The 144,179-nt window shown below is 44.1% G+C and overlaps 1 protein-coding gene across 1 annotated transcript; it reads right to left on the minus strand.

Annotated features, from left to right (window-relative positions):
• Positions 1-3,936: 3,936 nt before the first annotated feature.
• LOC126252444 (serine/threonine-protein phosphatase 6 regulatory ankyrin repeat subunit B-like) lies at positions 3,937-99,694 on the minus strand. Its single transcript, XM_049953337.1, has 3 exons — positions 99,636-99,694; positions 54,755-55,965; positions 3,937-4,112 (listed from the first exon to the last, which is right to left on the minus strand). The coding sequence occupies exons 1-3, from the start codon at positions 99,692-99,694 to the stop codon at positions 3,937-3,939; spliced, it is 1,446 nt and encodes a 481-aa protein (XP_049809294.1).
• Positions 99,695-144,179: the final 44,485 nt, after the last annotated feature.

The raw sequence follows: 144,179 nt of genomic DNA on the forward strand, positions 1-144,179 counted from the left end.
AGGTGGCACTAACCATACTTCAAAAATGGCTCTGAGCACTATGGGACTCAACATCTTAGGTCATAAGTCCCCTAGAACTTAGAACTACTTAAACCTAACTAACCTAAGGACATCACACACACCCATGCCCGAGGCAGGATTCGAACCTGCGACCGTAGCAGTCCCGCGGTTCCGGACTGCAGCGCCAGAACCGCTAGACCACCGCGGCCGGCTAACCATACTTCATTATTGTTGTTTCCCAAAAATATTTCTGCCGTCTTACGTACGTAAAGTAGCCAAATTTTTAACGAATTTTAAAACGACTGGTTATTTATGTGTAATGCCTTATCTTAAAGGAAAGATTCCAAAACTAGGTCTTACATTTTGCCAGTCTGTAACATTATACTGAGAGGTTAATATGATTTATATTTTAGTTTGTAATACTAATGGTGCAGATGCGTTTGGATGACAGTTATATACGTCAAACTTGATCTTTTGTCGTCCTGCATCTAGCGAACAAATGTTACATTTGAAAACAGTCAACTGCATTTCTATATCACGCAATAGGTTCCATATTTCATATATGACACAATTATGGAGTTAATCAAGTGAGTTGATTTCTCATGAAACCTATATTCTAATTATGGCCTTTAGTTGCTACAAACATCCTCATTTGGGGCGGCAAAACGTGGGTAATTGATTTCAAAATCCGAAATATCGATATCGTACAGGAATACTAAAATACAATTTCTGAAATATTTCATGATATCAACCGAATTACAAGCAATAAACGTTTTGCTGTTATCAAATATGTGTCTTATGCATAGGAAAAAATTTAAATTCACTTAATAGAAATTTTGGTTATGGTCAGGTGAAGGAATCGACTTCGGTTCGATAACAGATTACGAAATTACATCACGTCTTTCTATTACACTCAGCTGCTTATCTCGTAGTTATTGGCTTTCTTTATGATCTACCACAATTGCGCACAGTTACTCGGGTTGATTATTATCAGATATCTCCGTATGTCCATCTTTTTAGAGATGGTTGCAGGACTCGGCTGTTTTATAGACCATGTCAAATTAAACATGTTTCAGCTGTCTAGTTTCCAACCATATTTTATTTGGCATCCAGTTTCAGCGTTTCATCACGCCACATTCAGGCTCCTGGCCAACGTGTAGGAAGAATGTACCTCGTTTGTGAGTCGGCAGGTGATGACTGAAGTCATCAATATAGCAAAAATCTACTAATATCAGTATTGCTCACCCCTGTTTTGATCACAACCGAGGTTGATTCTTCCTACATGTCGGTCAGGAGCCTGAAGATGGCGTAGTAAAACGCTGAAACCGGATGCAAATAAAATGAGGTAGAAAACTAGATGGCTGGCATGTACTGTTATAATAGCAAATAGTGAATCAGAGGTCTGGCTTTCAAACGACATTTTTATTAGTCTTTCTCGCAGACCAATGAACTTTCGCATCAGTGTACTCACCTACAGGTCGTTCCTGTTGCCACTATTACTCCTTGCTCCCAATTGTAACTGTTGTGACTTAGCAAAACAGCCAACTCACAACGAGAGGAAGCCGAAAGGCACGCGTTAAGCTCATGCAGATTGGCGTGAGGTCTGGAACAGTTAAAAGGAAATGAGAACTTAGAAAATGGACGCAGTTGCTGTAATACTTAACTTTAATCCACATTTGTAGAACATCGCTCTTGATGATACATGCTTCAAAATATTAATTATCAAAGCTATGGCGCCTTGCTAGGTCGTAGCCAATGACTTAGCTGAAGGCTATGCTAACTATCGTCTCGGCAAATGAGAGCGTATTTGTCAGTGTGGCTTCGCTAGCAAAGTCTGCTGTACAACTGGGGCGAGTGCCAGGACGTCTCTCTAGACCTGCCGTGTGGTGGCGCTCGGTCTGCAATTACTGACAGTGGCGACACGCGGGTCCGACGTATACTAATGGACCGCGGCCGATTTAAAAGGCTACCACCTAGCAAGTGTGGTGTCTGGCGGTGACACCACAGTAACATAGATATTTATACCCATTCTGGAGCAAGAGCTTTTAAGCTACGTAGCTGGACGTTATCTCAGCTTAGTCCAGCGGTCCGCCAGTTACTTCAGAAGAAGGCGCAAGTCTACTCCGCGACTGCACTGGCAGAAAACCACTCCACTACGCTGTATTTGGTGTCACATCACCACCTTAAATCTGCTTTGTTGTCCTGCGCTGGAGCTGACATGGATGACTGTGACAATAAGAAGTACACGGCACTGTTTGGGGCAATTAAGGGTCAACATTCTTTACAGACGAATGGAAAAACTAGTAGAAGCCAACCTTGGGGAAGATCAGTTTGGATTCCGTAGAAATATTGGAACACGTGAGGCAATACTGACCCTACGACTTATCTTAGAAGCTAGATTAAGGAAAGGCAAACCTACGTTTCTAGCATTTGTAGACATAGAGGAAGCTTTCGACAATGTTGACTGGAATACTCTCTTTCAAATTCTGAAGGTGGCAGGGGTAAAATATAGGGAGCTAGAGGCTATTTACGATTTGTATAGAAACCAAATGGCAGTTATAAGAGTCGAGGGGCATAAAAGGGAAGCAGTGGTTGGGAAGGGAGTGAGACAGGGTTGTAGCCTCTCCCCGATGTTATTCAATCTGTATATTGAGCAAGCAGCGAAGGAAACAAAAGAAAAATTCGGAGTAGGTATTAAAATCCATGGAGAAGAAATAAAAACTTTGAGGTTCGCCGATGACAATGTAATTCTGTCAGAGACAGCAAAGGACTTGGAAGACCAGTTGAACGGAATGGATAGTGTCTTGAAGGGAGGATATAAGATGAACATCAACAAAAGCAAAACGAGTATAATGGAATGTAGTCGAATTAAGTTGGGTGATGCTGAGGGAATTAGATTAGGAAATGAGACACTTAAAGTAGTAAAGGAGTTTTGCTATTTGAGGAGCAAAATAACTGATGGTGGTCGAAGTAGAGAGGATATAAAATGGAGACTGTCAATGGGAAGGAAAGTGTTTGTTAACATCGAGTATAGATTTAAGTGTCAGGAAGTCGTTTCTGAAAGTGTTTGTATGGAGTGTAGCCATATATGGAAACGAAACCTGGACGATAAATAGTTTGGACAAGAAGAGAATAGAAGCTTTCGAAATGTGGTGCTACAGAAGAATGCTGAAGATTAGATGGGTAGATCACATAACTAATGAGGAGGTGTTGAATTGGACTGAGGAGAAGTTTGTGGCACAACTTGACTAGAACGGATCGGTTGGTAGGACATATTCTGAGGCATCAAGGGATCACCAATTTAGTATTGGAGGGCAGCGTGGAGGGTAAAAATCGCAGAGGGAGACCAAGAGATGAATACACCAAGCACATTCAGAAGGATGTAGGCTGCAGTAGGTACTGGGAGATGAAGAAGCTTGCGCAGGATAGAGCAGCATGGAGAGCTGCATCAAACCAGTCTCATGACTGAAGACCACAACAACAACAAGGGTCAACAGTTGAAAGTTGTAGAATACTTGCTACAGAGGGAAACCAATCACGCTGCTGAATACGTAAACACAGCGCTACATGTCCGCAGCTCGTAGTCTAGGACCTAGTGTGCTGCCTCTGGATGACAGGCTCCCGGGTTCGACTCCCGGCCGAGTTGGGGATTTTCTCTGCCCGGGAACTGGGTGTTTGTGTTGTCCTCATCATTTCATCATCATCATCATGATTTGTGAGAGTGACTTGATGGGATTGCGAAAAGAAAGTGGACTGTGTAAAAATTGGGACCTTGTACGGGCGCTGACGACCACGCAGTTTTGCGCCCCAAAAACCAATCATCATCATAGTCATCATCATCAACAACAGCACAATACGGGGAAGGTGAAATAATCCACAACCTCATAAACTGTGGGGGCAGAAGTTAACGGCGAGGACGCACGGAAAGGCACGCCCTTACTCCTGGCGGAACGAAGCGGCTACGGCGACGCCGTCAGCCGCGTCAGTGCGGCGCCCGGGGCGCACGTGGACGCCGCGGTCGAGGGGGGCGAGGCGCGCCTGCACCTGGCCGTCCCCCAGCGGCGACGCCGCCTTCGTGGCCTGGCCGCCCTGGCCTCTCCTCGGCGGGCGCGCTGCTCACGGCTAACTAAAGCGGCCTCACGCCGGTGGACTTGGCCGAGGAACTCGGGCGTTTGGGAATCGTGGAACTACTCGTGGCTTAGCGCGGCCTGGCACATAAGAGGCGTAAACAGAGCTATCTACGGTCCATTCACTGACTTCACACTCGTCATTTTTTTCTGTTTTCCGTCTTTCCTTTAGTTGGCTGGCTCTGAGCACTGTGAGACTTAACTTCTGAGGTCATCCGTCTCCTAGAACTTAGAACTACTTAAACCTAACCAACCTAAGGACATCACACACATCCATGCCCGAGGCAGTCGTGCGGTTCCAGACTGTAGCGCCTAGAACCGCTCGGCTACTCCGGCCGGCCTTTCTTTAGTTGCATTAAATTCTTGGAGGTATGTAGGTCTATGCAACGAATTGAAGGCAGTTTGTACCCATACGCGTTCCACCCCATTTATTTGGGTAGCATCATCAGTGGTCTGTAAAATTTGTTTCCTTTTTTTTTTTTGCACGTGCAAGTGATATGTGCCATGTGACAAGTTTGAGTGAAAGAGCGCCAGAAATCGGCCGGATGGAATATGGAAACTAAGGAATACATCTCCAGGACCACACATATGACTTAATGAGTTAACAGCGGTGGAAATTTTAACACCGAACGATAACTTCACATTACCAACTTTGTGCTATGAAAGTTGATTTTAATCTAAAAAACAAAAGAAAGACACGACAGAATGTAATATAGCAGCATATTATACCTACCACATAATGCGTTTATTGTATGTAAAAAAAGGAAACAAGTTTTACAGGCCACTGGTTATGCTTTCCAAATAAATCAAGCGAAACGTGTGTGGCAACAAACAAACTGCCTTCAATTAGTTGCATAGATGGTACATACTTTTAGGAGTCATTTGCACTCGAGCACAGACGATATTTAATTTTCTGAACTTAGATTATATGTATCGATTTTTTAAGACAAGAGAATGCAAAACAAAGGAATTAACACCGCCCTCTTGTCGCAGCCAGTAGGCATCAGCACACTCTTACGTCATTCGTTGTCCTAGAAGGTTGTAATATTGTGTGTCGCTCCAAGTTAGCCATATTGATACTTCTTGGCAGAAAAGAGGCGCAGAATAAATAAGTCGCTCTCATTTGTGAATTATCTGCAACTATTTACCTAGAATTTTACCTAAGTGTCATTCATATCGTATATGTCGAAATGAATACATGTTTTATTTAATCGTATGCTTTTCTCTGTTATAGTAGTTTTAGTCACCCCATTGTCATGATTGAAGCTGAGGTCAGATATCAGACTTTATCTACAAAAAATATATAATGAGCCCTGTCTACGTTCCGTACATCTTCGGACGTGCGAAGCTCCATATTTTCTTGGCGTGAATTGCATTTACTTCATTGTGTGACCCCAATGAAGAATGCTACGTAAGATTTTATGAAACATTAAGAAATTCAATTCCAATCTTAAAGGCGAAACAAAATTTGATCTCTCAATCACTTATCCAAATAACAACAATAATAATAATTATTATTATTATATTATTATTTCATTTTATTTTATTTTTATTTGCTAAAATACCTCCAAGAAGGACTTTACACTGTTTAATCTAGATCACCTGTGAACAACCTTGTAATGTCACAAAGTATTCTCTACAATAATTACTGTGCATATGCCGTAATTTTTAAGTGCATTAGTCTAAAAGACAAAAGTTTTTCACTTATGGTTCGAGAAAGCTAACATATTATGTAGTAAACTGTCAAATGTACCTAACTGAAAAATAATTCGTTTTAATTTTACCCTTCATTGCGTGATTTTCGATAATTATTTTTGGTGGCAATAAAATTACATTTCCACAAATTCTCCGTTGTTAAAAATAACTTACCCTTTCCACTTTCTCTCCCATTTTACTCAGATAGTATAATAATTATTTTTCTTTCCCATTTATTGACGTTCAGTAGTTTGAAATGGAATATGGTTATTAATATCATTTCGAGACGTGGAAAGACATTTAGTAAAGAGTTTGTGCTTCTGCTCTTAAGGTATTGTTTTATTACGTCTCGAGCTGCTTAGGAAAGCAGCGACCTCACGGAATACTGGATCTTGGAACCACCCTTCTAACAGTAGTTACGCTCTGTACTATACTGTCGCAGTTCTTGGTAAGTATGGTCGAAGTTTCTTCGCGCTATGTCACAAGCCACCGACACATCATGATTAGGTTACTTTCATCCTTAAGTTTTTCACTACTGTGTATATTCTTGTTTATTTCTATACTTCTTGCTAAGAATTTAGCAATCTTGTAGGGTGGTATGGAGTCATTATAATCTTATCCGCGACAGACGCCGTGTTGATTTCAGTTTTTTTTTTTTTCACACTCAGTAAGTGTGCCCTAAATTTCTCCGATGTGGGGTATGTATTTCTCTACCAAATGGTTCAAATGGCTCTGAGCACTATGGGACGTAACATCGGAGGTCATCAGTCCCTAGAATTTACAACTACTCAAACCTAGCTAACCTAAGGACATCACACACATCCATGCCCGAGGCTGGATTCGAACCTGCGACCGTAGCGGTCGCGCGGTTCCAGACTGAAGCGCCTAGAACCTCTCGGCACATCGGACGGCAATTCTCTATCAAGCAGCGAATATACACGCTATCAATTACTTCCATTAGAATTTAATTCCAGGCTTAACGCAAACTGTTTACTCATGCTAATTGGAATGTAGAAAAACACTTTGTTCCAGCTGAATCAGGATCGGCGTATAGCAAATTTGGTGACAGGTTTATGAACTGTCCACTCCACTTACTTACTTTAGATATCAAAATTATGCACTAACAACTGCTCCACCGAATAATATTTTGAGGTAAGTTTGCCTCTGAGTAACATTATTGATGCCACTTCAATAGCCATAATTGCCTCTGCGAAACTGAAATTCAAACTGTCGTTACTGCGTGTCAAAATAAAAGCTTGTAGCCGCAACTGCAAAGCAAAGATAACTTCTTAGGTTACTCTCCCCGTATCTGTCTACAGAAGAGAGGCGGCAGGGAGAGTATATTTATAACCGGATGGAAATTGCCTTTTGATCAAAACTGAGTAACACACATACTACCGTTACAAAATTTCTGACATTCATACAGCAATGAAATGCAGTGTTCTTGGATATGTGATGGAGGTTTGACAACGGTATCCGCTGGGTATCCATTGTTCACATCGAAACAACAGTCAAAGAGAAAACTGTCATTTGACACCGTCAGGCATGCCTAACAGAAAGATTTGATCACTGGTTTTTGTGGAACTAAATTGCTAGTACTCTGTGTACAGTTTTGGTTTATTCTCGATAGCACAATGTTTCTACTGCATTTAAAGTTATTGCTCTGCATCAGAATAGAGTTACTACTTAAAATTAAGGAGACTGAGTTGTTGACTATACCTTTGTGGACTTCATTTTGACAATTTTTGTAGCCATCATATTTATTTATGACTTTCCCATTCATTCTTACAACTTGTTTACAGCTACCTAAAACCTAACATGAAAGAGTCACTAATCAGGACACACTTACATCATTCACAGAAGCTTCGACACATGATTAAATCGGTACTACAGGGCTATTCAAAAAGAACACGTTTTAAACATTTATTGCTTTTAAACTACAAAATATAGGAACACAATGGCCGGCCGGGGTGGCCGAGCGGTTCTAGGCGCAACAGTCTGAAACCACGCGACCGCTACGGTGGCAGGTTCGAATCCTGCCTCGGGCATGGGTTTGTGTGATGTCCTTAGGTTAGTTAGGTTTAAGTAGTTCTAAGTTCTAGGGGCTGATGACTCAGAAATTGTCCCATAGTGCTCAGAGCCATTTGAACCATTTTTTTAGAAACACAATGCCAACGCTCCTCGAAAGAGAAGAGTAAAAAATTTTAGTGCATTCCTTGTGAGCACCATGTGTTACAAGACAGATCTCAAAACGGTGGTTCATTTCATGCCACACTTGAAACATTTGGTCTCCCGTTACCAAATTCACAGCTTCAGCAATGTGATATCGCAGACTTTCAAGAGTGTTTAGCGTAGGGCGGATAAAATCGCGGTCTTTTACGAAACAACACAGATAAGTCACAACTTGTGAGGTCTGGAGACCTGGGTGGCCACCCACGACGAAGTTCATTTTCTGCTCCTCCTCTTCCAGTCAAACATCCTGGAATTGCGTCATTCATGTAGGTCGGACGCTGAAGCCGTGAATTCGGTAACAAGAGACCAGCTGCTTCGTGCGTGGTAGGAAATGAGCGACCATTTTTATATCTGTCGTGTAACACATGGTGCTCACATTGTATGCATAAAAGATTGAACTTTTCTCTTTCGAGAAACGTTGAAATTTTATTTCTGTATTCTGTAGTTTGGAAGCAATAAATGTTTGGAAACTATTACTTCTTTTTAAGTAGCTTTGTATTACAGAACACAACGTACTTTACGAGGTTTTACACAATGTCATTAATATGATTACAAGAAGAACGGACCGCAACAGTTTATTGAAATATAGCCTAGACCACACAAACTAGTCTCCTACGATTAGCCACATGATATTGCATGTAAATTTCAATCTCACGCGTAAATACGATGTTTACCAGCTTTTGCATACGTATTTGTATCATCCGCTACATTCCACAATCGCTACTAGCTGCCCTTTGTGCAGTGATAAAAATAACATTAGCACTAAAGTTCAAATCAGTTCTCAAAAATACATTAAATATTAAACTCTCTAGAACGTGGAATTGCTGTTACATTTTAAACGTGTGTAGTATCATCAGTCTCGAAAATAATAATTTCATCTCAACTGAGTTGGAATTAAAATGTCTGATATACGATGAGGCATTGAGTAAGCTGAAAGTTACAAAGATCAATGAATATTAATTCTTCTTTAGGGACTCAATAAAATGTACTCCGTTTGCTTTTGGATCTTTCACGAAGTAACACCTACTGATCTTTGTCGACAGATATAGTACAAAAGCCTGCGATATACGAAATGTGGCTTTCAGTCTAAGAAAGACGAATCTCTTATGTTCAAGCGATATTCTTATAAGCGATACTCTCCAAAATGAGATAGAAATGGCTGATTAATGGAAGTGATGGCAGAGTCTTAATCTCATCCAAAAATTCTGTATCCTTAATTTTACATCTGGTCTTATTAAAAATTATTGGGGATGTTCTGAATGATTTTCGGAGCTTGTAGACTGTTTCGCATAGTTTGGCTGACTTCAACATATGTTCAATTAGGAAAGTATTCTGTATCATGACAAAAATCAGTCGTTCGGGAAACCGTCTTGTATAATAGAACCTAGTGCTGTCCATATAAATTTTGTCACAACTATGTAGGTTAAGTGGAAGTAGAGCTAAAAATTAAACCAACATGCCAGAAATTTCTAATGGAAAGTAATAGTAGTGCTGTTTCGTGATGAGATTAAATATGGTAAACAGTGATACAGATCGGATTGCACGTGCTGCTAATTTCTCATTAATAAGGCCTACGGTTTATACATGGAACTGAAATTGACACCTAGGTAAAGATCATAGTAGTGTTTTGTAATGTCAGTACCGCGTGGCGAAAAGCTATTTAATCCGATGCTTATTGCTACCTGACTAATGTTCAAATCACTTGTAATGGACCTGTTCGTTCTGAAAGTATGACGAGTGATTGATTTAGTCTACATTAAGCGATATCTATCAGGTTTGTGAAACATGGTAGGGAATTACATTGCAGTTAACTAACTGTAGCTCTAAATTATGTTACACTTAGGCAACGGAGGTAATTTAGTGCAACTACAATAAGACACCTTTAACCACCATTGACAAAATGAGATTTACATCTGCGCAGCGCCCTTTATGTATCTACGCGTTCTTCTTCGTTTCACTCAGCATATTCGATCGTATTGTTCTCATTGTTTTCTGTAAACTCCAGTCTTTTCTTTAGAATTACCCTTTCTTCAGAGTTGAAATACTGTTGGAAGTCGGCTAATTGCCGTTGTTAGGCTAATTTCTCCTTTTGTTAATGTCTGTATAACCTTCATTTCCTGTTAAATTTATTTAGGTTTATCCCCTGGAACCTGAAATTATGGCTAAAGGGATATAAGGCGAAAGGTTAGGGCCCCGTGTCATTTTGTGTTACTACCTTATTGACATAAATACCTTCGAAATAAATAAGCCTTTGGTAGCTATAATTTCAGTTAATTACAACAACAAGTAGGCATTGATTAATAAGAATTTCAGCTAGCAAAAATTGTGAAACAGCTCTTAATTTAATTAAAAAGGGACAGGCAGGCCTTCAATTATAGCAGCTTCAGTTAAATGAAATGACCAATTATAAAACAGGCAGGTCTTCTTTAATAACAGCTACCGGCCGCGGTCGCGGAGCGGCTCTAGGCGTTGCAGTCCGGAACCGCGCGACTGCTACGGTCGTAGGATCGAATCCTGCCTCGGGCATGGATGTGTGTGATGTCCTTCGGCTAGTTAGGTTTAAGTTGTTGTAAGTTCTACGGGACTGATGACCTCAGATGTTACGTCCCATAGTGCTCAGAGCCATTTGAACCATTTAATAACGGCATCAGTAAAGTAGGACTTCAAGTAGGAAAAAGGTAGGCCTTCATGAATAGCTGCTTCGGTTAAGTAACGAAAAATTTGAATTTCCTCCTCGCAAGGGGTGCACCAGAAAGCATATACTCAAGGAGCACAAGACTACATCAAATACTGAGCCCAAGAAAGGTTACCTTAAGAGGACCGTCCTTCCAAGGCACTTTTCGTTGTGTGCAGATGTACATAAGAAATATTAACACAGCAAGGGTAATTACGAGAAAGCAGCAATAACCTAGCCAAACGGTATACCCGCGTCACTGCAAGATAACGCCTCTACAATGACGGCGAAAAGCCCGAAAGACAAGTAGGCTGCGAAACTCAATTACATAGCCTCAGCAATCGCAAATTTTGAGACGTGAGAACCTCCGAAGCCAATACAGCTAACAGAGCGATGACATCTGCAATGGTCGAATGTATCTCGAAACGGGCACCCGTCCGTTTCACAAGACTAATGTGCTTATCTGGTGTTCGAAGACGTTTGGCAGGGAAGTCGGCTATAACCCAACCATCTAGGTACTACGTCACAACTGAGAGGTCCGGCCACGGTATAGAAGAAACACGTTATCGCTCCGGATCATGAAACACCGTCGTTAACAAAGAACGAAAGCCAGTATCGACTCAGAAAAAGCAAACAGCAGCCACAATTCAAGGAACCAAGTCATGGTAAAATATATCACCTAAGAAATCACAATGACCGCAACAAGCCTAAAGGAATCAATACGAAAATAACATTAAGGAACTAAAACTCCTAAACTTAACTGAAGTTCGCGAATCGAAACTTAAACTTGCCGGTTCCAAAGGGGATCCAAAATTCAACACAGCGAAACTTGCTCCAACTTTCTCACCGATGTGCTACGTCCCAGAAATGGCTGACCAGGCTACGCACGAAGAAGGCACTCGAAGTCAGCCACGGATTCAAATCGGCCCACAAATATGCCCAGCAAGCATTCGCCGGATTCCGCGCCCAAGACGCTTGCGTAAGTGCTCGCCTTAGACGCCGGGCGGATCTCTCTCACTGTCGTCCTCACTCCGTTGCCCCTCCCCAACTCGTCACGCTACAGTCCGCTCCTTCTCCCATCAACCACCTCAAGCAAAAATCTTGGTGACTCCAAACCAGAGGGAAATCGCACGACACATCGAGCTAGTGGCGCCATGAATTTTAAAAGTGACAGCAGCGAACCCGCCACGACTCATATCCCTTCACTCTAAACTACGTATTCTCAGAGTCTACTATAGAGTTCCTGCACAATGAGTTTGTCTCAAGCCTCGTACCGAATTTTACTATTTTTCTGCAGACGTTCGTAGACGTCAGAATATCCATGTCTACCACACTTAATTCCTAAGGAGAGAAAAAGAAAAGATGGTATCTTAACAATCACGATTTGTCGACATACACAAACATAACTCACGTCTTGCGAATAAATTGGTTCTGCTAAATAATGACTGAAAGGTAGCTGGAGCGGGAAGGATTATCTATATTTTCCCCAAAGTTCGTGGTGAACAATTTTAAGTCAAAGTTCCGTAAAACTATTACTTTATTACATTTCAACCTGATAACCAATGGGTATTAAGAGCGTTGTTCCACCTAGATGAGTATTGAATATTACAGACCTAAATTTGGATTTTGTTCTCCACATAGTACAGTTGCACAACCTATAAAATGTACGAGGGCGTGCTGGAAAGTAAAAGTCCTAAAGCCTTCTAAGAAAAACAAAGGTAACTGACATTCTACATCTTCATTCTTCATGTCTACACATCTTCAGCACTTTGTCGATTGCGCTATGACTTGTACGAGTATGTGTAACATGGCGGTGTGTTACGTAACTATGTCGGTGAGTGAGAGGCAGCGTACTATAATCTAGTTTAGAATTCCAACAATTTACACAGATGGAGCACTTTCTCCTTCCGCGTGACAATACCAGACTACACACCAGGGCTGCGGCAGCTGCAACGATCCGTGACCTTGGGTTCACTGTCACCGACCATTCCACATACATTCCCGACTTGGCCCCATCCGATTTTCATCTGCTTCCAAATTTTGAAGAGCACCTTCGAAGACTTAATTTTGACAGTGGTAAAGCAGTTGCAAGCAGAGGTGGGGTTTTGGCTTCGTCATCGAAGTAAAACATTTTACAGCGACGGTATTAACAAACTGGTCTCCCATTCAGAAAAATGTGTTCACCACCAGGGTGACTATGTCTGAAGATAAATATGCAGACAAGAAAGATAGAGATTGTGACTGTTAATAACGTTTATTTTATTTAAAAAGCTTCTAGGGTATTTACATAAAATTTTCCGAGGCACTGCTTTTCAGTACGCCCTTGTATTAATTGCTGGCTATTTTTTAAAGTCTCAGTATAGACTGAAACATCTCCCTAAAGTTGTGCGCAATAGAACTGTCTTTCTTAAAAAACATAATTTTCATGTGGGTGTACACAAAAGGTTTTGGTTGTCATTTTTAGACACGTACTACACTTAGCTACCGCAGTACAAGTACGCTGGCCGGCCGGAGTGGCCAAGCGGTTATAGGCGCAACAGTCTGGAACCGCGTGACCGCTACGGTCGCAGGTTCGAATCCTGCCTCGGGCATGGATGTGTGTGATGTCCTTAGGTTAGTTAGGTTTAAGTAGTTCTAAGTTCTAGGGGACTGATGACCTCAGCAGTTAAGTCCCATAGTGCTCAGAGCCATTTGAACAAGTACGCTTCTATAAATTTACGAACTGCACTGATGAGGCGAACACTATGACAATCAGTTTCACAGCGTGCACCTCCACCTATGGCACGCAATAAAGCAGCCATTCCGCTAGTCATGGATTCGACAAGTCGTTGAGAGTTTTCTACGAAGCCATATGGCCGTACAGAGTTCAGTCGATTACTTGGAGGTGGTTCGCGAGCGCAGAACTGGTACCCGATAGCGCCCAAGATGTGTTCAGTCGACTTCAAATGAAGCGAATGTCATGTCGAAGACATCAACGTGAGTTCAGTATTACGCTCCTCAAACCATCATAGCACGATTGTGGTCGTGTTACACTAATTTATCTGAACAAGAAGGTGCCTTCAAGAATGAATGGATGCAGGAGATAAACAGCACTGTTCACGTAGTCATGGAGCTTCCGACAATTACCAGGAACCCCATGAAAGCGCAGGTGAATCACCCCCACTGCACAATACTGCTCTTCATCCATGACACGGTTCATGTTGCAAGCAGCCGTTCGTGTGGAGGAGAACTATGCGAACACTATCGTCCGATCAGGCGATACGTTTGCATGGATCCAAAGTGTAATCTCGATGGTAGCGTCCCGACTTCTATCACAATATACGATGTCGTTGAGTCAATACAGAGCACGAACAGGGGTCGTCGGTTAACTGAGCTCCATGTTCAGAAAACTGCGTTGAGTGGTGCGGCCGTAACCAGCATTGTACACTGTCGACGGATGTACCACAGATCGCCGCCGATCGATCATTCCTCCAACATCTGCATTCTGTGAGGAGGCGTGGAAGGTCGTCTTCTAGTCACCTACTCGAGGTTCAATCTATAGAGGCTAACGACAGCACATTAACAAGTGATCAGCGTCGACATATCCGAGATGATCGATCCAAGGAGCTGTGCTATAACAATCGGCCCTCTCACAAAGTCGGTCACGTTAGTGGACTGCCTGATTGGCATCCCTTATCGTCGCTGTAATGATCCCCCATGACCTCCGCTCCGCTTATATTCTTTCCTTACATCATCACGTGCCCTGGACGCCAACAGGCGGCATTCAGTCTCGAGGTGTGGAGTGGTCATAATCTGGGCTCATCAGTGGATCTGAGTGAACACTGGAAAAGAAATGTTCGTTTTTAATTAACAAAGACTATAGTGATTGAATTATCTTCCACACAGCGGTCTCAGATTGCTGTCGGTGAGTCGTAGACAGCGCAAAAACATAGCACTTGCCGAGGAGTTTCATATACCTCCAGACAAAATGTGAGTGTACGGAAACGAGGCTAGCTTTTTGATTGTACTGAAGAGTTCATAGGAAATACAACATTGTAGCCGCGCGGAGTTGCCACGCAGTTTGAGACCCCATGCACGGATTGCGCGGCCCCTCCCGCCACAGGTTCGAATCCTCGGGGGTGTGTGTGTGTGTGTGTGTGTGTGTGTGTGTGTGTGTGTGTGTGTGTGTGTGTGTGGTGTTCTTCCGTCAGTCAGTTTTAAGTAGTCTTTAAGTCTACGGACCGATGCCCTCAGCAGTTTGGTCCCTTAGTATTTCACGCCGGCCGGAGTGGCCGAGAGACTCTAGGCGCCACAGTCTGGAACCGCGCGACTGCTACGGTCGCAGGTTAGAATCCTGCCTCGGGCATGGATGTGTGTGATGTCCTTAGCTTAGTTAGGTTTAAGCAGTTCTAAGTTCTAGGGGACTGATGACCTCAGAAGTCCCATAGTGCTCAGAGCCATTTTGAATCTTAGTATTTCACACACATAGTACATCATTTTTAAAGGAGACAAATACTCGATCATAAAAGCAGCTTCCGACCTATCCCTACGCAGTATTACATACTATTCACAGTATATACAAGGCATTTTTTTCCACCGTGTACAAACTATAGGGATTCGTCGATGAGGGGATACAGAACCAAAAACTTCTAATGAACTTACGTCCAGAAATGCATGGTTTCCATGCCAGACACCATTTATTCAGTCATACTGAATTACAGAGACTTCAGTCTAATACGCTCTGTATCAAGTAGCCACAGTTACATTACGCATGGTTTCCTCCTAGAGGGTCGTGCTGTTCCTCACACGTCATGCCCTAGCGTCCTCTTCTGCCATAGTAATTGGTAATTTTGTGTCTGGTTCACTTCTCTTGCTGGCTCACATTGTAGTGGATGTGATACAGCGTTGTACACAATGGTTCCGTATTCGAACATGTTGTTCACTTAGGAAAACACAAATGGCAACGGTCTGCGGCAGCAAGGTTATATCAGGAGATCTCTCTCCGCCAACAAAAATCATAGCATTCAATGTTTGCAACATTGTTTCGCCATTTGCCTGAGACAGGGTCGTCTCTAGGAAGCAGGAAATCTTGAAGGACGTACCCGAAATGCTTAGACACCGGACTGGGAGGAAAATGTGATTAACACTGTGGAAGGTGACCGCCGTGTCAGTACCAGGCAGTTGGCCCGCCAGTGCAGAGTAAGCTAGACGAACCTGTGGGACATTCTCCATGACAACTGATACTACCCTTGTCACTTATAGCGTGTCCTTCAAGTAACCGATTTGTAACAGTATGTTGTGTCACTGTGGTGCTAATAGCTGCTGAAATTGCTGCTACAGATACAGTACGATGCACCAGAGCCATGCACCGAACAAGATGGTCTTCCTAATCGGTAATGCCACATCGCCATCCGGAGCCTGATCTTCTTGTGATAGTACATTCTCGTGACCATGGCTGCCGGAAACAATGTACACGGGCTACATTCCTGTCAGTTCTTCACGCAGTATCGGAAAAGGAGCGTCCACCTTCTCATAGCCGTGTTACACAACCTCGTTTAAACTCAGTGAGGTGTAGATAATGGAGACTTTGTCGTCTTTAAACCATTCTTGACTAACATAAACACCACATCCAACCTCAAAGTTACAGACGTTCTATATCTGGAGCAGTTTTGTAACTAGATTCTTTACCGACCAATCAAGATTCGGGGATTCGTGTCATCCGTCCTATTCACAGATGTGGCCACCTTTATGCGGAGCTGTATCTTCAACTTTCATAACGGTTATCTGTGGAATAGTATGCGACCCGCCAGGATAGCTGAGAGAGCTAATGCGCTGCTTCCTGGACTCTGGTAGGCGCGCCGGCCCCGGATCGAATCCGCCCGGCGGATTAACGACAACGGCTGGTGTGCGGGCCAGCCTGGATTGGTTTTTCGGCGGTTTCCCACATCCTCCTATTTCACGATTTACACTACAGGCAAACAGCTGGGGTGCACAAATTCCGTCCAAGGTGGTATGGGGTGCCGGCAGGAAGAGCATCCGGCCACCCCTTAAACTTAATCGTGCCAACCCTGGCGACCCTGCACACAATGCGGGATACAGGCAGTAGCAAAAGAAAGAATCTGTGGGATAGTATGCATAACCTCATGGTATGCTAAAAGCGAAACATCAGCATAGGTGCAGCTGGTATGTGTGGGCCGAGATAATTGGCAACTATATTTTGGCCAATCCTGCTTCCACATCGCCTAACAGGCCGGAACTATCAGCATTTGTTGTGGATGACTTTGCCTCCCCTGTTGGAAGAAGTGCCATAGATGATTCGAAAGGTTATGTGGCTGCTACATGATGATGGGCAGCAGCCCACTTTGGCGTTAATGTCTGGACGCATCTCAATTGTGCCTCCCACAGTCGATGGATCGGATGAGGGGGCTCAGCTGCATAGCCTTCTCGTTCACCGGAGCTCATCCTGTGCGATTTCTGGTCATGAGGCCATCTCAAAAGTATCGTCTATGCATACCCCATTCCAGATGTGGAGACACAGGAGCATTGTATTCATGCTGCTTTTGACACTGTTCGGGTGCAACCTGGCCGCCAATATGAACTTGTCAGACAAAACATGCTATGGAGCATACATGCATGTGTTGAGGCTTTTAGAAACCATTTTCAACTCATACTGTAACCGTGTCAGCATGGTACAGCGGGTGTTAGCAGCCTCCGTAACAATGTTTAAGTGAGTAAATGGTCTCTAGTATGGAAACCATGCATTTCTGGACACAAGTTCATTAGATCATATTTCTTCCATATCCCCTTCTCGATTAGTTCTGAAAATTTGTATACAGCAAGAAAAATCACCCTGTATAAACGAACTAGTGGGTGATTTCAGAAGCTCCGTAAAGCTGCTCATGGATAATGATAGCGTAACACAGAAATTGAAGAACCTCGTCGCCAATGACTTTCCCTTGTTTAAGATAAAAAGAGACTGTAACTAAGAGCAACTGTTGCCACTGATCGTTTGAGAGCAACACCCGTACATGTAGTAAAATTACAGTAAACTCATTAATAGAAGCACTTTCAATGTCAGTCGAGCCTGGTGATCTAGTGGTAGAGCGAAAGGCTGGAAATCAAAAGACCATGGGACCAGACTACGTTTTAAGAACAAAATTTTTTACCCTTCCTTCATGCTAGCTTTCACATAAAAAAGTGAAGAATGGATAGTAATCAAACTTTCGGATTCCACTCTAACCTGTACTTCCCCATTCTCCAGTAGGATTACTGGATTAGCTTAGAGGCGGACATGCAAGGCTCCAATTGAAAGATTGGTACCAGGCCATTGTACCGTACGAAATTATTTAAGTTGCGACATAAAGTCGTGCAGGAAGCCTTCGTTACCATTTTTTTGCTGTTCATAACAGCCTTGCTGCTAGCACTTTACCTTTTTCTGCCATTGTCCATCACACTGTCTATCAAAAACATTACTAGGAGTACAACATATTAAGAGTAAATATTCTTAAATATACCAGAAGAGGCAATATGGCTATACCGGTGTAATAACAGTGTCGTCGGACAGTTACTACCAACACTAGCTTCAGAAATAAGTTTAAAAATATATAACAGCAGTAAACTCATTTAAGGAAAGTTAAAGTGTGCAAAGAAAAGCAAATCATTAAAACTGATATTAGTTAGGGATGAAGGAAAGAGGGATTGGGAGACATATGGGACATACAGGGATAGACGCAATCGAATCCTACCTCGTGCAAATAAGAGCGAGCATTATACCTTCGAACACAAATGAGCGACGGACGACAAAGGAGTTATATGATTGGGGGCGGGAATCGATAGGTGTGATGCACATGTACAAAGAGCCCATAATTTCGGAAAAACTGTAGTATTTATTCTTGAGAAAGGGCTTCACCAACTTAGCAACTCAATGACGTATTGGTTCACTTCTGGCCGTTAAGCAAAAGGTTATTCGGCGCGTCTTCTGATGGGAATCTCAGTCGAAGTAAAACTGTTTCTATCGATGATTCCGCTTCAAACTGAGCCCCGATGGCCTGTAAAGACGTGTCCAGAGACTCCCAAGAGAGCGAGGGGATAGCAATCTGACTGTCGACCGCCATATGGCCAAACAGCCAGTAGTTATGGTATGGGATGAGATTTCACTCAATAGCAGGACCCATTTGATTGTCATCTTTGGCAACTTTATAGCACAGCAGTAAGTCGACTATATCCTGCGGTCAGTCTTTTGCCCTTCATGGAAAGCCATCCCGGGCTTATATTTCAACAAAATAATGCACTCCCCCCCCCTCCCACCACCACCTACACACATAATATACATACATACATACATACATACATAGTGTTTCACCTTCGTGTTTGGCCAAGCCCTAACGTGGCCAGTAAAGCCACCGGATCTCTCCCCAGTTGAGAATGTATGGAGAATTAAGGACAGGGCCCTCCAACCAGCTCAGAATGTTTAAGATCCAACATGCCAGAAGGATGGAATCTGGCACGATAACCCTCAGGAGGACATTTAACAACTCTATCAACCAATGCTAAGCCAAATAACTGCTTGCATATTGGCCAGAGCTGGACCAATACATTATTGACCTGTTCAGTTTGTAGTGGCACCTCCGTTTAGGTTAGGGAAAGTTAGTTTTGTGCAATATTGTGAGCACAAGTTACAGCCAGGTGCGGGTCAGATTGCAGCGAGTTACGCACACCTACAGTTGCGAAGTAGAATAAAGGCCACAGGGCTGTCAAATTGCTGAAAGAGTATATATAGTGGTTTTGCATGTCCCAAATCACAGGCAAAAGGGGCTCACTGGCCACCTATGTGTGCTATGAGTACGTGACGTGAAGTGGCGCTTATGACAAAACAGAGGCACACAGTCACGTATAAATAGGTGTGTGTTTCTAACGCCTGGATGGCGGGGCGTGTCACACCACCAGCTACATGCAGCAGCAAATGGGGCGCCAGCGTTCCAGTCTACGGCGGGTCACTGGTTCGACCCTCTGAGGCTGATGCAGGGTCCGTAGCGAGCCAGCGGCGGGCCACTCCACGGCGCGCTACTGCGGGCAGTCGTCCTGGCTTCCAACACACGCCGGAGGCATCCCAAGGTGAGGGCCGCAAATTCGGACTCCAGATCGTGGGCGCTTTTTTTCGCCGCAATCTCAGCCATGCCCGTGAGAAGCATTCAGCTGGTTGCCTGCGGCTCACACCGAGTGGCACTGAGTTGGCAGAGATGCAGACCGCAGATTCGACTGCCGGCATGCTGATGATGACGAAACTCCTCTGGCGTACAAGGCCGACACACATTGTGTGCACGGGTCGCTGAGGCAGCCATACCGCGCCAAGCCTTTTTGCAGATAGCGAAGTAGTGTCCTGAGCATCGCGGGACCCAGTGATGCATATCGAGAGGAACGGGGGCAATGTAGTTGGAAACAATAAATCACTAGGAAAACTTAGACGAGTCTTAATATGATCTACCTCTTCCCACTACAAGTTGATGCAACTCTTTCTCTTCGATAAATCACTTATTTTGTTCAAATTGTAATCATTTCTCTTTCTCTACATGCACATCTCATCTACCGATTTCCGTCCCATTCAGATTATACCTCAGAGTGTATAACACTGAGCAACCTGTAACCAAACTGCACAGCAAAAAACCTACGTTAAGTCCATTAGGTATTTGACATGTACCAAAATGGGTAGGTGAAAGGGAGTCTATAGGGAGAAATAACTTTTAGTGTTAGTGGAACAGTAACAAAAGCACAATAAAATAAATTACCTTGAGAATTTTTTAAAATCTCTGTACATTATAAAAATACATTATAAAAATACATTATAAAAATACTGGCTCGATTTCAACCAAACTTGGCACACATACGACTTGCTGTTTGGAAAGAAGAACTGTGGAGACAAGAACCACCTACATTTCAAAGGTATGGTGGTGGTGGTGGTGAAATGGAAGCGTCACACAGTGCAGGCAAATTCCCAGCACGTCGAACGAAAAGACGAAAGGAAAAGGGTCTACCGTTTATTACACTTTATTATCAATGCAGCAAAGCAGCCATATCAGATATGACGAGTTAATTTATAACTTCTTTACTTCTACCTTTATACGCAACACATTTTGCAGGCATTATCCAACTTAAAACACTAAGTTGATAAAACACCTCTGTATTTTATACCCCGTCATAAACCATAAAACCCGTGATCTAGGGGTAGCGTCTTCGAATAGTAATCAAATGTCGTCGGTTCCAGGTTCTACCTCATCACTGCTTAAATTCTGAATACAATTCATCATCGAAGGTGGGTCTACGACTTCCGGCGTAAGAAGTCACCTTTAGTCTGCCAATGGCCTTCTCAGAGAGGGCAGAGGGGCGGAGAGAGGTTCAGGTTACTCTCCTGTCATTCAGGCGGGAAACTGCCCCTAAAAGTTAAAATAATCAGCAATGATCAACCTAATGAGGATTCAGAAGGCTATGGAATCCACTGAATTGAAGACACAACATATTTCAGCAGGACATGTGGCTTTAATTGAAGAAGTATGTGATGATTTCTGCAATGGCAAAAGATTCTGGTCTAGTCTTCCATACGGATCTCCGGGAGGCGACTGTAAATGGGAAGGAGACAACGAGAAAAAGACTGAATAACCAACGAAAGAATGACGCTCTAGTAGTCGGGGCGTGGAATGTAAAGAACTTCGAACGTGGTAGGGGAGCTAGAAAATCTGAAAAGGAAAATGCTAAGGTTCAATCTAGATACAGAGTCAGTGAAGAACGAAAGGATATCTGGTCACACAAGTACAGCATAATTTCGGTAGCATCATAATAATGTATAACTGGAGAGAGATTCGTTACGATTAGAAACATAGGAAGGAGAGTGAGTTAATGTGAACAGTTCAGTGATAGAGTAGTTCTCCTCAGAATCGACAGGTACCTAATATCGACAACAGTACTTTAAGTATAAATGCCGATGTGGCGTGGTGAATAGTGAGGAGAGAGAGAACGTAAATGAGGATATTGAGCGGGTAGTTCAATACATTAAGAGAGATGAAAACCCAATACTCATGGGTAACTGAAATGCGGTTGTAGGGGAAAGACTAGGAGAAAGGGTTACGTGAGAATATGGTGATCTTTGTAGTAGGAATGAGAGACGAGTGAACTGCAGAAAATTTCAGATGGCAATAGCGAATACTCTGTTCAAGAATCACAAGAGGGGGAGCTATACTTGAGAAACGCCGTGACACACAGCAATATTTCTGTTAGATTACATTACGGTCAGGCAGAGATTCCGAAATCAGATATTGGATTGTAAGACTACCTCGAAGCAGACATTGACTCATATCACAGTTTAGTAATCATGAAGAGTAGACTGAAGTTCAACAGACCAGTCTGGAACAATCAGTGAGGAATGAATAGATTCACTTTGAATTCTCTGATGCTATAGTTATTGCAATAATTATTAGCTCAGTAAGTAGTTCATTAGAAGAGAAATGGATATCGCTAAAAAGGGATATCATAGAAGTTGTAGAGGAAAAAGTATGTGCAAGGAAGGTAACTGTGAAGAAATCATGGACGATGGAAGAAATATCTTAGCTGATCAATGAAAGAAGGATATACAAAAGTGTTAATGGAAATTCAGGAGTACGAAACACAAGTAAATTAGGAATGAGGTAAATAGGAAGTGCAGGAACCTAAGGCGAAATGGTTACACAAAAAATATGAAGGAAAAGGAATCAATGTCGGAAGGACTGACCCAGCATGTGGAAAAGTCGAAACAACCTTAGGTGAAATTAAAAGCAAGGCGGTAACATCAAGAGTACAATGGGGATTCTACTATTAAATGCAGAGGCGAGGGCGGAAATATTACTTGACGGCTTTTATGAGGGGGAAGACTTTTCTGATAACGTGATAAAGAAGGAACAGGAGCCGATAGGTAAGAGATAGGTGGTTGAGTATTAGAATTTAGAAGAGCTCTGGAAGACTGAAGGGATAGATGACATTCCATCGGAAACCCTAAAATCGTCGTGGAAAGTGGTTCAAATGGCTCTGAGCACTATGCGACTTAACTTCTGAGGTCATCAGTCGCCTAGAACTTAGAACTAATTAAACCCAACTAACCTAAGGACATCACACACATCCATGCCCGAGGCAGGATTCTAACCTGCGACCGTAGCGGTCGCTCGGCTCCAGACTGTAGTGCCTAGAACCGCACGGCCACTCCGGCCGGCGTGGAAAGTGGCTATGAACGATTATTAACGTTGGTGTGCAAAATGTATGAAACGCGATGTACCACCAGACTCTCGCAAAAACGTGACCCGCATAATTTCCAAGATTACAAGAGCTGGTAAGTGCGAGAATTAGCGCACAGCCAACTTAGCACACAAGTTACTAACAAGAATGGCACACTTAAGGAAGAAAAAGAAAATTGAAGATGATCAGTTCGGGTTTAGGAAAGATAAAGGCACCTGAGAGGCAGTTCTTACACTGTGCCTGACAATGGAAGCAAGACTGAAGAAAAATCGAGACACCTTAATAGGATTTGTCGATCTGGAAGAAGCGCTCGGTAATGTCAAGTGGTACAAATTGTTCGAAATCACTGGAAATAGGTGTAAGCTGTAGGGTATGACGGGTAACATACAAGATGTACAGGAACAGAAAGGGAATAACATGATTCGAAGGCGGAGAATAAAGTGCACGGATTAAAAAGAGTGAGAGACAGGGATGTAGAAATTCTTCCTTAATAACTACGAAGAAGCAATGACGGAAATAAAAGAGAAATTCAAGAGTATAGTAAAAATTTTAAGTGAAAGGGCGTCGATTTTAAGATTCGCTGATGACATTGCTATCCTTAGTGAGTGTGCAGAAGAATGACGGGATCTGTTGACTGGAATGAGCAGTCCAATAAGTACAGAATATGGATTGAGAATAAATCGAAGAAAGGGGGAAATAATAGGAAGCAGCTGAAATGAGAACAGTGCGAAACTTAACATCAGAATTTGTGATCATAAAGTAGATGAAATTAACGAATTCTTCTACCTAGGCAACAAAATAACCAATGACAGACGGAACAAAGACGACATTGAAAACAAACTAGCGCTGGCAAAAAGGTCATTCCTGGCCAAGACAAGTTGACTAGTATCAATCATATGCTTTAATTTGAGGAAGAAATTTCTGAAAATGTGCGTTTGGAGCATAGCATTGAATGGTACTGAAACAGGAACTTTGGGAACACCATAACAGAAGAAAATAGAACAGAGTAGCAGCATTTGAATTATGGTGCTACAGAAAACTATTTAAAATGAGATGGACTGATAATGTAAGTAGTGAATACGTTTTCCGCAGAACCGACGAGGAAAGGAATACATGGAAAACACTGACAAGAAGAAGGGACAAGATGGTAACATCAAAGAATAACTTCCGTAGTAGAGAGAACTGCGGAGGGTAAAAACTACAGAGGAAGACAGAACTAGGGACACTTGCAGAAAATATTTGAGGACAAAAGTTGCAAGTGCTACTCTGAGACGAAATGGTTGACACAGGAGATGAATTGGTGGCGGTCTGCTTTAATACTGTGAGAAAGCTAATGAATTTAAAAAAGAAAAAGAAAAAAATCGGCTGCAGTACTATGGCTTTTCTCTGACGCATGACGTCATAAACACTGAGGTGTAATGAAAAATTATGTTTTCTTAAAATGGTGTTTAAATTACAAAGACTATACTAATTCATTGTTGAGTACTACTCTAGTATTTGGGATATTCACCAGGAGGGATTAGAGAGAGGCATGGAGGCCATTCAGATTTGCTGCTCTGTAGATTCGATCAACTTAAGAGTACTATGGAGAAGCTTTGTCAACTCAAATTTTTACCCCTTGAGCGAAGACGACGTTGTTTTCGCGGAAAACAAGTGATAAAATTTATAATACTTAATAATACTATAATAATTTGAAGGTGACTGCAGGACGATTCTGCTGCCGCCAACGTATATTTCACATAAGGATCACGAAGATAAGAGTTAAAATGATTAGTACGGAGGCTCTATTTGTTACTGTAGGAGGAAAAGGAAGTGACTAGTAGTGGCACAAGCTACCCTCCGCCATGAACCATACTGTGGGTTATGGAATGTGAACGTAGATGTAGATGAGGCGAGCACTGAGATACTTCCGATAAATTAAACATGATTTCAAACCTTTTCTAAAGTTTTTCTAGCTAACAGTTTAACGGCAAGTATTTTACACAGTACCTCATTTATTTAGTTCCGGTGCTCTGAATGGGATTTTTACATTCGTCTGCTGACGTAGCTCATGTGTGGCAGTACAAGATGCCAGCAGAGACGCCAGCGGTATTCCTACTGTAAGCACTCAGTAGAAGAGCTTCGAAATAAAAACAGACAGCAGAAAAATGTTTTGGGAGGATCCCTTCGTTGTAGATCGAGATATAAACGGGTTATTTCATGCACTTTACAATGATCTAAGTAATCACAGTATCACATATTTAGTTTCACGTCAATGTCAGTACATTCACCTCTTGAGTCAGTGGACATCTCCTGAGATAAACTGAGGAGAAACAACATTATTTACAGGAAAGTAATCTCGTCACAAAAAGAGAGTTCTGTGACTTGTCTAATCAGTAGCTAATTAATTGTTGTCTGACTGATATTTAAAGTTTTTGTTGTAAGTAATGTAGACGTACAAAAATTTTTTCATTTTTATTTGGAAAGAATGTTACTATAAACTCGAACTCTATTTATAAATATTTGAGGTCAAAAGAACGAAACCGGCTTCATTTCCTTACATTTCATATTTCTTAAAATAACGTAAGATCTGTTTAATCAGCCACAACCTAGCAACCGAAACGAACACTTCGATATTTGTAACGGAGATAAACTTTCGGTCAGGTGGGAATAAAATTTAGTGATTTTAGTTCTGGTTAGTTATTAGCACCCTAAATTCACTTCTCGCCCACTCACATTCGAATTTGTTGTTAAAGCATTGTCCACTATATGACCTAATATGAGGTTTAAACTTAGCATATCTAGATTTCACTTCATATATAACATACAAGATTTATTTATCTCATATACTACCAAGCTTCTCACAATTGGAGTGAGTTGTGGTAAAGTCGCGGGAGGCCTGCAACATACTTAATTATTGAAAGTCTTTTTTCCACGTTTTGGCTGCTAATAACAGTCCTGTACAATAAATTAATATAGAGGGCCTGTACATGTGATATGAACTTAAAGGGGATATTATAGTAGGGCAAGAGGACTAAGATCAACATGAGATGGGACATATATTTCTAGAACAATTTGACAGATCACTGAGACTTGTAAGTCGAAGCAAGGCCCCTGGGTTAGACTACATTCCGTCAGAACTACTGATAAACTTGGGAGATCCAGCCGTGACAAAACTCTTCAAAGTGGTGTGGAAGATGTATGATACAAACGAAATACCCTCACAGTTCAAGAGGAATGTAATAACTCCAATGCCATAGAAAGCAGGTGCTTACAGCTGTGAATATTACCGAGCTTTCGGTTTAACAAGATGAGGTCGCAAAATACTAACACGAATTCTCTACAGAAGAATGGAAAAAGTAGCAGAAGCGGGATTCGGAGATCAGTTTGGACTTCATAGTAATTTAGGAAGACGCGAGGCAGTACTGACTCTACAACTAATATTAGAACTACGTTTGTAGATTTGAAGAAATACAGTATCAGAAATTCTGAAAGTAACAGGGGGTAAATACTGGGAGCGGAAGACTACTTAAAACTGGTTTAGAAACGAGACGGCAGTATAAGACATGAAGGGCGTGAAAGCGAAGCAGTAGTTGAGAAGGGACTGGCTGTCGTCGCTTGTCGCGACTGAGGCAGCAATAACGAAAATCGAAAAAAAAAATGGAATACGAGTTAAAGGTTAGGCAAAAGAAATAAAATCTTAGAGTTTTGCCAGTGACATTGTAATTCTGTCAGAGACAGCAAATATCCTGGAAGAGAAGTTGCATGGAATGGATAGTGTCTTTAAAGGAAGATGTGAGAGGAACATCAACAAAAGCAAAACAAGTATAATGGAATATTGTCGAATTATATCAGGCAATACTGAGGGAATTAAATTAGGAAACGAGATACTGAAAGTAGTAGGTGAGCTCTGCTATTTAGGAAGCAAAGTAACTAATGATGGCCCAGGTACGGAGAGAATAAAACGTACACTGCTAATAGCGAGAACAGCGTTTATGAAGTTGAGAAGTTTGTTAACATCTAATACAGGTTTAAGTGTTCTGACGTTTTTCAGGAGGTGCTTGTCTTGAATGAATCCAAATATAAAACTGAGAGTTGGATGACAAGTAGTTTAGAGAAAAGAAGATTGTTGTGTTGTTGTAGTCTTCAGTCCTGAGACTGGTTTGATGCAGCTCTCCATGCTACTCTATCCTGTGCAAGCTCCTTCATCTCCCAGTACCTACTGCAACCTACATCCTTCTGAATCTGCTTAGTGTATTCGTCTCTTGGTCTCCCCCTACGATTTTTACCCTCCACGCTGCCCTCCAATTCTAAATTTGTGATCCCTTGATGCCTCAGAACATGTCCTACCAACCGATCCCTTCTTCTGGTCAAGTTGTGAAACAAACTCCTTTTCTCCCCAATACTATTCAGTACCTCCTCATTAGTTATGTGATCTACCCATCTAATCTTCAGCATTCTTCTGTAGCACCACATTTCGAAAGCTTCTATTCTCTTCTTGTCCAAACTATTTACCGTCCATGTTTCACTTCCGTACATGGCTACACTCCATACAAATACTTTCAGAAATGACTTCCTGACACTTAAATCTATACTCGATGTTAACAAATTTCTCTTCTTCAGAAACGCTTTCCTTGCCATTACCATATCCTCTCTACTTCGACCATCATCAGTTATTTTGCTCCCCAAATAGCATAACTCCTTTACTACTTTAAGTGTCTCATTTCCTAATCTAATACCCTCAACATCACCCGACTTAATTCGACTACATTCCATTATCCTAGTTTTGCTTTTGTTGATGTTCATCTTATATCCTCCCTTCAAGACACCATCCATTCCGTTCAACTACTCTTCCAAGTCCTTTGCTGTCTCTGACAGAATTACAATGTCATCGGCGAACCTCAAAGTTTTTATTTCTTCTCCATGGATTTTAATACCTACTCCGAATTTTTCTTTTGTTTCCTTCGCTGCTTGCTCAATATACAGATTGAATAACATCGGGAAGAGGTTACAATCCTGTCTTACAGCCTTCCCAACCACTGCTTCCCTTTCATGTCCCTCGACTCTTATAACTGCTACCTGGTTTCTGTACAAATTGTAAATATCATTTCGCTCCCTGTATTTTACCCCTGCCACCTTCAGAATTTGAAAGAGAGTATTCCAGTCAACATTGTAAAAAGCTTTCTCTAAGAAACGTAGGTTTGCCTTTCCTTAATCTTTCTTCCAAGATAAGTCGTAAGGTCAGTATTGCCTCCCGTGTTCCAGTATTGCTACGGAATCCAAATTGATCTTCCCCGAGGTCGGCTTCTCCAAGTTTTTCCATTCGTCTGTAAAGAATTCGTGTTAGTATTTTGCAGCTGTGGCTTATTAAACTGATTGTTCGGTAATTCTCACATCTGTCAACACCTGCTTTCTTTGGGATTGGAATTATTATATTCTTCTTGAAGTCTGAGGGTATTTCGCCTGTTTCTTACATCTTGCTCACCAGATGCTAGAGTTTTGTCAGCACTGGCTCTCCCGCGGCCGTCAGTAGTTCCAATGGAATGTTGTCTACTCCGGGGGCCTTGTTTCGACTCAGGTCTTTCAGTGCTCTGTCAAACTCTTCACGCAGTATCGTATCTCCCATTTCATCTTCATCTACATCCTCTTCCATTTCCATAATATTGTCCTCAAGTACATCGCCCTTGTATAGACCCTCTATATACTCCTTCCACCTTTCTGCTTTCCCTTCTTTGCGTAGAACTGGGTTTCCATCTGAGCTCTTGATGTTCATGCAAGTGGTTGTCTCATCTCCAAAGGTCTCTTTAATTTTCCTGTAGGCAGTATCTATCTTACCCCTAGTGAGATAAGCTTCTACATCCTTACATTTGTCCTCTAGCCATCCCTGCTTAGCCATTTTGCACTTCCTGTCGATCTCATTTTTGAGACGTTTGTATTCCTTTCTGCCTGCTTCATTTACTGCATTTTTATATTTTCTCCTTTCATCAATTAAATTCAATATTTCTTCTGTTACCCAAGGATTACTACTAGCCCTCGTCTTTTTACCTACTTGCTCCTCTGCTGCCTTCACTACTTCATCCCTCAAAGCTACCCATTCTTCTTCTACTGTATTTCTTTCCCCCATTCCTGTCAATTATTCCCTTATGCTCCCCTGAAACTTTGTACAACCTCTGGTTCTTTGAGTTTATCCAGGTCCCATCTACTTAAATTCCCACCTTTTTGGAGTTTCTTCAGTTTTAATCTACAGGTCATAGCCAATAGATTGTGGTCAGAGTCCACATCTGCCCCTGGAAATGTCTTACAATTTAAAACCTGGTTCCTAAATCTCTGTCTTACCATTATATAATCTATCTGATACCTTTTAGTATCTCCAGGGTTCTTCCATGTATACAACCTTCTATCATGATTCTTAAACCCAGCGTTAGCTATGTTTAACTTGTGCTCTGTGCAAAATTCTACCAGGCGGCTTCCTCTTTCATTTCTTAGCCCCAATCCATATTCACCTACTACGTTTCCTTCTCTCCCTTTTCCTGCACTCGAATTCCAGTCACCCATGACTATTAAATTTTCGTCTCCCTTCGCTATCTGAATAATTTCTTTTATTTCATCGTACATTTCTTCAATTTCTTCGTCATCTGCAGAGCTAGTTGGCATATAAACTTGTACTACTGTAGTAGGTGTGGGCTTCATATCTATATTGGCCACAATAATGCGTTCACTAAGCTGTTTGTAGTAGCTTACCCACGTTCCTATTTTCCTATTCATTATTAAACCTACTCCTGCATTACCCCTATTTGACTTTGTGTTTATAACCCTGTAGTCAGCTGACCAGAAGTCTTGTTCCTCCTGCCACCTAACTTCACTAATTCCCACTATATCTAACTTTAACCTATCCATTTCCCTTTTCAAATTTTCTAACCTACCTGCCCGATTAAGGGACCTGACATTCCACGCTCCGATCCGTAGAACGCGTTTTCTTTCTCCTGATAACGACATCCTCTTGAGTAGTCCCCGCCCGGAGATCCGAATGGGGGACTATTTTACCTCCGGAATATTTTACCCAAGAGGACGCCATCATCATTTAATCATACAGTAAAGCTGCATGCCCTCGGGAAAAATTACGGCCGTAGTTTGCCCTTGCTTTCAGCCGTTCGCAGTACCAGCACAGCAAGGCCGTTTTGGTTATTGTTACAAGGCCAGATCAGTCAATCATCCAGACTGTTGCCCTTGCAACTACTGAAAAGGCTGCTGCCCCTCTTCAGGAACCACACATTTGTCTGGCCTCTCAACAGATACCCCTCCGTTGTGGTTGTACCTACGGTACGGCTATCTGTATTGCTGAGGCACACAAGCCTCCCCACCAACGGCAAGGTCCATGGTTCATGCGGGGGCAAAAGAAGATTATAGGCTTTTAAAAACGTCCTGCCATAGATGAAGACTGGTTGGGTAGATGGCGTAACTAAAGAGGAGTTTCTGGACAGAATTAGAAAGACAAATTTTGTGGTACGACTTCATTAAAAGGAAAGATCAGTTGATATGAACCATTCTGAGACATCCAGAGTTTACCAATTAAGTACCAGAGGGAAGATAGTGTGAGTTTGTTTGTGTGTGTGTGTGTGGGGGGGGGGGGGGAATTGTAAAGGGGGAGGAAGAGATGAATACAGTAAGCGGATTCAGGAGGATGTAGGTTGCAGTTGTTATTCGGAAATTAATAGATCTGCACCGGATAGACTAGCAAAGCATAAAGAGCTGCATCGAATCTATCTTCGGACTAAAGACCACAACCACCACAACAACAATATCAGTCCTTTTTTCAATCAATATTCACACGTTTCTCGCACATTGTATCAGAATACTTGCGAAAACATCACAAGTGTCACACAAGCACTATCTCTAGATCCCATTAAGGCGGGTCCACACTGAGCGCGCCGCGCCGTGCTGTGCTGTGCTGTGCCGCGCTGCTGCAGCCCGCGCACAGCTGTAGCAGAGAGCAGACAGGAGAGCGCGGTCCGCGCCCCGCCGCGCCGCTCCGAGGCGCGCACTGTGTTCCAGTTGGATCGCGCGCACGGTCTGAAGATGGAGCGATCGAAGCGCCGTCTAAACTGACCGCGCGCAAACGCGGCACTTCCTTTGATGTACCGACAACAGCCGGAACACTGCGCGGCGCGGCACGACGCGGCGCAGCGCGGTTCGCCGTCCACACTGAGCGCGCAGAGCCGCGCAAGGCCGTTTTGCGCAGCGCGGCGCGCTCAGTGTGGACCAGCCTTTAAGAGTAAACCTATGTAAAATTATTGGCATATAAATTTACATGCCAGATGAAACAAATACAGTGTATCTTGTCACGTAATTTCAATGCTATCCTTGATGCTCAACTGACGACTTACTGCCGTTAAAAATACTACTTACTATCACATGCCATCAGTGTGTACGGTTATGGTGTCGTCGTGATTTTGTAGTAAAATTGACGGACAATTATTGACAGAAACAGTATCAGTAACAAGAGTAAAAACATAAAACAACCGTTGTAAGGTTTCTACATTATTTATGGTATTCAACAAAAGCGGTGTGAGCTCTATTTGCATTCGATGTGATGTGTTTCATATTTGTATACTGTATATTTTTCAAACAGAAATCTTCAGTAGTCGATAAATTACGCCACAAGGATTCTGGGTGCAAAACAATGTGATCGTCGGTTGTCAGTAGTAGTATCCGTTGCCAGTATCATTATGAGAAAAGTAAGTGAGTGAATCGGATGGGCATCGTGCTATTAAACAGTCTAGAAATACGTTGCAGAGCCCACAGATAAAGATACAAAGGTTGTTGAGGTTTTGCAATATGACTTGATAAAGAATAATTTGATATGCGTGAAGGCATTCAGGTAATGTCATTGTACTGTCATTATCAGGTGTTTTTGGAGGTATGTCTCTTTATTGATATCGCTTTGTTAGTTCGGTTTTGAGATTTTATTAACAAAGTTAAATATTCACATGGCGTGCACTTAGAAGTTTTAGATCTACCACTCCCTTACCATTCTATTAGCTCATTTCTTGGCAGAAACATATTTTATTATAAAGTGATTTTTGTAAAGATGATTTCACTTGTTAAAGAATCAGGGTTTGAATATAGTTTTTGAGTGTTCTCTTGTACATTATTCAGTAAATACATTTAGCGGAACACAGCAGCACAAAAATAAAACTAAAGCTTAATATACTTAGAGTAATTGTATTTTCTTGCACTGCACTGTGCAAGTCGCCTATCCTTTAGCTGGTCTGTTGCTGGGCTCTAGTTGTATTTTCATCACTTTCGAATACTACCGAGTTTCCGTTGCAGCAGGTAAACGATGAAAATTGTTTGGGCCAAGTTTACATCACAGTCATCACAATAAAATCATTTAAAGTAGAGCTTTTCATTTCAAAATTAAGATCACTTCAGATTAGGTGAACATTAGTTCAGACTTTAGAATTTATTCCAATCCATATGTGGCTTACAGCAAACCAGTGCTTAACAGTACAGGTTAAACACAGTCTTGGTTGCAATTTAGATTTTTATTTTTCAACGACACGTTCCACCTATTTAGGCATCTTCAAGTTATCTTTTCTAGATGGACGCGAGAGACACCAAGATCTGCATAACACGTTCCCGTTCACAGGAGCGAGTAACAGACTATGATCTTATTCTGTTACTTGCTCCTGTGAACTGGAACGCGTTATGCATATCTTTGGACAGTTATACTTTCAAAATTCATATTGTAAATTTACACAGAATGTATTTCGTTAACCTTTTACGTTGGAATTGCAAGTTGCACTGTCACGTCACGCATCGTAGGGATGTTCACTTGCACTGCTCAATACAGATTTCACAGGATGGTTTCTTTGGTTTACAGTTTTATGTTTTCAAGTTATTTTGGTAAGGCTTCATTAAAACACAGTTACACGAGATTCACATATATCTGGCAACTTATGAGACAGTGTTTCCATAATTTTACCATTTCAGAACGTTTTAATGATTTTTCTAGTCTGATGAATGTCTGCCTCTACAGTGTCGTTACAAGAAACACTTTATAAAACAACCTGTCCTTTTGTTACTAACACTAGTGTAAGAATTCTTTGCATATTCTCTATCTATTATGATATGTATTTTTATTATTTTTGCAGCTTTGGAGTATTTTTGGGTTATTTGCGTGACATTTCGTGAAAAGTAGTTGTGCAGCCGAAGACTTGTATGTTGTTGCAGTGCAGATTCTACCTGTTACTATTTAACATATTAATGATTTCAATGTCTAATTATCTGGGACAAGTTCTCTTTTGTAGATGGTTTGAACTTGAAAGTTACTTTTGTGGACATACAAATCTGTGTGTTACACTTCATTTTGGTCATGAGTGAGCACTATATCTAGCAGCAGTAGAGGCAGATGTCTTGTGAGAGAAATAAGCGAATTTCAGAACGATGAGTATTCCACAGTTGGAGAAACTAATTTTGTTACACATTTATCACAAATTCATAAGGTGATGAAAATTCGGAAAACATCAGATACGCATGTGCAAATTACTCCACTGTTGAATCAAAGTACAAGACAGGACATCGGTAGAGAAATTTTAGGCTCTGAGGAAGAATTTGTGGGAAATTAAGCAACAAACTCTTAGCAACAGTAGATTTTGTTTCACGTCAACTTCTTATGTGCAGACTGTACCCGCATTGCCTTCTATTGGCTTTAGTGTCGACCTCGTAACGTAAGTATTATAGAATTGTGTCACAGGAAGAAAATAGAAGTCATAGGAGGAACTGAACAGATTACAAGACAAGATAAAGAAACTGGAAGAAAATACTAAGGAACTGGAAAGGAGACTGGGAAAGTGGCAGGAAGAGAATAATAGGTCACAGAAAGAGATGAGAAGGAAACTGGAGAAAAATGACAGAAAAATAGAAGAATGTAGTAGGTCACTGCAAGGGATGACATCACAGATGCAGAATTTGTCAGTTAAAAAAAAATGGCTCTGAGCACTATGCGACTTAACTTCTGAGGTCATCAGTCGCCTAGAACTTAGAACTAATTAAACCTAACTAACCTAAGGACATCACACACATCCATGCCCGAAGCAGGATTCGAACCTGCGACCGTAGCGGTCGCTCGGTTCCAGACTGTAGCGCCTAGAACCGCACGGCCACTCCGGCCGGCTTTGTCAGTTCAGATTGAGCAAGAAATAAGCGATGACGTCCAGCCGATAACAAATAATTTGGAGACTAGGATCTGTGATGGTGAGAAAGAACAGTGCCGAAAGAACGAAATAAGACTAGGAAAAAATTATAAGTTAGATGAGAGGATTGCAAATATCGAAACGTATCATGTTGACAATAAAGATAAATAGCTAAAATAATGAGTGTGGCACTCTGCGTAACACTGCTGTAGTCACTCAAGTAAAACAGAATGAGCAAGTACATGCTGTTATTCGTGAAACAGGTGAACAAAGTGGATCATCGAAATTACAATCAGAAACACAGAAAGAATAACTAGATGCTATTTCTGAAAAGTCGAACTTTCTGTAAAAGTGATGAATTTGTCAAGTATCACACGTAACGATTATGACAATTTCCCCGTTCATTTTTTTAGAAACTGGAGAATACAAAGCTTTGAAATGATCTACAGACGGTCAAAGATAAATCTACCAACAACGGAAACAGGAAGTATATGCCAATGGGTCATCATCTCACACATGTTGAAAGAAAATTTACTTGAGGTCAAGATGTTAGCAAATTTGGTCATTCTCATTCAGATAATTTAAATGAAAATAGAAGTGTGTGGCCTTTATGTGATCATCCTACTCTACAACTTTCCTTTCGAGGACAAGGTATTGGGCTGCCAATGTGTTGCAACAAACAAAGTTCGAGAACACTGAAAAATTAGAACATCGATAATAAGTATTTCTTGACAGAAAATTCAGTGTCGCGAAACTTTGGTACGAAATTCAACCTCAAACTTGGCTGGGCCGATTTCAGTTCTCATTACCACCCAATGGCCACTTGCTCACCAACCAGAAGTCATGTGCGGATACCTAGTGAGCGTATCAGTTACAACGATGCTATCTAGAGCGAGAGAATATCGAAGTCAAGGAGAATTTTATTATGCATGATTGCCCACATGCTGGTAGCAGACTGCAGAAGACTGACAAACACGGAATTTTTATGCTTAAAAGCTTTGATCAGTTAGAATATTCAAGCCACACGCGTTATTCTGAAGACATAGTGCGGAAGAACTAATATTTGTCAAACCCCTATAGTCTATTTGAGCTCTTACATACGTGTTTGGCAAAACTGACAACTCATTTATGACACCTTACGCAGGCAGAAACATGCTAAGATGATTTACTGCAGGAACTGGAGATAGATAATGACAGCCTAAGAGGAGATAGTTACAATAGTTACAAATAAAGTTACAATAATAAGTAATTTTGACAACTGGGATGATTTTAAAGATCAAAATAGACATCAATCACAAAACACACTCGATTGGTTATCAAGAAACAGTTTTCTTAACAGAGTCAGCTTCCACAACAATGATACAGGACATAACTCGTGGCACAACAGGAACCATGGTAATGAAAATCATTTCGATCAAAACAACCAAGATAGAAAGAGATGAGGTTGGCTTTATAATGGTAGAGGGCCGAAAGAACGAAACAGACAAGTTGAAGTGACTTATGTTCAGTCGCTTAGCCCACGCGATAATGCATATCACGAACGTCCAACGGAACAATGACTTGCTGTACCTACATATAACAATATACTCTGTCAGACAGAAAATACCGCTGCCAGAGCACATTTAAAAACATTGCATCTTTTCCGACTTCACAAAGATTACATCACAAGGAAGAAGTTGACCTGGTATTGAGTAATACAAGGGAAGATGCTGCTAGACAAAAGAAAATAAAAACCACAAGATTTAATTTAAGCAATTTGTACGTTAGATAAGTTACTGAAATCTCATCACTTATCACATAAATGTAAAAATCTGAGCGATAACTTTTTCCTGTTTATAACAGACCTTACCACACAGACATACAATGTTCCACGACATTGCTGTGGAGGATGAAACTTTGTGCGTGTACAAGAGTAGAAGGCTTCACCATGTCACTCACGGGAAGCCATTTATTGTTTACAACTTAACTAGGTCTACTGTGAGTAGTTATAAATTTTTCATATTTTGTATTTGCACTTCACCACATTCATGCATCCATCCTACTGTCTGTTTTTTATTGTGGAAGGTGAATTACTGAATGTAATTTTGCTGTTTTATCTCCAGTCACATGTATTGTAGTAAAGACATGTGATATTCCATAGACAGTAATTGGCTCTATGTTGTCTTCTCGTATGGTAAGGGATTTGAAAATGCTATTAAAGTTAAAGATATATTTTAAATTGTGTTTCAAAGAAGAAGTTATTGTTGTTGGCCTAATGTAAACCGATTAAAAATTTTTAAACATACATGAAGAGTAAAACGGAAAAGAGAAATGTACACAAGTCCCTAACACATTTTTCTAGTAATATGAGCATTACATCAGATTTTTCACATTCACATTTGATTTTTTTCTGTTGTGATATAGTTTAACGTTTAATCTTATAAGGTAACCTAATGCCGATAAAATTGCTTGTAATAACATTGTTTTCAGGTTATGAAATTTTTCCTCTTAGCACCAACAATATTTAATGACAAAGAAGTTTAGGGACATAATGGTTTTAGGTAAGTTATATCATATGGCAAGAGGGAGCTCTAATTCTGGAGAAAAGACAGGTGTGGGTAAGTTTAACTTACATTCTATTTAGTAAGCATGAGGAATTTAATATTTCATGTGATGGTATGTACTTGGGTTTGCTAATTGTTTGTGATGTTGTTGGCTTTGGAAGCACCAAGACAAATAGTATAGAGGTTAATGAATAAAGTTTGGTACTGTGGAATATTAAGTCAATGAGTATGCTAATGAAGTAAAGGTACATCATTTTTAAACAATGAGATGAAAAATACGGATAATAATTAACAATGTGTGATACTATGTAATGTTGACAGTTGAAACTTGGGAATGAAGTGTAGATGTTCGTTTGTAGTGGTCAAATGTGTATGAAACCGAAGGTTTATGAAGCTATGGCAGTAACAGAAATTGGGAGAAAGGTTACAAAGATTAGAAAAAGAAGCCAGCATTGATGAATTGTCAATGTGCTGAAGGGAGGTGTTGGTAACTTCACACATGTCTTTATTACTGCTAACTTTATGTAAAAGCCTCTTTCGTTTGTATTCTGATTTTATTTAAACAACAACGATGAAGGTGAGGCACAAAAACAGGTCATTTGGAACATTATTTGAATGGTAAGGTAAGTTTACTTTGGAGAACCACATTTGTAGTCTTATTTTTCTTTGTTACCGTAAGATAATATTTTTAGGCCTTTCTTGTGACTGATTGGTGACTAATGAGAGAATTTATCTTTCATAAAATTCTCTGAGAGCAGTTAATAACCTTTTCTCTAGATAGCCCAACCATGGTTGTTCCCTTTCTTCATATGTTTGTAGTTTATTTGTTTCTTGTCCTCACATGTGTTTATAGTTGATTTCTTCCCTTTCCTTATATATGTTTGTAGTGGTGTAGTAATGGTCTACATTCTTTGTATAGTGAGGTAAAATGTGAAATGTCTTATAAATGTGCTCACAAATAAAACTACATTGTTTCTTGCCATTAACCATTAACACAGTTCACTGAAAATAAATCTGCTTGCTAATTGCCAACACGACAACTGACAACTGAAAAACCCGAGTACACGCTGTTTGCACAAGGATGCAAATTGACATCTGCCTTGATATAAAAGTGTTTTACCTCTTCCTCAGCATACTACTTTTGTGTCTGGAATACTGACGTTCTCTAAAACAGATGCAAATCAGCAGAGGCAGCAGCTAAAGGAAAATAAACTACTCACTACTAATTTCTTTCATTTTGCTTGTCAGAAACAATCTATAACTTCGTGTGGCGTAAAATGCAAAGTACACACCATAAAGTATTCAAAACTTTACTGTAAATTACGAAGGTGGATGGTACCTTAAAGAAAATGATTCTTGAGAAATCAGCCTGATTATTCGCAAAAACACTGCCCAACATAAGAAGACGAACAACTACAAAACGCTCCCATTTAAAATAAACTACGAACATTTCAATCGATTGAGTTATTTGTGACATAATGAAAAACAAAGGTCAAATTAACACTAGCCATGAAAGCGATTGGTTACCTGAGGGACAAAGATCAGTTAACACTTGTGACAAACAAAAATTAGTTCTTGCGCAAGCCTTCGTTATCTTTAAAATTCTTTCAAATCTTTTCCATCAATACAAAGAATGAGAAAGTATTATAAATTAGTTTTCGTCTCCATAGTAAAGTATTCCAGATAGCTTCTCCCAGAGTGCCAAAGAAACATCTTCTCTGAAAAACTCAAATGCTCATAACAATTACTCAAATGTTCCCACGCTGCACAACAGACTGACTAGCAAGTCAACCACAAATAAAACTAAGCACAGAGTCAAGGACGTTATTACCACTCATGCAGTGACCTGAATCTTATTTGTCCCAGTAGTGTAAAGGTGAATAATTTACAGTAGCAGAAAACATATGGTGTAACTAAACAGATGTAAAACACGGCAGCTTTTACATTATATTTGACATACAACTGGACACCTTATAAACTTAATTAAGTAGGGCTTAAACAATACATTTCGAATTCCGTTGTATACGATATGGAGTTATAAAATGTTCGATGGTTCAGTAATAAGTAACATTTTCTTCCCTTTATTTTTCTATGGTTAAGGATAGTTAAAAGTACAGTTAAAAGTGCACAAACCGAAGTTTCGGTAAATTATTGAAGCTATGTGAGCTAATGATGACGGGAAGAAGACAAAGGGAAGACAGAGGGGACAAGTCTTCATAAGAACGAGACCCAGTAAGGAACACTACTGACAAATATGAAGTACGTAGACAAGACCCTCTGTACATCTATTACTTATTATTGAAAATATACCAGAGAGGGGATAGGAAACGGCGCTTAGGCTTTGGGGAGAAATATCTTCATTCACCACGTTTTTAAAATTTTCCTCCCGAATCGGTGTCAGACTTCTGTATCCAGGCTTGGCGATGTTGACCTCTATCCTAGTCTCCCACTGATAATGCGTAGAGATTCTCGTCAGTTGAATGGTCTGTGTAAATGAAATGTCGGAACAGTTCTTCGCGAATTATTTGTCGTTGCAATTCATTGGAATAAAATGACAAACCTCTCTTCAGAACAGTGTCAGTCCATTCAAAATTTCAGAGCAAATACTCGTTCCCACTTGTGCAGTGCGAAGACCATGGTTATCTTATCCCCATTGGCGCGGAGGATACAAACGATTTATTTGAAGTGTGTAAGAGGTCCGAGCAGATGTAATTTCGATGTATTGCTCATGCGCTGCCTGCAATAGGCAAGGTATAAGAGAATCTCTGACCAGAGAGCAGTGTTGACTGCAGTAGGAACTGTGTAGCTGCAGCAGTAAGTTGTTGCTAGTCTGGAGTCTGCTCTGGTCTGGTATGGTGTATCGTGTTGGCTGGCCCGGTCGCGGTGCAGCGATGTCTGAGCCTGAGTATTAATGTATAAGGTGAAAAGCAGCCTCGCCCATATGTAGTAATGTTATCTCAAGTCCCGCGTAAATGTTATCTCAAGTCCCACGTAAATGTTTTAAAACTCTCGTAATAATAATCTTCCTCATAAAAAGTAACTTTTAGCAACCATTCATTTCAATTTAAAGAATTTACTAATTTCTCCCATTCATGATCATCCCGATTACTGCAATAGAAAAATCAGTTGCTTCCTTTCATAAATGAGAGGTAGGTCGGCCAGCATTGCACAGAGCTGTGCCGGAAAAATTTATTGTAAGAGCAGATATATCCGGTGACTTCATTGAGGTAAGAATTTTTCCTTTTTTTATTCAGAATGATCTTTAAGGGCCATGACGCAGCACTGCTGTCGTCCAAAATTTACCAGGTTAAATTCACAGTGAATTATTGAAAAGTCATAAGTGAGCGACAATTTACTTGAGAGGTTCGTTACGTTGTTATATTACCAGGTTACTGAATTTATTTTTTATTGGGATGTTATACTGAATGTGAACGACATAATTATAATTTTTACTGTTGAGAGGTTTAGGAATTTTTCTGTTTTGAGGTTACGCTAAATGTGAATGAATTTTGAGCTTAGGTTAATGAGAAAAGAATTTTGTAGGGAGGTTACAAATGAGAAAGAATTTTGTGGGGAGGTTACACTAAATTAGAATCATATTCATATTATTTATTATAGTTTCTGGGGATGTTACACTTGGCGACAACCGGCCAGGATCGTATTTTCTTTGTGGATTTCTGAGAAGTAGTCATATATCTGCTCTTATTTACTTAAATGTAGTTTGCATCTGGCGCAACGCATTTACTAATTTGTTACCTTTTTTCACAGATCATCGGCAATTTATTGCTCTTTGTTGTAATTGTGTTTGTTCCATTTTTACTTCGTCTTTGTTTCATTTTTGTGCTTAATTTTGATTCGTGAAAAATGCCGCGAAAAACCGTTAACAGTACATCGCGATGTGCAATGAGTGAAATAGCCGACTCGAGTACTTTGACAGATAATACTAGCGACACTCAGTGTAATAGTGATAATCCCCTAATTACAGATAATCAGTGCCTGCCGATCACTAGTATTGAGTTAAATCCTAATGATGGGCAAACAAATTCAATTATGTCCACAGTAAATTTAACAAATGATGACGCGACACGCTCCGATACAATGAACGCTGCCCAGTTTGACACACCCCGTTTGCAAAATTTGCATAGTGAACAGATAAATATTTCTCACGAAGATGAACAATGTAGTCAAAATACGTCAGATTTATCTGAATCCGAGGTAGTGACCAACAGTGCACATCCAATTGGCGAACCTTTTCAAGAATCAGAAAATGACCAAATGGTTACACAAAACGTGACAATTGCAGGTACGCCATTGAACAGCACAGAGAATAGAGTAGGTAATATTGGCATGGATCAAGTTATGGCATAATTGCTACAACTTCATGAATCAAACAAACAACTTAGTGAAAATCTCAAACAACAACTTAATGAAAATAATGAAAATCTTAAACAACAACTTAATGAAAAACTAGATAATTCCAAACAGCTTAGTGAACAGATTACAGCCGTTGCCGTGCAATTTTTTTTTTTTTTTTTTTTTTTTTTTGTTTTAGGGCGCACAACTTCAATGGTCATTAGCGCCCAGACTACGTTAAGAATGCACCGCGAGGTACAAGTTTAAAACAACAACGAAAAGGAAAAACACGATAAAAGACAGACTGACAGGCATAGGTTTAAAAAAAAAAAAACAGCATAATCAAATGTCCTTAGAGAGGTGTGTCAAGGTGATAAAACGAAGAACGCGAGCAGCTGCTCGTGGGTCATCCGCTAAAATGGCATCTAGAGTACATGGCAGGCCAATATCAAGACGCAGTGTGTTAAAATCCGGACAGGACGTTAAAATGTGGTGGACCGTCAGCAATTGCCCACATGGGCAGAACGGCGCCGGCGCAGCCGTCAGCAGATGGCGATGGCTGAACCGGCAGTGTCCAATACGCAACCGTGCCAAAAAGACCTCCTCCCGCCGAGAAGGGCGGGAGGAGGACGTCCAAGCCGCGGGAAGAGGTTTCAAGGCCCGAAGCTTGTTGTCCGTAAGTGCGGCCCAATCGGCATGCCACAGCGATAAAATGCGCCGACAAATTACCCTGCTACAATCCGACGAAGGGACACAACAAGAAGCTGTCCGAGGCTGGAGGACCACAACCTTGGCCGCGGATTCTGCAGCTTCGTTCCCAGGGATACTGACATGGCCAGGAACCCACATAAAGCTAACCGGAGAACCGACGTCCACCAGCTGCTGAAGAGAGCGTTGGATCCGGTGCACGAAAGGGTGAACCGGATACGGATCACTGAGGCTCTGGATGGCGCTCAGGGAATCGGAGCAGGTGACATAAGCAGAATGTCGGTGGCGGCAGATGTAAAGAACAGCCTGGTAGAGGGCAAAGAGCTCAGCTGTGAAGACCGAATAATGGCCATGGAGCCGGTATTTGAAACTTTGTGCCCCGACAATAAAGGAACACCCGACCCCGTCATTGGTCTTTGAGCCGTCTGTATAAATGAAGGTCATATTAATGAACTTCGAACGAAGTTCGACAAAACGGGAGTGGTAGACTGAACCGGGGGTAACCTCCTTCGGGAGCGAGCAGAGGTCAAGGTGGACGCGAACCTGAGCCTGGAGCCAAGGTGGCGTGTGGCTCTCGCCCACTCGAAAGGTTGCAGGGAGTGAAAAATTAAGGTGTTGAAGGAGGCGACGAAAGCGAACTCCTGGGGCTAGCAGGGCAGAGACATACAACCCGTATTGACTGTCGAGAGAGTCATCAAAAAAGGAACGATAAGACGGGTGGTCGGGCATTGACAGTAGCCGACAGGCATACCGACAAAGCAGTATATCGCGCCGGTAGGTGAGTGGCAACTCACCAGCGTCAGCATGAAGACTCTCGACGGGACTAGTATAAAACGCTCCGATCGCAAGTCGTAAACCCCGATGTTGTATGGAGTTGAGGCGGCGTAAGATGGATGGCCGTGCAGAGGAGTATGCGAAGCTCCCATAGTCCAGCTTGGAGCGGACGATCGACCGATATAGACGAAGTAGGACGGTTCGATCGGCTCCCCACGACATACCACTGAGAACACGGAGGACATTTAAAGAACGGGTACAACGGGCAGCCAAATATGACACATGTGGAGACCAGCTAAGTTTCCTGTCAAATGTAAGACCTAAATATTTTGATGTCTCCACGAATGGGAGAGCAACGGGACCGAGTCATAAGGACGGTGGGAGAATTTGTAGCGCCAGAAGTTAATACAGACCGTCTTCTCGGCAGAAAAACGGAAGCCATTGGCGACACTCCAGGAATAAAGATGGTCAAGAGAACGCTGAAGACAGCGCTCCAGGACACGTGTACGCTGCGCGCTGCAATAGATGGTAAAATCGTCCACGAAAAGGGAGCCTGATACATCAGCTGGGAGGCAATCCATTATTGGATTGATCGCTATGGCGAAGAGAGCGACGCTCAAAACTGAGCCCTGTGGCACCTCATTCTCCTGGCGAAAGGTGTCTGACAGGACAGAACCCACACGTACCATGAACTGTCGATCCATTAAAAAGGAACGAAGAAAGAGAGGGAGGCGACCGCGAAGGCCCCATGTATGCATGGTGCGGAGAATGCCCGCCCTCCAACAGGTGTCGTAAGCCTTCTCCAAATCAAAGAACACAGCCGCGGTCGGGCGCTTCCGCAAGAAGTTATTCATAATGAAGGTCGACAAGGTAACCAGATGGTCAACAGCAGAGCGGCGCCTACGAAATCCACATTGTACATTGGTAAGTAGGCGTCCAGACTCGAGCAGCCAAACCAAACGAGAGTTAACCATTCGCTCCATCACTTTACAGACACAGCTGGTAAGCGAGATGGGTCGATAACTGGAAGGCAAGTGTTTGTCCATCCCCGGTTTAGGAATCGGGACAACAATAGACTCGCGCCAGCATGCGGGAACATGTCCCTCAATCCAGATGCGATTGTAAGTACGAAGAAGAAAACCTTTACCCGCAGGAGAGAGGTTCTTCAGCATCTGAATATGAATAGAATCAGGCCTGGAGCGGAGGACCGTGACCGGGCAAGTGCGTTTTCGAGTTCCCGCATGGTGAATATGGCATTATAACTTTCACGATTCGAGGAGCGGAAGTTAGGTGGCCTAGCCTCCTCTGCGTGTTTGCGTGGGAGGAAGGCAGGGAGGTAATGAGCGGAGCTCGAAACCTCTGCGAAAAAGCGGCCGAAGACATTGGAGACTGCCTCAGGGGCCACAAGGACGTCATTCGCGACCGTCAAGCCAGAAACTGGTGAATGGACCTTAGTGCCAGATAGCCGGCGCAGGCTACCCCAGACAACAGAAGGAGTAAAACTGTTGAAGGTGCTTGTGAAAGCAGCCCAGCTGGCTTTCTTGCTTTCTTTAATAAGACGACGGCACTGTGCACGTAACCGTTTATAAGTGATACAATTCGCCACTGTAGGGAGGCGTTTAAAGGTGCGTAAAGCACGTCGACGAGCACGTAAAGCGTCACTACATGCTGCGGTCCACCAGTGGACCGGTACGCGACGTGGAGAAGAAGTAGGGTGAGGGATGGAATATTCAGCAGCAGAGAGAATGACTTCCGTGAGGGTTGCGACCTGACGATCGCAGCTTGTGAAGGTTTGATCCTGAAAGGTCGCCCTGGAAGAGAAGAGCCCCCAGTCTGCTTTGGAGATGCTCCAACTAGATGAGCACGGAGAGGGGGTATGCTGCAGGAGATGGATAACACACGGGAAGTGGTCGCTCGAATATGTATCAGAAAGTCCATACCACTCAAACCGGCGTGCAAGTTGGGTAGTACATATAGAGAGGTCTAAATGAGAATAGGTGTGAGATGTGTCCGAAAGAAAAGTAGGGGCGCCAGTATTGAGGCAGACTAGATTGAGCTGGTTGAAAAGGTCGGCTAACAGGGAGCCCCTCGGGCAGGATGCTGGAGAGCCCCAAAGGGGATGGTGGGCATTGAAGTCTCCAGTTAACAAAAATGGTGCAGGTAGCTGAGCAATAAGTTGCATCATGTCTGCCCTGGTAACGGCAGATGACGAGGGAGTGTAAACGGTACAAATGGAAAATGTAAAAGTGGGGAGAGTAATTCGGATGGCAACTGCCTGCAGGCCGGTGTGCAATGTGATGGGATCGTAGTAAATATCATCCCGGACCAGCAACATAACCCCTCCATGGGCCGGAATACCTACCACAGGGGGTAGGTCAAAACGCACAGAGGTGTAGTGTGCCAAGGCAATTTGATCGCATAGGCGTAGCTTCGTTTCCTGGAGGGCTACGACGAGCGGGCGGTGCAAGCGGAGCAGCAACTTCAAGTCCTCTCGGTTGGAGCGAATGCTGCGAATATTCCAGTGAATAAGTGCCATCGTAAGAAGAAAATGAGAAAGACGAAAGAAGGGGTCACCTCGAAGGCCGCTGAGGGCCTGGCTTCGAGCGAGCACTGCCGCCACTATCAGTAGGCGGACAGTCATCGTCCATTGGTTCTATAGGTTCATCGGCCATCTTGGTAAGATGGCCGGGAGGGGGAGTTTCGTCCGCCGGTGAACGGCCAGATGTTCGTCTACCAACGGTGCGGCCAGGCGAAACGGATGACGGCCTGGGGCGGCAACCGCTCGGTGGCGCAGGAGAAGAAATGCGCCGTGGCGGAGGAGGAGAACTGTGCTTCCTATGAGCCTTCTTGGAAGGTCTTTTGGTGGAAGTACTGGTCGATGGCTGGGAGGTTGAGGTACGTAGTAAGTCTGCACAGGACGGTTCCTTCTTGAAGGCCCGTGCATCTGACTTCTGGGTCTTCGTCTTAGCAGAAGCTGATTAAGGGGCTTGTGTCTGTGGGGTGATGGGAGGAGGAGGGGACGTCGACCGCGCGATCTTAGCACTGGCCGAACGGACGACCGTGGTGCTGAAGGTCAGATCACATGTCTGGGTTCCCACCTCCCTGGTAGTCCGAGGAGAGGCGAGGACAGTACTTTATTTCCCCGCTGGGAGCAGCGTGGGCTTCCTACTAGCAAACAGCTGGCGAGCAGCCGAGGTGGACACTTTCTCTTTGACCCGAATTTCTTGGATACAGCGTTCTTCCTTATAGATGGGACAGTCGCGGGAGGACGCTGCATGGTCACCCTGACAGTCCACACAATGAGGAGACGGAGGTGGACAGTCACCCTCATGGGCATCCCTGCCACAAGTGACACATTTAGCCGTATTTGAACAAGACTGGCGAGTGTGATTAAAACGCTGACACTGGTAGGAGCGCTTAGGTGTCGGGACATAGGGGCGAACAGAAATAACCTCGTAGCCCGCTTTGATGCGCGATGGCAGCTGAACACTATCGAAGGTCAAGAAAAGTGTCCGGGTCGGTACAAGGTCATTGTTGACCTTTTTCATGACCCTATGGACAGCCGTCACGCCCTGCTCAGCGAGGAAAGACTGAATCTCCTCGTCAGTCAATCCTTCGAGGGATCTAGTATAGACCACACCACGAGACGAATTCAAAGTTCGGTGAGCCTCCAACCGGACAGGGAACGTGTACAGGAGTGTGGCTCGAAGCAGTTTCTGTGCCTGAAAGGCTCTCTCAGTTTCTAGTAACAAGGTACCATTACGCAACCCCGTACACGACTTGACAGATCCGGATATGGCATCTACGTCCTTCTGGATAACGAAAGGGTTGACAGAGGAGAAATCCTTTCCGTCCTCAGATCGAGAAACGACAAGGAACTGTGGGGCAGGCGGTAGTACTTTTGTCACTGGTGGCTGGTCATGTTTCCGTTTGTGCGCAGAAGTCGAGAGAAGAAGAAGAAGAATCCATTGCGGAGGAATCCCCCATGATTGCCAGCGTCTCCGATGGCGCGCTCCTTCCTTATGGGGACCCTCTCTGAGGGCACTCCCGCCTTAGGTGAATGTTTACACCTCAGGTGACACCTCCCGAGAAACAGACGGAGGGACCAATCGGCATGGTCAGAAGGTATCAGCTCAGGCAATCATCCCTCCCTCGGCCTGGCCTTTACCAGGGGGTACGTGCGTGCCTTACTTGTCTACCCAGGGCGGGGAATTACGCGTTACCCCGTCACCGGCTACGCGTGCGAACGCGTGGGTCGGCCTTCAGGCGCGCACAGGGAGGAAGGAAGAAGAGGAAAAGGAAGAGAGAGAGAGAGGACAGACTGTCTCAAACGCCGAGGCGGAGACCAGAGAAGGCAGGGAGAAGGAGGCTGGGAGAAGAAGTCAAGGGAGAAGAAGTCAAGGGAGAAGAAGTCAAGGGAGAAGAAGTCAAGGGAGAAGAAGTCAAGGGAGAAGAAGTCAAGGGAGAAGAAGTCAAGGGAGAAGAAGTCAAGGGAGAAGAAGTCAAGGGAGAAGAAGTCAAGGGAGAAGAAGTCAAGGGAGAAGAAGTCAAGGGAGAAGAAGTCAAGGGAGAAGAAGTCAAGGGAGAAGAAGTCAAGGGAGAAGAAGTCAAGGGAGAAGAAGTCAAGGGAGAAGAAGTCAAGGGAGAAGAAGTCAAGGGAGAAGAAGTCAAGGGAGAAGAAGTCAAGGGAGAAGAAGTCAAGGGAGAAGAAGTCAAGGGAGAAGAAGTCAAGGGAGAAGAAGTCAAGGGAGAAGAAGTCAAGGGAGAAGAAGGCAAGGGAAAGAGTAAGGAAGACAGTGAGATGGAGAAGAACAAAGAAAGGAACCAACCAAAGGAAGGAAGAAACGAGAAGTGAAAAACCAAAAAGACCACAAATATAGGTCGTGGAACCGCCCGTCTCCGGACGCAGGCGCTAACTACCCCCTTGAGGGGGTGGACTCCTTTTAGTCGCCTCTTACGACAGGCAGGAATACCTCGGGCCTATTCTAACCCCCGGACCCGCAGGGGATGTTGCCGTGCAATGTCATGATACTAACGAACAATTACGTGAAGAAATTAAGGCTTGTGCTAGGAACAGTAGTGAAGAAATTAGATCTGTGGCACAAGAATTAAGTAATACACATGCAGCCACAACTAAATCATTTAGAGATGAAATTAGTGCAGTCGCTAAACAATGCTCTGAAAACGCAACACAGTTACGCGACGAGTTTAAATTAATGTCAGCAGAACTTTCACGCACGCTGGATGCGAAAGTAGACGCGAAATTTGACCAACAGAACAGCCAAATTGACGAACGTTTTAATCACCATCTACACAACAGTGAAACGCGTTATAGTAAATTTATACAGGAACAGAATAAAATAAAACAACAAGTCATGGCAACAATTACTGTACAAAGACAGGAAGATAAGCGTAAATTGTTTACGAAAGCAAAAACATATGTAGACAACAATATTGCTACAGTATCAGACGAAATTAACACTATCGCACAGTTGAATAACGAATTGCATGATGAAATCTCCGATCTTAAAACAAAAACAGACACACACACATTAGACTTTCAGACAATGACCAACAGACTTGATAAATTGGAACTAATACAGGATTCCGATGCCATCAAAGCAGACGTTAAAAAACTGAACAAAACCACACGTAAAATATAAAAACAATTTAATGTTTGTCATACTAAAAACGATGATCACGTAAAAGCACTGACTGAAAAATATGATGAATTGGCCAGTCGTGTTGATGTTATCGAAAATAATGATGACACCAAATCAGACGATACGTCACCAGTTTCGCTTAATCAAACACCCGAATTCCAAAATTTACAGCAGACGATCAGTGAGATAGGTTCGTCCAATAATACATTACGTAGAAAATTGTCATCTCTACAGTAAGAAGTGACGGAGATGAAAAATATTTCAGCCTTTAACACATCACAGCATATGCCACTTTCCGAACATTTGTCAGACTCACACAGCCAGTATAATTTAGGTAATTTACAGAGAGTACGTGAGTTAGAATCCGAACAGTCACAGACAAACAGATTAACATACAATCCTGAACCTGTTCAGACATTCAAAGACGAAAATTTTGATTACAAGCACTTTCTATCCGTGAGAAAATTTAAAGTATTTAAAAATGACAGAACACAGATTCACCCCTTGGACTGGATACAACAATTTAGCTTTGCTTTTCCACCAACTTGGCCCGTAACACACAAACTTGAATTTATTTGCAGTTTTTTTGGAAGGCGAACCGGCAACTCGTATGAGACCGATCGCGAGACAATGCTATTCGGTAGAAGAGTTTCAGAATGCTTTTCTGTCAGCGTATTGGTCGAAGATGACACAGCGTGGAATCAAGGATCAACTAATTAGTTTACCGAATTATGAGAACTCTAATTTTCCCACTGTGACGCAATTTTTTGAACACATGGTCCAACAAAACCAGTACTTAAGTGAGCCATACAGTGAATCCGCACTTACCCAATTGTGTATTTCTAAATTACCACGATCGTTAAGAGTATCACTTTTAACAGGACAGCAGAAAGAAAATATTTCGGCATTTAGAGATCTGCTACAGCTTTTGGAAGTTCAGCAATCAGATTATTCCTTCATAAACAAAAATTTTTCACATCATAACTAAGGCCAACCAACATACAGTAATTACGATCAGCCACGCTATTTCAATAGTAAAGGTAATAGACTCTCCAGGAACGACGACCACCAGAACCTTAGTAACAGACAAAACTTTAATTATCAGTTTCGTCAAAATTATCAGCAACAGGAACCACATTTTGGTAACAATAGAGGTTTTTCCCAACAACAGCAACAAAACCAACCCGTTAGCATACCTGACCAACAATGTAATGTGCAAGGTCAACCAAGCTTTAATGTTTCGCCGCCTACACGTATAGCGTCGGCTTCGCCAAATAGTAACGCACAGCAACAAGAAAATAACTATGTACAGAAAACACATCATTTCAACTCATATCGCAATGCACCGTATAGAAATGACTATCATGACAGACGTAAAAGTAATGAGCATAATTTGCAGCGTACGTTTAATAACAGTCGGTCTTACCAGCAGCAAAATCATCCGCAACAACTGATTATCACGAATGAACCAGACAGTCGGTATCATCCCGAACCTAATGCGTCAGGACGAAATAACAGAACAGTACAAATAGTCGAAATGCCACAGCATCCTCCCGAAAATAATAGCACGTCAGAATTTGACTAGATACAGTACAGGTTGCATCTTCCAGCAACGCAAGCAATACTTTTGACACAGAGAATCTTGTTCACGAAAATGTTATTACTTTTGACAACATCCGAGACACTCTTTTGTAGGAAAGACCAGTTATTCAAAAAACCATTTCACACCCTGTCATTGAAGTAAAGATTGGATCATCCAAATTTTCAGCCGTAATCGATTCTGAATCACCTATGTCAGTTATAAATGAGGAAACTTTCAACGAATGTAACAAAGAGAATGCCTATCCTACGTTACCATTAGGCAAAACTAAAGTAAAAGGAGCAGTATCTGGTAAAGGTGTAGACATAAAATTACAGACACTTATTTTTTATTGCAGGTGACACGTTCCACTCAAACTTTTGGATTGTTCCTTTATTGACAATTTAGGTACGAATTTTCTGGTACAACACGACGCAATTATTGACATTCTAAATTCCTATTTAATGTTAAAGGATGAAAATGTACAACTGGCATTAGAATTTCAGCACTATCTGCAGAAGAACAAACAATTAATCCGACAGAGGTCATTTCTGCGTCACGTAACAGACTGTCATTCCACATTGTTCACAGATACGTACGTACACAACTATAATACTCCAGACGAAACCGACTATGACGTTATGCAAATGATTTCTGATAAATTTAAACAGAGCAGTGCAAATACAGACGACGAACGCACGCAACTACGCAAAATTCTTTTACAGCAAGCTCCAGTTTTTGACAACATCCCTGGTACTATGTCCGGTTTTATGTATGAATTTCAAGTTAAACAGCACGACACATTTAAAGCCAAACATTATCCCATTCCTTATATTCACACAGAACAAGTTAAGAAAGAATTGCAAGCTATGCTTGACCAAGGAATTATTGAACCGGCAGTTAGTCCGTACATAAACCCGCTCCATATTGTTAAGAAAAAGGATGGTTCACTTCGCCTCGTACTTGATTCGCGTCACATCAATGACATTATTATTAATGAAACAGATCGCCCTCAAACACTAGAAGAACTTCTACATAAATTTCATGGTACTGCTATTTATTCCACATTAGATTTTAAATCGGGATTTTGGCAAATTCAGCTCCATCCGAACTGCAGAAAGTACACGGCTTTTCTCTGTTTTGGTGACTTATCAATTTTGTAAATTACCGGTCGGTTTAACAATTTCTTCAGCAGCATTTATTCGCGGTTTGAATACTATACTTACGACAGAATTAAAAGACAGACTCACAACGTATATAGACGACATTCTTATTGCAGAAGCTAACAGGTCTGAACACAATCTGATTCTTGAACAACTGTTACAAACTTTTCGTGCACAAGGACTCACAGTTAATCTTAGTAAATCACAAGTTGGCAAAACTTCCATAAAATTTCTTAAACATGTAATTTCAGCAGAAGGCATTGCGCCTAACCCGGAAAAATTTCAAGCTTTACGTGACATTACTGTACCTACGACGAAGAAACAACTACGCAGCTTTTTTGGTTTAATTAACTTTTTTCGTAAATTTATTCATTACTCTGCTTTAGACACTCCTAGATTATGTCAATTGACGGGTAAAAACACTATTTGGTCCTGGGATAGCCAAGCACATTCTGAATTTGTCAATCTGAAACAAGCTTTGTTGAATGCACCACTTTTATCACATCCAGATCTTACTAGAAATTTTTCCATTGCCACCGACAGTTATAACTCCGCTTTAGGCGTACACATTTTTTCAGGAAATTGAAGACGACGGTACTACAGTAATTAAAAACATAGCCTTTGCGAGTCGCATTCTGTCACCTGCTAAACGCAATTATTCTGTTACGGAACTTTAAACATTATGTGTTGTATGGGCATTTACGAGATTTCGGCATGTTCTTTATGGAAGACATACGACCGTTTACACAGGTCATAGAGCGATACAGTTTTTACTTTCAGCAAAATTTACACACGACAGATTAAGCAGATGGAAACTTTATCTACAGGAATTTAATTTTACAATTGTTCAAATTCCCGGCACACAAAATATTGTAGCAGACGCACTATCCCGTTCTCTCAGCAACAATCAGCAAGACATCGCAACCAACTTCTGCATAGCAAATTTCAGCGTCATGTACATTCAACAAGTTGCATTTGAAAATTTCATTTCGTCGTCATTATAAGACATAGCACAAGAGCAGAGTAAAGACAACGTATGGAAAGAGATTAAACACCTTTGGCAAGATAGAAATAATGTTACCATCAGAAACCATTACACTGTACGCAATGACATTCTGTTTCGCCGCTCTCATCCTGACAGCAACAATTGGTTATTATGCATTCCTGACGAACTTGTTAATAAATCAATCTGGTATACTCATTTAAGTTACGCTCATTACGGAGCCAGATAATGTTTTCTTATACTGAGACAGAACTGTTATTTTGCCAACATGGAGAAACGTATTCGACGAGTTTTAGCGTCATGTAAAATCTGCCAGAAAGCTAAGTCAGACACGACTTCACATAATCCTCCGTTACCTCCCATTGTACCTGTTAAATTGAGACATGGCCGCTGTAGACATTTTTGGTCCGATTCCCAGATCTAATAGAGGTTTTTATTACATCTTTGTCGCTGTTGAGCTCACTTCGAAATTTGTTACCTTCACTCCATTACGCAAAGCTACTGCTAAATCTGTTTCGAATGCATTTGTAAAACATTTTCTATTTCATGTATGGCATGTATTGAAAGTAATTTCCGACAATGGACCACAATTTCGATCTGCTGTATGGACACGTTTGTTACGAGCAAGAAACATTTCTCCGATTTATATATCCAAGTATCACGCTTCTTCGAACCCTTGTGAACGATTAATGAAAGAAATTGGTAAACTATGTAGAATATACTGCCATAAAAAACATGTTGATTGGGATGCACACATACTGTCATTTCAGGATGTAATTAACTCGATACCAAATGAATCTACTATGCTATCTCCGACTGTTATACTGAAAAATGTTGAACCACCTTACAAAATTAAAGAATTAGTATCCTTCCCTACATCTCGTCGACTGCGACACCATGAAATAATTGACATTGCGCTAAACAAAATCAAACGTGCCGCAGAGCGCCGGAAAAGACAGCAAAAACAAGTTTGTTCACGCCGTGACTTTCACATTGGACAGAAGATATTAGTACGCACACATTTATCCAACAGAGGAAAGAGTATATGCAGTAAATTTGAGCTTTTATATGCTGGTCCATACAGAATTCGCAGCATTCCTCACCCCAATGTAATACACGTCGAAACTTTGAGAACCAGAAAAAGCAAAGGCAATCACCATGTCTCCAATATTAAACCCTTTATTGAATGAACATACTTTATGATTTATCACACTGTAACGCCATTTCCTGATTTTTATATGACCTCTTATGCAATTATATTTATATGACTACTTACTGATGACTATCATATTTTTTCTTGGCAAGTGCCCGGCATGGTAAAGTTAGCAGGTCGCTTTTCTTATCGTTAAATATCAGACCGTGCACATTTTCCATTTTTCGTGTATGTATGATTGTTTTCCTGTTTTGTTAGTATGCACTACGAAATCTTTAAGATATAACAAACACCAGTTAACTGACATTTTGCCTTATGATATCTCAACATCGTGACTATTTTACATTTTTTTTTGCCACTACATTATGATACTGTGTGTACATTTTTTGCACTTTAAAACTGTATGTTTTTGATCTAATACGTTTTCTGTCATGCTATGCTGTATGCTTAATTATATCACTAGAAACAAGTTTTTTTATTTAATGGGTATATGATTTAAATGCAAGATATTAATGTTTATTCATCATTTTCAGAAAGCAATAACGTGTAAAAGAAATAAATTAAACAAACCACAGTGGATTACTATGAAATGGGAATTTCACCTTCGGAATGAACGAAATAAAATGCAATACCTCGTCATGAAGAGAAAATAAATCAGAATTAACAAGCATTAACAAGAATATACCATACACATCGTATGATAGCAGTCTTAACTAATTATTTTTCTTTCAGAATACGAGGTGATTGATGCAGGCTGTCAGACAGAACTACACATCTTAGTTTTAGTGATGAAATATGCTAGAAATAAGAAACTCTATACTATGAATAGTTGTATGAGTAAATGGTAATATGAATAATGAATAATGAATAATGAAGTGTCTTTTTTGCAGATGATAATGAATGATGATGAATAGTTATATGAAGAATATGCTAATATGAATAATGAAGTTTTTCTTTGCAGATGAGAATAATGATGAAGTTTATATATTTACTGTTAGTTAAGAAATGCTGTGTAGTTATTTAAGTGTTTGTTGCAGTTCGTTTTGACAGTATGTCTTATAGCGCATGGTATAATGACAATGTTTTGGAAAGGACAGCTAGGGTACATACATATTGAGTACACGTTTCATTACCTGTTAATTCGACGTTCACTACTTTTCAGCATAATATGCGTTTCTTCTTTCAGCTTAATAATCCATTTTGTATTTTTTCCAGGAGAAGCTATTCATGAAATTAATGTGCTATAAGCAGTTAATCATTAAACCTGTTCTAGTACTTGCATTTTTTTTACCCATTTGTGTGTGTCATTCATGAATGTGATCACATATACTCTACTTGTTCATAACGTTGCTACAGCTGGCTCATGACGATTGACGTTATTAAGGATAATCGCTGTTTTAGAATGTCAGTATGAAGTTAGTCTTATTACATTTATTAATAACTGAATCTAGTTAATATTAATAGAAAATTTTATTATTAATAGATAATGTGTAACATGCGGCTTTCTTTTGTACTATACAATGACAGTGCTGTTGAGCTCTAAAAGGAAATTGCGTAACAGTCAGATTCAGTGGATGTTGCAGATCCATTTATGCCTCCTCGTAGGCGGTTCAACCATCCTAATACAATGTCGCTCCGGTCTCCTGCTTCATTCACTGCTGTTTCCCACGGCAACATACTGAACGACAGAGTCGCCGCTGCCACAAGGGCAGCTGCAGAAGAAGCGACCCCATTCACGGCAGTTAGGTGTAGAGGGGTGAGGCCCCCGCCGTCTGCCACGTCCAAGTCAGACCGCCGCAAAGACAGAATATACTCCGCCACTTCGTCGTGCCGCTCTGCAATGGCCACGTGCAGAGGGGTGGACCCTTCCGCGTTTCTGGCGTTCACATCCGCGCCAGCACCGATCAGAATCTCTACAGTTTTTCTGTCGCCGGCTAGAGCTGCCATGTGGAGGGCTGTGTCCAAATCTACACTGGCGCTATCAACGTCTGCTCCCCGCTGCAACAGAAGTACTATCACCCCCACGTGTCGGTAGCTGGCTGCTAGGTGCAAAGGCGTGCGGCCGAGGTCATCGCGGCATTCAGTGTGTATTCCGGCGTCCAGAAGTATTTCCGCACACCTCACGTGACCGCCGGACGCCGCTTCGTGCAGGGCCGTTCCATGCATGGCGTTGCGAGCGTCCACGCCGACGCCCGCTTGCAACAGCGCGCGAACTGCGCTCGTGTTACCCTTCCCTGCTGCAGTGTGCAGGAGAGAGACACCGTCTGGCGTAGAGACGAAGGGGTTCGCCCCGAGGTCCATAAGCGCGTCAAATCCTTCTTGGAATCCGGAGGCCAGCGCCGTGTGCAGTGGTGTGTGGCCCTTCCTATCAGCGGAATTCACGTCCGCACCCAGGTCTTTCAGCAGTGACAGGGCGGCGGTGTTCCGGCTGCGAACTGCCCAGTGGAACACGGAATGCCCCTTGCTGTTTTGGGCCGTCAGGGACGCTCCTGCTTCAACGAGTTTGATTGACTCCACACAACCGGCGAAAGCAGCGATGTGGAGGGCTGTGTTTCCATTGTCGTCAACTGCGTTTACGTCAACGCCAAATTCCAAGAGTAATGAGACTGCCTCCAAGATGTCTGCTGCTGCTGCGAGGCGAAGAGCTTGGTACTCACAATTAGGCAGACGACTGATTTCCGACAAATACGGCAAAACCGCGGTCTTGGGCATTAGATGTCCATCGAGAATGTCGCTGGAGGAGGTTTCCTCGATTTTACCACCAGTAGCTACAAGTTTTACTCTGCACGTTGAATCCTCATCCGTTCCACGCTGCTCGTATTCACCAGGAATCATTAGTGTCTCAGGAGCTGAGAGAGTATCCGAATCAGTATCATCCCACTCTCCAAACCTGAAATAAAAAACTTATGTTATTCTGAGCGTGCAATAACCACTCTCAGACTGCCGGTGGTAGCACTAGCAGTGGACGTTAGACGCGAAAAACAGAACAGTCGTCGTATAATGGGGAAATATTCATCTGACGTCCAAGAAAGCATGATCTTTGGCCTCCGATTCAAGTGCGGAAACATTTCCGAAACGCGTAAGTTCTTTAACAGTTGGCCGGCTGCCGTGGTTGAAGTATACCGTGCCTAGCAAATTTGATTATCCAAAACTGGCGACTAGGCAACGGCGGTGTACCACGGACCATAAACGAGAGGTATGACTGACGGCAACGGTGGTGTGTGCGGACAAAGTAACGTGCAAAAGTTGAAAAACTGTCTACCTAGATGAAACATATGTCCACGAATAACCTTCCAATGAACGTTGCTGCGTACGGGTCACAGTATTAGGCGCCTGGCTCATGCACCCATACTGACTGCTGATCATTGGCGACGAAGGCTTGTAATTGCATTTCAGTAGTGTAACTGCGTGTCCACTGAGTGGCGACAGGAGGTCTTTTCACATCAATCACGTTTTATGTTCCACCAGACAGATGGCCCTAGGCGTGTACACCCAGCAACAATAATCTCAAGGGTCCCGGCAGGAGGAGGGAGCATAGTAGTCTGTTGTCACAGCATTTCTGGATGATCTCGTCATTATGGAAGTCACAATGGATCAACACCTATGCAGCTGTCATTTGGGACCACGTCCACGCCCACATGCAGTTCGATTTTCGTCGGCAAGAAGGCGTCTACCAGCAGCACAATGCAACCAACATACACAGCTTGCACTGTACGGGCGTGGTTCTAAGAATACCAGGATCAATTTACCGTACTTCCCTGATTACCAGACTCATAGGAGTAAGGCCCAGTAGTGATTCGGTAGGACCATCTCCAAAGGGCTCATCGCGCAATTTATCTAACCGGTAATACATTCCTGGCGTCGTCAGTCGGGGGCTATCGGCTGTGCATGGTAACGGGAGAAAACTCCCGAAGCCAAGATCGCTAAAAAACCATTTTAGCGTATGACCGGTTTCGACAGACCTATACTGTAATCATCGGTTTTTTTTTTGTTATGTTACGGTTTTAGGTAGAAATGTGGTGCTACAGAAGAATTCTGAAGATTAGATGGGTAGATCACATAACTAATGAAGTATTGAATAGGATTGGGGAGAAGAGAAGTTTGTGGCACAACTTGACCAGAAGAAGGGATCGGTTGGTAGGACATGTTCCGAGGCATCAAGGGATCACCAATTTAGTATTGGAGGGCAGCGTGGAGGGTAAAAATCGTAGAGGGAGGCCAAGAGATGAATACACTAAGCAGATTCAGAAGAATGTAGGTTGCAGTAGGTACTGGGAGATGATGAAGCTTGCACAGGATAGAGTAGCATGGAGAGCTGCATCAAACAACTCTCAGGACTGAAGACCACAACAGCAACAACATGGTTTTAGGGCGCAAAACTGCTACGGTCATTAGCGCCTATCTGTGACTTAGGAAAAGGTAAAAAACCAAACTGGAAACCAGCAACAGTGGGAGCTAAACTCAAAAAAGTGGGGAAACTAAAAACAGAAGGAAAGCTGAAGAAACCGCTATAGAAGGGGGGTTGCTTGTCCCCAAAAAGAGCTTCAAATGACTGACGTCATCTCACTGACAATAATAAACTCGAGAAACAGTCACCAACGGCTGGAAAATATTTGTTAAGTCAGCTATCTTTCACACATTGCTTGTGTCGAAATGGGAGACCTGATATTGAGAACTAAGACAAAGGAGACCTGATACTGAGAACAAGGACATAGATATTATGAGAGAAAATGTTTCGAATTTAAGTAAAGGTTTGTTGAAGTGCCTTGCTGTAAACGTATCTGCCAGTACTTACCAACAGTTTGCACTCTAGCAAACTATGATTCGGTAATTGGGTACACTACATAAATGAGGAAGTAAATAGTAACCTTACCCGTGGTGTTGCTAGCATTGGTAGGGAAGAAACCTCAATGAGTATGTGAGAGGATCAGTCAGCTCACGACTTCCCTTTATCTTGTTTCTTAGTTCGTTATTTTCGCACATAACTAGAACCACACACCCTTCAGTGTTACTCCATTGTGTAATTTATATGTTTACAAAAAATGAATTGTATTTTTTAAGTGAAAAAAATAGCTGCTAGCATTACCTTTGCGCTTTTATACAACCACAGCAATTACTTTTCGTGCAAGTACAGTTTAGATGCACAGAGACAAAATATTTGTATAATTACTGTTGTTACTTTTTACTCAATAGAATGTTCTCCATCATGATCAAACGCATTAGTTTCCTGTTATTATTAAGTGCAAACGCTGTTTAAGAATAATAGAAACATGTTTTGTATAAGCTCGACGAAGTGTTGAGGCGCTGTTTGATATGTGTACGTCCTTAGTTCCTTTTATTTTTTCATGGTTGTGAGGAAATCGCGTATATTTTTTACTGCTATATTACTATTTCACGCTAAAAAATTAGCATTTTTCGAATAAAACCTGATTTAAAAAACGACCATTTTAATTTTGCTACGAATCTTTTAGTTATAAGTGACAGATAGGAAGAGACTTATGTAAAACAAACATTTTCCACGAGTTACGCGCGTGGCGCTTTGTACATTGTTACTGTTTCCAGGAGGTTCACCGCTTCCTATTCGAAGGGATTTCTGTTAAGACACTAATCATATAAGCAGGCAAAGCGATCGAAATGAGGTAACGCCCGATAGGCATGCGACACGTCTAATGTATATTTAACATGTTAACGAACTTGAGTGAACAAAGCTACTAGGAAAACTACCGTAGCCTAAGCTTACTTAGGGCCGTATACAGTAGCCTACGGCAGTTTTACAGCTGTACTTACCAATTAAGGATTCTTTTGGAATTTCATAGTAAACATGTTATACACAAGAAATCCCTGCTTTTATATTTTATGCGTTTTAAGTATCTTTCACTTTCGTTTCAGGAGGGAGGGAGGGAGGGAGGGAGGGAGGGAGGGAGCTATATGGTTAGCCTGCTTTCATACCTACAATCCCGATGTTCAAACGCTTTGCTCTAGGCACATGGTGCTTTGCAACGACTCTCAGTTGGCCTCTTAACTGCTTTGAGGAGAACGTTGTAACGTCACATAAGGACGTCACTGGCCCTGTTCGGCTTGCACGGCTACGTTGGGCCTCACCCGATCAGCGGTTGCACCAGCCACGTGGTAATAAATTACCTCAGCTGCGATTTCGGTACTATCTCACTGTCTCTCTACCTCGGACGAAAGGATTCATTGATGCATCTCTCCCAAGCAGAGTACCAGTGCTGGACTGGTTAAAGAACGGAATGTTTTGTAGCTTACATTAGTCTCTGTTAAGCTCTCTATCAGTGAATCCTTTCGTGAAATCTTCTCGGGTGATCAGCCGAGTAAAGGCGTCGTCTTCTCGCAACGTTTCGAAGGGTTTCGTACCCATCATCTTCAAGCGAAGATGATGGGTACGAAACCCTTCGAAACGTTGCGAGAAGACGACGCCTTTACTCGGCTGATCACCCGAGAAGATTTCACGAATGGAATACGCCGAGAAAGTCTCAAATCACAGTGAATCCTTTGTTTATCTCTATTGCTGAAAACAACATTAGCTGATGCTCGCCGCTCAAGTCAGTGATTTTATACTATTGTAATATACAGTGTGTCCATAATTAAAGTTTTAACTTGAGAAGGCTGTACAAAGAGCAGCACTGTGAAGCCACTCTTTCGTATTATAGTAATTGAAATAATTTTTATTTGTGTTATTTAGATGAGTTATGTCAATTTTTGTTTGAAATTGATAAGTTTAGTAGTATACAAAAATAATTTGGATTTTTCACGGAAGCTAAAGGCTTCAGAGTAACAAGTAGGTGTTACATAATCAAAGTTTTGTTTTCAGCAGTATAAGTACATGTAGACCGTAGTGACATCTGTTCTGTTCTCTCAGACAGAATCTCGGGTACAGTTATGTTTCTTGTTGAAAAGTGTTATTCGTGAAAGTTTCGTTTCGTACGATATACGAATAAAACAGAATCAAAAGTAATCTCTGGTTCAGCTTCGTTATTAATGGATTTTAATGTGTGCAATTACTGAAGTGTTGCGATTTTACAACTGAGGCTGACTGGTTTAAAAATACTGACATGCACTTACTATAATTTTGAAGTCAGTCTCAATTCAACAGTGGTTAAACAATTTTCATGAAAAGGTTAACTTCCGATCGCAGCACACACAGACCGATCGGCTGACTTTCATTTATTTGAAGAATTTCACCGACTAAATTACAGCAACCTCTGACATTCATCGTGTAATCTGACGTGAAAACTCAACTACGACGAATATAAGGTGTGGAAAAATTTGTTTTCAATTCTGATTGCTTGAAGCTAATTCTAATTAAAAACAAATAGTATTTGTTCACCGAATTAGACTGAGCTTGCTGAATAACAGGGCTTGTGAATAAACAATTCACGACGATGTCAAGTTATGTTACGTCCGCTATTACTGTTTCAAGAGATTCAAATAAAGTTTGTGATTCGTCCTCCTGGCTTTAAACAGAAGTAAACTGAACACGACCCTGGAGATAGAGGTCATCGTCACTCGCCAACTTAATAAACTAAACTTTTATTGGGGAAATATTATTGGGGAAACATGAGAGAAAAAAATTACGATAAGTTTACCAACGGACGGCGCTTTAAGCACCAGAACATGCGCACCAACAGACGCGTGCCACACGGCTGTCCCTCAGACTGCATCCCAGACACCCAACACGACTGTCTCCAGGGAGGATCGCTCGCTGCTCTTTTAGCTCTTTAGCGACAACGGGGATTTTGCGCCATTTGCTCTGCAGAAATTCGAACAGTCAGGGGTATAAAAAACAACACTGGCCCGATGTCCGCTAAGCGTCTACAGGAACTGACTACAAATTCGGCGAGAGAGGTTCTTTTGAAGTACAATAAAGCAGAGGGAAGAAAGCAGTTCATCTGTTACTGGTGAACGCAGTAAGTCTTTTACGAACCAATGTTATTCCTACCCTTCAAGAGCGCGGATGTTAGGGTATGATCATTTATATGAAAGATGGTACTGCAGAGATATTTGGGAAAATTACCAAATAAGCAGCAACCACTTGCAAAATCATGTATTCTTTATTTACTTTTGCAAATCGATTTCAACTGATTGACAGCCGTTATCGGTGCTACAAATACAATAATAAAAATAAAAATAATTAATAACAGTGACCAAATGAATAAATTTACATGAAGCAACGTAAAACCAATTAAATGTATATAGACGGATTAAACCATTTAAAATTCACATACAAATTTACCTCTCAACGTATATGTTCCGTGAGTACTAACACTGTCTTAAGCAGAAGTCAAACAAAGTGATACAGAGAGAATTGACTATGACAACGAGAATCCATAAGGGGGCGCTGCAAAGCATACCCGCTCTCTATGCAAAAAAAATATAGCTAAAATAAAAATGAGAAGAAGAAGAAATGACATACGAAGTGCGGTAAAATATATTGACAAGATACTGAAAAATTTACAAAAATGGATACATTCACAATATTTTGTCAACCACATAGTAGAGTTATATACGCCAATACGCGATTGTACAAGTAAAAAAGGAACAATTTTTAAAAAACTTAAAAAAATTTAAATTATTTATCATATTATGGAAAAGCAAAAGTTAATCATAATTCCAAAGCGTAAAAACGGTGGTGGCATCCATCTAGCGTACAGTTAATGATATTCAGGAAGATTTGATTTTTTCCGGCAGATGGCGCCACATTGCTGAATGCACGTGTAAAGTAAATTGAGATAAAATTACGGACACGAACGAACAAACGTATTACATAAACAAGACCCAATGCAGAAATAAGGTTCTAGCACACTTCATACATGGGAAAATTAACACAGACTCGATAGGATGAATTGAGAACTCGTAGGGGCTCTTACGGTGTGCTCATATGTCATGAGACGTGAATCCACACCATATGTCTGTTGGTGTAGCCGACAAAGATGGCAAAAGCCCAACTAAACGGCGCCAACGCAAACTTAGTCACAATAACATAATTCATATCACCGATCTATTTATCTCCCCCGCTCCCCCCCCCCCTTTCTTTCACTCTTCCCTCCTCCACCCCCTCGCTACCCTTTGTTCAAAAAATGTATGAAAAATTTGCCAACAAATATAAAGACATGGGAATGAAGTAATTGTAGGGAAAACTGAAGCAATGAAATATATTTCCTTACCATAGTATGCCGCCCCCCCCCCCCCCCATGAACCATGGACCTTGCCGTTGGTGGGGAGGCTTGCGTGCCTCAGCGATACAGATGGCCGTACCGTAGGTGCAACCACAACGGAGTGGTATCTGTTGAGAGGCCAGACAAACGTGTGGTTCCTGAAGAGGGGCAGCAGCCTTTTCAGTAGTTGCAAGGGCAACAGTCTGGACGATTGACTGATCTGGCCTTTTAACAATAACCAAAACGGCCTTGCTGTGCTGGTACTGCGAACGGCTGAAAGCAAGGGGAAACTACGGCCGTAATTTTTCCCGAGGGCATGCAGCTTTACTGTATGATTAAATGACGATGGCGTCCTCTTGGGTAAAATATTCCGGAGGTAAAATAATCCCCCATTCGGATTGGTTGGTTTGTGGGATTAAAGGGACCAGACTGCAACGGTCATTGTTCCCTTGTTCCAAAACTTAAAAACTACCACACAGAGTAAAAAAAACGGATAATAGAGACAACAGACAACACAGGACAAGAAAAACTCAGACAAAGAACAGGCATAACAAATTAAAATCACACGGAGTGTGGCGGTGGTTCGCCGACCATAGAATAAAAAAGGAAAAGCCAACCGCCGAAGGCCAGAATCAACACAAAACAATAAAATAAAACAAACACTCAAATTAAATGATAAAAACCCCCGCCCGAATAAAACGTGAAACTAAGCCAGCCATAGCAGGGTCATCAGTTAAAAGGGCAGGGAGCGTATCAGGCAGCGCAAATATCTGCCTGACCACAGCTAAAAGGGGGCAGGCCAACAAAATGTGGGTCACTGTCAAAGCCGCCCCCCAGCCACACAGAGGAGGGTCCTCCTGACGCAGTAAGTAACTGTGTGTCAACCAAGAGTGGCCAATGCGGAGCCGACAAAGGACGACTGAGTCCCTGCGGTTGGCTCGCATGGATGACCGCCACACAGTCGTCGTCTCAATGGCACGGAGTTTATTGGGCGTGATCCGATCGCGCCATTCAGCGTCCCAAAGCGCAAAAACTTTTCGGCGGAGGACTGCTCGCAAATCAGTCTCTGGGAGGCCAATGTCCATAGATGGTTTACTGATGGCCTCTTTCGCCAGGCGGTCAACATATTCATTGCCCGGGATACCGTCATGACTGGGGGTCCACACAAAGACCACAGAGCGGCCGCAACGGGCAAGAATATGCAGGGACTCCTGGATAGCCATCACCAGACGAGAACGAGGGAAACACTGGTCGAGAGCTCGTAAACCGCTCAGGGAATCGCTACAGATCACGAAGGACTCACCTGAGCAGGAGCGGATATACTCTAGGGCACGAAAGATGGCGACCAGCTCAGCAGTGTAAACGCTGCAGCCAGCCGGCAATGAACGTTGCTCGGAATGGTCCCCTATAGCAAGCGCATAACCAGCACGACCAGTAACCATCGAGCAGTCAGTGTACGCAATGCCAGAGCCCTGATACATTGCAAGGAGGGAAAGAAAGCGGTGGCGGAAGGCCTCCGGAGGGACTGAGTCCTTCGGGCCCTGTGCCAATTCCAGCTGAAGGCGAGGGCGAGGCACACACCATGGGGGTGTACGCAGAGGTGCCCTGAAATGAGGCGGAAGAAGTAAGGCCCCAAGCCCGGAGAGAAGCTGTCGGACGCGGACCGCGATCGTACTGCCAGCCCTGGGTCGACGTTCTGGAAGATGGACGTGCGACTCGGGGAATAGTAGCCGATAGTTAGGATGCCCGGGCAAGCTGAAAACATGGGCAGCATAAGCGGCCAGCAAAAGTTGGCGCCGTAACCGCAGTGGAGGGACACCTGCCTCCACTAGTATGCTGTCCACAGGGCTGGTACGGAAAGCACCAGTGGCAGGGCGTATCCCGCTGTGGAGGATTGGGTCCAGCACCTGCAACGCAGATGGGGATGCTGAGCCATAATCCAGGCTCCCATTATCCAGACGGGACTGGATTAAGGCCTGGTAGAGCCGTAACAGGGTAGATCGGTTGGCGCCCAAGAGGATGTGGCTCAAGCATCTCAGAGCATTTAGATGCCGCCAACACGCCTGTTTAAGCTGCCGAATATGAGGCAGCCAAGTCAGCCGGGCATCAAAAAGTACACCCAAAAACCTGTGGGTCTCCACCACAGCAAGGAGTTCGTCGGCAAGATAAAGCCGCGGCTCAAGATAGACCGTTCGGCGCCGGCAGAAATGCATAACGCGGGTCTTGGCAGCCGAAAACTGAAAACCATGCGCTACAGCACAAGACTGCGCCTTGCGGATAGCGCCCTGTAGCTGACGTTCAACAGCTGCAATGCCAGTAGAGCTGTAGTAAAGGCAGAAGTCGTCAGCATATAGGTAAGCGGAGACAGAATTTCCCACCGCTGCAGCGAGCCCGTTTATTGCGATTAAAAACAGGCAGACACTGAGGACAGATCCCTTTGGTACCCCGATCTCCTGGACTCGGGAGGAACTATGAGAGGCCGCGACTTGCACGCGGTAGGTACGATACGACAGAATATTTCGGATAAAGAGCGGCAGAGGGCCCCGAAGACCCCATCCATGAAGCGTAGAAAGTATGTGACGACGCCATGTCGTATCGTACGCCTTCTGCATGTCGAAAAAGACAGCGACCAGGTGCTGACGGCGGGCAAAGCCAGTACGGATGGCCGACTCCAGACTCACGAGATTGTTGGTGGCGGAGCGGCCTTTGCGGAATCCACTCTGAGACGGAGCCAGAAGGCCCCAAGACTCCAGTACCCAATTCAAGCGCCGGCTCACCATCCGTTCGAGAAGCTTGCAAAGAACGTAGGTGATTCTAATGGGGCGGTAGCTGTCCACCTCCAAAGGGCTCTTGCCCGATTTCAAAACGGGGATGACAATGCCTTCCCGCCATTGCGACGGAAACTCACCCTCAACCCAGAGACGGTTGTATAGGCCGAGGAGGCGTCGCCTGCAGTCCACAGAAAGGTGTTTCAGCATCTGACAGTGAATGCGATCTGGCCCAGGAGCGGTATCAGGGCAAGCGGCAAGAGCGCTGTGAAATTCCCACTCACTGAATGGAGCATTGTAGGATTCAGAATAGTGGGTGCGAAAAGAAAGGCTCCGACGTTCCATCCGCTCTTTAATGGAGCGGAAGGCCAGTGGGTAATTGGAAGAAGCGGAACTAAGAGCAAAATGCTCTGCCAAGCTGTTGGCAATTTCGTCGGAGTCTGTACAAACTGCTCCTTTCAGTGAGAGGGCAGGGACGCTGACAGGGGCCCGATAGCCATAGAGGCGTCGGATCTTCGCCCAGACCTGCGATGGAGAGACATGGAGGCCAATGGTGGACACATACCGCTCCCAGCACGCCTGCTTACTTTGGCGGATAAGGTGGCGGGCCCGCGCACGCAGCCGTTTGAAGGTGATGAGGTGTTCAATGCAGGGATGTCGCTTGTGACGCTGTAGCGCCCGCCGGTGATCTTTAATCGCCTTAGCGATCTCTGGCGACCACCAAGGCACAGTCCGCCGCCGAGGGGACCCAGAAGAACTGGGAATGGCAGATTCTGCGGCAGTAACGATGCTGGTGATGACTGAGTGAACCACCACATCAGTGTCCTCACTAGAGAGGCTCAATAGCGGCAATGGAGGAGAACCAGTCAGCCTTATTCATAGCCCATCTGCTGGGGCGCCCAGAAGAGTGACGCCGTGGCAGTGACAGAAAGATTGGAAAATGGTCACTACCACACAGGTCGTCATGCACACACTATTGGACAGACGGTAAGGGGCTACGGCTACAGATCGATAGGTCAACGGCGGAGTATGTGCCATGCGCCACACTGAATATGGAGGCACGATCATTGAAAATTGAGAGATCGAGCTGCGCCAATAAATGCTCAACGGTGGCGCCTCGACCTGTTGCCACTGACCCACCCCACAGAGGGTTATGGGCGTTAAAGTCGCCCAGTAACAAGAAAGGTGGCGGCAATTGGGCTATAAGCACAGCCAGGACATGCTGCACGACATCACCATCTGGTGGAAGGTAAAGACTGCAGACAGTAACAGCCTCTAAAGCTGTATGTAGAGGGACAGACTCGCTGTGAAGAGTGTTAAGGACATATATGCAGACGCCACCAAACACCCTTTCATAAGCTGACCGGTTCTTATAATAACCCCGATAGCCATGGAGGGCGGGGGTTCGCATTGATGGAAACCAAGTTTCCTGAAGTGCAATGCAGAAGAAAGGGTGAAGGCTGATAAGTTGGCGGAGCTCAGCTAGATGGTGGAAGAAATCGCTGCAGTTCCACTGGAGGATTGTATTGTCCATGTCTGAGAAAGGCGTGACGGGGCTGGGAAGGCAGATTACGCCACTGGGTCACCTGCTGCCTCCGAATGAGGACCTGTGCTAGTGCTTTCCATGGCGTCTGAGGGACCGGCGAGATCGAGGTCCTCAGTGGACGCCAGAATCTCCACCTCGTCCTCAGACACAGTGCTTGTAGGAAGCGGTGGGATGGGTGCCACCGCAATGTCGTTAGCCTTGGGGACTTTCTTCTTCTTCTTCTTCTTCTTCTTCTTCTTCTTCTTCTTCTTCTGTTTCTCTCGCTATGCATTCGCTGGTTCAGGCTTGGAGGGCTTCACTGGGTCAGTCTCAGGGACGGACGACGACCGTGAGGCCCTACGACAAGGGACTGGTGGTAGTTTCAGCCACTTGCGGGTGTCCGCTTTTCCACTGGTCGGAACTTGCGAAGGTAGGTCCCCAAGGGACCCCTTCCTGGCGAGAGTAGCCGAAGAAGTCTTACTCTTCTCCGGCTGGGAAGTGGGAATTTATGTCCCCGATGGTTGGGGGGGGGGGGGGGGTGTTGCTCCTGAAGAAGATGGAGCAGGAGCAACAGGGAGTGAAGTGCCCCCCACAACCAAGGGGGCCGCAGGATTCTGACAGATCTTAGAGCCCACGGTAAGTGACGATGGGAGAACCGTTGTTGCAGCAGTGGCGTAGGTCGACGTCATTGCCACAGGATGGAGGCGCTCATACTTCCGTTTAGCCTTGGTGTAGGTCAGGCGGTCCTGGGTCTTATATCCAATTAACTTTCGTTCCTTCTGGAATATCCTACAGTCCGGCGAGCAGGGGGAATGGTGTTCTCCGCAGTTAACACAGATGGGAGGCGGAGCACATGGAGTATTGGGATGCGAAGGACTTCCACAATCTCGACATGTGATGCCAGAAGTATAACGAGATGACATGTGCCCGAACTTCCAGCATTTAAAACACCGCATTCGAAGAGGGATATATGGCTTCACATCACAGCGGTAAACCATCACCTTGACCTTTTCGGGTAAAACGTCACCTTCGAAGGCCAAGATGAAGGCACCGGTGGCTACCTGATTATCCCTCGGACCCCGATGGACGCGCCAGACGAAGTGAACACCTCGTCGTTCTAGATTGGCACGTAGTTCATCGTCGGACTGCAGAAGAAGATCCCTGTGCAAAATAATACCCTGGCCCATGTTTAAACTCTTATGTGGAGTGATGGTAACGGGAACATCCCCCAACCTGTCGCAAGTGAGCAACCTCCATGACCGGGCAGAGGATGCTGTTTTGATGAGAACTGATCCAGAGTGCATTTTGGACAAGCCCTCCACCTCCCCGAACTTGTCCTCTAAATGCTCCACAAAAAACTGGGGCTTGGTCGAAATAAATGATTCCCCATCTACTCGCGTACACACGAGGTACTGGGGTGAATAATCTCCACTGCCTTCTTTGGACAAACGTTCCTCCCATGGAGTGGCCAGGGAGGAAAATGATCTCTGATCAAATTTCTGTCCATCGAGGTTAGACCTCGATCGCTTAGAGACTGCTGGTGGAGGCCCACCAGCAAGAGATGATGTACCACGCTTCATTGCGGGTCATCCGCCCTGATGCCACCCACTCCGACCAGGGGCTCTCCCCACGGGCGCCACCCATCCGCAGCAAAGACCCCCTGGCAGGATGGCCTTTGCCGAGAGTCCCGATGCCCCAAAGGGATAGGCATCTACTCCTCGGCATACATGGGGAGGTAGCAGCTCAGGCATCAGCAGTGCGATCCCTGTGTAGTCAGGGGCCTACCACCAAGAGGGTACATGACGACCCCACCACAACGGACTGGCTACCGTGCTGGATGTTGGGCGTCGAAATATCCATGTACTTCACGAGGGCAAAGATGGAAGTGTATAATGGAGGGGAGGGATGCTATCCGGAACACACTGCAGCGGATGTCGCCGGAAGCTCGATGTAAGTCCAACTCCATGAAAATATCAGGTGTGCCACATCTTAGGGCAAGATGGATTTAAGATGCACCACGTAAGGTGTCCTTCCCCAAATGGTACGCACTAACGGAAAAATTTGGAAATAGAGTGGTCAAGCCCCTCAAGGGACCACCACATTAAAGGCCGAAACAGTTGAGACTCCTTTTAGTCGCCTCTTACGACAGGCATGAATACCGCGTGCCTATTCTTACCCCCGAACCCGCAAGGGGGGCCAATTCGGATCTCCGTGTGGGGACAACTCAAGAGGATGTCGTTATCAGGAGAAAGAAAACTGGCGTTCTACGGATCGGAGTGTGGAATGTCAGATCCCTTAACGGGTAGGTAGGTTAGAAAAATGAAAAAGGGAAATGGATAGGTTAAAGTCAGATATAGTGGAAATTAGTGAAGTTCGGTGGCAGGAGGAACAAGACTTCTGGTCAGGTGACTACAGGGTTATAAACACAAAATAAAATAGGGGTAATGCAGGAGTAGGTTTAATAATGAATAGGAAAATAGGAATGCGGGTAAGCTACTACAAACAGCATAGTGAATGCATTATTGTGGCCAAGATAGATACGAAGCCCACGCCTACTACAGTAGTACAAGCTTATATGCCAACTAGCTCTGCAGATGACGAAGAAATTGAAGAAATGTATGATGAAATAAAAGAAATTATTCAGATAGTGAGAGGTGACGAAATTTTAAAAGTCATGGGTGACTGGAATTCGGTAGTAGGAAAAGGGAGTGAAGGAAACGTAGCAGGTGAATACGGAATGGGGCTAAGAGATGAAAGAGGAAGCCGCCTTATAGAATTTTGCACAGAGCATAACTTAATCATAGCTTGGTTCAAGAATCATAAAAAAAGGCTGTATACATGGAAGAAGCCTGGAGATACTGACAGGTTTCAGATAAATTATATAATGGTAAGACAGATTTAGGAACCAGGTTTTAAATTTTAAGACATTTCCAGGGGCAGATGCGGACTTTTTTTTTGGGTTTAAGGGCGGTCAACTACTGAGGTCATTAGCGCCCAGTCACAATTGTTAGAGCACATAGAATCTAGTAAAACCCAAGAGGGGGAGGGGCGGGAGACACCAGAAAGCTCTTACAAAGATGCAGATAAAATAGGTGAAAGAGATGTCTTTGGACAATCCAGGCAAAGTAATGAAATGAACAAGAGCAGCTGCTCGAGCGTCATCCGCTAAAATATCCTGTAAAGTAGATGGCAGAGACAGGACAACACGAGATTGACTAAAACGGGGACACGACAATAAAACATGGAGCACTGTTAATGCATGACCACAAGGGCACTGCGGGGCTGGGTCACCAGAGAGCAGGTAGTGGTGGCTAAACCGGCAATGCCCAATCCGCAACCTAGTCAGAAGGACCTCTTCTCGCCGAGATGGTCGGGAGGAGGTTGTCCAAGCAGTTGGGAACGGTTTTACTTCCCAGAGCTTGTTTCCTTGAAGTGAGGACCAAGTATCCCACCACAAGGACACAAGCCTCTTACAAACAACCCCACTAACGTCAGATGACGGGACACAATGGGAGGCTGGCCGAGGCAGGAGGACTGCAGCCTTGGCTGCAGCATCAGCAGCCTCATTCCCAGGCACTCCTGAATGGCTGGGAACCCACAGAAAGCTGACAGGAGCCAACCTCAGCGAAATAATGGAGGGACAGCTGGATCCGTTGCACCAAGGGATGGACCGGATATGGAGCTCCAAGGCTCTGAAGAGCACTGAGTGAATCAGTGCAGAGTACATACGATGAATGGCAGTGGCGGCGGGCATACTGAACGCCCTGATGGAGAGCAAAAAGCTCGGCCGTAAAGATGGAACACTGGTCGAGGAGCCGGTATTTAAAGGTGATAGCCCTGGCGACAAAGGCACAGCCGACACCATCGTCAGTTTTGGAGCCATCAGTGTAAATAAAGGTGTGACTGGCAAGTCGCGCACGAAGTTCGACAAACCGTGAGCAATACACTGCAGCCGGAGTACCCTCCTTCGGGAGCGAGCTTAGGTCGAGATAAACATGAACCGGAGCCTGGAGCCAAGGTGGTGTCGGGCTCTCACCCTCTCTGAAGGTGGTAGGGAGGGAAAAATCCAATTGTCGAAGCAGGCGACGAAAGCGGACTCCAGGGGGCAGCAGGGCAGACACATACAAACCATACTGACGGTCGAGAGAATCGGCGAAGAAGGACTGGTAAGAGGGGTGGTCGGGCATTGACAACAGCCGGCAGGCATACCGACAAAGCAGTACGTCGCGCCGGTAGGTCAATGGAATTCGGCAGCTTCAGCATAAAGACTCTCGACGGGACTAGTGTAGAAATCTCCGGTCGCAAGACGTAACCCCCTATGGTGGATGGAGTTGAGACGGCGTAAGAGGGATGGCCGAGCAGACAAGTAGACAAGGCTCCTATAATCCAGCTTTGATCGGACTATGGACCGATACAAGCAAAGCAGGACAGTGCGATCCGCTCCCCAAGATGAACCACTAAGAACTCTGAGGACATTAAGGGAACGTGTACAATGGGCAGCCAAATAAGAGACGTGCGGAGACCAGCAAAGTTTCCTGTCCAGTGTGAGTCCTAGAAACTTAGTTGTTTCCACGAATGGGAGAACAACGGGACCGAGATATAAGGATGGTGGAAGGAACGCTTTATATCGCCAAAAGTTGATGCAAACCGTCTTCTCTTCAGAGAACCGGAAGCCATTTGACACACTCCATGAGTATAGGCTGTCTAGACAACGCGAAGTCATCGAAAAAAAAGAGAGCCTAAAACATTAGGTGGAATGCAATCCATAATTGGATTGATCGCTACGGCAAAAAGGGCTACGCTCAAGACGGAGCCCTGAGGCACTCCGTTCTCCTGGAGGAAGACGTTGGACAATACGGAACCCACACGTACCCTAAACTGTCGATCTGTTAAAAAGGAATCAATAAAAAGTGGCAGGAGAATACCTCCTCTCCAACAGGTATCATAAGCCTTCTCCAAATCGAAGAACACGGCGACCGTTTGGCGCTTTCGCAGAAAGTTGTTCATGATGAATGTCGACAAGGTCACAAGGTGGTCAACAGCGGAGCGGCGGCGACGAAAGCCTCATTGAACACTGGTAAGTAGCCGTCGAGATTCACGAATCCAAACTAACCGAGCATTAACCATGCGCTCCATCACCTTACAGACACAGCTTGTAACAGAAATGTGGCGGTAACTAGAAGGAAGGTGTCGATCCTTCCCAGGTTTGGGTATAGGAACAACGACGGCGTCACGCCAACGCATGGGAGCTGACCTTCGGTTCAGACGCGATTGTAGGTACGAAGAAGGAAGCTTTTGCCTGCCGGAGAAAGGTGTGCCAGCATCTGAACATGAATGGCATCTGGCCCCAGAGCAGAGGACCGGCACAGTGCAGGTGCACGTTCGAGTTCCCGAACAGTAAAGGAGGCATTATAATTTTCCAGATTCAGCGAGTGGAAGGAAGGTCGCCGAGCCTCTTCTGCCTCTTTCCTGGAAAGGAAGGCAGGGTGGTAATGGGCGGAGCTTGAAACCTCCGCGAAAAAGCGGCCGAAGGCGTTGGACATATCCACAGGATCAACAAGGACCTCATCACCTGAAGTCAGGCCAGGTACCGAGGAGTGGGCCTTAATGCCCGACAGCCGGCGCAGGCCATCCCAAACGACAGAAGAAGGAGTAAAACTGTTAAAGGAGCTGGTGAAAGAGGCCCAACAAGCTTTTTTGCTGTCTTTGATGACTCTACGGCATTGCGCTCGGAGTCGTTTGCATCCAATACAATTCGCCAACGTAGGATGGCGGTAAACTGTGCGTAAAGCACGTCGTCGAGCACGGATAGCGTCTCGACAAGCCTCAGTCCACCAGGGGACGGAAACGCGACGTGAAGAGGAGGCAGTACGAGGAATGGAACGTTCGGCAGCATTGATGATAACAGCCGTGAGGTATTCGACCTGACTGTCACAACTGAGAAAATCGTGGTCCGGAAATGTCGCCAGGGAGGAGTAAAGTCCCCAGTCAGCTTTCGGTATGTTCCAGCTCGAAGGACGTGGGGATGGAGTGTGGTGCAGGAGACGAACGACACAGGGGAAGTGGTCGTTCCAATAGGTGTCAGAAAGGACATACCACTCGAACCGACGGGCAAGAGTGGTAGAACACAATGAAAGGTCCAAGTGGGAGTAGGTATGAGTAGAGTCAGAGAGGAAAGTCGGAGCGCCAGTATTGAGGCAGACACGATTGAGATGGTTGAAGACATCCGCCAAGAGGGAGCCTCTCTGACAGGATGCAGGAGAGCCCCAAAGGGGATGATGGGCATTGAAGTCGCCAAACAATAAAAACGGCGGAGGAATTGAACAATCAGGTGCATCATGTCAGCCCGACTAACTGCAGTTGACGATGGAGTATAGACGGTACAAACAGAAAAAGTAAAGGCAGAAAGAGTAACACGGACAGCTATTGCCTGGAGTGGGGTAGTCAATGGGAGGGGATGGTAATAGACATCGTCCCGAACGAGCAACATGACCCCACCATGAGCTGGAATACCGTCCACAGGTGGGAGGTCAGACCGCTCCGAGGTATAGTGGGTAAAGGCAATACGGTCAGTTGGGCGCAACTTGGTTTCCTGGAGACCAAGGACGAGCGGACAGTGCAGGCGGAGGAGCAGTTTTAATTCCTCCAGATTAGATCGAATACCTCTTATGTTCCAATGTAACAAAGCCATCGCTAGTCAGAAAAGAGGGGGAACGAAACGGGTGAAGAGCTGGTCACCTCGACGGCCGCGGAGGGCCAGGTGTCGAGGGAACAACGCTACAACCAGCGGGAGGCGGGAGGCGGATCCTGTTCCATCGAGTCGTCGCCAGCTGAGGCCGCTTTCCCAGGTTGCGTAGGAGGGGCAGCATTATTCCCCGACAAGAGGCCAGCTGAGCGCCTGGCAGCAGAGCGTCCCGGCGAAACTGAGGACGGCCGGGAGCAGCGACTCACGCATGGAGCATCACACGAAACGCGCCAGGGTGGAGAGGGGGATAAAGATTTCTTCTTGGAGGCCTTCTTGGAAGTCCGATGAGCCACGGGGATGGTGGGCTGGACCCAAAGAAGGTCCTCGCGCGGGGTCCGTGTTGGAACGCCGGACCTCAGAAGCTGGGGTCCGGAACGTTTCCCCGATGGACGCCTGAGAAGAGGATCGCTTCTCAGGCGGCGGAGGGGTAGGAGGAGGAAGGGTGGCCCCCGGGGCAGAGGGGGCAGGGGCCGAGGGAGGAGGATTTGGAAGGGAGGGATTTGGAGGCAGAGGCATAGACCCCAGATGGGGTGAGGAGGTGGAGGGGAGACAGGAGAGGGGTGAGGATACTGTGGAAGGACACGACTGAGGCAAATGAAGTTGTCAACATCACGGGATGGAGGCGGTCATACTTTTTCCTGGCCTCAGAATAAGAGAGACAATCCAAAGTTTTTAATTCTTGAATCTTCTTCTCCTTCTGATATGCGGGGCAGTCTAAAGATCTAGGCGAGTGGATGCCAGGACAATTGATGCACCGAGGTGGTGGGGTGCATGTATGTTCCTCACGAAGAGGACATCCGCAATCACCACAAAGGGGCTCAGCCTCACACCGTGACGACATGTGCCCAAAGCGCAAACACCGAAAGCAGCGCATAGGAGGCGGGACGTAAGGTCGCACGTCGCACTGGTAGCACATCACCTTTACCTTCTCCGGGAGAACGTCCCCCTCGAAGGCGAGGATAAAGGCTCCGGTGTCGATGCGACGGTCTTTGGGGCCGCGTTGAACTCGCCGGACGAAATGCACGCCTCCGCGCTCCAGGTTGGCCATGAGCTCCTCATCAGATTGCAGCAGGAGGTCCCGATGAAAAAGAACCCCCTGCGTCCTATTCAGTGCCAGATGCTGGACAATAGACACTGGGATGTCCCCTAGTCGGTCGCACGCCTGGAGCGCCGCCGACTGTGTGGCGGAGGCGGTCTTTATAAAAACGGACCCTGAACGCATTTTACTGAGAGCCTCGATTTCCCCGAAGATGTCCTCGATGTGCTGGACAAAGAACATGGGCTTGGAGGTGGCGAACGTCCCCCCATCAGTCCGAGAACAGACTAAATAGCGGGGAAGTACTTCGCCCCAAGCCGGCGGGCCTGTCCTTCCTCCCAGGGAGTGGCCAAGGGGGAAAGGGCAGGAGAACCAGAACCAGAGACGGTACCTTTCTTTTTAAAAGACTCGGCCGCAGAGCGACCTGATACATGTTGACGTTTCATCTGCGAAACATCCGCCCTTTTTTTTTTTTTTTTTTTTTGTGGTTTTCGGGCGCACAACTTCAATGGTCATTAGCGCCCTGACTACTCTAAGAATGCACCGCGAGGCACAAGTTGACAACAACAACTAAAAGGGAAAACACAATAAAAGACAGACTGACAGGCATAGGATTAAAAAACATCATCAAATGTCCTTAGCGAGGTTTGTCAAATTGATAAAACGAAGAACACGAGCAGCTGCTCGTGGGTCATCCGCTAAAATGGCATCTAAAGTAGTAGGCAGGTTAAGATCGAGGCGCAGTGTTTTAAGATCGGGACAGGACATTAAAATGTGACGAACTGTCAGCAAGTGCCCACATGGGCAGAACGGCGCCGGCGCAGCCGTCAGCAGATGGCGATGGCTGAACCGGCAGTGTCCAATTCTTAACCTTGCTAAAACGACCTCCTCCCGCCGAGAAGGGCGTGAGGAGGACGTCCAAGCCACGGGAAGAGGTTTTAAGGCCCGAAGCTTGTTGTCGGTAAGAGCAGCCCAATCGGCATGCCACAGCGACACAACGCGCCGACAAATGACCCTGCTAAAATCGGACGAGGGGACACAACAAGAAGCTGTCCGAGGCTGGAGGACCGCAGCCTTGGCCGCGGCATCTGCAGCTTCGTTCCCAGGGATACCGACATGGCCAGGAACCCACATAAAGCTAACCGGCGTACCGACGTCCACCAGCTGCTGAAGAGAGCGTTGGATCCGGTGTACGAAAGGGTGAACCGGGTACGGATCACTGAGGCTCTGGATGGCGCTTAGGGAATCTGAGCAGATGACATAAGCAGAATGTCGGTGGCGGCAGATGTACAGAACAGCCTGGTAGAGGGCAAAGAGCTCAGCTGTGAAGACCGAACAATGGCCATGGAGCCGGTAATGGAAACTTTGTGCCCCGACAATAAAGGAACACCCGACCCCGTCATTGGTCTTAGAGCCATCTGTATAAATGAAAGTCATGTTGTTGAACTTCGAACGAAGTTCCAAAAAACGGGGGTGGTAGACCGAACCGGGGGTGACCACTTTTGGGAGCGAGCTGAGGTCGAGGTGAACGCGGACCTGAGCCTGGAGCCAAGGTGGCGTGCGGCTCTCGCCCACTCGAAAGGTTGCAGGGAGTGAAAAATTAAGGTGTTGAAGGAGGCGACGAAAGCGAACTCCAGGGGGTAGCAAGGCAGAGACATACAACCCGTATTGAAGGTCAAGAGAGTCGTCAAAAAAGGAACGATAAGAAGGATGGTCGGGCATTGACAGTAGCCGACAGGCATACCGACAAAGCAGTATATCGCGCCGGTAGGTGAGTGGCAATTCGCCAGCGTCAGCATGAAGACTCTCCACGGGACTGGTATAAAATGCTCCGATCGCAAGTCGTAAACCCCGATGTTGTATGGAGTTGAGGCGGCGTAAGATGGATGGCCGTGCAGAGGAGTATACGAAGCTCCCATAATCCAGCTTGGAGCGGACGATCGACCGATATAGACGAAGTAGGACGGTTCGATCCGCTCCCCACGACATACCCCTGAGAACACGGAGGACATTTAAAGAACGGGTACAACGGGCGGCCAAATATGACACATGTGGAGACCAGCTAAGTTTCCTGTCAAAGGTAAGGCCTAAAAATTTGATTGTCTCCACGAGTGGGAGAGCAACGGGACCGAGTCGTAAGGACGGTGGGAGAAACTCTTTGTAGCGCCAGAAGTTAATACAGACCGTCTTCTCGGCAGAAAAACGGAAGCCATTGGCGACACTCCAGGAGTAAAGACGGTCAAGAGAACGCTGAAGACAGCGCTCCAAGACACGTGGACACTGCGCGCTGCAATAGATGGTAAAATCGTCCACGAAAAGGGAGCCTGATACATCAGCTGGGAGGCAATCCATTATTGGATTGATCGCGATGGCGAAGAGAGCGACGCTCAAAACTGAGCCCTGTGGCACCCCATTCTCCTGGCGAAAGGTGTCGGACAGGACAGAACCCACACGTACCCGAAACTGTCGATCCATTAAAAAGGAACGAATAAAAAGAGGGAGGCGACCGCGAAAGCCCCACGTATGCATGGTGCGGAGAATGCCCACCCTCCAACAGGTGTCGTAAGCCTTCTCCAAATCAAAGAACACAGCCGCGGTCGGGCGCTTCCGCAAGAAGTTATTCATGATGAAGGTCGACAAGGTAACCAGATGGTCGACAGCAGAGCGGCGCCTTCGAAATCCACATTGTACATTGGTAAGTAGGCGTCGAGACTCGAGCAGCCAAACCAATCGAGAGTTAACCATTCGCTCCATCACTTTACAGACACAGCTGGTAAGCGAGATAGGTCGATAACTGGAAGGCAAGTGCTTGTCCTTCCCCAGCTTAGGAATCGGGACAACAATAGACTCGCGCCAGCATGCGGGAACATGTCCCTCAATCCAGATGCGATTGTATGTACGAAGAAGAAAACCTTTACCCGCAGGAGAAAGGTTCTTCAGCATCTGAATATGAATAGAATCAGGCCTGGAGCGGAGGACCGTGACCGGGCAAGTGCGTTTTCGAGTTCCCGCATGGTGAATATGGCATTATAACTTTCACGATTCGAGGAGCGGAAGTTAGGTGGCCTAGCCTCCTCGGCCTGTTTGCGGGGGAGGAAGGCAGGGTGGTAATGAGCGGAGCTCGAAACCTCGGTGAAAAAGCGGCCGAAGGCATTGGAGACAGCCTCAGGGGCCACAAGGACTTCATTCGCGACCTTCAAGCCAGAAATTGGGGAGTGGACCTTAGTGCCAGATAGCCGGCGCAGGCTACCCCAGACAACAGAAGAAGGAGTAGAACTGTTGAAGGTGCTGGTGAAAGCAGCCCAGCTGGCTTTCTTGCTTTCTTTAATAATACGACGACACTGAGCACGTAATCGTTTATAATTAATACAATTCGCCACTGTAGGGTGGCGTTGAAAGGTGCGTAAAGCACGTCGACGAGCACGTATAGCGTCCCTACATGCTGCGGTCCACCAGGGGACCGGTACGCGACGTGGAGAAGAGGTAGGGTGAGGGATGGAATATTCAGCAGCAGCGAGAATGACTTCCGTGAGGTGTGCGACCTGACGATCGCAGCTTGTGAAGGTTTGATCCTGAAAGGTCGCCCTGGAAGAGAAGAGCCCCCAGTCTGCCTTGGAGATGGTCCAACGAGAGGAGCACGGAGAGGGAGTATGCTGCAGGAGATGGATAATACACGGGAAGTGGTCGCTCGAATATGTATCAGCAAGGGCATACCACTCAAACCGGCGTGCAAGTTGGGGAGTACATATAGAGAGGTCTAAATGGGAATAGGTATGAGATGTGTCCGAAAGAAAAGTAGGGGCGCCAGTATTGAGGCAGACAAGATTGAGCTGGTTGAAAAGGTCTGCTAACAAGGAGCCCCTCGGGCAGGATGCTGGAGAGCCCCAAAGAGGATGGTGGGCATTGAAGTCTCCAGTTAACAAAAATGGTGCAGGTAGCTGAGCAACAAGTTGCGTCATGTCTGCCCTGGTAACGGCAGATGACGATGGAGCGTAAACGGTACAAAAGGAAAACGTAAAAGTGGGGAGAGTAATGCGGATGGCAACTGCCTGCAGGCCGGTGTGCAACGTGATGGGATCGTAGTAAATATCATCCCGGACCAGCAACATAACCCCTCCATGAGCTGGGATACCTACCACAGGGGGTAGGTCAAAACGCACAGAGGTGTAGTGTGCCAAGGCAATTTGATCGCATGGGCGTAGCTTCGTTTCCTGGAGGGCTACGACGAGCGGACGATGCGAGCGGAGCAGCAACTTCAAGTCCTCTCGGTTGGAGCGAACGCTGCGAATATTCCAGTTAATAAGTGCCATCGGAAGAAAAGGAAGATGAGAGAAGGGGTCACCTCGAAGGCCGCTGAGGGCCTGGCTTCGAGCGAGCACTGCCGCCGCTATCAGTAGGCGGACAGTCATCGTCCATTGGTTCTATAGGTTCATCGGCCATCTTGGGAAGATGGCCGGGAGGGGGAGCTTCCTCCGCCGGTGAACGGCCAGATGTTCGGCTACCAGCGGTGCGGCCAGGCGAAAGGGATGACGGCCTGGGGCGGCAACCGCTGGGTGGCGCAGGAGAAGAAATGCGCCGTGGCGGAGAAGGAGAACTGTGCTTCCTATTAGCCTTCTTGGATGGTCGTTTGGTGGAAGTACCGGACGAAGGCTGGGAGGTCGAGGTACGTAGGAAGTCTGCACGGGACGGTTCCTTCTTGAAGGCCCGTGCATCTGACTTCTGGGTCTTCGTCTTAGCAGAAGCTGATGAAGGGGCTGGTGTCTGTGGGGTGATGGGACGAAGAGGAGACGTCGACCGCGCGATCTTAGCACTGGCCGAACGGACGACCGTGGTGCTGAAGGTCAGATCGCATGTCTGGGTTGCTACCTCCCGGGTAGTCCGAGGAGAGGCGAGGACAGTGCTGTATTTCCCCGCTGGGAGCAGCGTGGGCTTCCTACTAGCCAATAGCTTGCGAGCAGCCGAGGTGGACACTTTCTCTTTGACTCGAATTTCCTGGATACAGCGTTCTTCCTTATAGACAGGACAGTCGCGGGAGGATGCGGCATGGTCACCCTGACAGTTCACACAACGAGGAGACGGAGGTGGACAGTCACCCTCATGGGCATCCCTGCCACAAGTGACACATTTAGCCGCATTGGAACAAGACTGTCGAGTGTGATTGAAACGCTGACACTGGTAGCAGCGCGTAGGTGTCGGGACATAGGGGCGAACAGAAATAACCTCGTAGCCCGCCTTGATGCGCGATGGCAGCTTAACACTATCGAAGGTTAAGAAAAGTGTCCGGGTCGGTACAAGGTCATTGTTGACCTTTTTCATGACCCGATGGACAGCCGTCACGCCCTGCTCAGCGAGGAAAGATTGAAGCTCCTCGTCAGTCAATCCGTCGAGAGAGCTACTATAGACTACACCACGAGACGAATTCAAAGTGCGGTGGGCCTCCACCCGGACAGGGAACGTGTACAAGAGTGTGGCCCGAAGCAGTTTTTGTGCCTGAAAGGCACTCTCAGTTTCTAGTAATAAGGTACCGTTACGCAACCTGGTACAAGATTTGACAGATCCGGCTATGGCATCGACGCCCTTCTGGATAACGAAAGGGTTGACAGAGGAAAAATCCTTGCCGTCCTCAGATCGAGAAACTACGAGGAACTGTGGGGCAGGCGGTAGTATTTTTGTCACTGTTGGCTGGTCACGTTTCCGTTTGTGGGTCGAAGTCGAAAGCGATGGAGTAGAATCCATTGCGGAGGAATCCCCCATGATTGCCAGCGTCTCCGATGGCGCGCTCCTTCCTTGTGGGGACCCTCTCAGAGGGCACTCCCGCCTTAGGTGAATGTTTACACCTCAGGTCACACCTCCCGAGAAACAGACGGAGGGACCAATCGGCATGGTCAGAAGGTATCAGCTCAGGCAATCACCCCTCCCCGGGCCTGGCCTTTACCAGGGGGTACGCGCGTGCCTTACATGTCTACCCAGGGCGGGGACTTACGCGTTACCCCGTCACCGGCTACGCGTGCGAACGCGTGGGTCGGCCTTCAGACACGCACAGGGAGGAAGGAAGAAGAGGAAAAAGAAGAGAGGGAGAAAGAGGACAGACTGTCTCAAACGCCGAGGCGGAGACCAGAGAAGGCAAGGAGAAGAAGGCAATGAGAAAGCGAGGAGAAGGAGGCAAGGAGAAGGCAAGGAGAAGAAGGCAATGAGAAGGCAAGGAGAAAAAGGCAATGAGAAGGCAAGGAGGAGTCAAGGGAAAGAGTAAGGAAGAAAGTGAAGTGGAGAAGAGCAAAGAAAGGAACCAACAAAAGGAAGGAAGAAACGAGAAGTGAAAAACCAAAAAGACCACGATTATAGGTCGTGAAACCGTCCGTCTCCGGACGCAGGCGCTAACTACCCCCGTGAGGGGGATGGACTCCTTTTAGTCGCCTCTTACGACAGGCAGGAATACCTCGGGCCTATTCTAATCCCCGGACCCGCAGGGGGGACATCCGCCCTGATACCACCCACTCCGGCCAGGGGCTCTCCCCACGGGCGCCACCCAGCCTCAGCAAGGACCACCTGGCAGGATGACCGTTGCCGGGAGTCCCGATGCCCCAAGGAGATGGGCATCAACTCCTTGGCCGACGTGGGGAGGGTGCAGCTCAGGTATCGGCAGTACGATCCCTGTGTTGTCAGGGGCTACAACCTAGACGGTACATGACGACCCCACCACAACGGGCTGGCTACCATGCTGGATTTCGGGTGCCATGGGAGGTCCATCATGATCGTAGGTGCAGACAGGGACGCACTATGGGCGTAACTTGTGCAACCCATCAGGCGTTTTGGCCCAATATGAGGAATAGTGGGTGGGGTTAGAACGCCGTTACAATGCTGAGTGCCAAGATCTTAGTGCACTGAGGACCAGTGATACACCACATAAGGCGTCCTTCCCCAAAAGGCTTTTACTTCTGTAGAATTTTTAAAAACGGAGGTCAAACCCCAAGGTTGACCTACTACTGGAGGCCGAAACAGTTGAAACTCCTTGTAGTCGCCTCTTACGACAGGCAGAAATACCTCGGGCCTATTCTTACCCCGGACCTGCAGGGGGGAGATGCGGACTGACCACAATCAATTGGTTATGACCTGTAGATTAGAACTGAAGAAACTGCAAAAAGGTGGGAATTTAAGGAGATTGGACCTGGATAAACTGAAAGAACCAAAGGTTGTACAGAGTTTCAGGGAGAGCATAAGAGAACAAATGACAGGAATGGGGGAAAGAAATACGGTAGATGAAGAATGGGTAGCTTTGAGGGATGAAGTAGTGACGGCAGCAAAGGATCAAGTAGGTAAAAAGACAAGGGGTAGTAGAAATCCTTGGGTAACAGAAGAAATATTGAATTTAATTGATGAAAGGAGAAAATATAAAAATGCAGTAAATGAAGCAGGCAAAAAGGAATACAAACGTCTCAAAAATGAGATCGACAGGAAGTGCAAAATGGCTAAGCAGAGATGGCTAGATGACAAATGTAAGGATGTAGAGGCTTACCTCACTAGGGGTAAGATAGATACTGCCTACAGGAAAATTAAAGAGACCTTTGGAGATGAGAGAACCACTTGCATGAACATCAAGAGCTCAGATGGAAACCCGGTTCTAAGCAAAGAAGGGAAAGCAGAAAAGTGGAAGGAGTATATAGAGGGTTTATACAAGGGCGATGCACTTGAGGACAATATTATGGAAATGGAAGAGGATGTAGATGAAGATGAAATGGGAGATACGATACTGCGTGAAGAGTTTGACAGAGCACTGAAAGACCCGAGTCGAAACAAGGCCCCCGGAGTAGACAACATTCCATTGGAACTACTGACGGCCGCGGGAGAGCCAGTCCTGACAAAACTCTCCCATCTGGTGAGCAAGATTTATGAAACAGGCGAAATACCCTCAGACTTCAAGAATAATATAAACATTCCAATCCCAAAGAAAGCAGGTGTTGACAGATGTGAAAATTACCGAACTATCAGTTTAATAAGTCACAGCTGCAAAATACTAACGACAATTCTTTACAGACGAATGGGAAAACTAGTAGAAGCCGACCTCGGGGAAGATCAGTTTGGATTCTGTAGAAATGTTGGAACACGTGAGGCAATACTGACCCTACGACTTATCTTAGAAGCTAGATTAAGGAAGGTCAAGCCTACGTTTCTAGCATTTGTAGACTTAGAGAAAGCTTTTGACAATGTTGGCTGGAATACTCTTTCAAATTCTGAAGGTGGCAGGGGTAAAATACAGGGGGAGAAAGGCTATTTACAATTTGTACAGAAACCAGATGGCAGTTATAAGAGTCGAGGGACATGAAAAGGAAGCAGTGGTTGGGAAGGGAGTGAGACAGGGTTGTAGTCTCTCCCCGATCTTATTCAATCTGTATATTGAGCAAACAGTGATGGAAACCAAAGAAAAATTCGGAGTAGGTATTAAAATCCAGAGAGAAGAAATAACTTTGAGGTTCGCCGATGACATCGTAATTCTGTCAGAGACAGCAAAGGACTTGGAAGAGCAGTTGAACGGAATGGATAGTGTCTTGAAAGGAGGATATTAGATGAACATCAACAAAAGCAAAACCAGGATAATGGAATGTAGTCTAAGTCGGGTGATGCTGAGGGAATTAGATTAGGAAATGAGACACTTAAAGTAGTAAAGAAGTTATGCTATTTGGGGAGTCAAATAACTGATGATGGTCGAAGTAGAGAAGATATAAAATGGAGACTGGCAATGGGAAGGAATGCGTTTCTTAACATCGAGTATAGATTTAAGTGTCGGAAGTCATTTCTGAAAGTATTTGTATGTAGTGTAGCCATGTATGGAAGTGAAACATGGACGATAAATAGTTTGGACAAGAATGGAATAGAAGCTTTCGAAATGTGGTGCAACAGAAGAATGCTGACGATTAGATGGGTAGATCACATAACTAATGATGAAGTATTGAATAGGATTGGGGAGAAGAGAATTTTGTGGCACAACTTTACCAGAAGAAGGGATCGGTTGGTAGGACATGTTCTGAGGCATCAAGGGATCACCAATTTAGTATTGGAGGGCAGCGTGGAGGGTAAAAATCGTAGAGGGAGACCAAGAGATGAATACACTAAACAGAATCAGAAGGATTTAGGTTGCAGTAGTTACTGGGAGATGAAGCAGCTTGCACAGGATAGAGTAGCATGGAGAGCTGCATCAAACCAGTCTCAGGACTGAAGACCACAACAACAACAGTATGGGGGCAGTTAGTCTTAAAGTTGCAGATATTTTTGTAAATTTTTTCAGTATCTTATTATATTTCACCGCACTTTGTATGTCATTTCTTCTTCTCATTTTTATTTTAGCTATAATTTTTTTTGCATAGAGGGCGGGTTTGGTTTGCAGTGCCCCCTTGTGGATTCTCTTTGTCACAATCAATTCTCTATGTATCACTTTATCTTTAACTTCTGCTTAAGACAGTGTTACTACTCAGAAAACACACGTTGAAAGCTAAATTTATGTGCATTTTAAATGGTTTAATGCGTCTATATACATTTAATTGGTTTTACGTTGCTTCATTTACATTTATTCATTTGGTCACTTGTTAATTATTTTTATTTTTATTATTGTATTTTTAGCACCGATGATGGCTGTATATCAGTTGAAATCGATTTGCAAAAGTAAATAAAGAAAACATGATTTTGCGGCTGGTTGCTGCTTATTTGATAATTTTATGGTTTACGATCGCTGCACAACTTGGGAACCATATGGAGCCCACCATTCAGATTTGGGAAAATGCTAGAATTATCAACCGTCATTCCCATCCAGACCACATCTTAATCTCTGAGTCGGTGGGGGTTGTCTTTTTTTTTTGTGGTTTTAGGGCGCACAACTTCAACGGTCATTAGCGCCCAGACTACGTTAGGAATGCACCGCGAGTCACAAGTTTAAAACAGCAACGAAACGGAAAACACGATAAAAGACAGACTGACAGGCATAGGATTAAAAAAAGGAAAACAGCATAATCAAATGTCCTTTGAGAGGGTTGTCAAATTGATAAAATGAAGAACGCGAGCAGCTGCTCGTGGGTCATCCGCTAAAATGGCTTCTACAGTACATGGCAGGCCAAGATCAAGACGCAGGGTGTTAAAATCCGGACAGGACGTTAAAATGTGGCGGACCGCCAGCAATTGCCCACATGGGCAGAACGGCGCCGGCGCAGCCGTCAGCAGATGGCGATGGCTGAACCGGCAGTGTCCAATTCGTAACCGGGCCAAAACTACATCCTCCCGCCGAGAAGGGCGTGAGGAGGACGTCCAAGCCACGGGAAGAGGTTTCAAGGCCCGAAGCTTGTTGTCTGTAAGTGCAGCCCAATCGGCATGCCACAGAGATAAAATGCGCCGACAAATTACCCTGCTACAATCTGACGAAGGGACACAACAAGAAGCTGTCCGAGGCTGGAGGACCGCAGCCTTGGCCGCGGCATCTGCAGCTTCATTCCCAGGGATACCGACATGGCCAGGAACCCACATAAAGCTAACCGAAGAACCGACGTCCACCAGCTGCTGAAGAGAGCGTTGGATCCGGTGCACGAAAGGGTGAACCGGGTACGGATCACTGAGGCTCTGGATAGCGCTCAGGGAATCGGAGCAGATGACATATGCAGAATGTCGGTGGCGGCAGATGTAAAGAACAGCCTGGTAGAGGGCAAAGAGCTCAGCTGTGAAGACCGAACAATGGCCATGGAGCCGGTATTTGAAACTTTGTGCCCCAACAATAAAGGAACACCCGACCCCGTCATTGGTCTTAGAGCCATCTGTATAAATGAAGGTCATATTAATGAACTTCGCACGATGTTCGACAAAACGGGAGTGGTAGACTGAACCGGGGGTAACCTCCTTCGGGAGCGAGCAGAGGTCAAGGTGGACGCGAACCTGAGCCTGGAGCCAAGGTGGCGTGTGGCTCTCGCCCACTCTAAACGTTGCAGGGAGTGAAAAATTAAGGTGTTCAAGGAGGCGACGAAAGCGAACTCCAGGGGCTAGCAGGGCAGAGACATACAACCCGTATTGACTGTCGAGAGAGTCATCAAAAAAGGAACGATAAGACGGGTGGTCGGGCATTGCCAGTAGCCGACAGGCATACCGACAAAGCAGTATATCGCGCCGGTAGGTGAGTGGCAACTCACCAGCGTCAGCATGAAGACTCTCCACGGGACTAGTATAAAACGCTCCGATCGCAAGTCGTAAACCCCGATGTTGTATGGAGTTGAAGCGACGTAAGATGGATGGCCGTGCAGAGGAGTATACGAAGCTCCCATAATCCAGCTTGGAGCAGACGATCGACCGATATAGGCGAAGTAGGACGGTTCGATCGGCTCCCCACGACATACCACTGAGAACACGGAGGACATTTAGAGAATGGGTACAACGGGCAGCCAAATATGACCTGTGGAGACCAGCTAAGTTTCCTGTCAAATGTAAGACCTAAAAATTTTGTTGTCTCCACGAATGGGAGAGCAACGGGACCGAGTCGTAAGGACGGTGGGAGAAACTCTTTGTAGCGCCAGAAGTTAATACAGACCGTCTTCTCGGCAGAAAAACGGAAGCCATTGGCGACACTCCAGGAGTAAAGATGGTCAAGAGAACGCTGAAGACAGCGCTCCAGGAGACATGTACGCTGCGCACTGCAATAGATGGTAAAATCGTCCACGAAAAGGGAGCCTGATACATCAGCTGGGAGGCAATCCATTATTGGATTGATCGCTATGGCGAAGAGAGCGACGCTCAAAACTGAGCCCTGTGGCACCCCATTCTCCTGGCGAAAGGTGTCTGACAGGACAGAACCCTCAAGTACCCTGAACTGTCGATCCATTAAAAAGGAACGAATAAAAAGAGGGAGGCGACCGCGAAGGCCCCATGTATGCATGGTGCAGAGAATGCCCGCCCTCCAACAGGTGTCGTAAGCCTTCTCCAAATCAAAGAACACAGCCGCGGTCGGGCGCTTCCGCAAGAAGTTATTCATAATGAAGGTCGACAAGGTAACCAGATGGTCAACAGCAGAGCGGCGCCTACGAAATCCACATTGTACATTGGTAAGTAGGCGTCGAGACTCGAGCAGCCAAACCAATCGAGAGTTAACCATTCGCTCCATCACTTTACAGACACAGCTGGTAAGCGAGATGGGTCGATAACTGGAAGGCAAGTGCTTGTCCTTCCCCGGCTTAGGAATCGGGACAATAGACTCGCGCCAGCATGCGGGAACATGTCCCTCAATCCAGATGCGATTGTAAGTACGAAGAAGAAAACCTTTATCTGCAGGAGAAAGGTTCTTCAGCATTTGAATATGAATAGAATCAGGCCCTGGAGCGGAGGACTGTGATCGGCCAAGTGCGTTTTCGAGTTCCCGCATGGTGAATGGGGAATTATAACTTTCTCGATTCGAGGAGCGGAAGTTAGGTGGCCTAGCCTCCTCTGCCTGTTTGCGGGGGAGGAAGGCAGGGTGGTAATGAGCGGAGCTCGAAACCTCTCCGAAAAAGCGGCCGAAGGCATTGGAAACAGCCTCAGGGGCCACAAGGACGTCATTCGCGACCGTCAAGCCACAGACTGGTGAGTGGACCTTAGTGCCAGATAGCCGGCGCAGACTACCCCAGACAACAGAAGGAGTAAAACTGTTGAAGGTGCTTGTGAAAGCAGCCCAGCTGGCTTTCTTGCTTTTTTTTAATAATACGACGACACTGTGCACGTAATCGCTTATAATTGATACAATTCGCCACTGTAGGGTGGCGTTTAAAGGTGCGCAAAGCACGTCGACGAGCACGTAAAGCGTCTCTACATGCTGCGGTCCACCAGGGGACCGGTACGCGACGTGGAGAAGAAGTAGGGTGAGGGATGGAATATTCAGCAGCAGTGAGAATGACTTCCGTGAGGTGTGCGACCTGACTATCGCAGCTTGTGATGGTTTGATCCTGAAAGGTCGCCCTGTAAGAGAAGAGCCCCAGTCTGCTTTGGAGATGTTCCAATTAGATGAGCACGGAGAGGGGGTATGCTGCAGGAGATGGATAACACACGGGAAGTGATCGCTCGAATATGTATCAGCAAGTGCATACCACTCGAACCGGCGTGCAAGTTGGGGAGTACATATAGAGAGGTCTAAATGGGAATAGGTGTGAGATGTGTCCGAAAGAAAAGTGGGGGCGCCAGTATTGAGGCAGACAAGATTGAGCTGGTTGAAAAGGTCTGCTAACAGGGAGCCCCTCGGGCAGGATGCTGGAGAGCCCCAAAGGGGATGGTGGGCATTGAAGTCTCCAGTTAACAAAAATAGTGCAGGTAGCTGAGCAATGAGTTGCATCATGTCTGCCCTGGTAACGGCAGACGACGATGGAGTGTAAACGGTACAAATGGAAAATGTAAAAGTGGGGAGAGTAATGCGGATGGCAACTGCCTGCAGGCCGGTGTGCAACGTGATGGGATCGTAGTAAATATCATCCCGGACCAGCAACATAACCCCTCCATGAGCTGGGATACCCACCACAGGGGTAGGTCAAAACGCACAGAGGTGTAGTGTGCCAAGGCAATTTGATCGCAAGGGCGTAGCTTCGTTTCCTGGAGGGCGACGACGAGCGGACGGTGCAAGCGGAGCAGCAACTTCAAGTCCTCTCGGTTGGAGCGAATGCTGCGAATATTCCAGTGAATAAGTGCCATCGTAAGAAAGGAAAAAGGAAGATGAAAGAAGGGATCACCTCGAAGGCCGCTGAGGGCCTGGCTTCGAGCGAGCACTGCCGCCACTATCAGTAGGCGGACAGTCATCGTCCATTGAGTCTATAGGTTCATCGGCCATCTTGGAAAGATGGCCGGGAGGGGGAGCTTCCTCCGCCGGTGAACGGCCAGATGTTCGTCTACCATCGGTGCGGCCAGGCGAAACGGATGACGGCCTGGGGCGGCAACCGCTGGGTGGCGCAGGAGAAGAAATGCGCCGTGGCGGAGAAGGAGAACTGTGCTTCCTATTTGCCTTCTTGGAAGGTCGTTTGGTGGAAGTACCGGCCGAAGGCTGGGAGGTCGAGGTAAGTAGAAAGTCTGCACGGGACGGTTCCTTCTTGAAGGCCCGTGCATCTGACTTCAGGGTCTTCGTCTTAGCAGAAGCTGATGAAGGGGCTGGTGTCTGTGGGGTGATGGGAGGAGAGGAGACGTCGACCGTGCGATCTTAGCACTGGCCGAACGTACGACCGTGGTGCTGAAGGTCAATCGCATGTCCGGGTTGCCACCTCCCTGGTAGTCCGAGGAGAGGCGAGGACAGTACTGTATTTCCCCGCTGGGAGCAGCGTGGGCTTCCTACTAGCCAATAGCTTGCGAGCAGCCGAGGTGGACACTTTCTCTTTGACCCGAATTTCTTGGATACAGCGTTCTTCCTTATAGACAGGACAGTCGCGGGAGGATGCGGCATGGTCACCCTGACAGTTCACACAACGAGGAGACGGAGGTGGACAGTCACCCTCATGGGCATCCCCGCCACAAGTGACACATTTAGCCGCATTGGAACAAGACTGTCGAGTGTGATTGAAACGCTGACACTGGTAGCAGCGCGTAGGTGTCGGGACATAGGGGCGAACGGAAATAACCTCGTAGCCTGCCTTGATGCGCGATGGCAGCTGAACACTATCGAAGGTCAAAAAAAGTGTCCGGGTCGGTACAATGTCATTGTTGACCTTTTTAATGACCCTATGGACAGCCGTCACGCCCTGCTCAGCGAGGAAAGATTGAAGCTCCTCGTCAGTCAAGCCGTCGAGGAATCGAGTATAGACCACACCACGAGACGAATTCAAAGTTCGGTGAGCCTCCACCCGGACAGGGAACGTGTACAGGAGTGTGGCCCTAAGCAGTTTTTGTGCCTGAAAGGCGCTCTCAGTTTCGAGTAATAAGGTACCGTTACGCAACCTGGTACAAGATTTGACAGATCCGGCTATGGCATCTACGCCCTTCTGGATAACGAAAGGGTTGACAGAGGAAAAATCCTTTCCGTCCTCAGATCGGGAAACGACGAGGAACTGTGGGGCAGGCGGTAGTACTTTTGTCACTGGTAGCTGGTCAAGTTTCCGTTTTTGGGCAGAAGTCGAGAGAGATGGAGTGAAATCCATTGCGGAGGAATCCCCCATGATTGCCAGCGTCTCCGATGGCGCGCTCCTTTCTTGTGGGGACCCTCTCAGAGGGCACTCCCGCCTTAGGTGAATGTTTACACCTCAGGTCACACCTCCCGAGAAACAGACGGAGGGACCAATCGGCATGGTCAGAAGGTATCAGCTCAGACAATCACCCCTCCCCGGGCCTGGCCTTTACCAGGGGGTACGCGCGTGCCTTACATGTCTACCCAGGGCGGGGAATTACGCGTTACCCCCTCACCGGCTACGCGTGTGGACGCGTGGGTCGGCCTTCAGGCGCGCACAGGGAGGAAGGAAGAAGAGGAAAAAGGAGAGAGAGAGGGAGAGAGAGGGAGAGAGAGAGAGAGAGAGAGAGAGAGAGAGAGAGAACAGACTGTCTCAAACGCCGAGGCGGAGACCAGAGAAGGCAAGGAGAAGAAGGCAATGAGAAGGCAAGGAGAAGAAGGCAATGAGAAGGCAAGGAGATTTTGCAGGGGAAAGAGTACAGAAGACAGTGAGGTGGAGAAGAGCAAAGAAAGGAACCAACCGAATGAAGAAACGAGAAGTGAAAAAGCAAAATGACCGCAAATAGAGGTCGTGGAACAGTCCGTCTCCGGACGCAGGCGCTAACTACCCCCTTGAGGGGGAGGGACTCCTTTTAGTCGCCTCTTACGACAGGCAGGAATACCTCGGGCCTATTCTAATCCCCGGAGCCGCAGGGGGGGGGTCTGAAAGATATGTACAATGCTCCAATTGTGAACGTAGTTGAATACAAGGCACAAATTGTGTAACAGATTCTGAACGTGACTCCGGAGACTCTCCGGTCTGTTGTGGAAGGTACTGTTTCTCATTTGCAACTCGTGGCGAAAAACTGTGGACAGCATACTGAACACGTCTCGCGTCAGTCTCGTTGCCATTAGAAACAGATGTTGCTTTGCTTTTTATGCAGTTTTCTTCCATACAATGTGGTACGACCTTGCCGTGATGGCCAGGCTAACATAACAGTACCACAAGACTTGACTGCCGAGCTTGTGCAGTCATGCATATTGAACAGTACGGATGGTGCAACATGCAACTCAAACCATAGCAGTCGTATGGCGATCCAGCTGTCATTTGTAGCTGACCCTGTTCACGCCAAGACGCCTACAGCACCACCTGTTAAGATTTTCGTTAATTTTTTTTTCTTTTTTTTTTTTTTGCTATTTGGTGAGTTTCCTCTGAGCCGATAATAGGCTGTTCAAATGTTGCGTTACTCTGAGCAGCAGTTCTCTTTCTATAAAGTGCCGAAACTGGAATTTCAATTATGACCACCTGGTATGCCACTGTTCACCTTCAGTCTCTTAAATTTTACTTGTATCCGTTATTCACTTGCCTCGGCTTCCTAATTAATCAAGGACATCCTGCAAATAAGTACGACTCGATAATTTTCACGGTTGGGAGTGAGCAAGTTGTTAATTTAAATCCGAGTTGCGTGTTATATTGGCCTCGCGTGTTGAACGGGTTAAGCTCTACATCAATCTTCGGTCTGTGGTCGTCACCAGCTGCGGGAGGGTGACAGCGACATTAATTTTTTTTTACAAGTGTCGTCAGCTTTCCTACTTCATTACTATGATTAGAGCTGAGTCACTGCTGATATTCTAACAAAAATCAATTACATTGACATCGAGTGACTTAACTTGCGTGCAATCACTTTCAATCTGCAAGGGAGTTTCAAAACTTGCAGAAAGTGACAGTTGTTGAACATGTTCATGTTTTCATTCTTGGGAAAGCTTCCCATGTCTTAAAAAGTATCAAAGGCCTGTAACATGAAACAGAAGGCACTGTAATATTCTGAATTCGAAACAAAGAGTCTATCTATAACATATCTTTAAAATGTATAGGCATGATCTCTTTCTTGGAAAAAAAAGTGCGCTATGTGTAATATTTCCCGTCCCCCTATACCTACCATTTACCTGCACTTAAAGAGTGGTTACGTGTGACGGTTCAAGGATTTAACAGATACGCCGAAAATGTTGCTAATTTGAGCATGGACTACTGTCAATCTTAATATTACGGAGAAGCTGCGATTCCATAGCAGAGTTAGTTGTTATTTAAATAGTAAATAAAGCAACTTTGTTTGACAACAAAAATGCAGAGTACTTATAGCTTTAGTGAAAGATATACCACATGTGTCTTTCATAACTGAAAAACTGAGGTTGCTACCTGCCAGTCAAGAACCATCTCTTGTTTGGGATACAGGCAGTTCGAAGGAAAACATTTTGAAACGATCTCAAATGTGGAACAGATCCATAAAAATATATGCTGCAAAATTTTAACTACAATACGGGTAGTTACAGGATAAACTGCAGCTGAAGGTAAGTAACAGCTGATTTCAAAATCGAAACAAAATAATTGGAGCACGTTGGACTGTGAAAATACATCGTTGTTACTCCACCTTTAGAAAGAAGGTGCAGGAGTGTAATACCTACTCTAGAGAGAATACACATTCTGCTCATAATGTAATAGTAAACCCAAGGAATGAAGAGAGTTATTTATGACATCAGAAAACGAAGTTTTCGCAATTTTCATATTAAAAGCGCTTCAGTTTTTTTTTTTTCGACTTGTGGGGAGAGATGTGAGTGTTAATTTCGTATAAGATGAAAAGGTTAATGTCACAGTACTCACAACACAGCAAATTTAGGCAGTGGTTTGGTGCAGCGGACGGGCGGTGGAAAAACCCATAGAGAACCTAGTATACTTTGTTCAAATTTCAGGTTGGAATAAATGGCTGTGTAAAATACTGCAATGAGGAGCCATGAATATGAGTCGCTTAGAATATAATTCTCTCAATTATCGGAAACGCTTACCTAGTTCTACATTTTGGCGCTTCTTTTGCCCTTCCCAGATGTCTGCTGCATTTCGTTCGATATTCCGTAATTTACATTTGTAAAAACTCATCGGTTTTTCTAATTGGATGATATTCAGTTTTCCTTTACCATCTGGAGCGGTAGTTACTGTGAGAAGCTCCGCGGCTCTACCGTATTTTCATTACAGATTAAATGCTCGATACTTGTCTCAAAATCTTTCAGATAGTGTTTCAAATAGTTTTACTATGTCACGAAGCGCACAAACTACCAGCTTATTGGATATAATGATACAATTAGCTTTTCGTTGGACTAAAAATTTCGCAGCTAAGGAAAATCTGCACGATGTTTTTGACTGAGGGAAATTTATGTGAAACCCTGTGGGTTTCGCACGAGAGCGAGCTGCTGGAAAACCACTAAGCTAGAAAACTGCGGGTTCAGCGGATTGCTCAGGGAGTGATACTTGTTTCAACACTTAAAAAAATCATGTTTTGCCTACAAAAATGCAGAAGTTATCTACCGTTAAATCACACGATTGTCCAACAGGGATTAGCTCACAGTCCGATTCTACCCGTCTGCTATGATCCACGACGTCATATTTCGAGTGAACTGCATAGTTTATACTAATTTCCAAGCCTAATTTATAATAATCATAGTTCGCACTAGTTACTAGGACAATCACGTAACATTTAATAACATGACACTTACATACTTCGCAATGTAAACATATGACGTCACACATGACATGATGCTTCAAAGCAGAGGGGTGGAAGGAGACCGTGCGCTTGACCCGTGCATGTCCACAATCGAGAAATGGGAGTTGGCCCTCACCTAATTCGAAACTGATGGATCAGGAACACATGCGGTGAAAACGACACAGCCAGTCGGATTCATCGCAAGACGTTCAAGAAATACCAACCCATCCTCAAAAAATTTAAAAATATATTAATTTAGTTTACTAGTTACCTGTTACTTCTCGCGTCAATGGTACAGTGACAGGGAGACTACGTGCAGCAGCAGCAGATCGCTAGGTTAGTGGTAACGGATAACGTTATCGCTTACAGATGCGAAGCGTGCCTTAGTTGTCAGATCTCATCTCACTGGATTTGTAGCATATTTTATTAGGTTCTTATCTCTCTCCTGACAGAGCAACAACCAGCCCATGTAAGACGATTCACAAATACTCCGTTTGGTACCCCTATCCTCAACGATGTAAAACTAATTCAATGAACGTTACTTAAAACGTGGAAGACTTTCTCAAATGGAAAATCAGTCTTGGCAAAATAATCCTCCCAGAAACTACAAAATCATTAACCGACGTTGCTCCTCTCAAGGCATTTACCCCATCGAAGACACACTTGATACGAGTTGCCTCCGTTGCCCACACTGTCATAGCCAAAGTAAACTTAAGTTGCAAATTTTAACCTTTGCCAGGACGCTCCATTCTCTAACGCTTTGGGAACACACATGACCTTTAAATACGTTAAATCCGGTAGGAACAATACGAGAGCTTAAAATCTAAACAACTGATAAATATTCACCTAGCGGCTGCCTTGCGACAAGCCGCAAAATTCTATGCACCGACGCACCAACCTATTTTTTCAAGGAATTTAACCACACTGGTATATTACATCCATACACACTTACAGAAATGAGTATGTGAGCGCGTGCGTGTGCTGGGAAGTGTGGGGGCGGTGGCAGTGTGGCGAGCTCACGCACCCCCCGTTTCCTACTAAAACCACTGGACCGATTTCTATCGAACTTGGTACATACATACCTAACTGTCAGGCACCAGCTTCTGCGGAGTTAGGAACCACCCACCTATCAAAGAGATTGGCGATGGGGCTGAAAAAGTTGCCTAACACGTGACTTGTCAATTCCCAGACATTACCCACCCACTATTTGAGAATGATAGTACTTATCGACTTGCAACGTACTTCACGCATATATCAAATCCATACGGATTTTTTCCTCACTGACAATCCGTACGATGAAAGGAAGAGACAATATCGGATACTACTTTCCCGCTATTCATGCCGTTAAAGTACCGCATGGAGCATGACGTTTTAATTTAATAATTCTTTACTACTGACAATACTCGCAAGACATTTTGTAGACGCTATGTCCATACACCACTGAACATAACCCTAAAATTTTGTTATTGTATGACATCTGAGGATATCACTTCAAAAATAATGATATGAGTGGAAAACTGCCATATCATGCACGAGTTTTAAATATATTACTTCTGAGGTACTACTCGCAGTAAATTTCGCAGACTGTACCCACATACGCCGCTGAATGTACCTGCAAAAGAATATCATTCCACTACGCATAGTTCAGGAGATATTAAGTCATCAGTATTAAACACAAGATCAGACGCTGTGGACGTACAGTTCTAAATAAATACTTAGCAACGCGGGGTTTACATGCTAGTACTACAACATTCCTCAAATCATATGCTGCATGATCAATGGCGACATCACTCTTTCTGCATGGTGATCGCTTGGGTTATGCAACATATTTCACGACGAATCTCCCATTACGATCATAAATAATTTCATGCTTACTAAAGCGCTTGCAGCACCATGCGCTGTAGGTAGTAGGAGCAAGGTGTGATACGCCGCGATTAGTGCGACGGCGCCGACTAATGTCACGCTGCATTACGTAGACTGCGTGCGCTGTACAGGGGGCAAGCACTCTCACAGAAAGTGTGTCGAGCTGGACTAACAACTACAAGTTGTTACACCACTTTTTTTTAGGATGCTTTACTGCTCTGGCGACGTACAAAGGTATATAATTTGATATTCCATCAGAAATACTTGTAGCTCACAGGCGGAATGAGATTTAAAAACGTAAGTGTGTATTGGACGGGAGACAGTTTCCATTGTGCAAGGTTTACCTCTTGTCCGCGAGCAGATACAGCCCCAGAACAGCCAGAGCGGAAGACAGCACTTCCTCCAGACGCTTCTGCGTTCTATAGTGTTCACAGTTGATACAGAAGGTCAGACCTTGCATTCTGAGAGGCAGCCAGTATTCCAACCGTAAGTGAACGACAGACAGTTTCTGCAGCAGTTGAAAGGCGGCCAAGTTCAATGGTTGGTTGGTTGATCGGTTAATTTATTTGGGGGGAGGGGACCAAACAGCGAGGTCACCGGTCCCATCGGATTAGGGAAGGATGGGGAAAGAAGTCGGCCCTGCTTTTTCAAAGGAACCATCTCGGAATTTGCCTGAAGCGATTTAGGGAAACCACGGAAAAGCTAAATCACGACTGCTGGGCGCGGGATTGAACCGCCGTCCTCCCGAATACGAGTCCAGTGTGCTGACCACTGCGCCACCTCACTTGCTAAGTTAAGGGTTAAACACACTAACATACGATAGTGGCCTAAAATGTTTCAGTTAATGTTTCAAACATACTGAAAGTGCAAGGTGTTAACCTCTAGTGACGGTTATAAAATATTTTGTGATGAATCTGCGGACCATATTCCGGAAAAATATGCGCATCGTATGGCGGGAAATGAAATTTCCCAAACAGTTGCATTACAAGAAATAATTCTGAGAAACCATTTTCAATGAGGGACGAGGTACATTACTCACTACAATACCGGCAACGTAACGTATTTCACAAATAAACCATTGACAAGGCATTATAGAATTCATCAAATTGGATGGGAATCCATTTGTGTAGATTGTGATTAATAAAAACTGTGATACAAGAAGTTGGAACAAAATTTCCTATGGCTGGGAACTTATTAACCTAACTTACACCCTCCCTCGATCCAGGAAATATCTGTACTCCACAGTTGCTAGCAAAAGGAAACATCGACGTCGAGGGGGCCTCGGATTGTAGTTCATGTTCTAGGTACGCGAAAAACTGACTTGAGACACTGTGACTCAACTAAAGTTATATTTCATCAGAAAACTGACTAGAACTTGTCGATTCAATATTACTGCATAGTTTATTATATTTTTATTTATCTTTGGGTAACAAGTATTACAAAATTTTTGTAAGGTGCACATTATAAAGACATATCAGAATTTTTACTGTGGTAGTAAAATTAGTTCTATTTATAAAGAATTAATTTTGCACGAAGACAATGACACAGAAAGGAGTCATTTATGAATCCTTAGTGTTTCAAAATCTGGAGGAAGGAGGGTATAAATTACAATATCTTTGTGATGTTACCTCTAACTTGCCTGCCTTTTTCTTCTGTCACTTCTTTCGTTACCTTTCCTTCTACTGGCCTTGTTGTTTTGATCCATAATTTATGATCATAAGTTTCTCTAAGCGAAAGTAATCTTTGACCAAACATTCTGTTATGGTCGTTCATTTGTATTAATTTCACCAATGTGCATGGGTCTTGCTGTATGAACGGTAAAAACCGGTTTGGGTTAAGTTTATGCAGTCACTATTAGGGCCATCCTCACCGAAATAGCTACGTTACATATAGTAACTGCTTGCATCCTGCGTATCATTTAATTTTAAAAAAGTCCGGATGCCCGGAGCGAAGGAAATAAACATACTCGAGATATTCCAAACCTTAACGGTCACGAAAATACGAAGCCAAGCCAGTTACTCCGGAAATATTATGGTCTTGCTAATTGTAAAACCGTAGACTTTACGTCGGTTTAATTCACTTGGTTCTAATTAAGGTGAGTTAAAATGTCGTTAATGAAACCGGTGAAAGAAATACTCGGGTTTATGGTATCTATCTATGAAATAGATTGGGGTGTAGAGAAGTTCGTGATACAGCTGTTCTCTTTCGTTATTGGCACCTTTTTTTAATGAAGCTCCTAGTGACCAGACGTATCTGTAGTGTATCCCGCACTGTTAGGTTGGAAGGTGCGGAAATACGGAAGCGTCCGATCCCGCCCGTCTGCTTTGACCCATGACGTCACAAATATGGCGGAAACAAAAACACACACACTTTCCACAAGAAGCCTAATGACACTAACGGGACAAGCGCGGGAAATGGGGTGTTTTGGGTGGGGGGCAAACTAAATATAAACAAATTTAGACGCCTTGCGTAGCTACAACGTGTAAGTGAAGACAGCCATGCATGAATACCCACCCACCTCCCCAGGGGTCGTAACCCCTGCAACCCATAGAAGATAAAGATGCTTCAGTAGCTGATTAGTGTTTTTTGTCTTTTAAAAAAAAAGAATCTCACGGGATAGAACGAACAGATCAGAAAGATAAATATAATACTCTGAAACAGAAATTGGAGGAAACGGATAATTAAAATAAGTAATAAGTGTTTTTAAATTTAAAAAAAATCTCACGAGATAGAACGAACAGATCAGAAAAGTAAATAAGATAAAACAGAACTGGAGACAGCCACACTCAAACCAAACTCCGCGCCGTTATGACGTCACACACGGCAACACCCTTACGTCACGGGTCAAAGCCGACGCGTGGGATCGGACGCTTCTGTCGACCCGAAGGTGCTAATCTGGCGAATTTGTAAACCAAACGAGTATACGGTGATAATTTTCACTCGCTCTAAATAGCACATTTACACTTACGTTCCGCGGGAAGTATTTTCTCACTATAGATGAGCATTTTGGAGATTTTCATACTTTTGAAAACGTTTGTAAGAGCGTCACACCTGAACTGCTGATGAATTCTAGTGATAGTTCGAAAGTTAAAATTCGCTTACTTTTATATCATAATCGTCAATGTGGTTGTGAGTGCTGGTGGCCAGTTGCCTTGTTGATTACGTGTTTAACGGTAATTGTCACCAAAGTTAATAATAAAAATTTAATAAGGAGGGTGGTGACGTAAAGTTTCTAATCACTAGTCGTTTCGCCCATGTCCTGTATTAAATGCCTAACCTCTCCGTAGGGTCTCACGAAGCAAGGGATTATGACAATGATAGTGATCCGTCTATCGGACGGGAATGTTTAAGCTCGACAGCCGCCTTGGCTATGTGCCGGCAGGGGCTTTTACACTCTGACTTTCCGTCATCCATAGAAACGCAAACTCAACATTACAGCGGATAAACAATAAGCAGTCATCCACGCGCCACAGACACTTCACGCCTTACAACAGGCCATAGGAACGTAACGGCAAACCACCTCCACTAGAACGTTGCAGTGAGCGGCTGTGCAACACTCATGCGCCTCTCCCTACTCACATCCCTGAGTATGAGTATTACTATTATTGTTGTACGTGAAGATAAAATAAACGGAATTCTTCAAACGTAAGCGTTCTGAGTGTTAATAGTTAACCGCACTATCACAATACCTTGCAGCGCCTGACACTGGAATCATAACTATCTAGATAAACCTTCAACTTTTGTTAAGTATCTCGTGGCATACTATTCTCCTTGTCCTTCAGATGTTCATCGGTAACTACTTCTACCCGGTCAGGTTCCTAGACCACGTGGCAGAGTAAGTCTAATAACGCAGTTTTTAATCAAAATTGCTAAGAAAAAAAAACGTTTAACTACGAAAAATGACAACTTGAAAATGCAAACACGAAAGATCTAATTTTAAGTGCAACTTGGAACTTGCCTCACTTGCACGGAAAATACGAAAGTTACGAGGACATGTAAATCTATCTGTCGATATTCTGTCAATATGAAAAGTTACCCGGGGTAGTAAGTATTGGACCGACAAAAGGATTTTAGTTTATAAATTAGTATTTAGCTCACTACCACCAAGAAAAGATTAGAATCTACCAAAATCTGTCGCTGCAAAAAGTACTCGGTAGACTCGAAAAACTTTCGATGGACAAGTATACGCCACGGTTCAACATAAAAACGCAAACCACTATGAGAGAGAACCCGTTAAATGATTTCTCATTTATTCTGTTCTGCACGTTATTTCCTCGTATTTAAACCTTCGTAATAACGGTCATAGGTTTTCGCCGTTTAATCAGCCCTCCTGGTCCATGTAATACACTCGTGGAAGAAAATTATTTTATTTCGGCAGACAGTTACAGATGCAAATGATTACGGCTGTTAGGCACCGAACTGGTCGTTACGGTACAATGTGTTGCTGCATTACTTGCTTTGTTTGCGTGACAGACAAATTTCACTCACTTCAGTCCATCCAACTACAAGTTGCTCTGCAGAAAATAATTGCTATTTGAGATATAACCCTTCAGTCTTGTTTAAATCATTCTAACATTTTACACCATCTTTCCGATTATTAATTCTAATTTTCGCAGATATTTGCATCTCCTTATTTTCAGCTGCGTAATTATATTGCTAAGACACATTATTGAAACTGAAATGACAGTCAAATATGAAAAAAGCTGAAGTGAAGCAGTCAGCTGTTAACAATTAGTCCACGAAAAACATACTGAATGTATGACATCACAAGAGGCAACCGGCTCTCTTGTTCTGCAGTTTCTCACCTGGTGGCTGCCATTATGCAAGGCTCCTCATCCTCCTCTGATAGCCGGTCACAGTTCATGGCCACTTGTTTACAACGAACCGCAGCTTCGAAATTGAAGCGCCGCTTGGCGGAAGTGGCAAGGATTACAGCATCGTAGGAAACACAGTAGAGTCGGCAAAAGTGGAACGCATGGTTCCATGTACGCGGTTATCAGACTGGACTGGCCAAATAGGAAATAATCTGTTATGAAGTTATAAGTGTAACTTTTGTTAAGAGAAGAAAACTGTCTTGGTTGCGATGTTGAAATTACTGTGTATTTATTCATCGATGACGCGCGTTTCGCCTCATTCAGGGTAACTTGAGATGGGGCTACATTAAAGTTTAGTCGAATTAGAAAAGCTTGACCCTACTTTGGGATTTGACGAAATTAGGTAAATTAAAATTAGACATACTGATAAATGCTAATCTGTAAGTTTTTGATGTTGATAATAAAACAACTACAAAGATAGATTGCCCTCGTCATGTGCAAGAAAAATAGTCGACGCAAGTATGTGCTCTGGTAATATATTAGAAGCAGAGCATCCAACCACCTGGCGGGTCATTTAATGTGGTCCAGTGAATAGAAGGCCGGATGACGCCTGTATAATCTGTCAAATGGTCGACATGCTAGTGGCGTCGTTCTGCATCCTGCGACCACACACCCAGTAGTTCCCTAATTTTCTCCAATCCTAAGTTAGAGTCATATCTTTCTGATTAGATTGTATTTCAGTATAGATCAATCTCAGTATGCCTTGAATTAGGAGAAACCGCAACATCGATGTATAAATAAGCAGTAATTCCAACATGTAACCAAGACTGTTTTCTTCTCACTCGCTATACTGGTTAATATGTAACGCCGTGGAATATCAAAATTTTCTGATCCTTTCGTGTGCAGTAGTTGTTGTTGTGGTCTTGAGTCCTGAGACTGGTTTGATGCAGCTCTCCATGCTAATCTATACTGTGCAAGCTCCTTCATCTCCCAGTACCTACTGCAACCTACATCCTTCTGAATCTGCTTAGTGTATTCATCTCTTGGTCTCCCTCTACGATTGTTACCCTCCACGCTGCCCTCCTAAGCTAAATTTGTGATCCCTTGATGCCTCAGGACATGTCCTACCAGCCGATCCCTTCTTCTAGTCAAGTTGTGCCACAAACTTCTCTTCTCCCCCATCCTATTCAATACCTCCTCATTAGTTATGTGATCTACCCACCTAATCTTCAAAATACTTCTGTAGCACCACATTTCGAAAGCTTCTATTTTCTTCTTGTCCAAACTATTTATTGTCCATGTTTCACTTCCATACATGGCTACACTCCATACAAATACTTTCAGAAACGTCTTCCTGACACTTAAATCTATACTCGATGTTAACAAATTTCTCTTCTTCAGAAACGCTTTCCTTGCCATTGCCAGTCTACATTTTATATCCTCTCTACTTCGACCATCATCAGTTATTTTGCTCCCCAAATAGCATAACTCCTTTACTACTTTAAGTGTCTCATTTCCTAATCTAATTCCTTCAGCATCACCCGACTTAATTCAACTGCGTTCCATTATCCTTGTTTTGCTTTTGTTGATGTTCATCTTATATCCTCGTTTCAAGACACTGTCCATTCCATTCAACTGCTCTTCCAAGTCCTTTGCTGTCTCTGACAGAATTACAATGTCATCGACGAACCTCAAAGTTTTTATTTCTTCTCTCTGGATTTTAATACCTACTCCGAATTTTTCTTTTTTTTTCCTTTACTGCTTGCTCAATATACAGATTGAATATCATCGGGGAGAGGCTACAGCCCTGTCTCACTCCCTTCCCAACCACTGCTTCCCTTTCATGTCCCTCGACTCTTATAACTGCTATCTGGTTTCTGTACAAATTGTAATTGGCCTTTCGCTCCCTGTATTTTATCCATGCCACCTTTAGAATTTGAAAGAGAGTATTGCAGTCAACATTGTCAAAAGCTTTCTCTACGTCTACAAATGCTAGAAACGGAGGTTTGTTTTTCCTTCATCTTTCTTCTAAGATAAGTCGTAAGGTCAGTATTGCCTCACGTGTTCCAACATTTCTACGGAATCCAAACTGATCTTCCCCGAGGTCGGCTTCTATCAGTTTTTCCATTCGTCTGTAAATAATTCGTATTAGTATTTTGCAGCTGTGACTTATTAAACTGATAGTTCGGTAATTTTCAAATCTGTCAACACCTGATTTCTTTCTGATTGGAATTATTATATTCTTCTTGAAGTCTGAGGGTATTTCGCCTGTCTCGTACATCTTGCTCACCAGATGGAAGAGTTTTGTCAGGACTGGCTCTCCCAAGGCCGTCAGTAGTTCTAATGGGATGTTGTCTACTCCCGGGGCCTCGTTTCGACTCAGGTCTTTCAGTGCTCTGTCAAACTCTTCACGCAGTATCGAATCTCCTATTTCATCTTCATCTACATCCTCTTCCATTTCCATAATATTGTCCTCAAGTACATCGCCCTTGTATAGACCTTCTATATACTCCTTCCACCTTTCTGCTTTCCCCTCTTTGCTTAGAACCGGGTTTCCATCTGAACTCTTGATATTCATACAAGTGGCTCTCTTTTCTCCAAAGGTCTCTTTAATTTTCCTGTAGGCTGTATCTATCTTACCCCTAGTGAGGTAAGCCTCCACATCCTTACATTTGTCCTCTAGCCATGCCTGCTTAGCCATTTTGCACTTCCTGTCGATCTCATTTTTGAGACTTTTGTATTCCTTTTTGCCTGCTTCATTTACTGCATTTTTATATTTTCTCCTTTCATAGTAGCTTGACTGTAAGTCCTGGATTTGTGTACTTAACACGCGCGGAATTAAATGCCGTAGTAATATACGCACTTGACGGAGTGCTTGGCAGACGTAACTTTAATGACAGTTTCCGGCGGTGAAATTTAAACACTTCAGATGTTTGTGGGACACACTACGTGACGAGTGTGGCAAAAGTTGTGCAAGAAATGAAGCAGTTGCTTTACTTTTTAACGAATCCATAATGTTTCAGTCTAAATCTTTTTAATTCCAGTGGCTAGCTGGTGCAGCTTCCGTTACGAGTAACTTCAAAACAGTTTTGGTTGCAAAATAATGATCATGTAATAACGAGTTTCAGTCTGGTCAAGTATCATCAGAATACCTACAAAGAAAGAGGAAATGAAAATTTGTTCTAAAAGGAGCATGGGCTTGTCACGTGATATTAAGATGAATAAATAATTTAAAATCGTCGTAAAGGAAAACTTGCGTAGTACCCTGCCTGCAAATAAGCATTCGTCAAAAAAAGTGCCCCTTAACACGTGGACCTACAAGGCAATCAACAAGGTAAAAAAATTTGAAAGTAATTGACACAACGGACAGAAACCGCAAACTTTATGTTAAAGACACCGGCATCCACAGACGTAGGAGCACAGAGATAGGACGACGTTTACCGATCTTCACAAATGTGGCATCATATGTATACAGTGCTTTCCTTCAAACGTGTAAACATGCACGTCGAGCCACAGAAAAACTATACGCCGCGGGAAGCTTAGTAAGGGAAACTTCACCTAGGTGGTGCGGAAAGAATTACAGAACATAAATAAGACGAGCACCTATAACTGCAGTAAAAACTGCGAACGTTAAAAAGAATTGCAAATAAAGGCGGAAATGATGAGTAATCGTATAACATACTAATTTGCTATTTGAATATATGAAAAGAGTGCTGCCGCAGAATTAGCAGCGGACATCGTATGCAGTAACAGGTAAGATATAACAATCTGGTTAGCAACTAGCTGCTGACCGCTGTGGCCGAGCGGTTCTAGGTGCTGGAATCCGGAAACGCGCTGCTGCTACGGTCGCAGGTTCGAATCCTGCCTCGGGCATGGCTGTGTGTGATGTCCTTAGGTTAGTTAGGTTTAAGTAGTTCTAAGTCTAGGGAACTGATGACCTCAGATGTTAAGTCCCATAATGCTTAGAGCCATTTGATCAATTTTCTTAGAAACTAGTTGTAACGAGAATTATAAGTAAATAAACAAATATGTAGAATTGGCAATTAAAATACAAAGTCACGTAATGGTTCAAATGGCTCTGAGCACTATGGGACTTAACTGCTGTGGTCATTAGTCCCCTAGAACTTAGAACCACTTAAACCTAACTAACCTAAGGACATCACACACATCCATGCCCGAGGCAGGTTTCGAACCTGCGACCGTAGCGGTCGCGCGGTTCCAGACTGTAGCGCCTAGAACCGCTCTGCCACTCCGGCCGGCCACACAATGGTTTCATGTGGCAGGCACAGAGAGTAAAACATATATATTTGATGAATAAAAGTTTTATTTCTGATACTTAACGCACATTAAATCCAAGCACCAAGGCGCAGATAAATTAGATTGTTGATTTCGTTTCCGATAAGTATCGGAAGTAAAAACTAAAAAGAGAAATATAGTCAATCAATGGTCCTTTATTCAAAAAAAAATACTTTCTTATCTCCTATAATTATTAAAAAAGCCCAGCCGGTATTCAAGCCTTTTTCTATGTAGGACAAAGGTGGGACTTTTTTCCTGTTTTTTACTGTTCAGTTGCTAAATTTTTCATTTCTTACCTATATTTGTTTTATTTGTTAGTTGATGTGCGCTGCCGTCATTTGTAGTCTTTCTTCTTATTATGTGAAGTGAGTTTCTTAAACTTACAGGAGCATCTTTTATGCTACACACATAGATAAATTAATAAAGTTTAATCAAATGAAACTATATGTTCCCAGAGACCTTTCCAAAGCTCAGACGTCTATGATTTATAAATGCAGACTGAAGGGACGAATAAAAATTTTTAAATAATCCAAGATTTGAACCCACGTCACCTACTCGATAGACAGATGTGTTAACCACTATGCCACTCTGCAACAGCGGTATAGGACAACTACATGGACTACCATAGCAAGCCTCCCTATTGAATCCATATTCAATTTGGTACAAATTTTCATATATACATCATAGATGTTCGAGATTTGGAAAGGTCTCTGAAAGCATACAGTTTCGTATGATTATAGCATCTATGCCTGAGTTTCCGGCAGGATCCCCCGTTTCGTGAGGTGCTTTTCCAATACAGTTGGAGAGCCTCTGCAATAGTGTTAGAGTCGGGGGGGGGGGGGGGGATATCAAGTGGGCTGAGGATTGAATGGCGGTTTCGAATGAGGAACGATCTGTGCGAGTGTAGTCCTTGAACAAAGCGGGGGGCGTAGTGGTTAGCGCATGTGCCTTGTAAGCAGGAGACCCGGATTCGAAACGTAGCCTTGGTTAAAATGTTCATTCCTTGCTTCAGTCTGCATACACACATCATAATGAAGTTTACATCAACAACTTTTGTTTTATTTATTTTGGTTGGTTGGTTTTGGGGAAGGAGACCAGACAGCGTGGTCATCGGTCTCATCGGATTAGGAAAGGATGGGGAAGGAAGTCGGCCGTGCCCTTTCAGAGGAACCATCCCGGCATTTGCCTCGAGTGATCTAGGGAAATCACGGAAAACCTAAATCAGGATGGCCGGACGGGGGATTGAACCGTCGTCCTCCCGAATGTTATTTATTTTGCTTTACCATGATGTATTTCCTGAGGAAACTATAAAAAAAGTTGCAAGGTATCGGGAATCTTTTTAGATAACAATTGTATGGACATAAATGAACTGAATTTGAAGTGTTCGTAGCTTCTACCAGCGGCTAGGGACCGTAATGCAGCTAGCAGCCTCTCCTTACAACTTAGAACCTCTTTATAATTATATTCTTTATCGTTAAGAATGGTTTGATAATGTTCAGCAGCTCCGAAATACATGTTTAATTCATTTTCACAAAATTACGAAAATCATTGACTCCCAGCCCTTTAAGTAACACAGTGCGGTGAAATTTCTACTTTGCATTAGCCACAACTTTGCCCACAGTTTTCTTTTGGCCTCTTTGTCTTTCTTACCTCTAAACCGGTCAGGGCAGCACATGTTTCTGTGTAAGACCAAGCGGAATCTCATTGAATATAACATCTGTGAACGTAAGATTAACAAACAACACGACAAAAGGCCGGCGCTGTAATCGCTGACAGCAGTCGGTCGGGACGTGTGTACGCTGCCAAAAACTGATCGGCCGGTCAGCGGGCCGTCCGACTAATTGGAACGCGTGTAGGGCCATCTTAACGTCTCCAGTCACTATAAGCTATAGCGTGTCTTATTCCCGGCCTGGTTCATGGCTAAACTCAGTATCTACAGGTTATTAGACGGTTGTGACATATTGAATAGGGAGAATTCTGTGACCGCCATGTAAAAAAAAAATTTATTAATTAAAAAAAATTATATTTGTGTAATTTCGCAGGCTCTGGTCACACGAACGCTATCATATACGATTTTACTTCCTAGTCATCGTGAAATGTCATACTCAATAAGAATGAAAACAAAATATCTGTGCGCTCAAATTGGTGAATCGAAGGCTGAAGGGAACAGTACTCTTCAGTTCCACCAATTGAGGCAGAGATAAGTTTATATCGTGAGCTGTACTTTTTCAAATTACAAAGTAATCTGTTTTGGTAGATGTTTGAGTATGAAAGTTTGTTTGCAAGCCATGAAGTAATCTCCTTTTCCTTTCAAAGTATTCGTCTCATTTCTGACAGCAATTCTTTCACTGCAGTACAAGAATTTTTGCTGTAGGTCAGGCTTTCAATTGTAGCTTAGATTTGCTTTCGACCTCTCGTTAACCGGCGCAAAATAGTTGTCGATTGGCGCTAATAGTTTAACAGATTAAACTCTACGTAAGTAATATTTACCTCTGTTTAGGCTTCGCATACTTATCGCCTACTGCCGGCCTCTGTGGACGAGCCGTTCTACGCGCTTCAGTCTAGAACCACGCTGCTGATACGGTCGCACGTTCGAATCATGCCTCGGGCATGAATGTGAGTGATGTTCTTAGATTGGTTAGGCTTAAGTAGTTCTAAGTCTAGGGGACTGATGACCTCTGGTGTTAATTCCCATAGTGCTTAGAGCCATTTGAATTTTCTAGCCTACAGCAGATTTTTCGCATATATAATTATCTGACAAATTCACAGAAATAAGCACAATGGGCTTGACGGAATACTTAGACTTTGATTTTATACGTAAATGTTATGAGGTCATGATTATAAAAGTCAATATTAAAATGTCGGCTCAACTCTAAGTTTACCGTAGAAAAAGCGCTATAATTTACGCTTTCGGAAGGTCAAATCTTGATCATCAGCATAATCGTTCAACAACCTCTGAAAGTAATCAGTACAAAATTCAAAAAAATGGTTCAAATGGCTCTGAGCACTATGGGACTTAACATCTGTGGTCATCAGTCCCCTAGAACTTAGAACTACTTAAACCTAACTAACCTAAGGACATCACACACAGCCATGCCCGAGGCAGGATTCGAACCTGCGACCGTAGCAGTCGCGCGGTTCCGAACTGCGCGCCTAGAACCGCTAGACCACCGCGGCCGGCTACAAAATTCAACAAGAACAGTAACAGTAATGACTGAAATGACGGGACCACTTCCCACGTAGCCTCTTCGTGGTTCAATGAACCCTCCGCCAGGCACCAAATGTGATTTGCAGAGTGTCCATGGAGATGTAGATGTAGATGCCATTTTAAGATGTACGTTCATATTTTATCGGTTGACGGTGATGTGGATTTTTATCGTATGACGAATTAACCAAGTTATTTTATTATTACTTTTATTCTTCTTGTTTATGTTCCATGTTGGTAACTTTAAGAGAATCTTTTACGATTATTCTGATGAATGTTTGACCTTCGAGACGAGTAAATTCTAGTGTTTCTTATCTCGTAAGTAGGTGGTTGAGCAGAAATTTCAAAATTAATATTTATAAAATTTCACCATGTGAATAATAACGGTATTCTGATGTAGAACCCGAAGTATTTTCAGATTTTACACGACTCTGAGAAAGTCAATGGAAATTAAGAGTGTATTAAGTGTGTGCGTGCATGTGTGTGTGTGTGTGTGTGTGTGTGTGTGTGTGTGTGTGTGTGTGTGTGTGTGTGTGTGTGCGTGCCAGCTTTGGAACAGCGCGCATTCTTCCCCTTAAATAAACAAATCAGTCACTTCCGCCTAACTAATTTAGTGGTATTTATGCACGCAAACTGTTCACTTGGGTGCATATTTTGTTTATTTAGGTCATAATTACTGGTCTTTTTTTTTTTTTGTTTCCTTGTGTAAGCAACTGTTCAGTTTGGTGTATGTGTTGTTTATTTAGGTCATAATTACTGTTTCTTTCTGACTGGTTTGATGCGGAGCGGCACGACCCTCTTCATCTCAGAGCAGCAGTTGCAACCTATGTCCTCAGTCATTTGCTGAATGTATGCTTATCTCTGTCTTCCTCTACAGTTTTTATCCGCTAGAGTTCCCTCTAGCATCAGTGTAAGTTATTCCTTGAAGGCTTAATATTTCTCGTCTCATATTGTCATGATAATTACCTCAGTTTACGGGCAAGATGATGGGACAGTCGCCGGCCGCGGTAGTCTAGCGGTTCTAGGCGCTCAGTCCGGAACCGCGCGACTGCTACGGCCGCAGGTTCGAATCCTGCCTTGGGCATGGATGCGTGTGCTGTTCTTAGGTTAGTTAGGCTTAAGTAGTTCTTAGTTCTAGGGGACTGATGACCACAGATGTTAAGTCCCATAGTGCTCAGAGCCATTTTTGATGGGACAGTCACTTCATATTTACCTAGGTGTTCAATCCTTTTAGCGTAAAGTGATAACTGTCATTTCTAATTATTGTAAAGTATTACCCAAATAAGTGATGCCGCCTCGGGCACCACTATGCTGTTATTAGTCGTTGCCCCGCCAGTGCCCCGATTGCTCCTTAGCGTCATCCCGAGACCTGACTCAGGCAGTAGTAGTAGCAACAGCAAAATCAAAAAATGTTGCAGATTTCCAGGATATCTTAACGACAGCCGTCTTGACCTAGCTTTGGTGAATGTTCCGCACCCATCACTGTTTTCTGCAAAAAACGATGCTGTTTAAGGTTTAGTGGCTGATTCTTAAGTAGACGAACATTTCTTTGCTATTTTATTGATTTTCCCGAACTTTTAAGGAAATACACGTTAATATGGGTTTCACTGGTATTCCCTCAAACTATATAAGAAGATATACGTAAATACTGGTTTCGTGACTTATTTCACTGATTTTGTAAGACAACACATATAAATATGGGTTTCGCTGCTACTTTACCGATTTTCAGAAAATACATAAAAACACGTGCCTTTAAATGTTGAATAATTTTTGCCTAGTATGTCACTTTTCTCAGAAAGGCACACGTAAAAATATCTGTCATTCAATCGCAACTTCGCAATAATCCAACAGATTACACGTTTATTCACCGTTAAACGATTTTTTTAACAACAGCAGACAAGGCCTAAGCTTCGCTTAAAAATATTCTTATCCACCGCAGTTTATTGCGTATGGTGTAACTATCAGCCACCCTGACACTACGTGATTATTAAGGACATTGTAAAAAAATTGAGGCAGGAACATTTCTATAGATAAAGGGCTATACTTCGCTAATATGCTCCACACTTGCGCCGCCACCACAAAGGTAAGAACCGGTGAGCTATACACTCTACTAAAAAACATTAAGTACTTCAATTCACCCAGTGTTTCTTATCGCACCACACCTCATGCTGCAGACTGTCTTGATATCACGGAGGCCGTGAAAAGATGGCTACCATTGTTTATTTATTTAAAACAAGAGGAAACATGCGACAGAACTCCTAACGTTCCGCTTTGAACTTATGCCGCCGTTAGCCGTCGACTGGAACACCGCCGCTGCAGCACGTGTCGTATGCTGCTTGCCCTTGCTCATGGGTAAACAAAACATTAGGCCTGCAGAACTCGAGTTGTCTTGGTCAGCAACTGTGCCTCCAACACCATCCCTCCCACGCCCAGCGCCCATAGGGAGATATGGGAAGAAAAGTGAATGCGACAGTGCGGCGTTGCAGCCAGCCACTACGAGCGACATCCGCCCATACATATCTCGATTAAAGGGACAACTAGTAACTGTGGTAGCCCTATGTACTGGAGCATACCGCATACTCGAATTTTCATCCTTCCTAGTCGTTTGAAAAAATATCGGGACTTTCCCTGGTGCAATTGCCAGTCCAGCCCATGTACATGCCCTATGTCATCCCAAGCCACTTACACACCTCAGCACCCATAGCTCACTCAAGAAGGGCTCAGCTAATCAGCCACACACGGCCGCACAACTGAAATACGCGCACACTCTCTAAGAAATTTTTTTAATGTAACGTGCTTCCTGTATCCAGTGAGTCTTTATGGCTGCCTCGACATGCCGACACTTATTTTTTACGTGGCAAGACATCTACAGTAAACTTTCTTACGTTATCTGTACTGCCAATGGAAATGCGGTAGTGCACAGTATGCACTTTAACAGTGCGTTGGTATACCATTTACGTCGAATACAACATCAAATCTATGTGACAAAATGCTTGTCTAAGTTTCCAGAAGTATATGACTTCATTTTTTATATGAAATTAACGGCCAGTCGCAATTTGACAATCCCGATATTTATTTACCCTCATTGCAGCAGAGTGTGTTCCAATTGCAGGAGACAGCTCTCCCTTTGCTTCAGTTCCACTGTCGTAGCAATCATATATAGACTGTAAATTTCCTCTACTTTACGTCTGTGGTCACAATTTTTTAGCATCAAACGACCGGTTTCGATCTATTAAGACCCTCTTCACATCTGTTGTATAAAAACATTTCCTAATGTACTGCAGCCATGTGAACACAAAATTAGCACCAGCATCATCAAATTTAGTGTTTAACATTTGACGATGCCATTATGACTGCAGTACATTGGGACATGTTTTTACAGAACAGATCTAAGGTGGTCATTATACTTGCAGACAGAAACCGGTAGTCTAATGACAAAAAAATTGTGACCACAGACGTAAAGAAAAGGAAATTTATTCTATATTCCGATCACTGTTTTATTCGTGACCATATAGCAGCTTGCGATATATAAACTGTGTCATTCCTAGGAGTCGTCAGATATGTTTGTTTTTCGTCTGCAGTTAGAAGCATTCGTGATTTGTGCACGGAGAGGATGTCTGTCTGTCTGTCAGAACTTTTGAGCTACAGAGCGATTCCACAACGTCATTCATCCTATTTGATTTACGAGTCAACATCGTCAATTAAGATGCCAGTCCATCTACAATCAAAAAAAGTTTTGCATTACCACAGTTCAGAGAACTCCCGAAGATAGACGTCGGTTTTGGATACTGTATCACAGACACAGTCCCTTTGACTGTTCAGAGATGTCACTAAACTTGCCCAAGGATGTAAACAACCATGCTTGAGCAGCACCTCTTAGACGGAGAGGGTTCGACAGCCGATCAGTTCCAGTCAAGCAGGTACACGGCTCGTGTTGTCTGTAGTTCAGCCAGGCCTAGACGGTCAATACCGCACTGTTACTTAGAACCAAGAAGGGCTCTCAACAAGGGAAGTGTCCAGGCGTCTCGGAGTGAACCAAAGCGATGTTGTTCGGACATGGAGGAGATACAGAGATACAGGAACTGTCGACGACATGCCTCGCTCAGGCCGTCCAAGGGCTACTACTGTAGTGGATGACAACTAACTACGGATTATGCCTCGGAGGAACCCTGACTGCAACGCCAACATGTTGAATAATGCTTTTCGTGCAGCCACAGCACGTCGTGTTTCGACTCAAACTCTGCACAATAGGCTGCATGATGTGCAACTTCACTCCCGACGTCCATGGCGGGGTCCGCCTTTACAACCACCACACCGTGCAGCGCGCAACAGTTGGGCCCAACAACATGTCGAATAGATCGCTCAGGATTGGCACCATGTTCTCTTCATCGATGAATGTCTCTTACGCCTTCAACCAGAGCCGCACCGGATTAGCCGAGCGGTCTCAGGCGCTGCACTGTGCGGCTGATCCCGGCGGAGGTTCGAGTCCTCCCTCGGGCATGGGTGTGTGTATTCGTCCTTCGGATAATTTAGGTTAAGTAGTGTGTAAGTGTAGGGGCTGATGACCTTAGTAGTTAAGTCCGATAAGAATTATCGCACAATCAGCTTAACAGCTCATGCATCGAAGCTGCTTACAAGAATAATATACAGAAGAATGGAAAAGAAAATTGAGAATGCGCTAGGTGACGATCAGTTTGGCTTTAGGAAAAGTAAAGGGACGAGAGAGGCAATTCTGACGTTACGGCTAATAATGGAAGCAAGGCTAAAGAAAAATCAAGACACTTTCCTAGGATTTGTCGACCTGGAAAAAGCGTTCGACAATATAAAATGGTGCAAGCTGTTCGAGATTCTGAAAAAAGTAGGGGTAAGCTATAGGTAGAGACGGATCATATACAATATGTACAACAACCAAGAGGGAATAATAAGAGTGGACGATCAAGAACGAAGTGCTCGTATTAAGAATGGTGTAAGACAAGGCCGTAGCCTTTCGCCCCTACTCTTCAATCTGTACATCGAGGAAGCAATGATGGAAATAAAATAAAGGTTCAGGAATGGAATTAAAATATAAGGTGCAAGGATATCAATGATACAATTCGCTGATGACATTGCTGTCCTGAGTGAAAGTGAAGAAGAATTAAATGATCTGCCGAACGGAATGAACAGTGTAATGAGTACACAGTATGGTTTGAGAGTAAATCGGAGAAAGACGAAGGTAATGAGAAGTAGTAGAAATGAGAACAGCCAGAAACTTAACATCAGGATTGATGGTCACGAAGTCAATGAAGTTAAGAAATTCTGCTACCTAGGCAGTAAAATAACCAATGACGGAAGGAGTAAGGAGGACATCAAAAGCAGATTCGCTATGGCAAAAAAGGCATTTCTGGCCCAGAGAAGTCTACTAATATCCAATACCGGCCTTAATTTGAGGAAGAAATTTCTGAGGATATACGTCTGGAGTACAGCATTGTATGGTAGTGAAACATGGACTGTGGGTAAACCGGAACAGAAGAGAATCGAAGCATTTGAGATGTGGTGCTATAGACGAATGTTGAAAATTAGGTGGACTGATAAGGTAAGGAATGAGGAGGTTCTACGCAGAATCGGAGAGGAAAGGAATATGTGGAAAACACTGATAAGGAGGAGGGACAGGATGATAGGACATCTGCTAAGACATGAGGGAGTGACTTCCATGGTACTAGAGGGAGCTGTAGAGGGCAAAAACTGTAGAGTAAGACAGAGATTGGAATACGTCAAGCAAATAATAGAGGACGTAGGTTGCAAGTGCTACTCTGAGATGAAGAGGCTAGCACAGGAAAGGAATTCGTGGCGGGCCGCATCAAACCAGTCAGTAGAAAAAAAAAAAAAAAAAAAAAAAAAAAAAAAAAAAAAGTTCATACACATTTGAACTTCAACCAGACAATCGTCGGAGACGTGTTTGGAAGCAAGCGGTGAAGCTGAACACCTTATACACATTGAGCAGCGAGTGCAGCAAGATGGAGGTTCCCTGCTGTTTTCGGGTGGCATTATGTGGGGCCGACGTATCCCGCTGGTGGTCATGGAACGCGCCGTAACCGCTGTACGTTATGTGAATGCCATCCTCCGACTGACAGTGCAATCATATCGGCAGCATAATGGCGAGGCATTCGTCTTCATGGACGACAATTTGCGCCCCCATCGTGTACATCTTGTGAATGACTTCCTTCAGGGTAAAGATATCACTCGACTAGAGTGGCCATTATGTTTTCCAGACATAAACGCTATCCAACGTGCCTGGGATGGATTTAAAAAGGCTGTTTATGGACGACGTGACCCAATAACGACTCTGAAATATCTACGCCGAATCGCAGTTGAAGAGTGGGACAATCTGGACCAAAAGTGCCTTGATGAGCTTGTAGTTAGTATACCACGACGAATACAGGCATGCAACAATGCAATAGGACGTGCTACTGGGTATTAGAGGTACAGGTGTGTACTGCAATCTGGACCACCACCTCTGAAGGTCTTGCGGTATGGTGGTACAACATGCAATGTGCGGTTTTCATGAGCAACAAAAAGGGCGGGACTTGCACCCGTGGTCTAAGGTGCCAGCACGGTAGCTCAGCGTGCTCGGTAAGAGAGCTGGCTGCTCTCTGTAATAAAAAAACTGACTGAAGGTATATATAACGAACTTCTACGGCTGTCATGTGACGTCCGCTACGACCAAACACAACGAAAACAAAACGAAAGAAAGGAGGCGTAGCGTCTTTGATTCATAATTAAAATGTCTTTGGTCTCGGTTTCGACTCCAGCCGGTGCTTAAATTTTGATTAATAATCAGCATTGGCGGCCGAAGACTTCCGGCATAAGAAGTCACCTTTCATTCTGCCAACGGCCTTGTCAAAGAGGGCGGAGAAGCGGACTGAGGTTCAGGACACTCTCTTGTTCTTGGGGTCGGAAACTGCCCCTAAAGAGGGAAAAATCAGCAAATATCAACGGTCTGAGGATGCAGAAGACAATGGAAACCACTGCATTAAAGACACATAACGTGTAACCACAGTAAGTGTCGCCTGTAACTGAAGAACTGTCATGATGATCTCTCCATTGGCAAAAGATTCCGGAATAGCCCCCATTGGGATCTCCGCGACAGGACTGCCAAGGCGCAGGTTACCATGAGAAAAAGACTGAATAATCAACGGAAGAATAACGTTTTACGAGCCAGGGTGTGGAATGTCTGAAGCTTGGTCGTGGTAGGGAAACTAGAATATTTTAAAAGGGAAATGCCAAGGCTCAATCTAGATATAGTAAGGGTAAAATCCACAGCAGCAAAAAATGGTATAACGATATTGGGATTCGTTATGAAGCTTGGTCGTGGTAGGGAAACTAGAATATCTAAAAGGGAAATGCCAAGGCTCAATCTAGATATAGTAGGGGTAAAATCCACAGCAGCAAAAAATGGGATAACGATATTGGGATTCGTTATGAACAGGAAGGTAGGGCAGAGAGGGTGTTACTGTGAACGGTTCAGCGATATGGTTGTTCTTGTCAGAATCGACACGATAGTTCAGGTAAATAGCCGACGTCGCAAGCTGAAGAAGAAGATATAGAGAAAGTGTATAAGGATACTGAAAGGGTAATACAGTGTGTATAGGGATATGAAAATCTAATAGTCATTAGAGACTGGAATGCAGTTGTAGGGGAAGGAATAGAAGAAAAGGTTACAAGAGAATATGGGATTGGGACAAGTAATGACAGGGTAGAAAGACTAATTGGTTTCTGTAACAAGCTTCAGCTAGTAATAGATACTCTGTTCAAGAATCAAAAGACGAGGAGGTATACTTTAAAAAGACCGGATGATACGGGAAGATTTCAGCTAGATTACATCATGATCAGACAGAGGTACCGAAATCAGATACTGGATCGTAAGGCGTACCCACGAGCAGATATAGACTCAGATCACAATATAGTAGTGATGAAGAGTAGGCATAAGTTTAAGACATTAGTCAGAAAGAGTCAATGGGCAAAGAAGTGGGATACGGGAGTACTAAGGAATGACGAGATACGTTTGAAGTTCTCTAACGCTATAGATACAGCAACGAGGAACAGCTCAGTAGGTAGTACAGTTGAAGAGCAATCGACATCTCTAAAAAGGACTATCAGAGAAGATCGGAAGGAAAACATAGGTACAAAGCAGGTAACTGGGAAGTAACCATGCATAACAGAAGAAATACTTCAATAGATCTACCAAAGAAGGATATACAAAAATGTTCCGAGAAACTTAGGAATAGAGACATAAAAGTCTCTGAGGAATGAAATAACTAGGAAGTGTAGGGAAGAAGGGCAGACTCAACATACAGGAAAGTCAAACCAATCTTCAGTGACATTAAAAGCGAGGGTATAACATTAAGAGTGCGACGGGAATTCCACTGTTAAACGCAGAGGAGATAGCAGATAAATGGAAAGAATACATTGAAAGCCGCTATGAGGGGAAGATTTGTCTGATGTGATAGAAGAAGAAAGAGGAGTTCGATTTAGAAGAGATAGGGGATCTAGTACTAGAATCAGAATATCACAGGGCCTTGAAGGTCTTACGGATACAGGGTACTTATGAATGGTGGAAACCGAATTTTTTTATTACTTTACTAAATTCTATAGCCTTTCCTGATTACATTGATATACACTACCGGCCATTAAAATTGCTACACAAAGAAGAAATACAGATGATAAACGAGTATTAATTGGACAAATATATTATACTAGAATACATATGTGATTACATTTTCACGCAATTTGGGTGCATAGATCCTGAGAAATCAGTACGCAGAACAATCACCTCTGGCCGTAATAACAGCCTTGATACGCCCGTGCATTGAGTCAAACAGAGCTTGGATGGCGTATACAGGTATACCTCCCCATGCAGCTTCAACACGATACCACAGTTCATCAAGAGTAGTGACTGGCGTATTGTGACGAGCCAGTTGCTCGGCCACCATTGACCTGACGTTTTCAATTGGTGAGAGATCTGGAGAATGTGCTGGCCATTTTCTATATCCAGAAAGACCCGTACAGGACGTGCAACATGCGAACGTGCATTATCTTGCTGAAATGTAGGATTTCTCAGGGACCGAATGAAGCGTAGAGCCATGGGTCGTAACACATATGAAATGTAACGTCCAATGTTTAAAGTGCAGCCAATGCGAACAAGAGGTGACCGAGACGTGTAACCTATGGCACCCCATACAATCACGCAGGGTGATACGCTAGTATGGCGATGACGAATACACGCTTCCAATGTGCGTTCACTGCTATGTCGCCAAACACGGATGCGACCATCATGATGCTGTAAACAGAACCTGGATTCATGCGGAAAAATGACGTTTTGCCGTTCGTGTACCCAGGTTCTTCGTTGAGTACACTATCGCAGGCGCTCCTGTCTGTAATGCAGCGTCAAGGGTAACCGCAGCCATGGTCTCCAAGCTGATAGTCCGCGCTGCTGCAAACGTCGTCGAACTGTTCGTGCAGATGATTGTTGTCTTGCAAACGTCCCCATGTGTTGACTCAGGGATCGAGAAATGGCTGCACGATCCGTTATAGCCATGCGGATAAGATGCCTGTCATCTCGACTGCTAGTGATACGAGGCCGTTGTGATCCAGCACGCCGTTCCGTATTACCCTCCTGAACCCACCGATTCCATATTCTGCTAACAGTCATTGGATCTCGACCAAAGCGAGCAGCAGTGTCGCGATACGATAAACCGCAATCGCGATAGGCTACAATCCGACCCTTATCAATGTCGGAAACGTGATGGTACACATTTCTCCTCCTTACACGAGGCATCACAACAACGTTTCACCAGGCAACGCCGGTCAACTGCTGTTTGTGTATGAGGAATCAGTTGGAAACTTTCCTCATGTCAGCTCATTGTAGGTGTCGCCACCGGTGCCAGTGCTCTGTGAATGCTCTGAAAAGCTAATTATTTCCATATCACAGCATCTTCTTCCTGTGGTTAAATTTCGCGTCTGTTGCACGTCATCTTTGTGTGTAGCAATTTTAATGGCTTCCATTATAGGGTTTCAAATGAAAAATGACCTATATATACAAAATTTCAAAGTTACAGTCATGTATGCCGCAACGCCCCATTTATTTCTGTTACAGAAACCAGTATTATTTCGAAAAAACTGTGAACTTTCGGTCTCCAGCGATTAAACGTATGACACACTGTATATGTTGGTAACAGTGCTGGTTTCTACTGTTTGTGAATGATTTTCTTCCCTAGTATTTACTTTTGTTTCGCTGAAGCAGTTAATTCACGTGTTACTGAATATTTGTTGCCCAGGTGCTACTTATATTTGTGGAAGTACATATCCTTTAGTGTACAATAAATACGAACTATGCTACGCATCAAGAAATTCAAGCCCGCATCTCGTGGTCGTGCGGTAGCGTTCTCGCTTCCCACGCCCGGGTTCCCGGGTTCGATTCCCGGCGGGGTCAGGGATTTTCTCTGCCTCGTGATGGCTGGGTGTTGTGTGCTGTCCTTAGGTTAGTTAGGTTTAAGTAGTTCTAAGTTCTAGGGGACTTATGACCACAGCAGTTGAGTCCCATAGTGCTCAGAGCCATTTGAACCACGAAATTCAACAAAAGGAAATTCCGTGGTCAGTAGTTCACAAACAAAGCAAGCCAGACGATTGAAAGTAACCTATGTATCAGTTCTTCAGGAAAGAAGCTACCATATGGTACGCCTCCTGGTGATTCAAAGTTTTGTCTTAACAATGGCACTGTTTGTAGTGGATTTCTTGTTGTTGATGTAAGTATCTTATCTTCTATGATAAAGGAAGTTGCGTAATGTAAACAATGTGATGGTGCAGGCTGTCTGGAAATAACTGAACAACAAAGTAGCAGGAAGTGTTTAGCCTCAAAATTAGTTGTTCCACGTAGATCCTGCAATAAATTTACCTTGAAAATAACTTCAAACTTTGTACGTAATTCATGTGATGTGAATTTGAAGTTAGTGTTTGCAATCCGCGCAATAGGAAAAGGAAAAAAGGCTACTCAAACGTTTTGTGGTTTGATGGACCTTCCTCCTCCTCCCAGTGGGTTCAGCAAGTACATAAAAATACTTTTAGGTGCCTTGGCGGTTGTATCTAAATCATCTATAAAACATGCAGTACAAGAATAAATATTAGTGGAACCATGGACATTTCTGTTGCATTTGATGGGACATGGAAATGTCGATGAAATCGTTCCTTGAATGGTGTTGTAAGTGCTACATCTCTGGACAATGGAAAAGTTGTTGGTGTTGAGTGCTTATGTAAGTACTGCCACACCTGCCATGGTAACACTGAAGGACATATTGAACATCAGTATTGTAAGAATTATGATAGTTACAGTGTAGGTATGGAGTGTGACGGAGCGCTAAAAATATTTCAGGGGTCAGTATCTTTTTATAACGTTAGATATACGAAGTACCTGGGCGATGGGGACTCTAAAGCTTTCAATAAAATTATTGAGTTCAATGTTTATGCTGATACCATGGTAACAAAACTGGAGTGTTGTTGACATGTGCAAAAGAGGATGGGTGTTAGATTGAGGAAGCTACGAAGAGATATGAAAGGAAAGTTGCTATCTGATGGAAAATCTCTGTCTGTCCGAGGCAGATTGACATACTGAAGTAGATCTTCTTCAGAGTTATTATGGTCTGGGCATTAGACGAACTGAACCTCTGAATGATGTTACAGCAATGAGAAAAGCTGTGTGGACCACCTACTTTCATAAGTTGTCCACAGATGACCACCCTGTTCACGGACTTCGCCCTAAAGGAGCAGAGTCTTGGTGTCCTTACGAAGAAGCAAAAGAAAGTGGTCAAATATACCATCATAAGCATTCTCTTCCTGAACCTGTTGTGAATGAAATAAAACCATGTTTTAGAGACCTGAGTCACTCTGTTTTCCTTAATAAATGTCTTTATGGAAGCACTCAAAGTACAAATGAAAGTTTTAACCACTGTGTATGGGAAGGAATACCCAAGAATGTTTTTGTAGGACTAAATACTGTAAAAGTTGGTGTACTAGATGCAGTCCTATGTTTCAGTGATGGAGTGATAGGAAGGTTGGAAGTCCTGAGAAATTTAGGCATAAAATGCCGGCCGGAGTGGCCGAGCGGTTCTAGGCGCTACAGCCTGGAACCGCGCGACCGCTACGGTCGCAGGTTCGAATCCTGCCTCGGGCATGGATGTGTGTGATGCCCTTAGGTTAGTTAGGTTTAAGTAGTTCTAAGTTCTAGGGGACTGATGACCTTAGCAGTTAAGTCCCATAGTTCTCAGAGCCATTTGAACCATTTGAACCGTAAAATGAGGCTGTAATATGGAAGATTAATTGCTTGCGTGTGACAGACAACGAGTGCATGAAGCTGAAAAACTCGCTCTTCAAGTTACGAGAGAAGCAAGACGTGCTAAAAGGAATGCCAAGAGGAAGCTTTAAGATTAATAAATGCTGAAGGATGAGGACTGTTCTTCAGGAATGTCCTGAGGCAGAGTTTAATTGGACTCATATCTTCATTTGCAATTTCCTGCAGGTTGTATTTCTCAGAAGTCAGGTACAAATATTTCCTAAAGTTTATAAAGCATTGCTCTAATTCTTTTCTGTAACTTGCAATAGTCCCTACTTACGTACTAGACCTAAGCTTTATTGCAGAATCAGCTAAATTATACAAAAAATATCAGTTTTGTTAGGAAAAAAATTATAAAAATGAAGTGGTAAGATGTGATATATTTTATCCTTGTAATATACATCAGAGTAGGAATTCAAAAATGGCTCTGAGCACTATGCGACTTAACTTCTGAGGTCATCAGTCACCTAGAACTTAGAACTAATTAAACCTAACTAACCTAAGGACATCACACACATCCATGCCCGAGGCAGGATTCGAACCTGCGACCGTAGCGGTCGCTCGGCTCCAGACTGTAGCGCCCAGACCCGCACGGCCACTCCGGCCGGCAGAGTAGGAATTAAATAGGTCTAGTACCTCGGATATAATGTCATGCGTATCTGGTAAAAATTTTGTCTCCTTCAAATGTATAACATTTGATTAAATGGTACCTCAATTTCAGGAAGCATTTTGGAAAACAAATTGCATCAATTTCTTTGTAATTTTTAATAACCCTAAGCAGGTTCATAAATATTCAAAATACTTCTCATTTGTTTTTAAAGTGTGCTGCATTACCTGATATCAACAAAAAATCTGTAAGATACATACATTATAAACAGGGCCTGACAGAAATAGGTTTCGATTTTTAAATAATATTGAGCAGGAAAAGTACCCTGTATCCTTAAGATCAAATAAAGCAGTCGTGTTAGATAACATTCCATCAGAATTTATAAAATCGTTGGGGCAAGTGGCAACAAGACGACTATTCACGTTGGTGTGTAGAATATATGACTCTGACGACATACCATCTGACTTTCGAAAATAGCCTCATCCACACAATTCCGATGACGGGAAGAGCTGAAAAGTGCGAGAATTATCGCACAATCAGCTTAACAGCTCATGCATCCGAGTTTCTGACTAGAACAATATACCTAAGAATGGAAAAGAGAATTGAGGATGCACTAGATGACGATCAGATTAGCTTTAGGAAAGGTAAAGGCACGAGAGAGGCAATTCTGACGTTGCGGTTAATAATGGAAGCAAGACTAAAGAAAAATCAAGACACGTTCATAGGATTTGTCGACCTGGAAATAGCATTCGGTAATGTTCAAATCTTCATGTGTATGTGAAATCGTATGGGACTTAACTGCTAAGGCCATCAGTCCCTAAGCCTACACACTACTTAATCTAAATTATCCTAAGGACAAACACACACACCCATGCCCGAGGGAGAACTCGAACATCCTTCGGGACCAGCCGCACAGTCCATGACTGCAGCGCCTAGACCGTTCGGCTAATCCCGCACGGCATTATATAATGTAAAATGGTGCAAGATATTCGAAATTCTGAGATAAGTAGGGGTAAGCTATGGAGAGACGTGTCATACACAATATATACAACAGCCAAGAGGGAATAATAAGAGTGGACGACCAAGAACGAAGTGCTCGTATAAAAAGGGTATTAGACAACGATGTAGCTTTTCGCCCCTACTGTTCAATCTGTACACCGAGGAAGCAATAATGGAAATAAAAGAAAGGTTCAGGAATGGAATTAAAATTCAAGGTGAAAGGATATCAATGATACAATTCCCTGATGACTTTGCTATCCTGAGTGAAGGTGAAGAAGAATTACATGATCTGCTGAACGGAATGAACAGTGTAATGAGTACAGAGTATGGACTGAGAGTAAATCGAAGAAAGACGAAAGTAATGAGAAGTAGTAGAAATGATAACAGCGAAGAACTCAACATCAGGATTGATGATTACGAAGGACCTTGGCAGCAAAATAACCAATGACGGGCGGGGCAAGGAGGACATTAAAAGCAGACTAGCAATGGCAAAAAGGGCATTCGTGGCCAAGAAAATTCTACTAATATCAAATAGCCTCAATTTGTGGAAGAAATTTCTGAAAATGTACGTCTAGAGTACAGCATCGTATGACAGTGAAATATGGACAGTGGGAAAACCGGAACAGAAGATAATCGAAGCATTTGAGATGGGGTGCTACAGACGAATGTTGAAAATTAGGTGGAGTGATAAGGTAAGGAATCAGGGGGTTCTGTGCAGAATCGGAGAGGAAAGGAATATGTGGAAAACACTCATAAGGAGTAAGGACAGGATGATAGGACATCTGTTAAGAAATGAGGGAATGACTTCCATGATACTAGAGGAAGCTGTAGAGGGCAAAAACTGTAGAGGAAGACGGATATCCATCAAATAATTGAGGTCGTAGATTGCGACTGCTACTCTGAGATGAAGAGGGTAGCACAGGAGAGGAATTGACGGGCCGCATCAAACCAGTCAGGTGACTGATGAGAAAAAAAGACTGAAACGATGTTTATGTTGATCTCTATTAAAATTTACTCTACAGGTTCCGGAAATCTCGGAACTGAGGTGATGCAACTTTTTTTGATGTGTGTATTACCAGCAGCTAGCTGCGTTGTTCAGATGTTGTCGCCAAAGATAGTCATTAACAGTTACTAGGCGGGTGATTCGTGTTTCACAATGAATTGATAGCTTTGATTTTGGGTAGCCACATGTACATCGAATTAATTCCTCCAGAAGTCACAGTGTTCATTTAATACAGTTTATTTGATATGATTCGCTAAGTTGGCTAGTCATACTTAAGCCCGAAGCAGGGTCTATAATATTAATTCAGAGAAATTTACTTTTAACCAGCACGGTCTCCAATGAGGTTAACTACAAGTATTTCACGCAGTGCCGCGTGAACTTAAGAGTCACTAATATTCAGAAATACAGCACTAAAGGTTCAGTCACTAAAATCTCGATGACAAAGTCAACCAGACGCTCAAGACACAAAGACGATAGAGACTAACAGATGCGAAAGACGTTAACAATACATGCGCTGGGTTTATATAATAGTTATGACACAAAAGGGACGTTTGTTAGAAACTCTTTGAATAAAGACCTTACTACTTTGCGTATAATACTAGATTCCATTTGCTCTTATTAATATTTTATTTTATTTTTTTATTTTATTTTTCTGTTTTAAAACGATAATTCATGATTTTATACGAAATACGAGAATTATTCATGGTTAGTTCGAATAAATTTTAGTTTTAAGAAGACCTGATATGTAACGAGGGGCTATAGTTGCCTAGTCTCCTATCCCTCACTCGCAATGTAGAGAGCTACCAAAACAAGATAAAATAGCATACTAACGTACAGGAAGAAATTCACAACCATGCGGATGCTTACATACAGACACTTTTTGTGACTGGTACCGCTTCTAGTGATTTGTAGTCAATGATGTGATAGAACATTAGTATATCTCCTCAGATATTTTAGAGTCAATAGGTCTTCATTCAGCTCCAACTCCCACCAATACTCAAGCCTCTGCAAATTGCTATAGAATACCGGTACTGTATCCCTGCTACTATAGTCAGGAACTTACATCTAACAACATATTCCGCAAACCACTGCACGATAACAGTAGCATAGGTTTTTCCGTTCCTATTCTATTACGCACGCTTTGATCAAGTAAAAACGATTATGCCCCTTTACATGTCCTAACTCCCCCCTATAACAAAAGACAGCTGTAGGTGTTTTAATTACCGAGGAACCTTACCGCTGCGTCTTTAACATACGAGGGCTGCACAAAGAAAATCTTTTACATGAGACCTCTATTCCACCTCCATCGAATGACTGACTAAATATATCCTTGTACATGTCCTTAACATCTTTATCCTATTCGTACGATCACTAAACTAGAAATACTATAGCATAAAGGGGGCTGAGTTTACGTTGACAGTATATTTTTTCTTTCATCTGGAATGTACATCCGAATACGAATGTAACAGTATCACAGAGCTTCCAGTACTCTATCCGTTGAATCATTTACGCTGGTGTTACAGCCACACACAACTCACAAACCTCCATGCACAATTCAGAGCTACTGAAACACTAGGGCATGATTCGAGATGCAATTACAGCATTGTCCATTTTTTCCCCACGCACCGTTGCATAGTAGACCGACCATGATACAATATTCCGTCTAGAGCAGAGTATATGCACATTGGAAGCACGCATATGCGTAGTGATAGTTATTTGTTTAGAAGCGAACCCAGTACTCACACGTTTATCCGACTGTCGTACATCGAGAGCCAAAACCACCCAGTACAAGCCAACCCAAATCAAAGTCAATGTTACCAGCACCAAAGCAGTCATCTTAGTACTTCTTACACCTCGATTAGATCTGTACTGCTATATTCTCTAGTGACAAGCGAACGAGATTTGCGGCTGCTGACCTTCCGCACATAGCTCGACCTGTCAGTTCTTCGTGTTTGGGATACTTCATTTAGGATTCCAGCAAATAAATCAGAGTCCGACATATGTATCCTTCTTCAGCTCGCTCCAGACGCTTAGTGCTAGGCATTGTACTGCAATTAACTCTTCCGAAAACAGTGTACGGGATTTCTAGTTATGCCAGTGTGCAATACACTTAGTTACATTCAGTAATCTACCGTCCCCATCACAAGTCTTCCAACCTGCCTCTTGACAACCCCATCCCACATCAAAAACAAATACGCCACAAGCCGCTGAACAGTGCATGGTGGAGGGTGAATCGCACCTGTGTAATTCCCCTTTCATCTCAATTTCAGGTGCTGATCGAGTAAAAATTATTGTCTATATACTTCCACACGTACCCCACCCCACCCTTATGTTTACATGAGAAACATATCGTCTATTTTAAAGATTTTTTCGTTACGTATTCGAGTATCCAGTATGATCGTAGCGGCATCCACATGATGCCTTTGCTTCGTAGATCAGCCACCTAACACGAAAAGATGTGGTCTTTTGCGTAGTTTCCAAATGTTTGTCAGCCAAACATAATTACAGTGATGCTGTGTATGATACTCCCCCAACCTTCCCCATACCCCCTCTCCCACCCCCCACCGCCCAACACCACCCGCCCAGTCCTCCTGACTTCTAAATACAATTTGCATACTAATAGAGTACCCTATCATCTAGCAGAGCAAAGGAATTAAATGTGTTTAACATCGTCCTCCCGCTACTGTGAGGCTATTTAATTGCAGTGATGTTGTGTGTGGTATTCCCTCCAAGATTAACAAATGTCCCAAAAAATCTTCCATGTCATGCATGCGCATTTGACTCTCTCCTGATTTCGAAATGTAACTTGCTTACAATTAAAAAAAGTTTACTAATCTAGCGGTGGAACAGAATTATATGCATGTAACATATGTTCAAAACGTCTGTCAAGGCTAGTACAGTGAAGGTGTGTAGGTGTCTCTCTGTCCTAAATAACAAATCTACCATTAAAACTACAGTCCTCCACACCACATACATCACATACAGATTTTGGGATATACTTCTGTACCACTAGCATTTAGATAGGATCAAAGTCGAAAAGTCCACTTTAGTACTTATAAATCAGGACTAAAAAGCAATGTTCCTCTCAGTAGAGGAAGACGTAAAATTTTATGCCACATGTTACCTAGTCACACCTATTCATTCTGTTAAGATATCTAGCGTTTATCCGAATCCATGAGCCTGTGGACATATGTAGAAGACCATTGCAAGAATACAGGCTGATCGTCCGTTTCAATACGAACCAGTCATGCTTTATATGGATTTCTCACATTCCCTCTGCATCCATACCAACTTCTCCAAATGTGCCTCCTGCTACTGACAGTGGGAAATGGTCAGTGTCTCTAAAGTGCACAGAGTTTCACTGTTAAACACTGATCTAAGACATCCTCCATCTGGGCAACATAGAGAGCGTACATTAAAAAACCAAGCACCTTCTACCACTAATATCGGTTACATCTGCTAGGTATAGCTTTTGTTAAAATAATATAACACATGGCCACAGGCAACCTCAGATTCTTTTTTTCTCGCTGCAGTACACTCGAGTACAGAATCTATTCGCGGCTAGCTGAGTAGCTGTACATTCGCAAATCAGTTGTTACCAGATCATCCGTTAGTGTGTGGCAGGGGTCTTAACAATACTACTCTGCCAGGGGGCGTAATGATGGTGTTACTTTAACCTCATGGAAGAGCGCATATGTTGTCAGAGCGGTGATATTTTCTGTCAGTTCTATGTTTTGACTTAGGTCGATGTAGATCAGGTGTTAGGATCACAACGTGATCATAATTGTCATATTAAGATGAGAACTAAGTGTGCTCCAGCTACGAAATGACAAAAATGCTTTATTCTTCACAATGTGCTCAGCCGTGTGCGGCTCGGGTTCGTGACGTTTGTTCTTTGGCATTTTGTCGAATCGAGTGGCGTCTTGTTTCTTCCTTACTTACTGGTGTCAGGAAGTTGCTGGCTTGCCTCCTTGAGAGGCAGCAGCAGCGCACCAGCGTGATGGGGGTGGTGTGTGTGGAGTCAGTCAGTTGGGACGGAGCAGCTAGGAAGTTTCCATGGCGCGAAACGAGGCCGGGACCAATGGCGACGTGCACGCGCTGTCAGATCGTGAGCCGCTAGCTGCAAGAGCGACAAATTTTGTTGCCCACCGGACCTGGACGCTGAAGTTGCGTTAAGAGACCTCAACTATTGTGACATCTCTTTGTTCATTTACGGGTTGTTGCTCCCTAAGCCGTTGAGGCTAGCAGCAATGTATGATGTGTTGGAGTCAGCGAAATCTTGCAGCTGTCTTCCTATACTGTGGCCGGCCGGAGTGGCCGAGCGGTTCTAGGCATTACAGTCTGGAACCGTGTGATCGCTACGGTCGCAGGTTCGAATCCTGCCTCGGGTATGGATGTGTGCGATGTCCTTAGGTTAGTTAGGTTTAAGTAGTTCTAAGGGACTGGTGACCTCAGAAGTTAAGTCCCATAGTGCTCAGATCCATTTGAACCATTTGAACCTATACTGTGATTAATTATTGAATTGACTGTTACTTACAGTGAAGTGCACGAGCGATAGTTTCTGCCCTGTGGCCGTTAACGACCCAGTTACCTACCCTGGCCGTTAGCATAGTTTTATAGCAGTGTGCCTTTCCTCGTCGTGGTGATGCTGTCCGGCACAGTGTGTAGTTTTACAGCCTTCTAAGTTGTTTCGTTTATATTTTGCTCAGAGTGGTTATTGTTCCCTCGTTGTTGAAGACGTAGTGCTGTTCGTATCCTCGTCCTCGGCCGATACCTTCCATCGTTGTGGCGTTCGTCGAACGGAAGGGAAATGGTTAAAATGTTGGTCAGTCCTTCGGCCGTCCTTAGTTTGGATTGGCATCCGATTATTTATTTAACTTCAGCTCTTGGCTGCTTGTCTCACCTCACCTTACGTTTGAGCTTCCTTCTCTGGCCGACTCTTGGAATACTTCTGAGCACCACTTGTTCTGTTTGCTTTAGAGTGTGATTTTCATTTTAGTTTAAAGTACTGTGCGAGGACTTCGGCCGTGTATTAATTCAGTTCTTTTTAAATTTTACATAAAGGCCTTCAGCTGTGTTAAATTAAAGTTTTGAAGATTAATTGTATTTTAAAAAATATTTTTTCTTTAAAATTTGTTCTATCTGAAATTGTTTGTAATCCAGGCCTAAGCCATTAGTTGTTCGATGTGTTACGTGTAGCCTTCAGAATAGGATTTACGCGAAACCCTTTTAATAAGGCCTTCAGCCATGTGTCTTCTTTAAAGGAAATTTTTTATAAGAAGAAAGGGGGTTATTTTAAATTGTTTGTCTGTCTTGTTGTTCAGGCCTTCAGCGGTTGTTTCAAATTTGTTGGTGGCCTTCAGTCGTGCAATAAGTTAATATTTCTTTAATTAGGCTTTTGGCCATTCTGTTGTAAGTTTTAAAAGAAATTTCTTGGTTAGAAAAAATTATTTATTACTGTTTTTAATTAAAGCTGTACTTCAGACATGTAGTCTAGGCCTTCAGCCACTAATTGGTTTCAACTGCAAGTTTTTTTTTCAATATTACCTTCTATTTTTAATTGCTTTTGATTTCTAAGCCATGCCTTCAGCCGTTCTTATTTTTGGTGTGGTATTGGGTCTTCAGCCCAGAAAGCATCCAAAGTTTTCTTTAACTAGGCCTTCAGCCGTATTGTGTAATTGTGATCACTTAAAGCAATGTGTAAATAAGTGGTTCTTAGAATAATACAGTTGTGTCTTTGATTGTGCAACTCACAGTAGCTGTTTATGGCCCCATCCACAATCGTAACCTTATCCTGTGCGCTCTCTGAGTATCTACCAACCAGGTTCCATGTGCATTAACAAAAGAGACGAAAATACATCACAAAATGTTGCTTGTGTCAAAAGTGCTCTTAGTGTAGCTAAAAGAGGTCTTTGACACACAGCACACGAGGAAACCATATGCCCACATTTAACACAAGCAACATTATACCTGCAGGGAAAGAATATTATTCTATTTCTTCCTGAAAGCCGATTTTTACACAGGTGATCATTGTCAGAAGCTTCCACAGTCACAGGACGTTCAGATGCTGCTTTCAGAAGATCTAATGGAGGTTCAATACTACTTGCATTTTTTGCAGTGTTTCTTACATCCGTATTCTAACAGATATTATCCACAAAATCCTTATTCTTAGCAAGAAACACAAACAAGCACTAGGAAAACCACAGAACATGTTCAACCCATCTGTTCTTTATTTCATCCCAACATTTCAACCGTACATCACAATGGAAACATGCGGTTTGATCTCCATCACCGCTTTAATAGAATCCAGCCTCACTTAGTTTGTCGGGACGTTGCTTAAAAAACAAAGACTAAACTTTGAAACATGACAGCCTCACATCGTATGTTATACATTTAGAGTAAGCGAACATAATCTCCTAAATATCACACGTAGAACTGCATAATGACGCCGATTCAGGAGATAAATGTAAGAGTACCACCATTACACACAGATTACAAGTACAATACAAAGAAAGAGTTCGACCTACCACAGAGACACTTCCACAGATATCCTCTCTCTCTCCCTCCCCCCCCCCCCCCCACCATTTGTCACCCATTACATTACAGAGTGCAGAGTGGGCTTTATATACAGCCTACCCCAAGGAACCAAGATGCCGGCACTTCTGCTCACCTGATCAGGATGTCACTGCTATTCACGTATTACATATTTGGTTGCAAATGTAGTACAGAAAAAAAAAAAAAAAAACGCTGGTGAACTGTTTTTGTGTGTGTGTGTGTGTGTGTGTGTGTGTGTGTGTGTGTGTGTGTGTGTTTCTATTTGTTTGTGTCGCTTTCTTGTGGGGGAGGGTGTGAGGGGGCACAGTACAGGGTATATCTAGAATGGGATTCAAACTTGGATGCGCCACATGTTACCACATCCGGGATAGGTTTCAAAAGTAAATCTACCGGTCATGCGTCTACGGTGGTGGTGGCTGAAGGATGATTCACCAGCTGATATACAAGCATAGCGATAAATGTCGCAGTAGCATTTACAAGAAAATTTAGACTACTTAATAAGAGGTGATATCGTGATCACGTGTGCAGAAGTGTCAGATATTGGATCTTTGAAGTAAGCCTTATACTCTTACGGAGAAAAAATCACAGCACCAAGAAGGAACTGTGCGACATACACGAAAGCAGGTAGCCGTGTTTCTACATCTGAAAAATGATATCTATTCTAATTTCGCGCCAGTCGCAAAGAGTGGCACTAGTTGCGCCACTATGAGGACGCAAATCAGGTTTGCTTTAAATACACTCTGTAATGGTAGTGAGAGTTACTTACCTTTGAGATATGATGTGCCGAGCTGAAGTTAGTTGAGAATACCTCACTGAGCTCGAAATATGTTTAACAGAGCGACGAGAAGCTTGGTGCTCGTTCTGCGATACTGCAGAGTGTCTTGGCAGGAATGTAGCCACTGCATATGATTTTCTGGCAGGGGCGGTCACGAGAGTGAGCAGTAAGAAGAAGACCGGTTTCCAGACGGCCACGTGGCACTATCGAGAGGGGGGACCATCGTGCTTGTTGTTCGGCTCTGGTGCATCGTACTGCATCTTCAGCAGCAATAAGAGCAGCAGTTGGCGACACGATGGTAAAACGAACTGATACAAGTATACTGTGCAATCCCTGATTCAAAACTACCACCATTTGCGAATTCAGTGGTGTCGAGCGAGAGCTCATTGGAGGGCAGGATGGAGATCTGTTGTGTTTTCTGATGAAGGTTATACCTCTATTCCATTTATAGCATCATGTTGGCTAGAGGGTGTTCAATTGAGGACCAGAAACAAACCTGTCTCTCGGCTACACACACTCGACCTTAACCTGAAGCTATGGTCTGGGGTGCGATTTCGTATGACAGCAGAAGCACGCTTGTGGTTATCCCACGTACTCTGACCAAAATATTTGTATGTCAGTCTGGTGATTCGACCTGTTGTGCTATCGTTCAAGAACAGCATTCGAGGAAGAGATATCATACAGACTAACGCTCTCCCACATACCGCTGTTGTAACTCAACATCCTTCATAGAGTGTCGGCATGTTGCCTTGGCCTACTCGATCACCAAATCTGTCTCCAATCGAACACATTTGGGATATTAGACGACTTTTCCAGCGTCATCCACATATAGCATTAAACGTCCCTGTATTGACCGACAAAGTGCAGCAGGCATGGATCTCTCTGTTCTGACACCTGAACAACGAATTCACGTTTGCATGCTTGCACCCAACAATCTGGCGAATTGGTCACTGTATAAAAAGGGCATTGAAATCAGGTCCCTTTGTAATGGAACGGATGACTGAGGGTGATCTTGGAGAAGGAAGGGTGCGGAGGGTGGTTATATCACTAAAGTGTATTTGTGGTGGGTTCAAATCTTCCTTTTGTACGATACTTGTAACCTGTACAGAGTAGCGATACACTTACATTTATTTCTTGAACCAGCGTCATTATGGAATCCTACGTGTGATGTGGGGGAGATCATGTTCGCTTACTCTAAATACACTACCGGCCATTAAAATTGCTACACCACGAAAATGACGTGCTACAGAGGCAAATTTTTACCGACAGGAAGAAGATGCTGTGATGTGCAAATGATTAGCTTTTCAGAGCATTCACACAAGGTTGGCGCAAGTGGCGACGCCTACAACGTGCTGACATGCGGAAAGTTTCCAACCGATTCGTCATACACAAACAGCAGTTGACCGGCGTTGCCTGGTGAAACGTTGTTGTGATGCCTCGTGTAAGGAGGAGAAATGTGTACCATCACGTTTCCGACATTGATAAGGGTCGGATTGTAGCCTATCGCGATTGCGGTTTATCGTATCGCGACACTGCTGCTCGCTTTGGTCGAGATCCAATGACTGTTAGCAGAATATGGAATCGGTGGGTTCAGGAGGGTAATACGGAACGGCGTGCTGGATCACAACGGCCTCGTATCACTAGCAGTCGAGATGACAGGCATCTTATCCGCATGGCTATAACGGATCGTGCAGCCATTTCTCGATCCCCGAGTCAACACATGGGGACGTTTGCAAGACAACAATCATCTGTAGGAACAGTTCGACGACGTTTGCAGCAGCGCGGACTATCAGCTTGGAGACCATGGCTGCGATTACCCTTGACGCTGCATTACAGACAGGAGCGCCTGCGATAGTGTACTCAACGAAGAACCTGGGTGCACGAATGGCAAAACGTAATTTTTCCGCATGAATCCAGGTTCTGTTTACAGCATCATGATGGTCGCATCCGTGTTTGGCGACATAGCAGTGAACGCACATTGGAAGCGTGTATTCGTTATCGCCATAGTGGCGTATCACCCTACGTGATTGTATGGGGTGCCATACGTTACACGTCTCGGTCACCTCTTGTTCGCATTGACGGCATTTTAAACACTGGACGTTACATTTCATGTGTGTTACGACCCATGGCTCTACCCTACATTCGAGTCCTGCGAAACCCTACATTTCAGCAGGATAATGCTCGACTGCATGTTGCAGGTCCTGTACGGGCCTTTCTGGAAACAAAACATTCGACTGCTGCCCTGGCCAGCACATTCTCCAGATCTCTCACCAATTGAAAACGTCTGGTCAATGGTGGCCGAGCAACTGGCTCTTCACAATACGCCAGTCACTACTCTTGATGAACTGTGGTATCGTGTTGAAGCTGCATGGGGAGGTATACCTGTACACGCCATCCAAACTGTTTGACTCAATGCCCAGGCATATCAACGCCGTTATTACGGACAGAGGTGGTAGTTCTAGGTACCCGTTTATCATCTGCATTTCTTCTTGGTGTAGCAATTTTAATGGCCAGTAGTGTATGTAACATCTGATACGAGGTTGGCATCTTTCAAAGTTTGGTCTTTAGCTGGTAAGCAACGTCCTGACAAACTAAGTGACGCTGGATTCTTTTAAAATGGTGATGAAGATGAAACGGTGTGTTTTCATTGTGACGGACGGTTGAAACATTGGGTTCAAACGAACAACCAATGGGTTGAACATGCTCTGTATTTTTTACAAGTGCTTGTTTCTGTTTCTGTTTCTTGCGAAGAGTACGAGTTTTATGGATACTGTCTGTGAGAATATGGATGCCAGAATTACTGCAAAGGACACAGGTAATATTAAACCTTCATTAGATCTTCTGAAAGCAGCATCTGACAGTTTCTGACAACGCTCACCTGTGCAAAACCTGCTTTCAGCAAGAAATGGGAGTACAATTCTTTCGCTGTCGACATACTGCTGCTTGCCTTGAATGAGAACTTATCCTTTCCCCGTGTTTTGGGTGTCAGAAACTTTTATTTTTTTTTTGCTACAGTAAGAGCAGGGATGTTGTAAGTGATACTAGCATTTTTGTATATTATGGTATATATTGTAAAGAATAAAGCATTATCGTATTTTCCCTAGATGCGGCTCATTTAGACCTCTTATTAATATGACAATTACGATCACACTGTAATCGTAACACCTTCTGATCTGCATTGAAGAATCGTGATTTTTTAGAGTCAAAGCAAAGAACTCACAGACAATATCACCGTTTTGACAACGTATGCAGTATTCCAAGGATAAAAAAAAGAACGCAGTAATTCCGTTCCCCGACGGAGTAGTGTTTTTAAGACCTGTGCTACACTCTCTCAAATTATCTGGTAGAAATTGATTAGTGACCTGTCCACCCACTAAACCAGTAGCGAGTAGGTTCTTTACTGTGGTGTACCGCAGGGAGAAAAAGAATCTGAGGCCGCTTAGGCCCTAGTCTTATATTATTTTAATAAATGTAATACATAGATGTAACCGGGATTGGAGGTAGGTGCTTGGTTTTTTAATGTATGCTCTGTACGTTGCCCAGATGGATGATGTCAGAGATCAGTAGTTTTCTCCCACTGTCAGTAGCTGGAGGCGCATTTGGAGAAATTGGTATGGTTGTAAAAGGAATGTAAGAAATCCATATGAAGCAGAACTGGTTGACATCGAAACAGATCAGCCTCTACTATTGCAATGATCCTCTACAGATTCTACTGGGTAATAGATTCAGATAAACATGTGATTCTTTTAACAGAATGGATAGGAGCGACTACGTAACGAGCGGCAGAAACGTTTACATCTTCCTCCACTAAGGAGTAGATGGCTTTTTAGCTGTGATGTTGTTCTCTTCAGCCCAAAGACCGGTTTGATGCAGCTCTCCGTGCAACTATCTTGTGCAAGCCCCTTCATCTCCGAGTATCTACAGCAACCTACATCCGCCTCACTCTGATTTCTGTATTGATCTCTTGGTCTTCCTGTACGATTTTTACCCACACGTTTCCCTCCAGTACTAAACGGGTGGTCCCTTGATGCTTCAGGACGTGTGCTACCAACCGTTCTCTTCTTCTAGTCAAGTTATGGCACAAATTCCTTTCCTACCCAATTCTATTCAGTACCTCCTCATTTGTTACGTGATTTACCCATCTAATCTTCAGTATTCTTCTGTAGCACCACATTTCAAACGCTTCTATCCTCTTCTTGTCTAAACTGTTTGCCGTTCATCTTTCACTTCCATGTATGGCTACACTCCATACAAATACTTTCAGAAAGGACTTTGAGCCGTGCATGGCTCTTCTTGGTGCCATATCTCATTTGACATTCTGCTTTTACTGTAATGCCACCTCTTTATGTTAATTTCAATTACTGGTGTCACTGAGTTGCCCCCTTGGCTGCCCGTGAGCGGCAGCAGCGGCGCTTCTCGATATAATCCCTGGCGTATTATCTTTGCTGACTGCTATTACTACCCAGTTGTGTGTTCCGAGTTGGTTCGGATCTGCTAGTGAGTTGGGAGGTGCTAGCAGTGCAGTTCGGATCTGGCAGTGAATGACTTAGGACGCGGCAGAAGTTCAGTCGGGGTGCGGCTGCAGTGAGGTCCAGACATCCATGACTCACCCGACGGTTGCCGATACATATCACTTGAGTGCAGACCTTTTTGGTTGGTCGTCGGTCAGTCATCTTGTCGCCCTTTTGTCTCTGCTATCCATGACCTTCTCTCTGCCCTTGAGCATGCCTGCTGTTCACTCGTCTTTCTCTGAGTCCCAAGTCAAGTGGACATCCTAGGGAATTAATTGTCTGAGTATTTGGCTAGAGAAGCAGATACTCACCCCCCTCCCCCCACTTCCTTTCACGATTCCAGCTTTCCAGCTGCGGATATGCGCATCTACGTCAAATCTCTCTTTTTCCCTACAGTGGAAAGCCATCTGGAGTATCTGAGAATGTATGTTCTAAGCACAGCATTACATTACATTACAGTGAATCGCGGAGTGTGGAAAACCCGGTAGAGAACGGAATCGAAGCAAGTGGGATATGGTGCTATAAAGGGATGTTGAAAATTAGGTGGACTGTTGTGAAAAAGTATGAGGCAGTTCTCCACAGAATCAGTGAAACAAGGAACATTTGGAAAACACTGAAAAGATGACAGGACATGTGTAAAGACACCAGGAAATTATCTTTGTTATTGGATAGATAATTTTAGAATAAAAATAGTAGGGGAAGACTGAAGTAGGCATACATCCAACAAATAATTGAGGACATAGGGCTGAAGTGCTAATCTGATGCGAAGAGGTTGACAAGAGAAAAGAATTCGCGGACGCATAAACTGTACCAGTAAGAAGATTGACGACTCAAACAAAAAATAAATAACTACAACAAAAAACCGAAATCTTTCTTAGCCACTCCGAACGCCAGTTGAGGAATCATTTGTGCACGTTATTAAAAATCACAGTTTTACCAAAAATATTTCGTAACTTTAATGCATCGAAAATATTTTGAAATCTAAAACATACCAATCCCTTTAACAACTTAAAATTAAGAATAAAAATGCCACTGGTGAAACCTGTACACAAATAAAATGGAAATAACATAATAATCAACACTAAGTTTCATATCTTTTTTTTTTTTTTTTTTTTTTTTTTTTTTTTTGAAGTTACACAGCATTAGTACTTGCGTCGCCTGCAAGATCCAAGCAATCACAGAGGGTGCGATATTGATAGTTGGGAGCTTCAACGTTAGGGGCGGTATGGGACCCCTTAGGGACATGACTGCCAAGAAGGGGAAGAAAGCCTATGTGTACTCCGTGTGCTGTTTTTCCAGACATGTAACGGGTCCTAGTGGATGCCATAAGAGCACAGGATGCAGCCTTCTGCAGGTGGTGGCTCACGTCGGTACCAGTGGTGTGTGTCACTTCGGATCGGAAGAGATTCTATCTGGTTTCGAGCAGCTAACAGAAGTGGTAAAGGCTGCCATTTCCCTGATGCACTATTACTCCAACTTCCTCCTGGTACAGTACGAATTTTGGAACTTTAGCAAACCCGGTACTAGCCTTACACAGTTTGATTCATCACTTTTCTGACTTGTTTGACGCAGCCAGCCACGATTTCCTCTCCTGTGCCAACCTCATCATCTAAGAGCAGCACTTACTGCCTACGTCCTCAATTGTTTGCTGGATGTATTCCCATCTCTCTCCGTCTACAGTTTTTGCCCTCTACAGCTCCTTTCAGTACCACGAAGACCTTCGGCGATGTTTTAACAGATATCCCATCATCCTGTCCTTTCTCTTGTCACTTTTTTAGCATATCCCTTTCCTCTCAGATTTTGCGCAGAACCTCGTTACTTACCTTATAGACACAACTAATTTTCAACTTTCATCTGTTTTGTTTGTTGTGTTTTGTTTTGTGGGGCAAAAACACTGGGATTATACTGGCCCTTGTCAAAACTAGAAATCTAAGAGCGGAGTTAAAAACGACTACACGTCAATCCCAATCGACGGAAGAGAAGACAGCTGACATAAGGTCGTGGAGAAAGGTCTATAAAATACGCCACGGAGAAACTGAGGTCCAGAATAAAAATTAAATTGTCTTCGCCATACTGCTACGACGGATAAAAAGTAAACCGCGGTAGACAGGCCGCGCGTCGTTCGCTAAAACGGCCGACAACTCAGACAGCAATCACAAACTAGAACGTAAGCGGTTAAAGGAAGGGCATTCTGTCAGGAAATTCCGCACCGTCAAAAGGAAGAGTGCAATGTGCACGAAGTGGTGGGGAAACTCAACAAATGGCGATGGCTAAAAAGACAATGACCAATACGCAACATGGTTAAAATGATGACCTTGCGGCGAGAGGGCCGAGAGGAGATCGTCCAAGCAGCTGTGAGAAGCTTAATAACCCGGAGCTTGTTCCCATGAAGGCAGGACCAGTGGTGATGCCGAAGTGACACAACTTGCAGACAGATGCAACACAGATCATCGGAGGGACTGCAAGAACTAGCAGGTTGAAGTGCGAGGTCTGCAACCTTGGCAGCAGCGTCAGCGGCCTCGTTTCTCGTCAGACCAACGTGACCAGAACCCATATATACATCACAGTGGCTCCATGAAGAGTGACCCAGTGACAGCTTTTCTGGACCCGTTGCACGAAGAGACGGACGGTGTACAGCAATCGGAGGCTTTGAAGGATGCAGAGTGTGTGAGCTGATGACGCAATTGAAATGCCTGTGTCTGTGGATGTACTGCGTGGCTTGATCAAGGGCGAAGAACTCTGCTGCAAATACTGAACGGTATCCGGAAACCGATACCGAAAAACGTCGGTGCCAATAACAAAGCCATACCCGACTCCCCAGTCAGTCCGATAGCCAACAGTGTATGCAAATGTACTTTCGCAAAGGTCGTGAAACGTACAGTGATAGAGGAGACTAGAGTAATGTCTTTAGAACCGAATGAAGACCAAGGTGAACACAGGCTGGCGCAGGAAGACAAGGTGATGAGTTCAGACCCACTAGAAAAATGGCAGGTATCTTTTAGTTAAGCTGGTGGAGCGAGAGCCGAAACCGTTCTCCGAGAGATAACAGAAGAAGGAAGCGCCCCATACTGGCGGTCAAAGTAGTTATCGAAGAAGGAGGCTGACAAACGGCATGCGTATCTGCTGAGTAGAAAGTCACAGCGGTAGTTTGGCAGATTCTGCATAGAGACACTCATCTGGGCTAGTGCGAAAGGCGCCAGTGGCCAAACAGATCCCACGATGGTGGATAGTATTGGGACGGTGTAAGAGGGATGGACAAGCGAAACACCCATAATCGAGTTTCGGATGGACAAGAGACCGGAATAGTGGAGCAGTGTGGTTCGATATGCTCCCCAGGAAGTACCACTGGGGACACGTAGTATATTTTGGGATCACATACAGCAGGCCACCAGGTAAGACACCTAGGAGGACCAAGAAAGTTTCCTGTCGAGCATGAGCCCCAGTAATTTCCTAGTTTCAATGAAGGGAAGAGCCACAGGCCAAGATGAAAAGACGGTGGAACAAACAAATGGCGCCACCAGAAATTCACACGAACGGTTTTGTCAGTAGGAAAACGTAAGACATTGTCGCTGCTCCTTGAGTAAAGACTATCGAAACGTCGCTGAAGACGACGCTCAATGAGAGAGGTCCGTGGAGAACTGCCTTTTTTTTTTGGTCACCAGTCTACTGACTGGTTTGATGCGGCCCGCCACGAATTCCTTTCCTGTGCTAACCTCTTCATCTCAGAGTAGCATTTGCAACCTACGTCTTCAATTATTTGCTTGGCGTATTCCAATCTCTGTCTTCCTCTACAGTTTTTGCCCTCTACAGCTCCCTCTAGTGCCATGGAAGTCATTCCCTCATGTCTTAGCAGATGTCCTATCATCCTGTACCTTCTCCTTATCAGTGTTTTCCGCATATTCCTTTCCTCTCCGATTCTGCGTAGAACCTCCTCATTCCTTACCTTATCAGTACACCTAATTTTCAACATTCGTCTTTAGCACCACATCTCAAATGCTTCGATTCTCTTCTGTTCCGGTTTTCCCACAGTCCATGTTTCACTACCATACAATGCTGTACTCCAGACGTACATCCTCAGAAATTTCTTCCTCAAATTAAGGCCGGTATTTGATATTAGTAGACTTCTCCTATGCCCAAATGCCTTTTTTGCCATAGCGAGTCTGCTTTTGATGTCCTCCTTGCTCCGTCCGTCACTGGTTATTTTACTGCCTAGGTAGCAGAATTCCTTAACTTCATTGACTTCGTGACCATCAATCCTGATGTTAAGCTTCTCGCTGTTCTCATTTCCACTACTTCTCATTACCTTCGTCTTTCTCAGATTTACTCTCAAACCATACTGTGTACTCAATAGACTTCATTCCGTTCAGCAGATCATTTAATTCTTCTTCACTTTCACTTAGGATAGCAATGTCATCAGCGAACTGTATCATTGATATCCTTTCACCTTATATTTTAATTCTATTCCTGAACCTTTCTTTTATTTCCATCATTGCTTTCTCGATGTACAGATTGAAGAGTAACGGCGAAAGGCTACAGCCATGTCTTACACCCTTCTTAATACGAGCACTTCGTTCTTGATCGTCCACTCTTATTATTCCCTCTTGGTTGTTGTACATATTGTATATGACCCGTCTCTCCCTATAGCTTACCCCAACTTTTTTCAGAATCTCTAACAGCTTGCACCATTTTATATTGTCGAACGCTTTTTCCAGGTCGACAAATCCTATGAAAGTGTCCTGATTTTTCTTTAGTCTTGCTTCCATTATTAGCCGTAACGTCAGAATTGCCTCTCTCGTCCCTTTACTTTTCCTAAAGCCAAACTGATCGTCACCTAGTGCATTCTCAATTTTCTTTTCCATTCTTCTGTATATTATTCTTGTAAGCAGCTTCGATGCACGAGCTGTTAAGCTGATTGTGCGATAATTCTCGCACTTGTCAGCTCTTGCCGTCTTCGGAATTGTGTGGATGATGCTTTTCCGAAAGTCAGATGGTATGTCGCCAGACTCATATATTCTACACACAAACGTGTATAGTCGTTTTGTTGCCACTTCCCCCAATGATTTTAGAAATTCTGATGGAATGTTATCTATCCCTTCTGCCTTATTTGACCGTAAGTTCTCCGAAGCTCTTTAAATTCTGATTCTAATAGTGGATCCCCTATCCCTTCTAAATCGACTCCTGTTTCTTCTTCTATCACATCAGACAAAGCTTCACCCGCATAGAGGCTTTCAATGTATTCTTTCCACCTATCTGCTCTCTCCTCTGCATTTAACAGTGGAATTCCCGTTGCACTCTTAATGTTATTACCGTTGCTTTTAATGTCACCAAAGGTTGTTTTGACTTTCCTGTATTCTGAGTCGGTCCTTCCGACAATCATATCTTTTTCGATGTCTTCACATTTTTCCTGCAGCTATTTCGCCTTAGCTTCCCTGCACTTCCTATTTATTTCATTCCTCAGCGTCTTGTATTTCTGTATTCCTGATTTTCCCGGAACATGTTCGTACTTCCTCCTTTCATCAATCAACTGAAGTATTTCTTCTATTACCCATGGTTTCTTCGCAGCTACCTTCTTTGTACCTATGTTTTCCTTCCCAACTTCTGTGATGGCCCTTTTTAGAGATGTCCATTCTTCTTCAACTGTACTGCCTACTGCGATATTCCTTATTGCTGTATCTATAGCGTTAGAGACCTTCAAACGTATCTCGTCATTCCTTAGTACTTCCGTATCCCACTTCTTTGCGTATTGATTCTTCCTGACTAATGTCTTGAACTTCAGCCTACTCTTCATCACTACTATATTGTGATCTGAGTCTATATCTGCTCCTGGGTACGCGTTACAATCCAGTATCTGATTTCGGAATCTCTGTCTGACCATGATGTAATCTAATTGAAATCTTCCCGTATCTCCCAGCCTTTTCCAAGTATACCTCCTCTTGTGATTCTTGAACAGGGTATTCGCTATTACTAGCTGAAACTGGTAACAGAACTCAATTAGTCTTTCTCCTCTTTCATTCCTTGTCCCAAGCCCATATTCTCCTGTAACCTTTTCTTCTATTCCTTCCCCTACAACTGCATTCCAGTCGCCCATGACTAATAGATTTTCGTCCCCCTTTACATACTGCATTACCCTTTCAGTATCCTCATACACTTTCTCTATCTGTTCATCTTCAGCTTGTGATGTCGGCATGTATACCTGAACTATCGTTGTCGGTGTTGGTCTGCTGTCGATTCTGATTAGATCCACCCGGTCACTGAACTATTCACAGTAACACACCCTCTGCCCTACCTTCCTATTCATAACGAATCCTACACCTGTTATACCATTTTCTGCTGCTGTTGATATTACCCGATACTCATCTGACCAGATATCCTTGTCTTCCTTCACTTCACTGACCCCTACTATATCTAGATTGAGCATTTGCATTTCCCTTTTCAGATTTTCTAGTTTCCCTACCACGTTCAAGCTTCTGACATTCCACGCCCCGACTCGTAGAACGTTATCCTTTCGTTGATTATTCAATCTTTTTCTCATGGTAACCTCCCCCTTGGCAGTCCCCTCCCGGAGATCCGAATGGGGGACTATTCCGGAATCTTTTGCCAGTGGAGAGATCATCATGACACTTCTTCAATTACAGGCCACATGTCTTGTGGATACACGTTACGTGTCTTTAATGCAGTGGTTTCCATTGCCTTCTGCGTACTCATATCCTCATGTCGTTGATCATTGCTGATTCTTCCGCCTTTAGGGGCAATTTCCCACCCCTAGGACAAGAGAGTGCCCTGAACCTCTATCCGCTCCTCCGCCCTCTTTGGCAAGGCCGTTGACAGAATGTGGCTGACTTCTTATGCCGGAAGTCTTCGGCAGCCTTGCTGATTATTTATCAAAATTTAGGCAGTGGCGAGGATAGAAGCCGGGATCGAAGACGTTTTGATTATGAATCAAAGACGCTACCCCTAGGCCATGGATGGCAAAATCGTCAACGAAAAGGGAGCAGGAGTTGCCTGGCGGCAGACCGGTCATAATAGGTTTACCAGCGATAGCAAAGAGGAAGACGCTCAGGACGGAACCCTGAGGCACACCGGTTCGTGGATAAAGGTGTCCAACAACGCAACCCATATGTACCTTGAAAACTTGGTCTTTTAGGAACTCCTGAAGGAAACAGGCAGAGGGCCACGGAAGCCCCACGTGTACAGAGTACAGATGATACCAGTCCTCCAATAGATGTAAACTTTCTCCAAATCGAAAATACGGTCAGAGTCTACGGTTACCGCAGAAAACCATTCATGACAATGGGTGGAAACGTGCCCGCAGCCCAGAGAGATTGTATGTACGAAGGAGAAAATTCTTACCCACGTGAGAAAGGTTCTCCAACATCTGAATTTGAACATCGTCTGGCTCTGGGGAGGAGGATCGGGATGATGTGAGGGCATGATCTAGCTCCCTTATAGTATAGGAGGCATTTTAGCTCCCCTATTCCGGGGAGAGAAGTTTATCACCCGAACCTCTTCTGCTCTTTCCCGATGGTGGAATGCAGGGTGATAGTGGGACGAGCTCGAATTCCCCGCAAAATTGGGGCCCCTAGGTTTTGGGGATAGGAAAAGAGTCCACTATGACATCGTCTGCTACTGTCAGGCCGGAAATTGGGGAATGGACCTTGGTCCAGAGACATCAGTTGGAAGTTGGCTCACACGATGCAACTGTTGAAATGACTAGTAAAAGAAAACCAGCCAGCTTTTTTTTGCTGTCCCGAAGAACGCAACGACACTGCACGCAACCGCTTATAGTGAATGCTGTTTGCCATTGTAGTATGACTGCTAAAAACATGGAGAGCGGTAAGGATAACGTTCTTAAAATATTCTATTGGGTCATAGCACTGGGGAAAGAAGGTAGCCATGGAGGAGTGAACCCTCCGGTCGAAGGTGCCTGGGGAGGAGTAAACGCTCCAGTCGGTCTTAGTAAGCTGCCATTTTGGAGTGCACAGAGGTGGGTTAGAGTCAACAATCGGATGGCACAAGCGGAAAGGTCGCTCGAGTATGTTTCAGAGAGAATGGACCACTTGAAATGAAGCGCAAGCTTGACAGTGCAGAAAGATAGGTCCAAATGGGAATAGGGGTGAGTGGAATCTGAAGGGAACTTGGATACTTCCGTGTTAACGCAAATATCATTGAGAAACTCAGCGAAGAGTGAATGGTGTCCAAGTTACCAATCAGATGAAAGGGGTGAGGTAGCTGCCCAATAAGCTGGAGGAAGTATGCCCTGGTGACATCGAATAATTGAGGGATGTAAATGGTACAGAGGTCAAGTGGGGAAGGAAAATTCAGACTGCAGTATCTGGGAATCGGGTAGTCAGGGAGATGGGTTGTCTATGGACGTCATCCCATATGAGCAGCCTGACTCCCAATGAGATGGAGTGCCGTCCTTGGGAGAATTCAAAACGGACTGGGTAGAAACGCGCGAGCTCAGAGCAGTAGTGAAGACGCAATTTAGTTCCCTGGAGGGAGAGCACAAGTTGACACTGCGATTCTAAGAGCAGCCGTAAATCCTCTTTCTTAGATCGCAGACTGCCAATGTACCATTGGAGGAGAGTCATCTCTAAGAAAAAGTTTAGGGGTATCACTTCGGCGGCTGCCAAGTGCCACCCTTCGAAGACGTTGCTGCAGGGCATAAAGGTGGAAGAATCCTGTTCTATGACGTCTACAAAGGCGTCGGTAATGTGCTTCTGTCGGCCTGTGGAGAAACGATTGGTGGCGGGCAACGGCAACACATAGGTCAGCCGAAGGATGGTTAACATGGCGACAACGTCTATGAGGATGCCATAGTCGGCGAAGGAGAAACCTTTTCACTCTGCTTGACCTCCTGGAGTCTTTCCGGTTGGCAGAGGAAGACTCAGATGTTGGTTGGCCGGAGGGACGTAGGAAGCCTTCGCTAGAGTATTCCTTCTTTCCTTTCCGGCCTGCCAGTTGTGTAGCTGGTGACTTTGCCCGTGAGAAGAAAGTTTGGTGGCATGTTGCACAGCTGGAGGAGGAGATGGAGATGCTACCATGACGCTGGGCGATTTCACAGCAGCAATGACAAATTTGAGGTCAGATGTCTGCGTGGCTACGTCCTTCATGGAGCGAGACGTAGCAAAAACAGTACTGTAGGTGCCAGATGGCTTCAGACTAGCCAACAACTGGCGAGCGACTGGGAAATGTACTTTTTACTTCACACAGATCTACTGGACAGCCCGCTCATCAAGATACATGGAGGAAATCTCGGGTGAGGCTGCATGGTCGCCATTGCACTCTATACAGCGGAGGAGGAGGAGGAGGAGGAGGACAATCGCCATAACTACGACACATTACACATTTGGTCAAGTGTCGTCAGTACTCTCGATTACGGCTGTAACGATGACACTGATGGTAGGGCATTGGGTTGGGAATGTATGGTCGTACCGAGATTACGTCGTAGACTTCAAATGGTTCAAATGGCTCTGAGCACTATGGGACTTAACATCTGAGGCCATCAGTCCCCTAGAACCTAAGGACATCACAACACACATCCATGCCGAGGCAGGATTCGAACCTGCGACCGTAGCGGTCGCGCGGTTCCAGACTGTAGGGCCTAGAACCACTCTGCCACACCGGCCGACACTTCGTAGACTACTTGGATCTTTGATGGAAGAACCACTATCAAAAGTGAGAAAAAGAGTGTGTGTGGGTTTGAGGATGCATCTCCACTTTTCATCACCTGATGGACTACGCTAACGCCCTGATGAGAGAGGTAAATTTGGATACCTGCCTCACTCAGACCATCGGGCACCGTAGTGTAAATACCACGGGAAGAATTCAGTCTTTGATGAGCGATGACACGAACAAGATAGCCATGGAGGAGCGAAGTTGCAAACAGTGGCGTTTGACAATCAGAAGTAGTCTCCAACAGCAAAGTGCCTTTTCAAGTAGGATTTCACAGGTTCAGCACCTGCATCAACAACTTTCTGAATAATAAAGGCTTTTACCGTAGCAATTTACTGTAGTATGTGAACCGTAGTGCATCTGAGAGGGTCTTTGAATCGTCCTAGACGTTGACAGTGAATAAGATGATGTGTTCATTCTGAGAATATCGCCCGAGATTGCTAGCGTCTCCGATGGAGCGCTCCTTCTTACTGGGGTACCCCCTCAGGAGGGGCACTCCGGCCTCAGTGATTGTTCACACCTCAGGTCACTTCTCACTAACACCTGAC

The sequence above is a fragment of the Schistocerca nitens genome, chromosome 4 (genome assembly GCF_023898315.1).
Source record: "Schistocerca nitens isolate TAMUIC-IGC-003100 chromosome 4, iqSchNite1.1, whole genome shotgun sequence".
Classification (NCBI taxonomy): Eukaryota; Metazoa; Arthropoda; class Insecta; order Orthoptera; family Acrididae; genus Schistocerca; species Schistocerca nitens.

Coding starts and splice junctions, on each gene's coding strand:
- LOC126252444 (XM_049953337.1), bottom strand. CDS start 99,694: ATGAACTGTGACCGGCTATCAGAGGAGGATGAGGAGCCTTGCATAATG. Junction 55,966..99,635: donor TGCATAATGGCAGCCACCAG/GTGAGAAACTGC, acceptor TTTTTATTTCAG/GTTTGGAGAGTGGGATGATA. Junction 4,113..54,754: donor AGCGGCGACTCTGTCGTTCA/GTATGTTGCCGT, acceptor AGCCGTGAGCAG/CGCGCCCGCCGAGGAGAGGC.